Genomic DNA, 142,463 nt, shown 5'->3' on the forward strand with positions numbered 1-142,463 from the left:
CCTTTTAAAAATATATTTTTAGGTTTAGGGACCAATTTATTTTTAGCATTGGGTCAGGTTGGTTTAGCTTTTTCTATTAATATTTTGTATTTCCTCTGATTATCTTGGTCTAACATTAACATTTGTTTGATGACTTGAAATTTTTTTTTAACAAAAAGGAGGACAGTGCTTTCAGGGCACTGTAAATATTTTGAGAACCAAAGTTTCAAATAGCTTGTCAAAATTGGAACGATAAGTATTGAAAACAGTGTGTATCATGACCTTATGTTGACAATGTTTTTGTCTTTATGTACTGTTGCAACAGACTTTGACATATTTGTCCTAATATAGTTTATTTGGTTTCCAGCACAGTCTGTGATCCCTAATGAGCCTTAAAGATTTATTTTCATAAACTATGTTGTGAGACTTTACTAAGAAAAATGCACCTGTACATTTTTTTTTATTTTAGGCAATAGAAGTGATCTTTGTTGATTCAACAACGCATCACAGTTGGAAACCAAGAAACCAGTTGGCTATGTTCACCTAGAGGTTAGCTAGAGGTCAGCAAGTGTAGTGTCATGTCTCCGCTCTAATCCCACCACCCCTCCCGATTCTTCTTCCTCCTCCTCATTTCTTCTCACCTCCTCCTTCCCCATTCCTGTGACAAAGAGAGCCAGTTTGGTTGCCAAGGAAACAGGCTTTTTCCACGGCAATGTTAGTACACGTAGGAAGGGCAGGGCGGCTTTTGTTTCGTTCCCGAGATGAAGGATTTTCCACATGCATGTTTAATCGCCAGACTTATGGCCCCCGAAGCCCAAGAGCCCCGGCCCATCCACCACCGCCTGATTATGCTCAATGGAGCTTCTGACACCATCATCTCGCCTGTTTTATCACACTTCGCGGCTCTCACAGCAGCCAGCCAAGCCATTGTTGCACAGCGTTCCTGATGAGACCACAGCTGGGACCACAGATAGTCAGATCAAACAAGGAAGGCACACATGCATCCATTAATGGGTGCACCCCTGGTCAAATAAACGTGCTGACTTCAGATACACACGTACATAAGGCTGCGCTTACAATCCTTTTTGCCTTTTCGTGCATGTTGGCACCCACCCAGTTCTCTTTGGCTTCGCACAGCAGGGGGACAACATGGCTGATCTCCATGGGAACTGTGTGTGCCGTTCTGCTACAGCTGTGATGTATGTGGTGACACTTTTAACCCTGTGGTGAACTCTATATTGCAGGGAGACTATTCTCCCCCCCCGCTATTTGTTGCGTATGGCTTGAGCTAACGATATATACAAGGGTCACAGTCTGCTACAGAGTTTGCTTCCTGCATGAGGAAGAAAAAATATGCTACCCTTATCGTGGAAACCACAAATGAAATGTTTTAAAATATGACATGTTGTTGGTCATTTATCAGTCACTGTGATTTATTGCCAATTTTTGCCAAGTATACATCAAAAGTACACCAGAAATAATTCAGATGCGGATATCTTTTGATGGTTTTGAAGATGTATTTAAGCTTTTTTTCCCGCCCCCTTATGATGAAACCATGTTTTTTAAGGCCCACATTGATTCAAAATTATACCAAAAGGGTAAAATACTTCATAAAAAACTAGTGCATAAAACGACATTCTGGAAGTTTTTGTCATATTAGGATGTCAAAAAAAAAAATCCACCCATCCCTGTGACCGATGACTTCTGTTGCCATTGGGTGAAAGTAGAGTACGTCCTGAACGGATCACCAATAGATTAAAAAAAGTACTGTTAATGGCTATAATTGTTAAAATGCTATAAAATTTTATCACAAACATTATTAGAAGAATTGTGAGAAATAAATTCCCCTTAAAATGGTGAAAATCACACACAGGCTTATCACTTCAGGCAGACATGACTAGACCACATTTTGAAGGAGGGTAGATCTGATTAAACTTCATTAATTTAGTTTATTTATGGAATTCTGACTGTCACAAATTAGACTGAGCATCATGGTACGTTTGCAGAAGGCCTTTAGGAAGGTAATTGGAGTATTTTCAGAGTCTGGTAAGAGGTTTACAGAGGCTTAGAAATAATTTAAAGTAGCCGTCCCACTGTACAGAACATAGTCGTGGAGAACATTCAAAACCGCAGCCGTCATGCCTTGGTCTGGCTTTCCAAACAAATTCCCTAGCACTAACCGTGCCAGCAGACCGCAAGAAAAGATCTCTCTTAAAACCTTCATCACATGATGTATAGCTGAAACATAATACTGTAGGCTGTGCAAGACGGAAACTTTTGCTTTTTAAGCAAAATATAAAAGTCAGACCAAAGTTTGCCGGAGAGAGAACTGACACAAAGAACACAACGTCTGGAGTAATGTTCTTAACAGAGATTAGTTTAAAATTGAATATTTCATAAACTACAACAGAGGGCATGTTTTGCAGAAACCAGCTACTGTATTCCAGGAGTTTATTTTCCAGGAACATGGAGGTCATGGCAAGGAGAAGCTTTATTGCAGGAAAGCCTGGCCAGCTCACCATCATATAATCCACCATGTAACAGAGGAGTATTCAGTGGAAATGTGACACCATTTATAAAAAATATAAATAAGCTGAAGCATAACTGGAGCCTGCAACATAGTAAGCCCACCAACAACTGACTGAAAGTTAAGAAATGAAAAGGCCTGGACTGAGTTAACGCCCAGTTGAGCTTACTGCAGTGCTGCGTGACTAGAAATGGGCTGTACATGCAGTAGGGCAATGTTTGTCAAAGACTGATAAATGGCAAGAAGTTATTTCATTTGAAGATGGTAGCAAAAAGGTAGGACATGGTGTCCTAACTCTAGTGGAGAAAGTGACCCCAAGCACACATTCAAACTGGTTTTGGAATGGATGGAGTGGACTTAAGCTAAGCTTCCGGAATGGTGGTCACCTCAATCCTACCAAAATATTATGGCTTAACCTTTAGGTCTGTGTTTGAAAACCAACCAACTTAAATAAACCCAACCAATTCTAACGAGATAAATCTTCAAATTAATAGCCTGAATTATGACCGAAGTTTGTTGATCGCCGAATAAAGCAGCCGACAGTAAATTCACACCTGTGCACTCTAGTTTTAAAGCAGGATTGCAGTTTACTTTTTATCACTCCACCCTGCCCAAAGTAAACAGGACTTTTACGACTATCATAAGCGCATGTAAGCATCTTATTGATACCAAATACTGCGCGCATTTTAAAGATGGAAGACAGGCGAGGTCGGGTTTGGTGACTGGCAGATTTCACTGTTTATTTGGCCCTCACTGGTTTGTTTCCGGCCTGTCTCCAGATATGTATGTTCTTTATTGTCACACAACAATTCTGCAGAGCCTCTGTGGGCACGCATTTTCCATTGACATTAACAAATCATGCACTTTGTCCATCCATCCATCCATCCATCTTCTTCCGCTTATCCGAGGTCGGGTCGCGGGGGTAGCAGCTTCAGAAGGGAGGCCCAGACTTCCCTCTCCCCAGCCACTTCTTCTAGCTCCTCCGGGGGAATCCCGAGGCGTTCCCAGGCCAGCCGAGAGACATAGTCCCTCCAGCGTGTCCTGGGTCTTCCCCGGGGCCTCCTCCCGGTGGGACGTGCCCGGAACACCTCACCAGGGAGGCGTCCAGGAGGCATCCTGACCAGATGCCCGAGCCACCTCAACTGGCTCCTCTCGATGTGAAGGAGCAGCGGCTCTACTCTGAGTCCCTCCCGGATGACTGAGCTTCTCACCCTATCTCTAAGGGAGAGCCCAGCCACCCTACGGAGAAAACCCATTTCGGCCGCTTGTATCCGCGATCTCGTTCTTTCGGTCATGACCCAAAGCTCATGACCATAGATGAGGGTGGGAACGTAGATCGACCGGTAAATCGAGAGCTTCGCTTTTTGGCTCAGCTCTCTCTTCACCACGACGGACCGGTACAGCGCCCGCTTGACAGCAGACGCTGCGCCAATCCGCCTGTCGATCTCCCGCTCCCTTCTTCCCCCATTCGTGAACAAGATCCCGAGATACTTAAACTCCTCCACTTGGGGCAGGACACCCCCCCTGACCCGGAGAAGGCACTCTACCCTTTTCCGGCTCAAGACCATGGCCTCGGATTTGGAGGCACTGATCCCCATCCCGGCCGCTTCACACTCGGCTGCGAACCGCTCCAGCGAGAGCTGCAGATCACGATCTGATGAAGCCAAAAGGACCACATCGTCTGCGAAAAGCAGACGATGTGTGGGACTCCCATCAGCTGCTTCCGGAGTCCCACAGGCCAAAAAGGCCCGATAGGACTCCTTCTTCAGCCTGACGGCATCCCTCACCGAAGGTGTCCACCAGCGGGTTCGAGGGTTGCCGCCGCGACAGGCACCGACAACCTTGCGGCCACAGCTCTGATCGGCTGCCTCGACAATGGAGGCACGGAACACGGTCCACTCAGACTCCATGTCCCCCACCTCCCCCGGGACGTGTTCGAAGTTTTGCCGGAGATGGGAGTTAAAGCTCCGTCTCACAGGGGATTCCGCCAGACGTTCCCAGCAGACCCTCACAACACGTTTGGGCCTGCCAGGTCTGACCGGCTTTCGCCCCCACCACCGGAGCCAACTCACCACCAGGTAGTGGTCAGTGGACAGCTCCGCACCTCTCTTCACCCGAGTGTCCAAGACATACGGCCGCAGATCCGATGAAACGATGACAAAGTCGATCATCGAACTGCGGCCTAGGACTTTGTTTCATACATAAAAGAGGGTCAAATGAACTAAACCTGGGCCCGGATATGCAAGTGAAAACACGGTTAGTTTTCTCCTTAGGTTCACATACAGAGTGACCAACGTTGTTGTGTGAAGAGACAGTCGTGTATACCTCCAGTGTCCATGACTCCAACATTGTGACATAAACATACAAGTATCACTGTCAATACAGAAACTTAACACAAAAATATTATGCAATTTACTACTTCTGAAGTACAGTCAGATGTCATGTCTTCCTGCTGTGCTGGACACATAGAGGAACCCCAGGTAAATATGCAAGAAAAGAAAGAAAGAACACTTAAATTATATTAATCTTTCACAGCAGCACACCCAGTTTTAATAATCTAAAAAGTCCAACGTTTAATTGAAAAATGTATTCAATAAGGGACAATAAATTACGAGTACTTAGCAGGACAGTGCGGAAAAGAGTCTTATTTTAGGTTCACCTAGTGTCCATAACCTGCATTAGATTTTATCTCCATGCCAACCAGGTGTTTGGGAGGCATGCCAGGAAAAAACCCAAACCTTTTTCAACACAGGCTACCTAAGCTGTGCTTGGAGTTTAAATGCTTTTGGTTCAGATAAGACTAAGATTAGAGCACTCTGGATTTGCTTGGCATGTGTCAAAAGGTAAAAGGAAAAAAAAAACATCTCATGCCCAGTGTTTAGCACGGTGGAGGATCTGTGAATCTGACGGTCTGTTCTTTTTCGAAAGCTAATAGGATCATTAACAGAGCACATGGTATCATTAACTCTTTAAAGTACTAATATATTTTCCAAAAGAATATGATGGCATCTCCCAAAATTTGGAAAAGCTGTCATTGTTGGGTCTTTCAACTGTTACTGACCCACAACAAATAACCAAATCACCACAGACATCAGTATAAGTCAACACCAAACTCCACAAAACTAAATCCTATCGAAATGTTGCTCTTTTTTGAATTTCCCAACCTTGTAAAATTATGAAGTTAATTAATAAGTGTTGTGCTGTTGTAGGACTTCCAAAATATGCTTCACTGGTGATTTTGTTAAAAAGAACAGAATTATAAATTTTTTAATATTTTGTCCCCCAACAAATATTTTTAAAATTAAATGTAAAGGTTATGCTACTCCAATGAAGATGAATTTATTTGAAGGCTTTTTAGTGTCGCATTTGTGTTGCCCTTGCAGAAATGGGGCATCTCTTCTGTGTTTCCACCACTAGGAGTGCTGCAGCTTTGCACAAAAACCAGGACTCCCAATTCCTCCAGCACTGCTGCTCTCTCACTGTGAGCCATGAGGAGCAGAGGAAGAAGGGGAGATGACACCCAATAAACGCTCACAAGCAGACACCCTCTTAATCATACACTTTATTATGTTTGTGCTTTACAGAAACAATCGGTTCCACATTGAACCAGTTGCGGGGTGACAATATATTGTGAGGGACGGACAGATAATGCAGACAAAGTGATTGCAGATGACAAAACAAATATATGTTCAAGTGAGATCTTAAAAATAAATCACATTTCCAGCACTTTGTGGAACAGCGACTGCAGAGAGAAACAGCAGTACACACTGAGTTTAGAGAAAACAATTTTTTGAGATTTTACCATTTCTTACAACACAAAAATTCTAAATTCTAACACACATATATAGACATTTTATTCAAATAGTAGGGGAATTTTCTTGATTTCTTTCGTAAGTTTAGTGTAGCAGAAACAAAACAAAGTGAACATTCCATGTGTTGTTGTAGCTCCTCGGTCCTGTTTGTCCTGCTCATGGTGTGGAAGGGTCATGACCTCCGAAGATACACTCAGACCTGCCATACCTCTGGGAGGTCAACTTGAGGATCTGAAGACAAAAGAGGCAAAGGTTTGAAACAGATAAAACATCTCAAGAAACCAATAAAAATCTCAAAATGCAAGTTTATGATAAGTTTTTCCTTTTATAAAATATCTTGTCTACTAAAACAAAATCACTCTAAACTATGGACATTGAGTGAGTTGTGCTCTTTGTGAAAACAACACTTTTCTCTACCTTCGATCTGCCAGCTAACTCATTGCAGGGTTGACTTATTGTCTCATTTATCTGATTGCTATATGGACTAAGCAGTGCCTTGAAAACATATTTCATAATTCACTGTAAAGTGCTTCTGTCACATTAGTTGGTTGCTGTTAAGCGCTATATAAATCAATCAATCAATCAAACAACCATGCAGACACACTCACACCCAAGGGCAATTTAGAGAAGCTATTTAAAAGTCATGTGTTTAGATTGTCAAAGAAAGCTGGTTTACGAAGAGAGAACTCACACATGCACAGGAAGCGTGCAGAAAGACCCCAGGACTTTTTTTCTTGCTGCAAGGCAACAGTGCTACCAACTTTTCCACTGTGCAGCCTCACATTAGCTCATGTTATGCATTTTAGTTTAAAGAATCTCATACAGCTTCTGTTTGTTCATTTGTTCATTTATTTTCAGCATCTTTGTATCTGGGAACTGTTTGCAGTGAACCAAAGCAGAAAGATGTTAACATTGCCTGCTTCAGCATTTGCTTATGTCTCTCTAATAATAATAATAATAATAATAGTGCCACTGCAACATTTAACATTGTTATCACATGTGTGACTTGACCAACATTTTTTTTAAAAAGTGTGAGGAATATACAAGTGTGAGTACTTTAGCAAGGCAAAATATACATGTAAACTGTTCCTTCCCTATCAATCACAAGTTGTGGTCATCATGTTTGGGGACAGCGCCCATCGTCTTGTCCACCCCTCCCTTTCCTGCCTGTGGTCCTGCCACCGTTGTTGAGTGGGTGACCTTTTCTCTCGGCTAATCCACACCAAAAAGCCCTAATTACTGCTGCCGCTCCACCAGCCTCCTCTGACCCAATAATCAATACAGCCAATTGGCTGGCGGATCGCCCCGTCAGGCACCGGAGCTTTACATGCAACTCAGAGTTAAGTCTGCGTGTCTTAACATGCGTGCTTATGCGTATGCGACCTCATGACACAGCGATGGTGATTTCATTATAAGACCTTGCAGGAAGGAAAAGCAGGTAAGGACTTAAAGGTGATGCCGTTTGGATTGGCCGCTACGGCAACAGGAAAATAAACAAGAGGATGACTAAAAAGTAACCCTACACGCACTTGTATTTACACACATCCCTCCCTCCGAGCTGAGTATTGTGACACCAGTTGACCTTATTGAGCTGCTGTTGTGCAAAGAGTCCCTGATTAGAATATCTTCCCTTTAACCTTTAGTAGAGTGACGCATCTCTGAATACCAGAGAAATAAAAGAATGTTTATACCGAGAGATAAAAGCATTCTGTTGACATTTTATTTCAGTGAAAGTCCTGATGGCTTTTTCATGTAGAGTGCTTCCTGATGATGAGCTGATAGTGTGGGAGGTGTATGCTGCCCAAAGCACTTGTACCTTTATTGCTATGCCTCCTACTTTCTATCTCCTGATATTTTTTGCATACCTGTGCATGCCTGTAAAGCCTGAGGATATCTAGGAGCAATAACAGATGCAACATGATATGGAAAAGAAAAGAGGAGTTTAATTTAGACAGCTGCAGAAACAGAGTCATATACTGTAAAAAGAAAAGGAAAAAAAAAACAGAAGTAAGCAATCTTTTCCTCTTCCATTTCCCCTCTTCCCTTCTTTTTCTGTCATTCTCTTCTGCTGACAGTCTTTGATTCTATTAGACAAGTTAATGAAAAGCAACAAAGAAGAGCCGACTGGCAGCCTGCACCTGTCAAGAGTGTATGTCTGCGTATGCATACTATTCGCCAGTGTCTATGTCACGCCGTCTTCTGTCCTCAGGCATGCCAGTCAACACGGTGATGAGACATTAGGAGTGATGAGAAGCTCGTCTATATGCCTCCGAGGTGGGCTCCGTTCTGCAAACTGGAAAACGGTTATGAATATAAACGTCTTTTCCCATATGAGGTGAAGAGAGAAAGTTTGGTATAGCATCACTTGTGCAGCACAGCAGAAAGTGGAAAATGTACATGGTCAACATGTTGTGTCAGGAGCAGAGATTCTACTCAAGGAAAAGCAAAAAGTAGCCATCCAATAAATTACAAAAATATATATATATATCTTTTTAAAATAATTTTACTAGATGGATGGTTCTAGCAATCTGTCTGGTGCAAATAGACCACAAATATCATCTTTTAAGGCACTTTACAAGATATCTAGAGATATATCACATCAGTCCAACACAATGCATTCACACAGACAGATTCAAATTCAATTGCATATCACACATCCCAGTTCGATCCTACTTATAATGCAATACAATCAGTTTTAGTTCAGAAACCAATCACAGTAGCATTGGGCCAGGGCTACTTTCTACAGGGAAAGTATAACCTTGAATGCAGAATGATTGGCAGTCGAAGCTTGGTTTGTCTGGGAGTTAAACACAACTTAAAACGGAAGTGCTGTACTGTTACATCCTTTTATAGAAGTGCTGTCATGTGGGTTAACGTCGCCAAGTTGACAGTGCTCATGAGATACAATTTTTTTCTTTATTGCAAAAAAGAAAATAAAGAAAAAAACAATCCAGATCTCATAATTACAAGATAACATGCCTACTTCTTTTTTCTTGGGAGAATGAAATGCACTTCTATTGAATAGAAGCAGTTTGTGACACAATGGGAATCTGTGCATAGGAATTGCTGAAGAGATGAATTACACAGATCTTCACCAATGACATTACTGGGAGTTGTTAGCTATTCAAACTGAACGAGATGGGGTGAGAGCACCTGGGAACTTGAATGCATCTATAGTTTTTACTGAAAGAGTTTGTTTTCTTGGTAGTCCGTTATTCCTTTAAACAAGTATAAAAAAGTGTCCCATTTTCAATCTGCTGCCTCCAAGCTTAACTGTCCTAAACTGAGCCAAAAGCTTCTGAGTTTTGTTCGGAGAGTGTTATTTTTCTTTCTTTTCTTTCCGCAAATACTTTTCAATGGACTATTGCTAATGGATTAGCATTAGCATTGAGAAATATGCACATTTTAACAGTCCCCCCCCCCCCCCCAAAGATACTGTTATATTAGAAGAAACTTTCAAATATTATTCAGTTTTCACTGTGAAACAGGCTGTATTAATCATGCTGTCCATGTAAGGAAGTAATAGGCACATTTTGCCCATCCATCAGCAGAGGTTGATAAGGTGACACCATTACTGAGATCTGTGGTCAGCTGTGAATTATCTATCAGCTCTGGTCAGCAACCTGTTCAGAGAGAGCCAATAACTCCTGGGTGCAGATTCTTATGACATTTCATTTTTGCTACGAATAAAGCATGTTGACTTGGAGACATAGGTTTGCTGATATGTTGTGGGGGGTTTTTTTATGTTGAAATTGTTTTTAACCTTAAATATTCCTTCATCGAGTTAAACCTTTCAAGTTAATGATGTGAGAATTATTTTCTTATTTGGATGTTCTTGGTTAAATTCAAGAAAAATATAATCATGTTAAAGCGTCAATAATTGAAAAGCTGTACTTGCTTTAGATTTTTTTCCCTTCCTTCTGCTCCTTTTATTTTGCTCATAATAATAAGTGACGTGTTCATTTTTAACTGTAAATTAAATAAAAAAAATAGAATACACAAAAATAAATAATTAAAAATATTTAATGCACATGTAAAAAATGCTATTAGCTTCCCATCACTTAGTATTTTTTACATTTTTGCAATCTTACTGCGATGTCACATCTTTCCAACATAGTCAGAGGAATTATGAATAGCAGTAACCACAACTAATCTCAATGGAAAACAATCAAAAAACTATTTCTCTAACAAAATATAATCAACCAAATCTAAAAACAGAAGAAATATGTAAGGGGGAAGCTCTTTTTCAAATCACTAAATCACTAAACCACAAAATTCTTAGTAATTAATAGACTGTTAATTATAAATAAATAGCTTGAGTTGAAAACAAACATTTCCTTTAAATTTTTATTTTTACGTTCAAGCATTATAAAGAATTAGCTACATGTTTGTCTGACCACGACCTGTGCTCCTGCATTCGCAGTTTCTACATGTGTGCTTTTCTGTGAGTGTATGACGGTGAAGTGAAGCCTAATGCGCTCCCACAGAGAGCTCTCCTAGTCAGCCCGGCCTGCTGAGTGAAACCCTGTGGTAATGTTTAGCTTTTGGGGTGAAAAAGAGGGTGAGTGGAGAAAGGATGAGGGGATGACAGGGCTGGAGAAGAGAGTTAGCGAAAGAGAGTGAAGAGGGCTGCAGCTGAAGCAAGGGAGGGTTTGGGTCATGGAGGAGTGACAGAGAGAGCGAGGGAAGGAAGGATGAAAGGTCCAATCGGGATGGAACACAGGAGGCTTCCCGCTTCGGCTTGTCAGTCAGTCGTCTCTCACCGACACCTGAACCTCCGCTGACCGGGTCGTGACTACCTCTCTGGCACAGGAGGTATCATTGGGGGGGATGACCCTTGACCTCCTCAAGTCCTCACTTTGCCGTCTGAAGCATCTCTTTACCTCCTTCCCTGCTTTCATTTCTTTAAAGGTTTTTCACCTCCAACCCTACCTGCAGTTTGGCTAAGCAGTCGCTGGAGCTTTACAGATTTATTAACTCTTCCTAAAGTTTAGGGTTTACGCCTAAGCTTCCTTGCGGCAGTAGTTATACCCATTCAGCCACGCTACAACCCCAAACAGATGCATTCCAGAGGGATTCTGTGTTATAAACTAACAGAAAATACAACTTGGTTATGAAGTAGAATAAAAATAATACATTCTTTTTCACACAAAAATTCCAAACGTGTTTATTGCATATTATTCAGCCCCCGTTTATCTGTCACCCCTAAAGAAAATCCAGCTACTCCAACTAAAGACAATCATGAGTTACCGAGTTATAAGTAAAAAGAATCTTCCTGATGTTATGTAAGGCCATTAGAGCTTTGTTAGAGCATGTTAGTGAGCAAGCAGCATCATCAAGACCAAGGAACACAGATTAGCGACATAGCTGTGGAGAAGTTTGAAGCAGGATTAGATTTTAAAATAATATTACAAGCTTTAAGCATAAGTATTGGGCATTGGTCAACACATCATCTACAAATGGAAATACTATGGATACGAAAGAGAGTATGAACTGCAGGAACAGAGACCCGTGGTAACTTCAGTGGTACTGCAGAGATACACAGCTTTGTTGAGAGAAACTTTCAGGTGGACAGCTATTAGTTCTGAGCTCCAGAAAACTGGCCAAGTGGATTTTGTTCTATCTGATAAAATCCCAATAAAATACACTGATGTATTTTAATTCATCAATGTATGGATATGTTGATGTATCCCAATAAAATACATTGATGTTCCTGATCATAATGTGATAGATTTGAAATGTTCAAGAGGTATGTACCATATACACTTTTGACAGCTCTGTATGGCACCTGCTTCATTTTGGTAATGAAGTCTATCTTAAGGTCCACTGGCATTATTTGTCTCTGTGTATGAGACCTTTCTATAAATGGCGAAATTTGATTACTTCAACATGCATTTTCTCATGCATGTGCTAGATCAGTGTAATAATTAGATCATGAACAGCTAGTCTTTGTGTAATGTGGTGTTTAGATATCTTGAACTGAGACAGTGGAGTCAGCTGACGAGGTTTAGACCATGATCAACGGAGAACTTTGGCGTACAAATAAGGAAATCCGTGCGGTGAATTAATAGGATCTGACCCAAACAGATAAGTTGACATATGACTACGCCATAAATAAACAGATACACATATTCAGCCATGCTTATGTATCCCTGGAGAGCAAGCTCTAATCCTGGGTTTACATTGTTAGGACAACACAGATAATCCTCCTAACAGGGTGTTTATCTATAGAAAATTGCAACCTCTGAAACCTCAACACACACTTGTGACCTGAAGGGGCAAAAGCAGCAAGAGGGTGACAATTCAAAAGAAAATGTTTGCGTGGACAGCAAAGAAAGGTGAACAAAGAAAGATCAGAGGAAGGAAAAGGGAAGTACAAAATGACAAAGGAAGGATGCATCAGAGGAAGCGCAGATGAAAGAAGGCTCTGTGCTGTCAGGTACTCAAATGAGTGCAAGACGACATCAGTGCACACATAAAGCATGTAGACTGTGATTAGAGATAGGAAACAAAGGCGGCAGGGAGCGTCTGATAACAGAAGGAGCAGATAAAATTAGAGATGGAGACTTCCAGTGGTCACATACATAATATGCTGAAGATCATCCATTTTTAAAATGAACACAAATTATATTCAAAACTGTCACTGTAGAACCTCCAAATGTTTTATTAATTGGACCATAGGGTTAGTTTTATCTACCAACTTCTCATTAGTTTCCCCAACAAATACACAATAAACCATTATCAGTTCTATTTGATCATCTTTCATTGTGCTTTAATGTTCTTAATCTAACACTGATCAAAGTTGCCAAGAAGGGTTTTAAAGAAACTGCCTGATTTTGTATAATTTTCACTTGCCAGAGTAAGCGGACCATGAAAACAGAGTTATGAAATGAAGAATAGATTTTCACTGGAAGGTGGCACCTATTACAAAGCGCACTGGAGAAAAAAACTGCTAATTCTGGATTGAGCGTACTTGGGTTGAGCACATAACCAAAGGCATAAGACTGGTGGATGAGCAACCTTTTTTCAACAAAATATTTGAAAACATTGGATTTGCATTTAAGTTACCAGTGGTTCAACCTGGTGAACCTTAATCTGCAGCTACTTTCTTGGCCTGTGCATAAACAGAGATTCTTGATCTTCTCTCCCAGAGTTGCAAGAACAAAATTGCATCATCCTGTTCTTGTTTTGTTATTCATCATGGGTGTTCTCCCATGGGAGAGCACTAAGCCACTCTGCTCCAGAAAAAAAAACTATCTTCTAAACTTTCTCTAGGATGTTATTAAAGGGACTTTCAAAACATATAGTTATACTTCATACCATTATTATGTGCAAACTCCCTTTAGAAACCATAACTTTGTAAAATTATGCTCTACCTTAGACCATAACTGTAAAGCCTAAAGTGTGTGTATATATGTGTGTGTGCAGATGTGCAGTCTATGCTCGCATCATAGTGTACATTACCCATAAGGTTGTTTGGTTTGACAGAAAGGACAAGGCATAGACCTGCTCTACAGGACATGTAAGCTAGAGTTATGTCACTTGTGATTTAATGCTATATAGTCAACAAAGTGAACACAGCCATCAAGGGAGGATAAGGCAGTGTTGTATAGTAACGAAGTAAAAATACTTCACTACTTTACTTAAGTATATTTTGGAGTACTTCATACTTTCCTGGAGTATGAAAATTTTTGATGACTTTCACTTTTACTTCACTATATTTCCGAACTTAATTGCGTACTTTTACTCCGATACATTTTCAATGTGTGGTTTAGTTACTCGTTACAAAAAAGCGAGAGAGAGAAACGCAAGTGTTTTGACCCCACCTACTGATTAGCAAGTAGCAAGTAGGCTACCGAACAAAGTCCGTAGCCTGCTTGCCTGGGCTTGTTCATCACCACCAATAGGATACTTCTTCTTCTTCTTCTTTTCTATTATGGCGGATCACAAGCAACTTTAAGGTGCATACCGCCACCTACTGTACATGAGTGTGTAGAAGCATTACTTCATATCTATTAAATTCTACTTTTTAATTTTGTATTCTTAAGATAAATAAACAATGCTTTCCTTAATTTGTGAATATCTGTTATGTTTCCTTCATTTCCTAATATACCTTTAAGATTCCATTCATGCCCCATATTTCTAACTATTCTCTTTAATTCTTCCCTTTCGAGTTCATTTGACTTACAGTTCATCAATATGTGTTCTACATTTTCTTTCTCTCCACATCTCTCACATTTATCATTATTTTTCCTCCCTATTTTATAAAGCATGTCATTTAAGTAGGTATGACCTACTCTTAATCTACTAATTATTATTTCTTCTCTTCTGTTTCGTTCATTAATGCTTCGAATTCAAACTGACTTTTGTACTTCATATAATCTTCTTCCTTTCTTATCTTCATTCCACATTTTTTGCCATTTCTTGATTTCTTTACTTTTAATTAGGATACACCTGTTTCGCTTCTCCCATTAAACACAAAGCAAGTCTCGCAATCAGTAGCAGTCACATGGAAATTCTATCTTACAAAAACTCCCCGTCCAACTTGAAGAAACACATCGAGGTAACTTCTTATGAAATGGTTATAATCCTCCTGTTTCAGTAACTATAGCTTGGTCACTAGGCACTACTGTATTGTGAAATCTTGACCATAAATGAACTTTGTTTGGCATTGTTTCAGTTCCACACGTGGTGTATTTAGCTTAGGCCTAATGTTGACTGTATCAGGCTACCTAGACTCCTCTGTTCAAGGGGGACAGAAGCCATAGCGATAGCAATTTAGACTAAATTTAACGAATATAGGAAAGGCATGCAAGTTCAAAACCAGGTTTACAGATGCCAATAAGCTGCATTTCCCTCCCAATTCTTTTTTTCTTTTGCATAATGACCAGTTGTGTGCACCACCTACTGACTGTAGCATTGACTGATTCACTGATTTGTGAAGTAGAGTAATCGTAACAGCTCTTTTTCTTCATGTTGGCCGCATTTTCTGTACTATTTATTTTTCTCATTTTCAGCACTGACCTTACTTGAAGGGAAAACTTAAGGCTTACAAAAACTTTGTATTTTCTGTCCTGGAGGGTATACTAAGAAGCTGGTTCAGTTGTAAAGCAGGTTAAGTTAACCTTGTGCTATAGGTAAAGCACCTAATTTTCTTAACTAAATGATGCCTGCAGGTATATCTATTAGCAGGTTTAATTTTGCCTGCACTTGGTTGGGTACATTATTTTAAGTGTATTTGACAAGTTTACCAAAATATAAAAAATGTCATTCAAACTGCATTTGCTTTGTTTTACTTTTTACTTGTACTTTTCATTACATTACTTGAGTACATCCATTTTTACAGTAATTTCCATACTTAAGTACAAGAAGTTTCAAATACTTTAAGACTTTTACTCAAGTAACATTTCAGTCAGTGACTTTGACTTTTACCAAAGTCATATTTTGGAGAGGTACTTGTACTTTTACTTGACTCTGAGATTTCAGTACTTTATACAACACTGGGATAAGGTATGCCCTTGGGATTGTTTTCCTTCTGATTCCTTCTGATGTTTACTGGCGATATAGTCTGTACTGCAAGTGCATGGAAGGTGGGTCGAACTAGATGGCTGGAGCTCATTATGAGTTGGTAAGACTATCATTTTTGGCAGAAGTAATGGGCGAAGATCCGAAGTTGAAATTTTAAACATGCTCTTGATTGAACAAATCAACCAGATTGTACAGTTTGTAACCACTGGGCCTACAATTGATAGCTAAAATATCACCTTTGTCTACCAGATCTGTCTGACTAACAGCTCTTCCTCTTCTCATTAAGAAGAAACACTCTACTGCCTTGGCCCAAGCAATGGCACCAGAGATAGTGCTCCATTGAAAAAACTGTGACAATGTAAACAGCTGTCTGATTCAAAGGTAATGAGGTGTACAAATACCAAACATTGTTCACTCAAATTTCTAGGAAAGTTTTGATTATATATTTTTTTATTATTTAAATTTTTTTTTGCAGCGGGTGGAAATTTACCCATGACTGATAGTTGTTTTGAATGATTCTTAGTTCAACTCGACCGAAACTACTTTTCCACGAGCCTCCAAGCTAAGATTACTTGGACAGCTGCTGGGAGACTACTGAATACTCGCAAATTTTTCCAATAACATGATTTTAAAAAAACGAAACACAATCACTTTACAAGTTTCCAGTTGTGTGAAGAAGCACGTTGCAAAAGGGTGGCAGAGTTTCACCAATGTATTTTTCATTGCACAGATGTACTATGTCTTTGCCATTTTGTCACACTTGAATGTTTCAGATCATTAAACAAATTCTAGTATAAGACAAAGATAACCTGAGTAAATACAAAGTGCTGTTTTAAATGATAACTTCACTTTCTAAGCAAAAGATGCTCTTCAAGCCTTTTATTTCAAAACATAAAATAGCTTACATTTCAGATTTTGCAAGTTTTGCATGTTCTTTTACATGGAAATACTTTATATCTACCTCAAGCATAACTGGATTGAGTATTTATGTAAACCCATCTGCTATGAAAAGATGGCCCATAGCCAATAAAATCCAACTTTACGATTTTCTCTGTCATTAAATCTTCATTGTCTTACTGCTATGCTGCAGGCTCTAGCTTCACATTTTATGACCCTGAACTGCAAGATAAATGGACAGACTAAAACTTATTGAAATTCCTTTTAAATCAAAGCTGATGTAATGTCTATTGTTTCAATTTTAAGTCTCTGGCATTTCGTTTTTTTTCTTATTTCTGTTGCTGTTTGATGTTCAGTTTGAACTCTTGGTCTACGCTAACTGCTGAATTTTTCCATCCCCACAGACTGTTAATGATGCTGGAAATGCAAAATACATTGCTTCCAGTGTGCTAGCGAATATATCCTGAAGATACCACAAACACAAAACATAATGGGAACTGTTTCATCACCTGGGGACGGGTTTGAATTTATAATGTATGCTGTCAGAGGTAGATGTCACAAAAGTTATCATTTCCATAAAAGATAAGTAGCTTAATGCTGTAACACAAGCCATTCCTGATGGGAGACCACACTCTTAGTCACTCATCATTCTTTCATGCTTCAGCTAAACTGCCGGATGAAAATAATCAGTCTTAAACCGGAGCTGCTTTTTTTCCAAGCATCTCTCAGGATGCAAAAGATTTTTGCTTCATAAGCTGGAAAATTGTAAGATTTGGCAGAACACACTTGGCTTCCTGGGATAATTCTAAATTAATACAAAGAGCAAAATTCATTTCTTTTAGCAGACACAGGACATTGCTTTATGCTAAAAATAAAAAATCACTTGAGCAGATCTCTCAATAGGTGTCAGTACAGGTAGGGGTGTCCTAATCAGAATTTTTCATCAGTTTATCTCAACAGAAACACACCCACTCGTATTCATTAATGATTTTCTGGACACTTCAGAATCCATTTGAACAAAAAGCTCAATTAAGTCACAACAAATTAAGTCCGCAACATAACTTTAATTGATGCTTTAATACAATGATAACGATACCGCTAAGCCCCAAACTATTGATAGGTTTAAAATAATCCTTTTCATTTCACCAATACTCCAGTTCATAATATGTTATGAACTGAAATTGAACACTTTTAGCCGCGCTGGCTGGGTGGGTCAGTTGGTAGAGCATGTGCATCGTGCTCAGAGGCTAGTCTCGACATGGATGTCCTGGGTTCAGTTCCCAGTCTCGCGCCATTTGCTGCATGTCTTCCACTTCTTTTCCCTCCATATTTCCTGTCTGTTCATTGTTCAGTAAAAACCACTGGAGCCTAAGAGTCATTTAAAAAAAAAAGAAAAAGGAATATAGCTCATATCAAATAGCAACTTCCGCTGGGTTTTGCAATGGAACTTGAGCGTAGGTAAATTTGGGTTGATTCCCAGATCAAAGTTCTGAATGCTCCCCAGTCGAGACGGGTGGCACAAAAGAAATCCAAATAGTTTCAGAACATTTGACTTCTTGACGGCAGACTTCTCAACAGTAACATTCAAACTGCACCCCACAGTCATGCATACACAAATACACGTCAGTGGCTAAATGCCATTCCAGTATCTAACACCGCCTGCTGGAATATTGCTCTGACTTGCTTTAACTCACCTTTTGGGGGAGGTTAGGCAGCCGCACTGGGTGTGGGGGAGATATCGGCAAAACAGCGACAAGCTTTAGCATGCATGTCAGGGCTGGGGAATGCTTTCTGAGCCAAATGCCAGTCTATAGATTGCAGAGGGGACTAAAGATCACATCATCGTCCAGCCGGGCGTAGGTGACACCGGACAGCGGACGAGAGAGAGGTTGGACCGAATGATCCCTGCCAGGGTGAGGCATTATAGACAGCCGCTGTCATTACAGGCCAAACATGCACTAGTTTGAGAGCACAAATGTAAACACACCCACGGGGGTAACACACACACAGACACGAGCTGTGACAACGGCGATATAGACAAGGGCTGTCATTAGAGGAGTCTCTGTGGAGCTCAAATGATAACGAGCGGAGGGGGAGGTTGAGCAGGGGGATGCAAAGAAGGGTGACTGGCCAGCTGTCTGCTGGGAGAGCTGGTGGTGTTGGAGAGGTCATCTCACTGTAAGAGCCCTTAAACAGGTGACCCAATAAAACCACATTCCCTCTTTGTGGGTCAACTGTCTCTGAGAGAACTGTTTTCCTACAGCAGAATCAAAGGACTTTTTTTGTGTACACAACACGTAACTCTAATTTGAAGTGATTGTTTCCGACACTATTTAGAAAGATCATATATCAAAACTTCAAATGAGTCTTCACGAGAATAGACGGTTAAACAAACAGACAAGCTACTTTGATGATGAAAGACTCGACAGGATTAATTTAAGAGAACAGTTTGATTCTTTTTTTTTTATCCATGGTTATGTGAAGTAATTATTTAGTACGTAATCTTTTTTCAGTTGCCTGTAATTTTTTACAAATAAAAATATCAAAATAAGACTGCAAGAAAAGACAGACATTTTCATACCGGTTAGGCATTTGGACCAGGTATCCTATCATGGTTTCATACCACCAATGTGCCTATGTGCTGAATATTTAACACCAGCTACCGTTTAAGTGACTGGAAGACCTGAATTAAATGATTTGGATGGAGGAGCAAATGCTTTTTCAGTGCATCATATTCTGATAAGCTACACTATAAAAGGTTACAGATTTTTGCAGAATAGCTGCAAAAGGAGGCCCTCTTCCATGATTACATTCATGTAAGAACTGCCACTAATAAGGAGTGTTCTCTGAAAGTTAAAGTTCTTTGGAACTTTTTTCCACAATGAGACACTGATGTTCAAAAGAATTTGAGAAAAGTGCATTAAATAACAAGCCAAAGTTGATATCAAATTATTCAAGCAGTGTTTTCAAAAGTAGTGAGAATAATAAGGATGTAAGACATTGAATCCCAACTCAATTCTTTTGACATATATTCTCATTAATATGACACAAATCCCTGTGCATAAAGCTTAAGATAAACAAGCAGCCATGCAAATACAGTAAATCATACACTTTAACTTCAGATCAATTTGTCGGGCTAAGCTCCGTGTTTTGAGTGCTGCAGATTTGGATCTAAACCGCTCTTTGCCCTAAGGGGACAGAGAGCACATCAGTGCATAGTTTCACTCCAGCTCTCTGACTCCCACTGTGTAAGGTGCTGCAGGCTCTGTACAAACCAGAGGCTTTGAGTTACAATATGCTAAACATCTGTCACTAAAACATCTCTTTCATTTTCCACTACAACAAGCAGCTGTTTTAACACCGCAACAAAGCAGTCTGTCTCATACTGTTTGAACCGCAAAACACTCATTTTACTTCACACTATATCTTAAAATATTATCTAGCAAGTGCTGGGTTTTTGGGTGATATTACTCAAGATGTCTAAATCCTCGATGGGATCCGATCTGCTTTCACATGTCAAACCATCAAACAGATTTGAGCACTCTGGCTTGTCAGTTAACACACAAATTGCTCCCTAATCCCTGCAGATTTTGTTTCCAATGCTCTCCTGTCACAGCACACGTGAGCGCCATTTCTCTTCTTGTGAGAGTTACTGGCAGGTGGTTCTCAGGTAATAAAGGTGTCAGGCGAGATCAAACACCACAAACAATGGTCGCCAGTCCCTGCGAGCAGAATCCGCAGCTCGCATCATCTGCAAACTCTACCCGACAAGAAGCCGTTTGACTCAAAGTGCTGAAACCTGTCTTGTGCCCTCAAGCCGTATAGGTGTATGTCTGTGTGTGAAAGTGGTTACTGTGGTTGTTTCTCTCTGTGATGTGCCAGCAACTATCTCCTTGGGGCTGTTTTAACATGTACTGTTTAACCTGTCTTCCTGTTGATGAAACCAAAGGCTCAGCTCTTTGATATCAACAGCCTGGTCCAGGCTCTATTTCCTAATTGACAACTACTGTGGTTTAAGCTTTCGGATTATGTTTTTACTCTCCATCTTAACCCCATCTCTTTTGTCCAATTAGAAAATTACAGCAAAGTTATCAAAAGCCAAAGCTAGATAAAATGTCATATCATACAAAAGCAGTGAGCAGTATCACCATAAAACACCAGACTGAGGTAACTGGACATTGACCCTAAATATACAGCCAGAGTTACGATGGACTCATTACTTTCATGGTTCTCGAATGGCTGGTGGTAATTGGCCTGCTATTAGTGGTACTCAGGAAATGCTTTGGTATTATTTGCAAAGTGAATTTGATCACATTAACTGTAATGTAGGTCTTAGGACCACCAACAGCTGAAATAATAACCTGTTCAGGCAGTTTTAGCTGGGGTTTGTAAGAAACTTTCAAAAAGAAGTGTAGAGAAAACATTTGGACAAGTCCTACTATGAACTGAATTGGACAACAGTAGAACAAGGATCTAAGGATTTTTATCAGTACTATGCATGTACTCACTTCAATTTCTACATCACATCAGTGCTGAGCTCATATTATTATTATTTACTATTTTTGTTCAAAAGTATGTACAACAATACATTTGGCAAATTATGGCTGTAAAAGCCCTTAGTTGTGGCTTTTGTAGGAAGTTGCCAAAATCTATTCTTTGTCACTTTATCAGTCAATACCATGGAAGTTCGTACACCTGGCATTGGTTTGTTGTAAACTTCCAATTTCACCAACCATTTCTTCTGACTTCAAGTAATATGAATGGTTTGGCGTAGTCCAATCACAGTCCCAACTTAAACATGGGAATCTGAAGGCAGCTAAAAATTGGGAAGATAGCCAGAAAGCCATCCAGACTCAAATCCTTGGAGCTTATCACTAAAGATAAATTCTTAAAATACCAGTGAAAGCAAATGTAAGAACTGTGTTACTATAATGGCTCTAAAGGTTGTTCTATTGGTTATTGAGTTTGTTTCTTTATGATTGGTTATAATAATAATAACACCGAGTATAAAGGAACGGCTGATTCATTATGTTGGAACACTGGTGCCCTCTCATCACATCAATGTTATCACAGAAAATTCATGCTATATCCAGTAAAATATTAAACATCCAGGCTCTTCAAATAAAAGCATCTTTAAATATAGCTACATATTGTATCCTATGATGTGACACTAACAGCTTGGATCACTCACTTCTTGTTACACAAAATAATTTTAAAAGCCTTACAATGATTGTAATGATACAATCAAATTATTGTATCATTATTCACATTCCATTGGTTTTTGCCCTTTTATTTTTGTTCAATGAATGAAAGCTTAATAGCCTTGGTAATTAAATTTTATTATCTGATTATTACCCCTTTGCTGTTAAGCTATTGGAGTGGTTTAAAATTTAACGAATAAATAGTAGATTTGTTAGATTTTTTTGTCTTATGAACAGGGAAAAAAAGATTTTTGTTTTCTTAATAAGTTCTACCACTTCTGCTTTAGTTGTTGGTCGCCAAGACTTCTTTAAATACAAAACACAAATTGCTACCAGATCATTACTATTAGTACATACGTATATCTTAAAGTTGGTTGACTGCATTCAAATAATGCTGCTTTGTTTAAAATTGTATCTTTCTCCATAACTCAAAACAACATTTAAATCACTTTTGTTTGGATGTGTCCATAAGACCAAGTTTGACAATTTAGACATTAAGGTTTCTGATGGAATTTTGAAAGTTCCTAAATTTTTCTGGGAATAGGATTTCATTCCCAGGAAATGTGGCTACTCAAATAACCACATTTTCATCAGGTCTGTTACTTTATATGTGCATGCAGCTGCTGTTCTTCCTCTGGATTGCTGCACCGACATGTTAGTACAGAAGTTCAAGAGGGACACGTCAAACACTGGGTGAACCAGTATTTTCCAAAAATGCACTTGCGGTTCTGGGCAGACTGTTACTGCACCCTTTATGAACAGGAATGTGGTCATAATTTTGAAGTTGACAGTACTCTTTAATTTATTTATTATTTTATTGCCCTTGATATGTTTCTGGCATAATTCTTGTTAGATATGTTACCACTTACCTTTACACAAATCATTGTCCAAAAGTTGATTTACATAAAGTTTCAGCTGTACTCAATGCACAGGGTTGAGATTTTAAATGTGGTAAGATCACTGTTGTTTTGAAATTCTTGTCTAAGTTCCTAACTTCCTACATTTTGACACAAGCTCTCACCCTGAAATTTACATCTGCTCACATAGACAAGTCAGATATCTTCAGGTGAAAGGTCTCATGGTCAGATAAGACAAAGGTCTCATCAGAGACAGTTATTTTGGCTTGTTGGCTGATATATTCAAAAGGCGAGTTGAAAGAATACTGTACATCATTTTAAACATGGTGGTGGCAGCATCCAGAGGGAAACCTAAATCGCATGGAGTGGATGGAATACCGTTACCTCAAATCAAGTGCTGTATAGGTAAAACTTGGACACAGTGCTCCAAAAGTATGTGAAGTGTTCGTCAGAACTAGTTTTGGGATGGGCAAAGCTGCAAATAACCTAAACACTAATGAATATTCAGGGACTATGCCTAAAAGTCAGGTTTGTGCCAGGGAACAACTCAATTTTTAAATGAACCTCACCAATTCCATCCACAAGAGAATAGAATAGAATAGAATTCAACTTTATTGTCATTGCACTGTCACAAGTACAAGCAACGAGATATCTAATGTTCAGCCAGAATCATCAAGTGGTTCAAAGACAGTTATCCAAATGTTAGTGGAGCTGTACATGGATAAGCCATTATGGATAGGAGAACAACTACTATGAATTCCAAGTTGTATTGTTGAATTTATACATGAATGAAATGCAGATGTTTTTTGTTGTTGTTATGTTTTGAGTTAGCGACTGAAAAACAATGGCCTGGATGCACCAATTAGCGAAATTAGCATACTGTGTGACTATGATATCTGGGTCTGACCAAGATCAAAACAACCAAAAGAGCAAAAGGTACGATATAATAGAGACAAAATTACCAACACACATTACTGATCAAAAATATATATCTTGACACTAGCCCTATATGGCGAATCTTGAGTTTGCTGTAGTTGTTTTTCTGTCCTATAGGTCACTTTTCTTACTGAAAGTGTTACTTATTAGCTACTGCTAATAAGCTCAGTGGCTTTTTCTGTTCAGACGAAAGTATGTGAGTAGTTACCTGAATGTGTGTGCCAGTATACATTTGTCTGTCTCTCAGGTGTTGGTACTCACATTAGTTAGAAAAACTATCAACAAAGGATTCTTGGAAACTGGGGGAGGCCTACACAAAGAGCATCCAGGCTCCTTTCAGTGTCACCCGATCTCTTGTGTGTTTGGACGTGTATGTATGGCTAGATAAGTGTGTGTGCGCGTGTAGTTGGGGGGTTCTTTCCTTAGGGTTTGAGGGCGCCTCATTGGCTCCAACGCCAGGGTCAACTGGAGGTCAAGACATGTGTGATGGATGGACCCTGTGTCTGTAGACCACTATCCAGCCTATATGCTCCTAGTCTTGGCTCCTCCTGTGGGCCTCTAACCCATCAAAGTCCCCTGGCTGTGCTCTCCTGTTTTCACATTTCTCTGAGTACCTCCGTTTGGCACCCCGAGTTGGAGTGCCTCACTGAGCTGAGAGGAGCGCAGCACAAAGAAAACTGCAGACAACTCCTGGAGGTGAGTGCTGATGTCAAGATGCGGACTTTCTGCTTTTCCTCCATCCAGTCAACCACATCCCTCTTCCCTTCTACTCTGTCTTCCACTTTAGCCGGCATGCTTATCCTACCATAGCAGCACACAGCAACTGATTTCATGATGTCATCTCCCTCTCTTCCCCCCATCACTCTGTCAATCCAGCCATTTGCCTCTGTCGCACATCTGTCGATGGAGGAATTCATTTTGTCTGCCAATCACACCAAGGGAGTGGTCAGCTTGAGCAGATGTGCCAATACCTGGACCAGCATCTGTCTGTCCACATCACTGCCTCGCTGGGTTTCCGCCTCTCTCTGTTTGAACTGAGCAGTCAGTAAAAGCATCAGAAAGAAATTTCTGAGAGAAGTGTTTGACCCTTTCGTATTAGACTCTTTTTACAGAGCTGTATATGTGCAGAAAATAAACCTTAGTTGCAAACCGAGTGCTAACCTGTACATGGAACCACAAAAAATCTTCTTGCTGCTTATTTACGACATAATATTTCAGACTGACAATGAAGAAATGGGACTTTGCCTCTTCAACTATTATAGAAACGTAATTGAGATAGAGGTAAGATGGGATTTATTTGAAAAAGGGATGCTTTTTAATACAAATGCATCCAATTTTTAAGACAGGACATATATATGATCTTATTTTGTCAGTCTTCTGTATAATTAGTATAGTGCACACAGACACAGAATTAAAGAAAAAAAAATAGAACCTGGGATCCCAAGCTTGAAACATCCGATTCCACAAAATAAAAATGCCCTTTGACATTTTTTTCTATAACATTTACTGTATGTGTAAAAAAAGCCATAAAAGTCATCATCCTCTGCTTCTTTCAACTGTTTCTATTACTTCATCGAAAAATATTTTGCACATGTTACCGCCTGCCTTAGTGTGTGGGCTCTGGTTTAAATACCTCTTTGCTCTCAGGTTCTTTGATATTAATGGCTCTCCCAACTTTTTGTTTCTTCCATGTCATACCTTTACAGGAAGAGACAAATCCAATTATTATAATATGTCCATTTTTTAATGAAACTTTTTATTTCATTTCAATCTAAAAGGAAGATTGATATCATTCTTGTAGAGGAAGCTCCCTTTTTTTTGGGGTCCATAGCTAAACTGAGAAAAGCTCTGCTTGGACTCTTTTAAAGCAAATTCAATTACTTCCATATTTCTGGAACATACAAGAAAATGCAAATAAACATAAAACTTTGTTTTTACAAAAAGTCACCTACTACTAAATAAACACATAAACTAGATAGATAGATAGATAGATAGATAGATAGATAGATAGATAGATAGATAGATAGATAGATAGATAGATAGATAGATAGATAGATAGATAGATAGATATTTTAAAAATAAATAAGACTGTATTATTCGATTGGAAGAATATAACATCTGTAAAATAAAATTATAAATACATATAAAAATAAATTGATAAATGCATATAGAAATAAGTATCTCTTTAAGAAGCAGTTATCATTAGATTATTGATTGATAAACTAATCAGATGTTAAAGTTATGCTTAAAATTATACTGATTGGAAACATATTCATGAGCGGTTTTATCGGAAAATGTATTTTATTGAAAATGTATTATTATTATTATTATTATTATTATTATTATTATTATTATTATTATTTCGGGGTGTTTCCTAACACCAATGCCTGAAACCCGATGAGCCTAAACTTTGCCAGATCGTGTGAAATATAATATATATATTTCGTATTCCATCGTAATGCTTTGAACATTTAATGCTCCGTACCAGCATCTTAATGGTTTGAGTTAAGCATCTGTCATCGTCCATATGTTTATCTCTGGGCCTTAATAGAAACCATCAGGATCGTCGGGAAGTCCTCTCCCGTGACGCCTTTCCTTTTTCTGTCGTTTGTATTGGTTTGCTAATTCTTTTTACTTCGGAGTTTCGTTTAAATCCGGCCGTCCAAGTCAGGTTTGTTTGCCCTGTGCGGGGTGTATAAACTCTAGTTTAGGTTTGAGGGGGTTAGGATGGTGCTGTCACAACAAACTGAAGCCGTGACCGAGGATTGACCCTGAATGCTCGGCCTTTTCTTTTGAGAATCAGCTGGGTTTCACTCTGAGAGGATCCTGTAGCGCACAACAGCAGCAGGGGGCCATAAGACTGGCTGCAACTCATGAAGCAGGGTGCGCAAGGTTCCATAGAGGAATGGAGATTGTTAAAAATCGCATGCAGAGTATTTTTCCATTTCATTTATACCAGACAAAGTAACACATCTGCCGTGAAACTGACCCGTAATTACATCTTGTTGCATGTAAGTGGTGTAATATGGTGTAATTTAACTACTACTACTAGTAGTAGTAGTAATAATAATAATAATAATAATAATAATAATAATAATAATAATAACAATAATTTGACCTACTTAAATATTCCTGTTTAAAATTGTAACTATGTCATTTTCGATAATTATTAGCAAATATGTTTATTTAAGGGACCTTTACAACGGATTCCATTAAATAATTTTTGAAAATGTCAATTTTTTATTCAGTTCAAAGCGGCAAAAAAGATAGACTGAATTGGTGAATTTGGTTATGACTATAATAGCTGTTTTAAACAAACTTTAATTAGTAATTGCTTCAATTTTTCTTTATAGTATTTATTAAAATATTTACTTTGAAATCTAAAATTATGCCCAGATTTAGCCGCAGACTGCATAGGTCTGATAGTTTGCGTCTATGCAAGTATAATTCCTTCAGGGTAACAATGTACATATTTGGTTTCTTTTGAGCACAGAACAGACGGTAAACCCGCTGAATGTTGCACGTTTTCAGTTAATCGCAGTATTCAAAGACGCCGTACAAACAAAACGGACTCTCACCTTGAGCAACAAGTGTGTGTACACTAAACTATTTATATAAAACAAATAAAAATAAGGGCGTCTACAGTTATCAAATAACCTTGCCATCGTCCAGAACAAGAAATGTTCTTCCTAATGTAATAAACGCGCTCTGACATAACCAGGCGTGCGTTTGATCAATTAAAAGCGAAAAAAAAGAACGGCTTAACTTACTCGACTTACCCATGTGTGGAGTTGAATTTGACTGAGGCTGCCTGTGCCACAGACTCTCTACAGCTCAAATACAGCCGCTTCTGCAGGTGGATCCAAGGTAAAGGTGAACTGCGCTCATTAATCACGCTTCTTTCATGGGCTTTTTGTCCTTTTAAGGCAAAATGGACGCGCATCCTGCACACCAGGAATTAAAACAACAACACAAACCCGCGAAGCCCTGTTCTTTCTCCCAGAGTGTCGAATATACCGAGTTTTTTTTTTTTTTCCTCACAGGTCATCTCCTTGAAAATTATGTTGTAAACCCGAGAGAATGACTATTGTTAAAGGAAGTTTGCACTCTTTTTTTAATTTTTTGGTATAGGTGTAAGTTTTCACAGTTTATCTTGTCATTGGGTTGGCATGATGACACCCCCGTGTAACTTGGTGAACTTAAGAAGCTGAACTGACACTGCGACATCAGTCAATAGCCGTAACCTCGATGTTTCAATCGATATATTTTTGTCCCCTCAGTAAGCTGGGAGCTCGATAAGGTTGCCATCATAGAAGACGCTGACATCCTCGCTCTCGGATAAACATGCCTTTATTATGCCAATAACTGTTTACTCCAGGGACGGGAGCGCGCCAGGCCGCATATATTGACAGGACTGGACGGGTGAACAGACACGTGGAGTTTCTGTAATTTCTCCTCCATCCTTTTGTCTTTTTGCTTTTAAATATATGTCAAGCGGATTTAGATTCGATAGACTGCTTAGATGGCTCTAAGTCCCCATGTTACGCTACATCATTCCCAATATCTACCCCGCAGGAGACAAAAAAAAAAAAAAAAGTGACACAGAGGAAAAGATTTATATTTAAACGTACTTTAATACACACGATTGACCCGTAAACGCCTCTCTGGACAAAACACTTTACATTCGTCCCACTTGATTAAATGGAACAGCAGATGAAAGCCTTTCACAGCCCTGAAGGACCGGCTCCGCAACTGATAAAACTCAGCGCCCCACTGGTGATAAATGAAGGCTTTACATACCATGCAAATCCCATATAGTACATTCAAACAGTCAACACGCGCGCGCGCGCGCGCGCGCACAGACAAAATAAAAGACAGAGGTGACAGCGATGAAACAGCTACTGTAACTATTCATTCACTAACGATAAATAAACGAGGTCATCTCGTTGATTGCGTGATGCCCCATTAACAGCATCGCCTGTGGCCGGTGGTGCACAAATTTGGCACTATTTTATTTATTTATTTATTTTTTTTGAGGTATTTGTTTGTGTGTGTGCAGATTTGTCTCTTTATTTTTTAAATAAAGCAGCACTGGGTCAGGGTATAGGGCATAGGGGTGGCAGTCTTTCCACTTAGTTTTATAAATGGGAAGCCACATTTTCAGCAAATAAACACATTTCAAATCATGACTGGACAATAGTGCTTCGTGCAGACACGTTAGTGGTTATACAACAACTCTAAAACCTTTAAGCCATTGTCCGTATTATTGGGAAATGCCCCAAAAGTCTATAAATGTACACGCGAATATCATTCGCAACAATCTTTAACTTTGGTGGTCAGGCTCACGTGGCCTAAAGAGGTAAAGAGTTGGTCCTCAGTTGGAGGCGTAAGTGTCAGTGCCCGTCGAAGACACGGTGGAGGATGAGGGGGAGGGAGTAGAGGGGGAAGACGAGGTCGACCTCTCAGATGCTGCATCGTCCATTTTCTCCGGGATGATTTCCTCCCGTTCTGCGGGGGGAGCTTTGGCCGGCAGCAGCCCCTCCTTCTCACGCTTTTTCTGCTTCATCCTCCGGTTCTGGAACCAGATTTTTACCTGAGTCTCATTCAGCTGCAGCGCGGCCGCGATCTCTACGCGGCGCGCCCGCGTCAGATACTTGTTGAAGTGAAACTCCTTTTCCAGTTCTGTAAGCTGCTTGGTGGTGAAGTTGGTCCGGACTGTGTTCGGCTGACCTGCGTAACCGTATTCCCCGGATCGTCCTGCAGACAGAAGTGAAGGCTTTATCCTGTTTTCTTTAGTACCATAAACAGTTAAAATGCCCCCCAATAAAACCAGTCTTGTTTTACGCATCTGGAACCACTTTTACGCACCAGAAAATTGATGGCTTCTCTTGCAAAAAAAGACAAAGGAGCACTGGTATTCTAATCAACGTATGCCATTGAGTTCTCTTTAAAGATTTAAAGTTGTAAATTTGCGAGTGATAAAAAATTCCTTTGGAATTTAGTTATCTGAGGGCTGGAAAGAACACATAGATGTCAAAGTTACACTACAACATGCAGCTTAGACCAAGCAAACGTGTTGGCAGTTTCCTTCAAACATTGATGTTTATGGACGTCTTTTGATGTACGCTTAAGGTTAGCTAGTCCTTGTCTTTATTTAGCCCAAAAACATGTTGCAGGAAAATTTTTTATTTTTAGCCAACATGTCCTGCCCAAAAAATGTCAAGCTTAATTACCATATTCGATCAATAAACATCAATAGACGTCTATAGAGTCTTTTCACTTCTGTAGTGAGAAAATGCTCACTATTGTAACAGGATTTGGAACATCTTTTGACTTTTGAACATCTTAGGCCCTTTTACATAACTGTGTAAAATACTAATACATGAATCTTTCACTAAGTCTTCATTTTCGTTTTTCAACTATATGTTGACAAAGTTTCGAGGGAAAGCAATGTCATCGTTTCCGGGTCTGATTAAATGTTGTCGTTGTGTATCCTTTCTGCTGTTAAAGCACATTTCCCCCCACTCACCTGTTTTCGGTGGATTCCTCTTGACCTTCATCCAGTCGAAAGTCTGCGCAGAGGAGCCGCCCTCCGACAGAGGTGAACAACAAGCCTCCAGGTGAGCTGCGTGCAGAGGTGACATAGGGTTTGAGCCACCAGGGTAAGGGGGTGCTTGTTCGTGTCCGCCTCCGTAGGCAGCGTGGCTATACTGCAGCTGGCCCAGTGGGGTGGCACTGTAACCGTGGCGGTGCTGAGGAACCATGGAGGAGGGTAAGTTACCCGAAAACATCAATGGACCGCACTGGGGAAACGCAGCTCCAGAGTCCACTTCCTGGTTCAGCGTGTAGTGGTTATATGTTGCGCAAAAACTTTGGGGCCCATAGCTGGAGCTACAGGCCGGGTGGGCTCCGTAGGAGAGACCCAAAGTGTTTGCAGAAGACTGGTAAGACGCCGGCTGATGGTGGAGGCTGTCAGGAGAAGTCCTGTTTGCCACGAAGTGCTCATCCGCCCCACAGCTGTTGACAGCAGCCCCGCAGGACTGGAAAGCTGTAATCCCGTGGTCCGAGTGGAAAGCCCTGATGGAGCATGAGCCACCTTCTCCGCTCATCACTGAGTAGTCTAAGAAGCTGCTCATTGTGGCATCGTTCTCCGAGGGGCTGAGGGACCGTCCTCTCCAACTAAACGCCCTCTAACCCACCCTTGCCCAAAGTGACCGTGCCAACCTTTACCTATACTCTATCCTTATCAGTGTTGGAAGGAGGGGGCGCGCACTGACCGATATCAATGAACGGCTGCTGTCACGTGGCTACAGGTCAGCCAGTGAGGCACTTGTCCTTATCCCCTATAGGACGGTGACAGATTGGTGTTTGAGGGGCTATTTAAATTCCGAGCGCTCGTCGATCAAGGTGACGCGCGATGCCGCTAATGTATTGGCCGAGCAAACAATGAGCTAGGAGGCAGACGGAGGTGGACAGTCCCGGGGTCGCATGCGGGGAGCAGGGCTGCTGCAAGCAACCCCGCTGCGCGCTCCTGCACCGGTGGAGAGATTAACTTTTCATCCTCTGCTACCTCACCGTGAGGACGGCCCTGCACTCTGACCCCCAGGTAGCCTATTTTTGGTTTAGCGCGTGTGGGGGTGTGCATGTGTCTTGCTCGAGTGTAACAGCGGCGTTGTCACATGCGTAGAACCGTCAGTCGCTCTTGGATGGATGGCCAAGTATGCATGTCCCTCTGTGTGTCTGGGTGTGTGTGCGTGTGTGTGCGCGCGCGGGTGTGTGTGTGTGTGTGTGTGTGTGCGCGTACCATTGCCGCGGGGTATGCATGGGCTATTAATGTCTCATTCCGATGCGAAATGTTTCACGCTTGAACATTATGGGATTTTACTCTGCAAATATTGTCACAGTGTGACAGTAAGGAAGAGGCAAGAACATTGCCCTCCCAATATTGAAATGAGCAACTTTTCCCTTTCTACATTTTTCTACAGTTTTCTTCTTTTGTTACGAACTGTTAAATGTAGCAGTAGAAGATTTAGAGGTGCAATTAATTTCACCTCTTTCCGTCATTTTGTACCTGTTTTCTTTGCAGGCATGTAAAGGAGCTGGGGCTGATCCATGTATCAGTTCGTGACCCCTTGCTTCACCTTCTCTGACAACCAATCATTACTTGTATATTTTTTATCATTCAGTCATCTCTGCTGTAAGGTCATGTGTTTACAACTACTCCAACTAATGAATTCTATTAGCAGGAGGGGAGAACAGGATCGAATATGAAATCATCAGATATCAGGCTATACGGCACAGTTTATGTAAAAGTGGAAAGTTGAACATTTTATATCTGTTTGTCTGAATAATTAATAAAAACACTTGATTTTTTTAGACAGATATAGCCTGGTTTGTACGCGGAAAGTATGTTGGAATGAAATGGCATTGAATTGGTATGAAATGGGAGTATCACTGTCAAGGAATCTGTGTTTGCCTATTGTACACTCCACCTCATGTGGCAGCAGGGGCGTCTCCAGAACTTCCTCAGACCAGATAGGAACCAATGAGGATACTGGTGTGGGAAACAAAAACCAGAAGTCATATCAAGACAATGTTATCGTTTTATCCATATCTTTATTTTTTAGTGAAGTCGTGAGGAAAGAGAGGCAGAGAACCTTCAGTAAGAGGCTCAAATAAATAAATAAATAAATAAATAAATAAATAAATAAATAAATCTATTGTCTACCCGCTTATTCTTGCAGGGAGGAAGTCAGGGGGGAAACTGGTGCCAGCAGTCATTGGGTGAGGAACAGGACAGGGCAGCACAGAGACACATGGGGCAAACAGCCATGCAGACGCATTTAAAATACCAATTGACCTAAGAGTCACCTGCTTGGACTCTAGAGAAATGCGGAGCACTCGTAAAGAACCCTCACATCCACACGAAAACTCCATCCACATAGAGCCTATAGGCCACGATTTGAACCCAAAACCTTACTAATGCAAGCTCACAATGCCAACTGTGCCACTGTGCAAACTCCAAATGTATAAATAGCAAAAAAAATTAATAAATGTTACAACTCACAGAGGCTTGTCTTCTCTTAACATGGAGTCTATTTGAAACTGTCAGGCCTGGTTGGTGGAGGGGGTGAGAGCAGATTTACAGGAGTGACCGACCTCACACCACCCACTGTCACATCATTCTCCATTCTGTGCATGTAGTTTTACTTATTGATGCAAGACAACAATCTGTATGCTTCAGAGTTAGGCAAGCTTCTCAACCCTATCCTACAAGGAAGAGCATGCACACAAAGTGCATTTCACATCAAGTCTGGGTAATAATCAATAAATAATAATAAATATATTGTGGAGACCATCTTTTTTCTCTGACCTATTAAATTGGGTGTTCAAATGTCAGGAAAGAAGTGCCAACAAATCTTACTTGTTACGTTTCATATAAAATGTCACTCCAGGATAGACTGAGGTAGCAGATGTGGTTAAATTGGCAACACTGAACTGTAACCACAAACAATAAATATTTTACATACATGTCTGTTTTTAGTATACTGATTGAAACAACTTACTTTTTAAAAATCTACCCTTTTAATCCTTTTAAAGTGTAAGCTGGCACTTAACAAAAATAACAGATTACATTTTATGATTTCTATATTCTACACAAGAATATTGATTCATTATTATTATTATTATTATTATTATTATTATTATTATTATTATTATTATTACTTAACTTCAAATTTAACTGTAACAAAAATACCAAAATAAAAGCTCTGCTAATACTTCTAAGGCTTTTGTCTTGGTTCGAAGTTAATAGTGGGCCCCCGACCCCGTACAAAATCTTTAAGAGACGCCCCTGTCATGGTATGTTCTTAAATCTCCCGTCCTGTACATGTAGTTTCACGCCACACGACATACACACAAAACAAACTCTTTGCACTAAACTGGTAGTTGGTTTTTGATCTAATTTCATTCATAAAATAACGCACAAAAAAAAAAAAAAAAACGCAACTGCTTCATGTTTGGGTTGTCACAGGTGATGAAGAGGCAAGACAACACATTTACCATTAGGATGATGGGGTATTCATTTTTTCATCTCTAGCAGGTCAGAGGGTCTGCCATCTACTGTGGTTTCACTCCCACATGTATTCATTACGCATGTACGGTGATCAAATGATATAATAATGAGAGGAGGTCTTAAATGCGCCTATGTAGCCTGAGGTGTGAGTGTGGGCTGATTATCCTGTTAAGATCATCAAATAAAGCTGCCGGAGAAATGAATGGCCGCAGAAAAGAAGAGGAGTGAGAGAGAGCCTGGAGAGCAGAAAGAGAGAGAGAGAGAGACGGAGGGCAGGGGCGGGGGGAAGTATGCGTGGGAGACATGCGGCAGATGCACAACCTCTCACCGAGGAAGGAGAAGAAAGGGGAGGGAGAAGTAAAGGATCTCATGGAGAAGCGAGCGCCCCCAGAGGCCAAGAGAAGCTAAACACCCACAACGCTGCTGATACAGAGTTCCCCTCAGACCACTGAACGGCACGTTGACGTTTTTTCAGGACTGTAGGTCGCCTTCTTTATTCAGTCTGGGAAATATGTTTTAAAAGCGACTTTTTTTTAAGGCCTTAGCTTCAAATTGAGCACTATCAAAGAAGTCAGGCTTGGCTAACCTATTACGTCATCGTGGAAAATATGTTAGTGAGAATGTGTTGGTTCAAATGATCTTTTTTAGGCCGTCGCTTCAAATGCAGTCTTATGTAAAAGAGTCAGGCTTGGATAGCCCATTACACCAACCAACCTCAACAACTTTCCGAACACCGTAAGGCGTCAATAAACATCTTTTGTGGGTTTTGATTAAGTTGCTTTCCGACTAAAGTGCATCAAGTTATTTGTAATGAGACCAACATCTTAAATTTCTTAATTTCCTTTGCGGGTTTTTTTTTTTTGTTGTTGTTTTTTTTAATTGCTCTGTTCTCTGTTGAACAGAGGTTGCCTTTTTGAATCTTTGAGAGTTTAGGTGTCGATAGGGGAAATGTGACGTCACCATAAAATAAAAATGAAAACAAAGTGAAATTTGTTTGAAACTTCCCATCAGCGGGGAGGGGTGGAAAAAGCCCACTGGGTTCAATTCCCCTCCACTCCCACCGTTCCCCCTCCCTCTTCTCTCTGTCTCCTCCAGCTGCCTCTGCGGTGAGTGGGCGAAGGCTCCTGCCTCACTGAGCTCGTGGAAAGAAGCAGCGTCGCCACATGCCGGAACCTCGTAAGGCTTTTCACGGCTCTTTGTGTGAGCTGCAGGAGCAGAGAAAAGGCGCGCTGTCTCGGAATGATTTGGTTAAAACGGCCTCCACCAGGGTTAGTCGAAAAGACAGGGGAGGGAAAAAAGTTGAATTTACTTTTTAGCCCCACTTAGTGTACCCCCCCCCGCCCCAATCCTCATCCTACCCCATCTGCACACACGCAGGTACATATAACTCCTCCCAACTATTCGCTAAATAATAAATAAACAGAAACAGTTGCTTAGCTTTCAGATTTTTCAGTGAAAAGTTCGAGTTGATGTGCAAAAGTTTTGAAATCGATTCATTTCAACTGGTGGTTTCTAGCATCAGGCTCAGATGTGTTGTGTTGATTTAATATATCTAGTAAAAACCCCATTCCTGACGAGGAGTCACATTGAGCAAGATTAGAAATAATCCTTTATTGAATAGGAGGCTTTAAGGCGCAGCTGAAACATACGAGCATCCAGTAATGTGGTAAAATCCTCCAAACACGCCTAATTTCCTGTTAAACAAGCTTAGACAATAATCTCTACTTGAGAAAGCTTTTCTTCGGAGTGAATTTGATAAATGTTCAATATTCCGAAAGGAGTCTGGCTTAAGTTTGAGCGCAGCCTCTTAATCCCGAACCGGCTGCTGCTGCTGCTGCTGCTGCTACTGCTGTCTCTGAGCCATGAGCCGTGTTCAAACAAGCTATAAAAATGAATTATTACCAAACGCATGCAGTGACTCGGCCCTCTTTTTAGTTTTAGGAGTCGGGGAGTCCCGTATGAAAACGTAAGTGGGTGTTTTTTATTATTTGTGCACATTACGCGACAATTGCTCTCCTTAACGTCCGTCTCTTTCATGCCACCTCGGTGATTTATGAGCTCCTGAAGGCAAACATGGCTCCGGTTATTTGCCTGCAACTTGCACTCAGTGTTAACAGCTACGATCTCCGCAGGAAATTTTATTCAGATTTTTTTTTTTCTTTAAAAGAAATTAGTTTGGAAGTTAGAAAATGTAAATGTTAATCTTATAGTTCTCAAATTTATTTGCTTCCTTTTCTTTACCTAAACTTTTAAGTTTAGGTATTTTGAAATAAATAAATATGCCTGTCTTGCATTAAGGTTTAGTAGTTATTTTATTCTTCATTTTGTTTTATATGTTATCTGTATTCTAGGTTTTCTTTGGAAAATATGTAAGCAACTGCGTTTTACTAAAAATGATTAGAGGGTGAAAATTATTTATTTATTCACTGATGATGAAAAACTTTTTTCTAAATTCTTTGTTTCATTCAAACAAGTGTTCCGTTGAGAAATGAATGCAAATCGATCGTTTATATTCATTACCAACCTGTTGTTGATTTACATAACCTCTTACTCTCGTTTCTGATTAAATGTTTCTTACAGGAAACAAGGAAACGAAAAAAAAAAAGTTCACTCTAGAAATGTTAAAAAGAAAAGAGTCAAACACAAGCAGAAGGATTGTAGCAAGTTAGTTTGTATTCTAACAAAAATATCCAAGAAAACTATACAAAAATAAAAAACGACCCGGTTCCGTATTGACCTAACACTGTTAGATTACTTTCTCTCTCTCACACACACCCACACGCACCCCCACACACACACCCACCCACGCACACACACACACCCACACACACACACACACTTTCCCTCTTAACACCCACACACTTGTAATTTCTATTCCAAGTGATCAAGTTGCTATGGTAATTAAGCTATAAGCAGAGCTATTTCAGTGAGTTAGTTCCGTCCTTACCTTGTATTAATCGTCAAGTCAAATATCAAGAGAATAAATGTGCCGCACATACAAACAATGTGAATTAATGCCTTCGTAGCCTGATTTCATACACACATTCTCTCTCTCTCCCTCTTTCTCTCACACACACACACACACACACACACACAAACAAGGAAAATTTGAAGGATTTTCTTTGTTTCTGAGTTAATAGTTCAGATGCTGCAGGTCGATTGTGGTCAGCGACTCCGAGAAAAAATAGAACGTGTCCGCGGAAATGTCCACGGGGCTATCCAGAGACTCCGACAAGCTCGGCGAGGCTGTGTCCGAGAGCTGCAGGCAGGAATCCGAGGAGAAAGGCTGAAAGTCGTGCAAAGAAACATCCAGGGCTGAGGGGCTGTCGCCATTGTCCGGCCCAGATGCCGATCCGGGGCCCATTGTTGACATACAGCCCGGAACAGTGGGTGACGGGTTGGGAAAATGTTTCAGATTTTTGTCATAGCTTGCCGCCTCTCCATTATTGTGAAGCTGCTGCTGCTGCTGCTGCGGCTGCTGCTGTGTGTTGTTCTGAAAGGAGCAGGTATCTCTCTCCAGGAGGGGCCCACTCTGCTCGTACAGCAGGCCGCTCCCCTCCTCGTCCTCCTCGCTGTGGATGCCGTCGTCGGCTCCGGGGCCCTTCGCGTCTCCCCCTCCGTGGTTCTCCTTGGTCTGAGTCTGGCGCTTGTGCTTCATGCGCCGGTTCTGGAACCACACCTTGACCTGTCTCTCGGTCAGATCCAGCAGGGCCGCGATCTCCACCCGCCTCGGCCGACACAGATACTTGTTGAAGTGGAACTCCTTCTCCAGCTCCAGCAGCTGCGTGTTGGTGTATGCGGTCCTCAGCCTGCGGGAGCCCCCTCCTCCAGCCGCTCCCTCCACGATCTCAGGCGAACCTGAAAAATAAACAGCAAGGAGATTGTTAAAAATGTTTTTTTTTTGTTTTTAAAGTAGGATACAACAATTGTATAACCCCGCTGCCAATAAATGCGACGTTCTTGAGTTTTACATGAAGCAAAATGGCCGCTGGAGCCGTTAACCTGCACATTTTACCCAAACATAATGCCTGTATGGACATAAACTCCTCATTTGATTCTTTTAGGGAATAAAATAGGTGCCTTCATGTGCGTAAAGCGCCCTAAAACACTGAGGTCCATCCTGGTGTGGGAGTCTAATGAATGCTCCAGCTGCCCTCCTCGGCAAAGGCACTCCATCACTCTTCATTACTGTCACACATCAAAACTCTGCCTCGCCGAGGGGAATAAATCATCTTACATCACCAAACTTTACCCAAACTTTCCCACCCCCCACACACTTCACACTCATATTCATCCACCAGAATAAAGCTATACTCAAGCATATGTTTTTTTTTTTGTTTTTTTTTTTATTCATCCGCATTTATTGTCTTTCCTAGTAGGGGCCCGGGTGGCTCCAAATGCAGCAACAGATAGTGAAGGCGTTGTCGGTTAGGATTCACCCACCTTTCGGGGAGAAGCACACGGGTCCGTTGGAGATGGTGGTGGCGGCGGCAGCAGCGGTGGTGGAGTTCGGCACTTGATGGTTCCTCTTGGAGGCTTTCTTCTCCCGCATCCACGGGTACTCCGGGGGTAAGGAGGCGGTAGGCAGCGGGCTGCAGCCATCGGGGCTGTGTCTGGGCCGACCGTGCCGCGGATGGCTGCCCGGGTTCAGGCTGGGGATGGTCTGTTCGAAGGGAGGAGGAATCAGTGTCGGGCGTGAAAGCGTCGAGCTCTTGATTGATGAACTTTGAAATGAATCAGCGACAGGGGGGAAAGATGTCAGGCACTCAGCAAGCGACGGCTGACTATTGATAAAACCGCTCTCTCGCTCGAATTCGTAATTCATCTCCGCTCCCTGAGAGCCGAGGAAAGTTTGCGGCGCCGTATTTTTATAAACGTTGCGGCTCAGTGAGGACGATGAAGAAGAAGAAGAAAAAAGAAATATATATTTAAAAATAAATCCCCTGATGTGTTTTTTTTCTATTTCAGTGATTACGGCCGTATGGGGACCGAGCTACCATTAAACTATAGAATTCATGGAGACAAGGTTGAAATTGGACCGAATTGCCTGTCACATGATTACCTCTGCCCAATGACAATTTGGGGCTTAATCAAAAGAAGCCACTCTCTGCCTGATTGATCCAAAAGGGAAAAAAAAAGAAAAGTCCTCGCTCAGCTGGGCCATGCACGACTGTTTTTATTTACATCTCTGTCCGCTCAGCTCGTCCTCGCCTCGCTCCTCCAGTCCAGTCCACTAAGCCACAAAATGTGTTTTTTAAGAAGCGCCTGACGCTCTCTATTACAGGGAAGGAGACCAGCTCAGGGTGCGCGGATTCGTGCACTCCTCTTTCTCGTATTGTTTGAGGATGTCAGTCGAGAACGCCCCCACCACACACACACACACACACACGCACACACACACGCATACATCACAAAGCACACACACACAGAGAGACACAGACACATTTCACGCTAGTAGCTCTTCATATTTAAGCTCTGGGGGTGAAAAATAAACTTGAAAACTTAAGAGTTTTGCAATCAGAACGCACGTAAGCTGTTAAGCATTAATTAAAGCTGTAAAACATCAAAATCCACATGATTTGACAAAACTGACAAATATGGCCATTTATTATGAAAACATCTAAACTTCGTCAACTTTTTTTTCTTTCTTTCATCCTTTCTTTTTGTTTTTGTTTTTTTTTTTGCAATTGAGGAAAAGCCCAAATTATTCCACTAAGTAAAGTTTCGTTGAATTGTAATTGAGCAAAGTGAGAATGTGGTTGATTTAAAGCGGTTCAGGTGAGGGGCAGAGCACGCTCACTGATAACAAGACGTTCACTTTTCTCAATCGATCACCATTGTTTGATACAAAGACAGACCCTCTAACCCAAATTTAGTTCAAATGGTCAACTTTTTTCCCGGAGCAAAGCTTCGTTTATAAGACATCAGGTCGTGTTGTCTTCCGTCCAAACAAGTCGAAATACGAAAAGACCGCCCACTCTAAGGCGTCTGCTGAGCTCCGTTAACTTATGATTATTTTCTTGGACAATGACCAAGTGGTGTTCAAAAAAAGGCGAACCTGTGTCGTACACTTGTGTTAACACGGTCAGCCCTTTACCACTAAACAGGAAAAATAAAAATACATATCTGCCTTCCATTTTTAGACAGTCCTATGCAAGGACACTTAGAATCAAAACTATATTGAAAACGTGGTTAAACGGCTAAAATAGAAAATGTGTCACCCTGTATCTAAACAACGTGGAAATGTGCTCGAGAAGTGAAAGGTTCTGGGTTATAAATGGTCAAACTCGTGGACAAATACATAACAGATGCCATGGTTTACCATCTAAACAGCCTAAAAATGCAGCTGAAAAGTCAGACGTTAAAAGACATCTGTTACGTTAAAAATGGTTTTGATTACCAATTATTATTATTATTATTTTTTGTTGAATAGACAAAGAAATTATCTCAAGAATAAGACAATGTTCTGAAAAGTGAAAGAGGGACAGAGATGCTTAATTAAATGAGGTTGAAATGTGATTGGTGGTGATCAAATGAGCTAACCTAGCCTAAATTTCAAAAATATTTGTTTATAAAAAAAAAATCTGAACGGAGCCGATACCTTAAAAATAACTTCGACTGTCGGCGTATTCCAGGCGCTAAACCAAAACAAGAATGGACAAGCCTCAAATAGACCTTTAAAAGACGTTTATACGGGTCTAGTGTTTGGAGCCATGTAACAGTAGCATTAAGGCACATTTTCGTTCATTCCACTAAAACGTCGAGCTCATAAACCCGTGACGAAACACAGAATCTCTTTTGATGACTCAAAGCAGCCACGATTACTGCATTCCTTTAAAAGCAGCGTTGGAAATAGTCTTGTTTTCATGTCAGGAGCGCAAAGCCACAAGGCTGCATAAAGCAAAGATTTATTGGACGGACATTGCCACACTTGCTTGGGGTGGGAGGGAGGGGAATGAGCTTCCCAATGTATTTCTATTATCCTTCCTACCTGAAATGGTCATGGAGCAAGCATAAACACTGTTACAATCGACCTTTTACAACGAAATCTATTTGCCAGCGTTATTATGCTGATGGGAATGCTATTGAGCTGCTCTCTTCCCTTATTTGTGCTCAGTTTCATATGGCTCTTCTAGAAGAATCTGTAAAAGCACCATTCAGGAGCCCCCCCCTCCCCCCCTTTTTTTTTTATTCGTCTGGAAGTACATGGGGTATTTTCGTCCACAAAATATATATCTGTATGTGGTTTATTGAGTAAGAAGAGGGGAAGTAGAGAAGGAGAAGAAGTGGAAGGCCTCTCTCTCAGTTTGTTGCTTATATACCAAACAAAGAGTCCTGGAAGCCTGTGCGCGATCAATCTTACTCGCCAAAAGGTCTGACAGCTCGGTGCCCTCACAACACATTTAAGGCTTCTAACTCTCCCCCGGATCAAATGCAGCCAGGAAGCGCCGAGAAACAGTGGTCACTCAGATTAGAACCGGTTTCTGCTCGCACTGGTAGTCTGTTTGTCGCTGGAGGGATTTTTTTTTTCTTTTTAAGAACAAGAAAAAAAAAGGAATCTGGTCACACAAGATGCGACCATTTCCTCTCTAAGAGCCATCGGTGAGTATGTGGTAAAGCTGGTTTCCCCACCTGGCTTTTATGTTTAAATTCTATTTTTTTTCCTGTTTGTTTTGTTGTTGTTTTTTTTTTTTTTTCTTTTCCTAAGACTTGCAAGTCTGCGAATGGAGCAGTAGCGAGTTGCTAAGAGAAGAGACTCATGGCTATTTTGGAATTGCGCGCAGGCTTTGTGTGCACGGACAGGAGTGGGTGGCGGCATTTAGGGGAGCCCGTTGCGTCCCACACACTTATCTTTAGAGCAGGAGTGATTTAGGGCGCAGTTTCACACGAATGCAAAGAGAAAACACCGTGTGTGCTCAATTTTGAATTTAGACACAATTTATTTGTGTGCTACCTGCGTTTGGCGCATGTGGGTCAAATCGCTGTCCTGCTGCGTAACGCGTGTGCATGCGTGTTTCTGTTTTGGATACAGAAATACTCACAGCACTGGCCCTTTTTTCCCCCCTCGGTGACACACCATGCTTCAATTGTTCTAGGTTTCCCTGCTAACCATATGTCAGGGCTGGTAATGTTCGTGCCCTCTGATATCAATCATGCTAGGTTGAAAATGAGAGTTGGAAAAATAAACAGAAGAAAAAAATACATGAATGCGAGCAAATATTATGAGAACTAAACAAAATCCGTCAGAGGTTCGTTGTGGATAAGTATCTTGGCACAGATTTATTTCGATGGCCTTCTGCTTTCAACACCTTTGCTCCTGGCTTGCGTATTGTAACGTCGTTAAAAACAAATAAGATAATTATTGCAATCAATAAAAACAGCAAAAAAAATTGGAATTATTTGTAATATTTTAGTTTGGCATTTAATTTTGAAGATAAAAATACCAACATAAAATATTTGCAGCCATCTATGTCTAGCACTTGTTTTCCCTCCAGTCGTGGTGTGGCCGGTTTTACGCATCAAAATCTGCACATTTCAGGGTCTGATTGAGCAAATAAGGTCCCTGATTATTGTACTTTAGAGTGCGTCCTCTGTGAGCGGCATTTGACTGGCTTTGCACACAGGCGGGATTATTTTTAAACGATTTCTCATTTGGCTTGTTGTCTCCGCAGAACCCTCCACGAAGACCCGGGTGACATTTTTATTATTATGGATGTGCCCACGCAGATGAGAGAGACGCGCTGGGAAAGAGAAGGGGGCCCACCTTCAAGGAAGAGAGAGTAAATAGATCAAATGTTTTTTTTTTCTTTTTTCTTTTAATCTGCGATTTGTTCTTTTTTTTGTTTTAAAAAAATGAGATTTAATGCGGAGCAGTTTTGACTCTTCTTTAAATTATTTTTAGAAATTTCTGGTAGGACTTTAATTTATGAAATGTACTTCTTGAATATAATATTTGTAGTTTTAAAAGAGCGTTATGTTTTATGCTGCTTTACCGATGATTCCATACCATCGCTGATAACCCCTTTTCATTTTTAGATATATATGTTTGGGGTTAAATTAAACAGCATTATGTGATAATGTAAATGTGAAACTGCTTGCAAATTTTAAAATTAAAACGGGTGGATCTGTTTTTTATGTTGTTTTGTTTTGTTTGTTTTTTTCACATCAATGCTTTTATTTGTTTCTTCGAACCGTGCACCGTGGAATGTTTGACATCGAGAAGAAGAAAAAAAAAATGATGATGTGTTTTGCTTTTTATTCAATAAAGAAACTGCAAACGTGTGTCCTTCTTTCCACCCTTATTGCATGACTGATTGGTTTCTTTTTTCATTCGCTGACAAAACAGAAACACCTCCTCGAATAATAATAATAATACTAAGAAAGAAACAAATTGGAAAACCTGCAATCTAAGTGACATGGCTGCATATATGGGCCGAACATGGCGCTAGTTTCTCCACCAACCTTCTCCCCTTGCAGACAGAGATGGAGGGGCGTCAAATAATACTATTGGAGTCTGAATAAATAACATTTAAAAAGACCAATGGAACAAAACAGAAGCAAAAGGGGAGGCTGTGCAAGTTCATGACCCTTTGTTTTAAATGTAATCTCCTCACATTCCCAGCTCCTGGCTCTTAATGTTCTTTTTGTACACAAGTGCAACAGAATGCAAAAAAAAAACAAAAAAAAAAAAACATCATTCTTCAATTGCGGATAAATAAAGACGGACAGTTTCACATTGAAAATGAATAACATGTGTTCATAATACCCTGTTTGAGATTTTTAAAAAGACGTTTCAAAAAAAAAGGAAAAGATTAAATAAGCCTATGGATATGCTATGCCCTTCTTCCCTCCCTCCGTTCGGCTCTATAGACACTCTATGGTACATAAATGTCTTGGTGAGACAATGACACAAGCAAATAGAGGAAAATTCAAGCAAGTCGTGATTATTTGTCCTACGCTACTTCACACATGAAACTATAGAGAACACAAACAAACAAAAAAAGGCAAAAGGAGAAGGCGGGAGCCATGAGGAGGCGCAGAAACAAAGCAGGGGGATATGTCTGGAGCTTGGACGAGACAATGGGGCGGAGTGATCCAGGCTTGCGCCGCATGCTACAGATGCGTCAGTTTGGGCGCTTCCTGGATTCTTCCCTGAGAGTAGTGCGGCGTTAGGTCTGTGTACGTCGGCGTCGCATCACACACGCCGTGATGCTGACCGCCGCTGTTGCCCATCGTAATCGCCCCGTTGTACTCCATGCTCGCGGACGGAGGAGGCGGGTGAGGGAGGTGGGTGAGACCGAAAACTGAGGCCCCGGAGCTGGGCACAGAGTCGATGTAGCCTCCGCCGACGTAGACGGGGCTGCTCTGCATGTGCGTGCCATAGTTGCCGTTGCCGTGCAGTGGGTGGTGCGCGTCATACTCGGGCGTGGCCGAGTCCGTCCCAGGGTACCTCTTCTGGGGGGGTGGGCAGCTGTTGAGGGAGTTGCTCAGAGGAGGGGGATATGACGTAGCCATACCGTACGCATTTTGATGAGTTTTATTGTAAGAGGTTGGAGACTGGGACTCGTACGGTACACTGTTAACGAGAGAATGCATAGAGTTGAGGTATCCGCTCCCTCCACCGCCGCCCCCACCGGACGGTGGGCCTACTGGGCTCCGGGGAGACTGTCCGCCAGGAGACGGCATCATCCCGACGCCCTTCTGATCCTTTTTGTACTTCATCCGTCGGTTTTGGAACCAGATTTTGATCTGTCTCTCCGTGAGGTTAAGCAGGTTGGCCATCTCCACCCTCCTGGGCCTGCACAGGTACCGGTTGAAGTGGAACTCCTTCTCCAGCTCCACGAGCTGCGCGCTGGTGTAAGCTGTCCGGGCCCTCTTTGATGCTGCTGACCCCGGGGGACTCTTGTCTCCTGGGCAACTCTCCACTGTCAGGGAGAAGGAGAAGGAGGGCGTCAATCAGTGACCCATTATAGGCACACGGAGAGAAACACAGACGCAAGACACAGGAGAGTGAGAGTGGGAGCAGAACTGGGTGACAACACGTACACTGATAGTGAAACCCTGCAATCAGGAGGGGGCGGTGGTGGTGATAGAGCTCTCTACTAGATAAATATGCCCATTAAAGTACAGTTTTTCATCTCCTAAGATCTGCAGCCAATGTGGAGCAAACATCTCAACATTTTGATAAATTCACCCCCAACGCAGGGGTTATCATCAGGGGACCGTGAGACAATTAACAATCAATGTGCCTACATGTGCGAGCACTAACCAGAAATGCAATTGTAGAAAACTGGGTCACTATCTGATGTGTAACCCTGGTTTCCTATACAAAAACATTTTGACCCTCATCCTGCCCCGAAAGTCACACCGCATAACAGGCACATAATGCAAGCACAAGCATTTATAGATTCTTCAGGGTTTATAAAACTGCTCATCTTGCCCTCGCTGATAAGCTTTAAGAGGCTGGCACTTGCCTGCAGAATCCTAAGGTCATATCCACTTGCAGTGGCAGCCGGCCAACACTTAATAAATTTCACTACCTGTCTCCTGAACCTGAGGTAGGAGGAATGCAACATGACATAACCCGAGGCGTAATGATATTGCACAGATGAAAGAGAAGTCTGCACACAGGAGAAGAAGAAATGGCTGTTAGCTTAGACTCAGCCAATATGTGCATGCAGGCCCCATTAGGATCTGGCTTAGTTTGGGTGGGTTCTAAATGGTCTTGCGCTCTGAAAAAAGAAAAAAAAAAAACTTTTTATATGAGATCCACATGGTTTGAATACAAAATAAAAACAAGTACAAAACAATTCAGACATTATATCTTAGCTGGTTCTAAAACAGATGTGGTGCAAATCGGTACAAACTGAGCAGCACATGATCCGTGTAGATCCCAGAGTTTTTCCTCTGTCAAAGTTATATAAGCAGTAAGTATGAGGTCAGCATCCCAACTAAAAACAATTAATTATGGAGCGCATATTTCAGCCCGTTTCCTACCCGTATGAGCCCATATGTAAATGTTGACTGTGGAATGGAAGACAAAATGCTGATTAGTGATAAATATTTATAAATTAATTTCTAATATGCTATGTTTAATAATGTTAAAGATTTGTATAAAGAATAGCACTGTAAAAACAATGGAAGCAGGGCCGGCATTAGGAGGAAGTGGGGCCCCGGGCTAGAGATGGTGTTGGTGCCCTAACCACACAGATTCCTTTGACACAAAGTACAATAAAGTGATTCAAGGTACTTGTTAACTTCAAGGTTCTTAGTTTTTTCTGGAACTATGTAATGATTTGTTTTGTATTCTTTCTAAAATGTTTCATATAGACAGTATTCTTCCTAGTAATTTCTTCCTCCATCTGCACATAAATATTTACCCTAAATGTGATAGTAACAGTGAATGCCTAGCATGTGGCAGAGTAAAATGCAGTTACCAAAAAACAACAGAAACAAGAAGGCGGGTTTGGAATATGCCTTCAAGGCTTGGTGTTGTTGAGCCTGAGGTGCTTGTGGTTGACGGTTGGGGTGTGTGCTCTTGTCGTACTTGGAAATGGGCACTTTGGAGTTCTAATAAGTATATTAAACAAACCCTGAGAAAAGCCCTGAAGTTACGTTTTTGACTGGAACACTTAGGGATTTATTATCCAATATGTTTTTTTTTGTTTTTGTGCAAAGAAAATATAGCAAAGTTGCTCAGCTATTTTTTTTAGCACTTTTTATGGTAACTCATATAGTGCACATAGCACTGTCCAACTTCCAGCTTGTGAGAATCTTCCTTTTATTTTCTGTGCGTACAAATACATTGCTGTTGCTTGTGTTGCTAATACTAATACGCATTGACATGTCAAAAATAATCCCAATGAATATTAAATTTACATCTGGAACATGCACAACGTTCCCAGAAGCAACTTTTGAGACTAATCAAAAGCCCCATAAAGTTTGTGCTTGGGCCATGACATCATCATTTTCAACAGATATTCAACAAAATTAAATCGTCACTTAAATATTAGTTCATGCAATTTCTCTAGTACTTTAAAATACAATATCTACAAAATATAAATTTCTTAAAAAAAATATGGAGCGATAAACACATTGAAATCCCAAGATAAGTCTGGCCCACCTGGCAAGGATTAGACATTTGAATCGAGGGCGTAATATGTGTGTAATAGATGACCTCTTCGTCTTGTTACACATACTTTTTAAACTCACTTTGAAGCCACAATTACTTTTGGATTTTTAGGTGCTTTTAAAGACCATTTCAGGCAAAATTTGTACAACTGAAAATATAATTTCGCTCAATGAAAAGAAAACATTTGCAAGCGTTTGAGACCTCAGATCATATCTTCGTTGTTCTTAGAAAATGTGTATTAATGCCATATCCAGACCTGTCAAACTGACTGTGAAACCATAACGCTGGAATTTCAACCATTTCTATAGATTGTCAGACAAGGCGCACACCTGAATGCTTAGTCTGGTTCATTACCACTTTTGAATACCACTCAGATCGGTGTAGTTGTGTTGCTTTTGCCTAAAATGTGCTGAAAGGACAACTTTCTCGATGTAGAATTTTCAAACTCACAGTGGAGCCACATAGGTTTTTGAGTTACAACTGTTTCTGAAGACCATCGCTAACTTAATATTTACACCAGAATTTTCAGGTTGCCTCAATGCGTATTGTATTGTCAACATATTGTGACAATACATCCACACATCCATAAAAAAGCAACTCCTTAGTTGCTTTTTTAAGTTGTGTGCAAAATGTTTAAATTCAAACTGAAAGCATATAAGCGTGTAGCCCATCTCTTACAAAATCAGTGGAAATTTGTTTTAAGATTTATGTCAAATTCTTCTAAAATTTATTAGAAAAAAATATATGAAAGTGCGATGTTGGTCTGCACTTTATTAACTGACATGAACGTCTAATTGATTTCTTCCACGGCTCATCATTTGTTAAATTCAGAAGGAAAAATGACTTTTCTAGTTCTTATGATTTAAATTAGCCAAAGAGAGATTTAAGCAAAGAGACTTGGGATGCATAAACAGGTTATATGAACATAAGGCGATGCCTCAAGTGAATCACTGTGTTCTGTTTGCTCAATGCTGTCTATAATGCATCAAATGTGTTTGAAATGTAGTAAATTACCAAGTTTCCATAGACAAATAAGCTCAGATATGACTTTGTTTTTAACTAAACCTGAGTGACCACATTCTTAGTCTCCATAGATCTCATCAGGATCGTCGCTCTGTCCATGGAAGAGCTTTATTAATTAAGCCTGAAAATAAAACCTCTAACTATAATTGTTTCATTTTGTGAAAAAAAATAAAATAATCGCAAACATGTTTAAAATACCAGCCACAATATGTACAGCGGGTCATGGGAAGATGAGCATCTTTAACGTTTTAGGTTGGCTCTGAGTAAATACCCCACCCCTCCTCTGGCCTGCTCCTTTACCCCCCAAAACACTGACCCACTGAGTTTCCCCTCTAATCAAAACAGCAGGACAAACTGAAACAACTGTTGTGTGTGTTTGTTTGCTGTCTCTCCGGGAACATTATGTGATCAGCGGAGATGTGTGTTTACAGTAGGGACAGGTCAGCTGGAGGGCATGGGGACAACAAAAGGAGGGATCTGCTGCTTTTCCCTCCACCTTCCGCTGCCTGCATTTATGCTGGATGATGGTGGAATATTAACACCATCAATAAAAAGTGGGCCAATCTTCGCAGGATGTGGCTTCATCAAATGATTTGTTACAACAAATGGTTCACCTAAAATGCCACAGCTCAGACAATTACACAACATGACCTTCCCAGGAAGCAAACTAATGCTCTGTTGCGGTTTGCCCACCTCCCTACCTGCCCACCCCTCTCTACCACCCCTGTGTATTGAAGGTAACGATCAGGGTTTGTGTGTCCGAGGCAGCTTGTACCTGAACTGGAGCTACTGGCGGGTTTCTGCTTGGTGTTCTGACGGGACTCCTTCATCCAGGGGAAGATCTGTTTGCTGCGGGTACCGGAGGTCGGGGAGCCGTTCTTGGCTGCGCCGGTCTGGCCGGAGCCATTGCTCGCATCTTGGCCGACTCCGCCGGGGGACAGCGAAGGGGGAGGCGGTGGGCCTGACACCGGCACCGGCGCTTGATGATTGCTTTCGGGGAGAACCTTGGCCTGCGCCGCCTGAATGGCCCTGTCGCAGCCCTCCGCCACCATCTCCCCTGGCTTCTGCAGAGCAACAGAGCCGCCGCCGGGAGACTGCAGGGAGCAGGCGGGTCGATGGTACTCGCTTTCCACATGAGAGGCCCTGGGATATTGGACCTGATTGGCATCATAACCGAAGCCATTTGCGCTTTGATACGGGTAGCCACTGTAAATTGCGGAGCTGTCGTAGTAGGTCGCCTTTTGCATCTCGCCGTTTCCCAATATTTATTTCAGAAACTGACAGGGTCTTGACACCCTCGTAGAATAACATTGGCACCCCGTGGTCACGTGACGCCTCTCCGCCAATGGCCTCCTCGGGTGAACCTAGGGTTACAAGAAGCACTGTGAGGAGGAGAAATGGTGGCGATCCATCTTACTTTTCAATACAGACCTGACACTGGAGACTGTGGAGGCAAGATAGGGCCAACAGTTCTGTGGACTATTACCGTTTACCTTATGGCTTACACAAAGGCGCACACTAACCTTGCATTACCATCTGTGCCAAACAGCATAACACGTTTTCCAAAGCATTCAAATCATTTTTAAAAAGCCTAACAAGAATCAGGATGACAGTTTAAAACTCTGAGCCGAGAGGGATAAAGGGAATATAGTTACAGTAGAGTTTATGGGGGAAAGTGCCTGCTGTGGAAGCGGCTTGTTAGCGGGCTGCCACACAGGAAAATAATGTTTCTGTTACAATATTATTCTACCAGCCGGGCTGTCAACAGCATATCTAATTTCCTGTGTAGGCAGGTAAAAGACATTCACTTTTTTTTTTCTTTTTTTTATAAAATTCTTTTTCCCAGCTAGAAAAATAATCCTTCTGGAACAGTCAAAAAAAATCGGAAATATATATATTTTTTCTCTCTTTCTATTTTTTTTTTATTGCTTATTGCAAGATAAATGAAAAAGGAGGCCCGAGGAAAACCTGAAAAACCAGACGGGCATCTCTGCGCTCCTATGACCACGGTGGGAACTTTTTTTTTTTTTTTTTTTCCTCGCAGGGTCCATAATAATTTCCTGCCGGCTCCGTCGTTTTGATATATGAGTAGCCGGGAGCGCCGGGCCCGGTAAAAAGGAGAAACCCGGTTGTACAGCGGAGAAGAAACCCAGGGAGGACACAACTACAGCCTGCTGCTGTAGCAGCGGATCCAGTAATAACACAGGAATAACAGACTGTTTATTCATATTAGAGCTATAAGTTTTCCGGTGGTATTGTTTTACAGCCTGAGATGATAATAATAATAATAATAATAATAATAATAATAATAATAATAATAATAATAATAATAATAATAATAATAATAATAATAATAAAAATAATAATAATAATGTTAAAATAGATTTGCCTCTGTTTTGTCTGTTTCATACATTGACACGCTTCCGTCTCCTTTAGGGATTTTTTTTACATCTAAATATCAAGTTTAAATGTATGCAGCACAGTTTTACCCATAAAGATTCAGTTATATTTTATTCTATTTATTTGTTTATGAATAATAGTAAATCTGCAACTTTCAGTATCACGACAAGGTTCCAATAAACTACTAATTTTCTCATTATTTTATTTATTTAAAAAAAAAATCTAAAGCAGTCCTTAGTCTGGGATGCATTTGTTAAAACATGAGCAAAGATTTAAAAAAAAATAAAATACAAGCAGGACCCATGCAGCCTTGCATACCAAAAGACAAATAAGTCCAAAATGAGACCCCACGTTTGCTTTCAACACAGCCTAACTGCGGATTGAGAGACGCTCTCTAATGACCGGTAAAAGGTACAAGGAGGCTTCTCCTCTCTGGATCTCCCTGCGAACCATTGCGACAGTCATAAATGGCAGAGAAAAGAGAGACAAAAGGCAGACTTGAGCTGTGCTGCTGCAGGAAAAAATCCGTCCGCCTGACTCTGTGTGTGCGTGTGAACTCTTCCTGAACCGAGATCTTAAGTCGTACGGTGATAAATCACCGCCGCGACACACAAACTCCACCATTTACAACCGAAAGGGGAGCCTATTTCTGGCCCCTGCTTACCTTGTCCTCTCACGATGAATGCAGAGCGCCGGGCAATATTTTCTCATTCAGCGACGAAATCGATCAAAGGCAGTAATCCAGAGGAAGAGGGGGCAGACAAAAAAAAAACTTTTAAAGGCAGCGGGGCTGACTGGGTTGAAGGAGCAGCGGCAGACTGCGCCCTGCCATGCAGGCAGGCATTAGCAGGCACAACACACAGGAGGAAAAAAAAAAAAAAGGGAAGAGCCAAGAGAAGCAAGAGAAGACCCCCTTTCCTTTTCTCTCCTTACTCGCCGAGATTGCGAAAGCAGGCGTGAGCAGTCGGGTCAGCGCGATAAGAAGAGTTATCTGCTCCCATACTTGCAGGGTAATGGACAGGGCTTCATGGCAATATTAACGTCAGCCAAGGCTATGCTTGACTATGAGATCCTTCAGCAGTTACCATGCAGACACCAGTGAACTGCCCCGAACCAGAGCGTCACCGTAGACAAGAAAAATTATGCAAATGAAGCAAGCGCCTTGGAAAGCCAGTCCAAATCAAGTAGTTGCCTCTCCTCCTCCTCCCCCAACATCCCAAATGAGGTAGTCCGGCTAGAAAATAATAACGTTAATAATGCCTCGTTACTAACGCGCCGTCCCAAAAGGTGTTTTAGGTCATTTTCTTATCGTTTACACCGCGTCCTAGATAGGAGTTATGAACACAAGGAGATTTTTCGGAATAACAAAGGGAAACTGAGAGCTGCATTACCATTTCCATGGGAGATAAAAGCGCTCCTATAGGCGGCTTAATCATTAACCTACTTTTTCTTCTTCTCTTTTTTTTCTTCTCTCTCAGAATTTGCTGTTTTGGCGCAAGGACGTACAGTTCGTTTTCATTTCAACGTGAACCCGCTAACTATGAAGGAAAGCTGCAGGGCAGTTCTGATCAAAGCTCCTAAATATTAAAGGGAGAAGAAGAAAAAAACCCCACAGCAGCTCGAGCACTGGGATGAAAAATGGGCAGAGGTTTCAACACCAAAAAGGCCAAAGCGGGAGGACACGCAGCGTGGAGCAGAGGAGAAGAAGGGAGCCGGGGAATCCCTCTGCATGGTAATGTCTGCGGCCAGAATGAAAGACTTGATAGAATTAGATTTATGACTCCCCTCTCAGCTGTAAACACGGCCAGCAGCTAAAGCTTCTCCGCTGGTTTTCAGGCTGTGGGACAGAAGCATTTCGGTGACACAATTAGAAAGGTAGAGAGAGAGCGCGCACGCTAGGACGGCGTGGGAGTCTTGAGTGGGCGACAAAAAAAAAAAAAAAAAAGAAATCACACATTAGGATTTTTTTTAAGCTAACTTCGCCTTTTTCTTTCACAAAGCAACTGCTGCCACTTTGTGTAATTATTTACTTCTTTGTTCTACGCTAAAACGCTGATTTGGTCCTTTTTCTTTCTTTCTTTTTTCTTTATTTGGCCCGAGGAGAGGGCTGAGAGGTCGAGCGTTATAAGAGCAAAAAGCTGCATGGGAAAGGTCGAAAAAAAAAAAAAAAGACCGTAAAATTTTAATAAAATAAAACGTAAAAACCTGTTTGCAGCAGGCTGTAGTGGCTCCAAGCAGATGGCTTTCGCAGAAAGTAGGTTTTTTTTTTTTTTTTTTTTTTTTTTTTTTAAGCGAGTAAGGCAGCGCTCCAAGAGCCGCGATTCCCCTCCGTCACTTTTATGGTGACAAATTACACCACAAAGACAAGTGGAAGAGAAGGAAATATTGCTCTCGCGTTGGTCATATTGCTGCTACACGGAAATATACAACAAGCCATACATAGACGGCTTCTGCTTCTGCTTCTGCTTCTGCTTCTCTGGCCTTGTGAGCGCCCTGGGAAGCGAGCGCGCGCGTGTGTGTGTGTGTGGTACTTATTAGAAATTGAATAAGGATATCACCATCAAGCATTCATAACATAAATCAATAAAGATGTATGGACTTACCGAAGGCAGCTCAGGGTGTTTCCGAGACCGGGCCTGAAGTTACTCGGCCGGATTTCTGCAACGAGAAAAGGATTTCCCCCCCTTTCTTTAGCAACTTAAAGCACAATTTAACATTTTCTTCAACGGGCTTATGTGAGCTTTATTTTGTTCTCTTTTTTTTTAAGACTAATTCAGAAATGTTCTCTCATTTAAAATACATTCATGTGGATTTTGATGTTATTTATTTGTATTTCAAGCAGAGGTGTAAAAGAACCAGCTAAGAAAGATTTATGTTTTATCATTCGTTTATGTTTGGGCGCGTAATTCAACATAAGCCTTAAGTTAGAACAGCGAAATGGGTAGGATTTTTTTTTTTGTTTGTTTGCTTATTAGTCGGGAGCAAAATTCAAACTTCTTTGTTAAAGTAGGTTAACTTCGGATTTAATATTAGAAATTCCATAAAATGTAAAAAAAAAAAAAAAGAAAAAAGAAAAAAAGAGGTTTAAATCTAAAGAGGAACTGATGGATCTCAAATTAGGCCCACAATCTTAGGTTGGGGGGAAAAAAACGATTTTACATATGCTTAGATGAATATTACTATAACAGTACGCAAAGAAATGTTTTGATTTCATTTTTGAGTAACTCTATTAGAAAAGGTGGCAACAACCAGAAGCCTATAATTCTCATGAAATATACACACATGAACTCCTTCAGATAACGGATATATGAAAGCCCAAGCCATGAAACTCTTCTTCATAAAAGTCTGATAAATTCTGCACATAGCTGCGAAAACACATGTAGTATAATAATAATAATAATAATAATAATAATAATAATAATAATAATAATAATAATAATAATAATTGTCCCGTATGCAAATAAAGTGTTTTGTTGCATCTCCTCTCGCAAACGGATCGAACAGTCATTAGCTGGCGCTCACCACCTTCCCAAAGTCCCCGCGCCCATAAATCAAAGCCGGAGCGCCGTGACCTCAGCGCGGCCGCGGCGGTCCTCGATGGCACTCCGTCTTGCATTATATCCTCATTTCCCCACGGCGGAGCGACACAACAACTACCCCAACTGCTCGCCACCAGCTACTTCATTTTTAAAAAAAAATCTTCTTCGTCTTTCCTCTCTCTCTCTCTCTTTCTTTTTTTTATGGAGATCGTCTTGATGCATCGTTTACGCACGGGCGCGGTACATAAACCAGCTTAAAGAGATGGGGCTGTTAAAGTTTTATGGGACAGGTTGACACCCTGAACCGCCGGAGCGCTCTTCTGTCTGGGTGTTTGCTGGAAGTCGGGATAAATGGGGGCTTTATTTACTCACACTGGCCTATTTGTCCAACAAAAAAAAGAGGCTTCTTCTGTTATTTATTGTGCTATTACGGTGTAATTATTCCACTCGAACTAATTGCGCATTTTTGATATTATACAGAACGCATTAAATAGGTTATTTGGACAAACAAAATATGACATTTATTTAGGTTAACTTATGTTATGCATATTGCCAGCTTCTTAAAATTTCTTGCGCTGCAAAACAAAACAAAAAAAAAAAAAAAAACAAGGACTCCCCCCCCACCCCCACACCCCCTTCACTGACTGACCTCTGTCTGGCGTAGCAATAACTCACGACAGTAATGAACAATCGGCGGAAATACCTCAAAATAAAATCCATCCTCCCAAAGCTCGGGCTCTGACTCCGTCCGCGTGGAAAAAAAAACGCATATCCGTCCGTGACAACAGAATACATCCACAAAAGCCAGGAATCCTTCTCTCCTCTTCTCGTTTGTTCAAATCGGCTTTTTTTTTTCCTGGATATTCAAAAAAAAAAAAAGAAAGAAAAAAAAACCCTACAAAGCCAGGACTCCCCTCCCGAAAAGTGGGGGTAACCAGCATATAATCTGCATCATATGGCCAGACCGGGGCTCCGGTTTTCTTCCCAGTGCCATAACACCGCGCGGTATTATGCGCTCTGCTCACGTGACGCAACGTCAACTTAAATCCCCTTTTATTTGAGCCCGTGAATCATTAATGGAGGCAGTCATTGCCCCTGAGGAGAAACGGATCGGGCTTGTAGAGGGGGGGGGGGGGGGGGGGGGGGGGGGGGGGGGGGGGGGTGGAAGTAGAAGAAGAAGAGGAAGAAAAGAGAGAGGGGCTGTGTGATAGTGCAATGTATCTGGCTGAGGAGCAAGCCTCTCACTGAGAAGCAGCTTTTCCACGTGTCGCCCCATTCAGAGGGGAGAAAGGGGCTTTTCTGACACTTTTAGAGCGCCATATATTTCGTGCCTGTTTAGCGGCCGAAAGAGGGGCAGAGATTCGAGCACATTTGCACGGCGGAAAGCTGTCCGAGCGCAACGGAACAAAACGCGCTTTTAGCTTCCTCTTCATTCTGCCTCGCTTTGCATGGGTGTATTCCACAGCGCTCAACTCAACACCGCCCCCCCTGTTCTCATCGCGACACTTGTACATTAGTATATACCACTTTGTCAGCCTCTGAGCCCCCCTCAATCAGCGCGGCGCGCACGCTGCAGGGGTAAATAGAAACCAAACGTTGCCACATTTACCTGTCACACGCGGAGAGGCTGTACGTCCCGGTGGTCGTGAGGGGCGCCTGTCAGTCAGCGGTGGGCGGGAAGGAAAGGTGAGGGGACCAAAGAGAGGCTGCTCGACCCTGCTGGTCAGTACATGGATCCCCATTAAAACTAACATGGATCAACTCATTCAAGTTTGTGCGTAAAATAGTTCTGGAGATAAATAAATAAGTCAAAGAATGTTATTTTTTTTAAAAGAGCGAGGTTCACGCACACAAAGCATATGTGGCCAAAAGATCGTAGCCCGGAAGAGATTCTCTCCCCTCGGCACCGTTTGGCGCTTGTTTTCCGTCAACACCGAGCAGCGGGCGTGGAAAAATCCCCACCACACCTATTAATCACTCGAGTCGGACAGAGGCTCCGTCCCCACTCCCGCATTGTGGCTTTTGTCCTCTCCGACTCCAACTCTAATGGCAAACTTTTAAAGTGAAGAGCAGAATCGGAGGCGATTTCTTCACTTTTAGTCAAAAACTCTATTCACAACGAACGTGGACGCGGGTTTGCGAGAGCGACAAAAGTCTCACTACGTGATTTAGGACAAAATTTTCATGTGTGTCTTTTCTTGCAGACCCAGACTGATGTAAAGGCTTGTGAAACTGAACGGCCGTGTCCTGCAGGATAATCCCACCCTACCTGTCGCCACCGCACCTGAACTTTCCCCTGACCCGTGCAGAGTTGAGTGGCAAATCAGACATCCAAGCATCGACTTTGGTAGCATTTAAAACTCCCCTTTAATTCCTTAATTCAACAACATTCTAGCTCCTTGCCATTTCCTAAAACTCTTTAATTGATCACGATTTTAAAAAAAAAATCAAAATAACACAAATGTTTCCAGATGTATTCCCTACAAATCAAGCCTCCTTATCTCTGTCAGCACGGAGAGGAGCTGCAGGCGCAGAGAGCCCCTGGATGTCGGCCAGACGACTGGCCATATCTTCCCACAATGTTGACACTCGGAGCTCTTAACAGCCAGGCTTGGGTTACCGAGCCTCTCAGCCGAAGATAACTGCTGCAGCGAGGTTTACATCGGCCAACATCAAGACTAATGCGAAATTCAACGCCTCGAGCTGAGTGGAGCCATCTCTAATTAACCCCAGACAAACACTGCAACCAACGAAGACAGAAGAAGTGTTTGCTTGGATGTGGTTGAAATAAAGCAAGTTGGATTTTCTTGTAAGACGTGGCTCTTTATTATCCCAGGAAATTTGTTAGTGACCGTTTTTGAGCAGAAACTCTCAGATGTAAGTTATAATAATAATAATAATAATAATAATAATAATAATAATAATAATAATAATAATAATAGACTCAGTTTAGTTGTTATATTTGCAGTTCCTTTGCTATTTCCTAATTGTATTGTTAAACACCATCAGAGTCAGAGAAGAAGATGAGATGATTAGAGCCAAACTCGTTTTGTTTTTGTTTTTTTAATGATGAAAACAACATCGAAACTGTGGCATGAGGTTTAGGTTTATTCTCAGTTAAAGACAAAAAATATATATGTTTTTAATTTTCTATGTCACCATAGTGTGACATAGGAAAAAAACATATTTTCACAGTTTGGATTCATCCAAACTGTGAAATGGATAAATAGATAGATACATGCATGAATGAATAACAACAAAACGTCACGTAGCAAGAATGTTTTCTAGCACTATCATCCTTTCAGATCAATATTCCTTCGCGATTTGCCTGTATGCAAACAGTGGATACATGGATGCATGTTTGTCAGCATTCACCACAACAAACATAAACTAAGAGTAATGATAATAATAATAATTATAGTGTAATATTACAAAACGTAAACATTTTATTGAGTATTATATAAGAACTTTGAGCAACAGTCAGATTGAAATAAAATCCACCCCTGGATCTATTTGATCACCTCCGCAACTTACTTAGAATGTAGATTTGTTGATAGGCTGGACATGCAAGAGTTTGAAAATTTGCCACGTTTTAACCTACATTGGTATACTAACACATAACTGCAATAAAAATCCCAGAACGATCTACAATTTTGGGACATTTTACGCATTCTCCTCGTGTCCCTAAAAAAAATTGCTAGAATATAACTACACCGATTCTACTTACAAGTCATGATGGTTCCTCCTCCTTAGGTTCTGTCAAAGGAGAAGAGATCTGACTCGCACCTTGCAGAGCATCACTTCAAATGAAATTAAGTCAGATTTTCAGATCTATTTCTGACCCCCCGGGGCATCCATTATTCAGCAAGTCACGTGAACAAGAGCAGATTAAAATTTCAGCACTCTGAAAGTGACCTCTATTCGAGAATCAAAGACTTGAAATGCGTAATTGAACTACATATTTGGACGTGTGCGTAAAGTACGTGCCAATCAGGCTGAGCGTCATCCTGCAAGCCCACTGTCTAGGAGAGAATTTATGTAGCAAAAAGTATTAATATTTTCCAGATTTGTTTTTTTTCTCTCTCTCTCTCTCTCTCTCTCTCTCTCTCTTTCGCTCTCTCTCAATAAATGTGGTTAGGAAAAGAATAAGCAGTTTGTTTGTGTCCGTTGTACGTTTACATTAAACGGCAATTTACAATTTGTGCTCTGTAAACCCATAACCAATGAACGTGCCGACGTATTTATGGGCTTTAAACCAACACATGCCAACACATACTCAAATTTATGCACTGCAACATGCAAAACCTCAGCATGTTACTGCTCATGTGCGCCCTCTCCTCCGGGCCCTGCCAGCGCTCCCTCTGTGACAATCTGCACATGCACAAGCGCTGTCTCTTGGAATAATTTTGGGAAAATTCATGGCTCAGTTTCACACTTAAACACGGTTATTGTTTGGCACGCCGTCTTTGGATAAATCTCAAATGGGCTGACGGAGGTCTCAGCGCTGATGTATGGTCTGAACATTGTGTGTGTCGAAAGGTCAGGGGTCAGAAGAAGTGCTCGGAGCCTGTGATTGGCCAGTGGCTGCCGCTGTCCCCTGGCTGAACTCTCTATTGTTTGGACGGGGCAGGTAGTGACCACCACTCACACTCTTGGTGTTGTAACGTTGGCTGGAGTTATCATTGGAGTGGCAAAGTTGGAACAATTATGTGTGGCAGGATATGCGTAACTGTTCAGGTTTGGTGTTTCACCAAACATATGTCCAGGATATCTTTTCTAGTCTTTGTTTTTAGCCGTGGAAAATGCTTTGCCCCATATTTAGCCAAAAATAAAAACGTTCAAAATAATGCATGGATAGCTTTCTTGAACTATCACGACCACATTTAAAGCACACTTAAACATCTCTAAACACATTTACTATCTCGTTTCAGCTTTAACTTTTCAACATCAACTTGTAGATGGAAGACAATTCTGGCATTTTCTGTTTCTATTTGATAAAAAAATAAAAAATAAAAAATAAACACTTGCTGTCAGCTAATACTGCGTGGACTCGGATCATGTGTTTCTGCCACATATCTTCCTAATACAAGAATATCCGCATAACATGCCATGCACGTGCACGGATTTGGATCCGAGACAAGCGAGCGATGAAAAACACAACAAGAAGATGCAAACACATGTCTGGACGGAAAGTAACAAGAAGGATATTAGGGTTCACACCACTAGTAGTTGCACTCCGAAAGGATAAAAAAAAACACAGCATTGCGCATTGATCTCCAAATTAAAGCTCAATGCAAATGTCATAAACTGTTAGAAAAGATAAACAATTATTTAAAGAGGGTCGTGCAGGAATAGCGTCTTAACACACAGCAGGGTTTTCAAAAGCGACGATTGGCAAATATTCTAATCAGTAAAGTTCATATATTCTTGATGAATAAATGTAGAAATGACAACATCAAATTTTGTGTTGATATCGTGAAACTATAGATGAAATGTAAAATAAATAAATTACAATAGTAATAATAATAATAATAAAAGTCTGTTGATGTCAAACTGTTGTTTCAAGGTGTGTGTAGTTTTTAAAATTGGCTGAACAACCCTGACTTTCTGTGTTTCTGTTTAGGCTAAATTTGGACCGGACATGCAGGACAAACAAAAGTCAATTTCGTAACATTTTTTGGGGCATAACAGATGCAATAAAATACCATTAAAATATTCCCACGTCAAGTTCCTGGATAGATCGCAATATTTGAGTGTAGAATGAGGGAAAAAAATTGATAGATAAACTCTGTCTCCTAATGTCTAATTTTAATAATTAATAACGATTACTTTAAAAAAAAAAAAAAAAGATCTTTACGAGTTCGCGTAAAACCGCGCGTAAACGACAGAACGGCTTTGAAAACAGGCTGTTGCGCTCAAGTGAAATCAATACTGGCGATGACAAAAAAACATCCAAAACCGCGTCGAGCCTCGTAAGTGGAGCACATATTTTATTTCACAAGGACAGATTTAACCTACACTATATAGCCTACATTACATTGGTCATTACTGAGACAGCACATACAAATATTCACAGTTTAGAACACAACACAGCATAAGGACGCACGGGAGCACAAATGAATCTATATGGACTTTGTGTACAACACCGACAGAACTTGACACGAAAAAAAAAACAACAACGCCTTTTTCCCTCATTGTGCCTTCATTAGGTAGGATTTGTCTATGTACATTTGATGTGAACGTCACCTGGACTATACATTCAACAGTAAGAACCAACCCAGTCAAACACACGTACTACACTGCTGCTCCTCTGACTGATGCCGCCCCCCTCCCCCCCTACCTAAAACAGCCCCCCGCCCTAAATAAACAGGCATCTACAGAGTCTCCTAAATATCTTTCAAGTATAATAGAACTTTCCATGAGCAATGGTCATAAAAACAATAATAATCGTAGAGAACATATAGAAAAAAATGACCACAAACTTACTTTCACCTGACTCAGTTTTAACTGCAATGATACACACTTTGTGATCCAAGTCCTACACGTCTGAATGTGCGTTGGATTTTGTTTCTCTTTTTTTTTGTTTGTTTCTCTTTTTTTCCTTCCTTCCTTCTTTTCCATCAGAAACCAAACACTTCAGTTGCCACCGTGGCAATTAAAGGTGATTTTTCAAGCTTATATGAAGGGGGGGGGGGGGGTGAGGACGAAAGGGTGTACAAAGGACGTGGCACAGGCCCAATGTGCAAGCTTACAGAGATATAACACCATGAGTGTAAAATACTGAAAATCGGTCCATCGAATTCCACATGTGTTGTTCGCCATCTCAGTCTGGATTATGTGGGGTCTGTTATTCTGGGCACTATAGACCAACTGTGCACGGCGTTGGGACAAGCTGCTGGCCTGTTTTGATCTGCTGCTGTTGGTGCTGCTGCTGCTGCTGCTGCTGGGCCCCGGAGGCTGAGGAAGAGGCCGACCCGGATGATGAGCGGATCTTTGTGTTGGGAAGCTTGTGCTCCTTCTTCCACTTCATCCTACGGTTCTGGAACCAGATCTTGACCTGGCGCTCGGACAAGCACATGGTGTGCGCGATCTCCACCCGCCTGCGCCGGGTCAGGTAGCGGTTGAAGTGGAACTCCTTCTCCAGCTCTAGAGCCTGCTGGCGGGTGTAGGCAGTGCGGGACCTCTTGGGCACCCCTCCATTGTAACTGGCATTGACTGGGAGACGGGAAAGGGGGTTGGGAGGAGTGGGAGGCAGGTGTTACATGCAGGTTTAAGAAGGCATTATTTGTTTGTTTGTTTTTCTGTGTGCCCACTGCACATGCATATTGCATAATTCGTGCACCACGTTTCTGCAGCCGGCTTCTAAACTCTCTTCTCCTTAACGGAAGAGAATGTGTACAAGCACTCGCATCCAGGGACACATCAAAGCTTAGGAATGATTAACAAAAGCAGCAGGGCGGAATATAACACTTTGGCTCACCTCCAGTGCTAGAAGGTAGTTTGGGTTAAAAAGCAACAAAGGCGCACGGCCCCAGACAGACGAACACAGGCAATAAAATTTACGAGGGTCCTTAATTACCGACCCTGCTGCTCGATAGTCGTAAATTGCTGCTGTAAGGACTGCTACTAGTGCTGCCTCAGTGGGCTCATGCTTGTGTTTCCAGTGGCTGGGAACTCACCGCTGCTAACGTGGACCTTTTTCATCCACGGATAGACAACCGGCTCCTTGCCCTTCGCCACGCCGGGGTACACTTCACCGGCGAGGCTGCAGTCTTTGCTCCCGTTTGCCCCTGCGCCACCGTCTGGCGCCGCGGAGAGGCGAGCGCCGTGGCTCTGTGGGACCGGCTGCGGCTGTGCGTGGTGCCCGTCGCCGAAATCGTCGAGTCCTGCAGCGGCGGCAGCTGAGGGGACGGTTCCGTAGTCATAGCCCGTCTCCGCGTAGCCTGACCTGGGATAGGATTGCTCGTCGTGATGGGGGAAGCCCGTATCCTTTGGCCGCTCGTAGTAGTCGCCGTGGCTGGGGATATATCCGCTCTGCTGGTACTCGTCGCATGGTGGGAAGGAAGGCTCGATGTAGTTGGAGTTTATCAAGTAGGAACTCATGGTCATTAATTTGTGAAGTGCAACAATACTAATTTTTATCGCGCTGTCGTTTTTCTGATCTCCACAAAACCCTCCTACTCCCCCCTGTCAAATGTACAAAGTTGTCTGGTCACGTGCGAGGAGGCCACCAATCACCGCCTGTCCTGTGGGCATCATGTAAACAGGAACCAATGGAAAAGCATGGCACTGGCACCAGCAGCAGCGCTCGGACTGGCTTACGTTGGTGTTTTCCTTATTAAATCACAGCATATAAAGCAAAAGAAAGTAATCTGCTAAGTTGTTTACTGCATGAGTGCGAACTTTGGTGGGCGAGGTTCAGCATCTCGGCTGAAGCAGAATAAATCTGGTCGTGCTCCCGCTGAACACCTTTGCTTGCAACTGGAATCTGTTGCATCCCAAAGATGCAACGCAGATTTGAATTGGGGGCACATCAAAATCATCATGGTTGGAAAAGAAAACAAAAGATGTCAAAAGCCTCGAAAGTCTTCACGGGTTTGCGCGTCCTTCTGAAACGGGCACATGTCTTCTGATTCACGCACAACACGTGCAAACAACCTGCAAAACTCTGCTTTAAAAGATCTTCAAATAAAAAATAAAAAAAACAACTTCTAATCTGCCGACCCCAATCTTTTACCTTAATAGTTTGCTTTAAAAAAAACAAGAAAACGGCTTTTTCTATTTGTTTGACAACTTGATGGAGAGTCTACATAGCCATATTTTGCAGAGTAAGCTTGGCTTGTGCTGAAAGCGTGCAATGCCGTGTCTCGAGTTCTATTAAAAGGCAAATAAATTTGTCTAACACCTAAAACATTTGATTTGCATGTGTAATACAGCCAGACGCCAAAGCAAATATCCAGCAGAAGCGTTAATAGAGAGCTGCACGTCAGAACTGAAAGTGTCCGTGCATTGAGGACGACCGCATATTTTACTTGCAATAATGCCCCTGAATAAATTTATACATCATGGGAAGTGATTTAAGAAGTACAAAAACAGCCTTTAAAATTTTTACTACAAAATCTCATATAGTTTTCTCTGTTCTTAGTTTCATCAAGTACTGCAATTTAATTTTTTAGTTAGTTTAGTATTGTTGCGGTTGTTGCTGTTAACAACAATAACAACAATGGTGCTAATAATACTAATACTAATACTAATACTAATACTACTACTACTACTACTACTAATAATAATAATAATAATAATAATAATAATAATAATAATAATGAGAAGAAGATGAATTTACAGAAATCTGCTTTGAAATTCTAAATTGTCTGTGATTCAATGAGATACAATAATAATAATAATAAAAAAATCTGGTTATGTAAAATAAAAACAGAAGATAAAAGACATATTGCATGTCTTTTATCATGACGGACATCATGAAAAGCGTGTCTGACCGTGCTGTTCGCCATCAGCCATCATGTTCACGTCCAGTTTCCGCTCCTTATCCGAGATGACCCTCTGTATCCGTGCTCCTCGAGGATGCAGCAACAGCAGCAGCTCCTCTCGGATCTGGTCCACCTCGACAAGGCCTCTGCAAGAGAGAACCAGAAGGGGCCCACAAAAGTTGCGGAAATACTGAAAGCTTTCTTTTCTTTTTTCTCTTTTTCTCTCCCTATTTTTTTTCTGTTCTGCTGCTGCTGCTCAGCCTCTCTCCTATTCTTTTTTTTTTCTTTGACGCTCCCCTACACAGAGATAACTTCTGCCTGACCCCGAGGTGACACCGTTTCCATTTTGTTTCTGATTAATCTTGCCCATTGACAGTCTTTGTTAAACAACAAGGCGTTGCCCCCTCTTTTTTTTCCCAAAGAGGCGACATTTTCATATCTGTTAGACGCGGTGACCTGGGGTTCACCCCGGACTTGGACTTCAGTTTTGCAAGGCTCTCTTTAGCTCTTCAGGGGGCGCGCACTTCAACACACAAGGGGGTTCCTCGAGGGATTTCTTGGTAACACGTTTGCAAAAATACTTATACGTTCAGACGTGAGGATATGGACTGCATGTGAATGAAGAGTTTTCTGATATTTTCCAGAGTCCTTATCTTCACAAAAGTTGCAGACTGTTGGAATAGAGCGCCTGAGAACAGCCAGGCCTGTGCGCACTGAGCCAGAGCTGGTTAAGTATCCATCCTAACTCATTGCAAATGGCATACTGGAGATTCACTGTGTCCTACACGGCCGCAGAGACCACCTGAGAGGCAATGTGTCAACATAATGTCGGCGGGTAAGAAGGCTACACATGATATCTAAATTCACACTCTGCTGGCTTTCTATTCTAACACGGGTCCAGCATAAATATAGAGCTGGTCAGCTAAGCCGTTATCCACTTACAGTAAATTAAGCCGACAAGGATAAGAGCGGCTGCGAGTTTTACAGATGATTCTACTTGTTGCTGCTATAAACCTCGGACACCTTTTTTTTTATTTTTTTTTTTAAAAACGTCATTATTAGAAAAGCGTTCGAATGCACAGCTTCAGATTACTCCTGTTATCTACTTCAGGCCTGCGCGCATTGGCTCCTGGAGACATTTGTGCCAAAATGCAAGAAAAGAAAACTGATCTACTTTCAGTCCCAATGAAACCCGACGAAAGCGTGTGAGAACACGCTCGTTATCCGCGCAATTTTCCACAAGATTTAAAACTGAAAATCACGCCTGAAACCGCAACAGGCTTGAGTTGAAATTTCAGCTTTCACAGTGAATGGGTTCGAGGTGTTGGCTTTCCGGACGCATACACACTGCGAAGTGAAGGTCGAGTCAGCCCATATATATCAAGTTGACAGTATACAGTAAATTTGGATTATCAGAGAAGTGCTTTGAGATGATGGTGACAGATTGTGTATGGCTCCCACAAGGTCTTCTGTCTGCATGAGCAAGAAAAAAATCAAGAAATGCCATAGAAACATGCCCAATTCACGTCTTTAAAGAAACATTGTGGCTCGGGCTGGCATTGGTAATATAATCGTTTGGTGCGCGGTATGCATGGCGTTATGACGTTTTCACAGCGTGGTTATTGCAGCAACAATTAGCCATTAGAGTAACTGGCGTCTTTCTACAGCTGCTAGTTTTGATTGGACGCGCTGAACGTTTCTAAAAAGTTGAACAAAAGACGTATTTTTTGTTTGTTTGTTTCTTCTCTTTAAACAGCGCAAGTCATCTTGGGTGCAAACGATTCTGCAAAAGCAAAAATACAGAAAATATCAAATCCATCAATCATGAACTGATATTTTGATGATAAAATACATTTGACCGTATATGACGTTTATGGGAATCCACATAATCCGCATTATGCATTGAAACTAATGAACTAATCATCCATTTTAGGATGTGTGTGTGTACAATTACAAGACGTGGAGCAACTAGATACCACTAACTCATTAAGGACACTTTAATTTTGAATTTAGACCGGATAAAACTTTTTTTTTTTTTTGCCCAACTACAGCTTCTCAAAATTATTATGAAACATATTTGGACAAAATGAACATTTAAATTGGTCATAAAACGCCCAAATAGTCACTAACGGTGTTATATGCAATTAATTTTAATTCATAAAAATACCTAAATAAGAATAATTACTTCTTTTTTTTTTATGTGGAATTAAGCATTCCTTTTCCATTCATTCCATGTTAATGTTGCAATAAAGAATGTTCTATGATGTGGTTTTGTTTATCCTTTCCTGGTGATATAAGTATGACTGTGATTTCGTGATATTAAAAGTAAATATGTTTTAAACGTAAAATGTGTGTCGTCCATTCTGTTTTACTCTCTGCTAATTGTTTCATAATTGTGATAAATTGTGAAGCCCAAGAATCTGATCTGGAAATCAATAGCTACTTGTGCTTGTTTACATTTTGAGCCCATTTCTAGGACAACTCTCCAAACAGACCATCTAGGCACATCTTTCTTATGTTATGTCTATTTAAAGTAGGTCGGTGATTTTTTATATTTAGGCCGGAAAATGTATGAGGCGAATTTTGCTTTCTACCCCACTTGTCCTTTTTACAGTTTTTGAAAAACAAAGACTATGAAAGTAAGGATTCTTCGGCGTATTTGATTAACCCTACAACATTTAGTCGACGATTTTTCAAGCTTTCTTTTCAGCGACACTTTAAGAAGATAATACCCGTTTATTTGTCTGTTCTGTAATATATCGCCTGATTCGCAAAGGCGGCAGATCACATTTACGCTTTGCAGCTTATTTGATTTTATGTGCAAAAAAACCCCCCCAAAAAACAGTCTCTGTAGCTTTTTCATCTTTCTACCGTGTTTAGGCATCAATAAACGTCATTTCTGCATATTTTCACTCCCTAACGGATGTTTATATAAAAGGCAATGCTGTGTTTTCCCAGGTATTTTCAATTGAGATGAAAAAAAAAATCTCAGGGTGAAAAGGTTAATAATTGTAACTGAATTAAAAATATGTATTTGCTGACTGGATGTTATTACCTTTCGTAAGACAACACAATTAAAGCAAATGTCTGAAAACAAAAAAATCTGAATCTGTTTCATAAAACGCAAGAAAAAAAAACAGCAAACATCTGTGGTATTTCTAGTTTTTTAAAAAAGATTCTATTCAGCTGGTCAGGAAGAGCGGGGCTAAATGTGTTTTAAAGGATCTGGGGCTTATTCAGGGTGGGGGTGGAGGCCTTCTCATTACCCTGTGACCGGGTCGAGAGTATCAATCCTCAAAATGCAAATTTTGCCCTCGTCCCTAAACATATCAGATGCAATTTATTCAAAGGAAATTCACCAATCAGCCGCCCTAATAAAACGCCAAACACTCAATCTTGTTGCTGAGGCGGGGGAGAGACCCATGGAGTGTGTGTGTGTGTGTGTGTGTGTGTGTGGCGGGGGGGGGTGCATGGGTGTGTGTGTGTGTGTGGGTGTGTGTGCGTGCGTGCGTGTAGGGGTGTGTGTGTGTGGGGGGGGGGGGGTCCCTTTCACCCCCTCTCTGGTCCCTAACGCGAGGTCACTGCGCATCCAGGGTTCACCTGGAGTGCACCGTGCAACATATGTAATGCAAAGCTATTCTGCCTTTTGTGTGGAGAGTCAAGATTGCTTTTATAAAGGCTGGCATCAAGCTCCGAGTGAACAGATGACGGAGACTTGTTCAGCGCGTAAACTTTTGACCCCAATTTTTCCTCCTTCTCCTCCTCTTCTGCAGCATATATCGCTCTCATCAGTAGCAGCCAGGAGAGATATCTGCAACCTCCCACAGCCTTCCCCAATATACATATATATACAGAAATATATATTATATATATATATATATATATATATATATATATATATATATATGTACACACACACAAAGAAGAAGTCGACTCTTTTAATATGCACTAATTATCATTTTCCACAAATTTGATAAGCAGACGAGTTGCCAAAACCAAGATGTGAAATGCTTTTGCGTCTTTGTGATGATTCCCAGTGACAGTGAGGAGGAAATCAATCCAGCACCAAGCTCCAGCTCAAGGCTGATAGGGCTGTAAAATATGCAAATTATCCATTAGAGTCAGAGCAAGCAAAGCAGGGGAAACACTTTGTTGGAAGCATCGCTTCAAAACTTTCTCTCTCTCTCTCTCTCTCTCTCTCTCTGCACACATCACTCCCTCCAGTGTTGGTGCACAACCGCAGGCTTTGCAACCTTCGCTAACTTCATTTACGTGCACTGTCCTTATGGGCAACCTGGCATTGCCGAGAAGGCGTGCGCGCGTTTGCCGCCGTGCATGCATGTGGAAGCGGTTTGTTTTCCTCGTTTTCCTCTGCATGCAGCAGGGTGACAGTGAACTTGGCCTAAAGCGAGCTCTGCTGGTGGCTCCGAGAGGATGCAGATTCATCTTTGTGCTGAGGGGCTGACCTCCGGATGAACCCACAGCAGCGCTCCCCTTCTCTATCTTAGCCTGGCAGCGCGCTGCACATGGGGCCCTGTCGAACTGTCTCCCTTATTTGAAATATTGGCAAAGGGGAAGAGAGGGGGGCGCTTCGGTTCCATAGATCCGCGCTCGAGGCACGTCCTGTTTGATTTTCAGTATGCCTCAAATGAAACCGGGAAGAGTAAAAACAAATATATGCTTTTGTTTTTGTTCTGCTTTTTTAGGTCCAGTTCACATTACAATAGAAATTTGTGGAGAATTGAATCTACTGCAGTTTCGCTTTGCATTTCTGATTTGGACATTGATATTTTTTATTTGCATATGATACAAAACCATCGTACTCTTCCTATGACAATAGTTTATTTAAAGCTGTTTGAATTTTCATCAAACCACGAATGAATTCGGTTCGCCAAATGCGTTTTCTCAACGAATGTCCATCTGGATTGTTATTTTTCTGACCTGAAAGGACGCGCTGCAACGCCATATTCTGAGCTCTCTAAAGCTGTTCTTCAACAAGGCCTCCGAACCGTCGCAAAACTCTACTTAATCTGTCTGGCCAACTAAGAAGACAGACACGTGGTCACCACCAATTGAATATTATGAAATATGGCCAACTATTGTCATATTTCATAATATTCAATTTCATTCTAGTTACCAGATTTTTCAGCTCCCGATAGTTTCTTACTTGTGTGACACTTATTTGCGCTTAAAATAAGGGCAGACTGACACACATTATTATTGTTAAGGATAATAAAATAAACTAAAATGTAATAAAACATTGTCACACTAAATATCTCTGTTTTCTTTAACAAAAAATGCAATCAGCATTTTATTAAGACATGATTTTTTTTTCAACGCTTTTTCCACTTTTGACCGCCTTCGCCCTTGTTCAGACGAGACAAGAGATCACCCGCAAGGCGAGAGTGACTTTTTTTGTTTTTAGGTCAACTGAACTTTTCAACCCCGAATACACACACAGGGAGAAGAAAAGCTTGGTTGACACAAAACGGAATTCCTTGTCGAACGTTTCCCCCGTTGTTGCTTCTTCCTGTGTTGTGTTTACCCGACAGTGTTTACAGCAAAGTCCACCTCCACGCGCATCCAACATGTGGAGCGCACGTTTGCGCTCCTGCAACTTTTGCTCTTTCCCTCGGCGACTATGGACCTTCACGCGTGCTCCAAAAGTCATCTGTGCAATCGCAATCCAATCACACTTGTGCATCTGCAGGCCTGCGTCAGGGCTTAACTTTATCAGGCGACACCGCCCGCTCTCCTGCTGCCCAATATGGAACATTTCTGGCTGCACGGTCTGTGAGTCCTCCAATGTAATAAGACGACAAGTTTTGTGGGGGTGGAAATGGACACAGAGATAATTATCCAACATGTAAAAATGGATTATGAGTTACACCGCAGATGGAGGGGAAACAAGTTACGCAGGAAAGGAAGCAATTAAATAGCCATGAGCTGGACCCAACCCTGCGCAACATCTGCCGAGACCAGTATCCAGCACTCCACAACTGACAAATTAGTGTAATGCACTAATAGGGACGGATAGAGAGGGGAGCGAATACAATAATACGGCTGTTTAACACGGGGTGACTGCACTCTGGCTACCGGTTGGTCTGGAGAAACTTACCCAGAGAGGCGGTCTTCATCCTGGAGAGAGAGAGTGTCCGGTCCACGCCGAGAGGAAAGTCCGAGCAACAGAGGCTGCAAAGAGAGAGTCAGACAAGGCTTCGCCCTCACTGCGATTATATGTTATGTGCAATATACTGTCAACTCCCCAAAACCATAAAACTTACTTTAATGGCCCACCACGTGACCGTTTATGGCCAGTGAGCCTATCTGGCCGCTCTGCCGGCTGATTTTTTACGATCTAATTCATAGACAAAACCCCCCATTCATTTAGCACCCAAATGTCAAGAGGAGCCAGAATCGGCCCTGTAATAAAGTTTACAGCCGGGGAAAAAAGTCGAGTTAATTTGCTGGGGATTGCTCAGAAGAGTGTGCGCAAAGGGGGGTGTGGGGTGGACTGGTCGGCCCCTGCTTGGAGCTTGTTAGTGGAGTTTCACCCCACCCCCCCCCCCCACACACACACACACCCACCACCGCAACCCCACTTCCCATGCAACACCACAACAAGGTGAGTAACAGCTTTCATTCAATGACAGAACCTGTTGAATTCAACCGGATTTGACTCAGAAAAGGCGAGGAGACTTTGACTTCTTTTTTTGAGGGGTGGGGGGGTGGAATGTTAAGGAAGAACGAGCAGAGGCCTCGAATTAACCACAAAGAAGAAGAAAGCAAATGCCTCCTTGTAAACAAAATGTGGTTGAAATGCAAAAAAGGTGAAAAAGCGTTCAGATAAAGATGTCCACTGGTGTCTGAACCCAGTTGAAAATTAAAAGTATATATATATATATATATATATATATATATATATATATATATATATATATATAGACGTCTACCAGTAGAGGAAGTTTTCATGACTAAATGCGGTTAACGGTTTTGAGGATGATTCTCTAAACAAGACTTTTGACTTCTTAGTTTGGACTAAATCCGGATTCGGTCTATGGCCTAAGAAATTTATGTATATCTTTTACATTTTCTGGCTACATAAAGATAAAAACTAGCCAACCCTAAATAGCAGTAAAAACACACGTCCAGCTTTTGGAGGAAAAATCCTCCACCAAGCGGCCCCGCGCATCACAAAGTCTGAAAAAGAAACTCACTAAAGTTGCCGTTTCCAGTAAAAAGTTTATTATCACGGCTATGACAGCCATCATCAACATGAGCATCGATATCATTCTTCTGATTATTGTAGCATTTTTTTCTTTTCTTTTTTTTTTTTTTTTACCTCTTTCCAGTCTTTGAAAAACATTTACAAAAAAAAGCTCATCACGATGAAGTCATAAAGGTGGGGGACCTTCCACATAGAAACAGCAAGAAAAAAACAGGGACGAACACGTTTTTTTTTTTGTTAACTGTGCTGCGCCCAGGTGAGCAAGTCGAACATAATCTCCTGCAAAAAAAAAAGAAAAGAAAAGAAAAACAACTTAAGAAAACAAAGCACCGCCACTGTACATACAAAGGGGCGAGACGGCACCTCTGTCCATACACGTGTGTTCACAATACAATTACGCACACAAAACGCTTATTTGCTGGTTATCGGAAGCGAGTTTTTTTTTTTTTTTCTGACAAGTTGGCACAATACATGAGACAAATAAATACATACATATACAGTACATGTACAGAGAGAACTAAACACAAACCTTCTATTTAGTTAGTATTTATCAGACTGCTGTTTTGAGTGCATCACACAGATTTTTACTGGACAAGTTCAAGCTTTTGATTTTTTTTTCTCCTTCTGAACAAGAAATAATTTAAACGTTTCTTTCTCTTTTTTGTCCTTAATCTTAACAGAACTGTACATAATGCATATTTTTACTCGCATACTGATTAACACGGTGAGAATATAAAGAAAATATAAGGTTAATGGGGGCATTTACAGAAGATGAGGTGGCTCAAAGCCTCCGCCAACAAGTCTTTGCGAGATTTTTTTCTTATTTTTTTTTGTACACTTTCAATAGTTTATTTCATTTCACTTTATTTATGAGAGAAGATGCAGGGGGGCTATCAAGGCCTGTAGGCTCCCCCGCCTGCGGCCGCCATGCTCATGCTCTTCAGCTTGTTGTCCTTCTTCCACTTCATTCTCCGGTTCTGGAACCAGATTTTGATCTGTCTCTCGGAGAGGCAGAGGGCATGGGCGATCTCGATCCGCCGCCTGCGGGTCAGGTACCGGTTGAAGTGGAACTCCTTCTCCAGCTCCAGGGTCTGGTACCGGGTGTAGGCGGTTCGGGCTCGCTTGCCTTCAGGTCCGGACAAATCTTTGGACAGAAGCACAGCAGAAAGAGAAAGAGTTGTAAAGAACGTTTACGTGAATGTGTAAAGTTTGAACACATTATTGCCAAGACAAGGGGAGCTGTGCATCATGGATCTGAATATTCGAGTTGGAAATTGAAAGTTTGAAACTGAAATTGTTTATATATTTTTTTTCCTCCTGAAAGCAAATTTGAGTCTGACTTTCTGGAATCATTTTAACTTAATCGGATTATAAATGTGTGTCAATGAATTTATCTTGGAAATATCCCTACCATGTCATTTGTTGTAAAATAGCGCTGCACAAATGAGTTAAGCTGAACTGAACTGAGTTAAAAAGAATTGATAACCACCCGGAGATTAATATATTAATCTACACACTACAGAAATTGAAGTATGTACACAAAATGTCTCAAAATCCAAATTTTATCGTTAAACAATATTTTATCCTCTGAGTAAAAGGTGAGCTTTGCTAAATGACCCTTATCTGCATAAATCAAAGCTTTAACAAAACAGGTGAGAGGCGCGATTTGGTGCCACGTTTTTAATATCTGTGTCAGACATCACTAATATAAAATACCGAAATTTCACTACGATTTGTTTGTAAGTTACAATACTTTCTTTTAAAAAAAAAATCAACAGCACCAGCTCCACATACAAGACATAAAATCGATAAGAGATCATTAAAGAGAGCAGTTTACCATGACTTATGTGGAGTTTTCTCATCCACGGGTATATCTGAGGCTGTGCCGAGTCGCTGGCACTCTGAGGAGTCGTCGGTGCGCTCCCCGCAGGCTTATCTTCCTCCAGGGGGGAAGCCTTGGACGCACAGTCCCGACCAAGCAACAGCGTGCCTCCCCCGTTCGAGCCCGAGCACTGGGCGCCGCTTATGGAGTTCTTCACGGCTCTGAGTTGGGGTTGCGTCTCGGCGCCCGGCGACAAGCTGGCCACCGTGGAGGAGGAGCACGGCAGAGGCTCAGGTGGAGGCGAAAGGGACGAGTTCTGGCTGCCGCCCGCGGACTGGCTGTACCTGACGTTTTCCACTGAAGGGCTTGCCGCTGCCGCCGCTGTGTGCGTCGGGGAGTAGCCCGGCGTCCGCTCGCTGCCCACAAAGTGTCCGCCGCCGGTCCGCCCGACCGTCAAGTCCATTCCGTTGTAGCCATAGCCGTACCTGCTGGAATGCATGGCCGTGGAGTCCCTGTATTGCTCGTTCGCGGTATTATGCTCTCCATAATTATGTAACTGAAAGTCCGCGCCATTGGGATAGCGACCGCAGAATGAGTTCACAAAATAGGAGCTCATTTGTTGACAGTTCCCCCTTTTTTGCCCGCTGCAGGTATTGCTGTTGTTTTTGTGATTATTTTGGTGGAAGTAAACAGCATAAACCTGCAGCTCCTTGATTTGTGGCTCTTATGCTTTAGCGCGTCCTATTGCACCCTTGCACAATTTATGATGAATTATGGAAATGAGAGTGGGACATGGACTTGATTCTCTCTTACGTAGGCACCCAAATATGGGGTACGAGGCAGAATCACGTGCTTTTGTTGACCAGTCGTAAATCCTGCCTGGTGACCTCCAGAGGTAAACTCGTGCACGCAGGAAACACTCGGGCGGGATGGGAGGGAGTGCGCGCCTCCCCTGCCTTGCGCTCTCAGCTATGCGAGGAGTTTTTCCACTGTCGTGCTGCGCCATCCTCTGGCGCAACTGTTGCACTGACTGTCTGCGGCGCTTTTCCGAGGCGTGGGCTCCACACACGGGGGTCATTCGGAGGTTAACGACCATTGCGGCAAAGAAAGAGGTCTCCTAAACAATACAACGTGACATGCTGAGAGTTCAATCTCTCCAGAGATAGTGTACAGGAATAATTCGATCAGAATCTGTTATGCACGTTGTGCCGGGAGATGGCTGTAAATAGGCTCAGTTAATAGAGTAAAAGCCCATTCAGAGCAGGGCCGCGCGCTCTTTTGCACTTTTCCCCATATAAAAGAGCTGAACGACTTCATGGGAGAACGTGCTGATGAGTAAATGTTGGGAGAGGAGATTGAAGCTCAAAACATCACATACGCAATATCAAATAATGCAACAGAGCCTGCCGTTCAGAGCCTTTGCAGCTTGTGCCACTTTGGCAAAATGAATACCCACACATACAGGCTTTATATGAACACAGAAATATGGTTTATAAGCAGGTTAGAATGGGTCGATGCAAAGCATCAGACACTTTAGAAGATGGCTATTGCGTCTTTTATTTTTTACGCACATAATCCGACCTTATTTTTGTCTTATTTAGAGGCGTCTCTTTTATCATTCTGACTTTTAAAGACTCCGTCCTCCAGCAAAGTTACTTTTTATATGTGTGTGAGATGTCAACTGAGACCGATGAGAGAATTATAGTTCTCTTTTTTTATGAGAAACTAAAGGCAACCGAAATTTGTTCTCGAGCTCAGAGAAACGATGAGAGGGAGAAGACAACGTATTGGAAAACAAATCTATGAATATCTCGCAAGTAATTTGTAGTTTAAACTGAAGAAATTGTTTTTGAAATGAGACGGGGAAAAAAGATAGAAAAATAATAACTAATTATAGCAGGAGAAAAGAAATTAGGGGCTAGTCGCGTTCCAAATTTCTCATTTGCTCATTTTTCTTTAGAATTGCACAGATACGGCAAGAATTCCGCATTTCTCCAAACAATGAGTTTGAAAAATGGTCACTGGAAAAAGAAACAACTTTCAGCTGGGAACTTATATTCTTTCTCTTTTTTTATGTTTTTGCTCTGTTCAAAGCATCCCAATCACTCTGTTTAGCTTTTTATTGTATCACAAATGGATAAATCAGCTTCAGACATTATATTATAAAGAGATGAACTATGGAATGAGGTCAAAATCTTGTGCATGAAGGCGCAGAAGCCTCCATAAAGCCGTGCACACATGCAACGGACAGAGCTTCCCGTTTGGCTTTTTTTCCCCTCTCTCTCTCTCTTCTGGAATTTTTATGGCACCTTCGCCTCTCAGAAGCACAGACTTGTTCCCTGGTTCATGCCCTCTCTCACCCCCGGAGCGGCCATTTTTGTTTTATTTCCCCAAATGCACAAGCCCGTTCTTGCGCGTTAAGAACGCAGAAACGCAAGATATGCGTTCGACTTGGTGAGTCCAGAAAGGCTGGATGCATGCTACAGCAGTGCAGAGGACTGCACAAAGGTTGCACATGAGCTGCTGCGCAAGGAGCATGTTGCCGAAGCTGCAATGCTGCAGCAGCTGATCTGTGAGTTGGGGCCAGTGACAACAAAGTTCCCACGAAACCTGTTTGAGTTGAAGCAGGGACACACTCGAGAGCTATAGGACCATAAAAAAATAAAAGAAAGGAGGAACGAGAGAGGCAGAGGGGCGAGAGGGGGGTCAGGGGGCATTCACAGCGACGCAGCATCACAACACGATTGGAAGAAAAGGCAGACGAACCGCTTTACAACTGGCCTTTTCATATGATGGGGACGTTTACCAAAATAAAGTAGCAAAATGAAAAAAAGGAATGTTATTCCTATTATTATTATTATCAATAATAATAATAATAATAATAATAATAATAATAATAATAATAATAATAATAATAATGTTTCAAACCTTTTTTTACTTTTTTTGGGCGCAATCTTCTTTACACAGTCGAAATAATGAACATAAAAATGAGCGTTGTCCTTTTTTAAAAGAATAATTTCATAAATTGAATACATAAACATCTAGAAATAGAAATATTTACATATATGCGTGTCTGTATTACAGTCACATGATCTGTGAATGTACAAGAAAAAATTTGTTTGGTCTTAAAGAACAGTTTGCAAAAGGTAACGAGCATTTAAAAAAAAAATCTGCAAAGAGCCCTTTATTGGGGCAATGCATTATTTGCATTAATTTTCAATGCCTGCATGCACCGATATAATCACCCTCTGTAATATGAGATGCACGAAATTTAACAAGAGAAGTTGAAAATAATTAACAAAAAATATATTGTCAGTTATTTTATGTTTTATTTTTCTCCCCAAGCTGCACTCAGCGATTTGCTGCAAAGCAACTGAAGCAGCAAAGTCTCGAATTTAGTAACGCAACTATATTGACGATTTGCATGGTCACACATTCAAATGCAAAAGATTTACAAGAAACAAAAGACGCAAAAGTCAACCCACGAGGGCTTTGCTGGGGCTGCACACAAATATTTGCAGCAGCAGCAGCTGACAGCACAAGGTCGGCACAGTTTCAATCACATGATTGCACATTGATATTTTAAGCCTGTAGATTCAGAAGCAGTGTATAACATTTTCAAGAATAAAATTGTCAAACGCCAAGCTCTGTGATGTTCTGGCTCCACAGCAGAGATTTGCAATTCACCAGTTGCAGCTTCAAACCCCGCAGTTTCACGCAGTCTGACGCGTCAATGTTTAAAAGGTGCATGCTCAGGTAAAATGCAAAACACGTTCAGAAAATAATCACACACTAACACAATATTATACACAAATGTTTAGCTCTTTGGCACCAGGACTAAAGGCAGACCTTCATAACGTTTCCTAATCTTATCCACAGGAGGGCAGCAAAGAGCACGTTTTGAATTTCGCAGACCACATTTAAAGCAAAACAACAAACAAATAAGGTCCACATGGGCAAGTCAGAACACGAAATGAACGCAGTCTTTCAACAACCTGGACACGTATCTATTTGATATTGACATGTACCTCTCGTTGAATTCGACAATGCGCAGGAAAACGGAGCATTAGTATTTAACTTTGCAAATTCATATCGACGCCTGAACATGTGCAGTCTGGGAACTTCAGCTGCCTTACCTTGTGACGGCCTCTGCATGTCAACAGTGCAAATCAAGGGTGGAAGGGGAAAGCCTCCAGCTGAGTCCACGGACGGAAACCGGGACTCCTGGGGGTCAGTGACGCACCAGCGCTCCTTCCATTTGTCCCGCCAAGGCGTGTCGAAAGCCCAAACATATCCAATCATGCCTCAGTGTATAGCTCCTGTGTTTCGATTTGAAATAAGAAAAAAAAATGCTCACAATAATCTCCAAAATAGCAAAGATGAGAAAGAGTTGAACATAAGGTTGATGACTGGTGGGGAGAGTCGAGCAAGGAAGCCCGAGTCTTCTAAATGAAAGGCTGCTCTATTCCGCTATTGGAAATTATATATATATATATAAATATAAAAAAGTTCATGTTCACGGCTCGATGACACGTGACCGAGCCGTCCAGCCAATGGGAAGCCGAGTCGGCTCGTAAAGTTGAAGCGCTGTGTTGTAAATTTTCATAAACAACAACGGATTTATGGCCCGGCGCTGGGGACGGAGGGTGAGAGAGAGAAAGGGTGGGTGATGGAAAGGGGAGGAGAGAGGCTGGAGAAGGAGAAAGGGAAGGGAAGGGAAGGAGGGGGTGCAGGTCGCCATCAGGCGCCATCTTACCGAGAGAGGAGGAGAGGGAACGCAGAGTTCAACATCCGCAGGCAGCCAGTCCCACCTCGCATCCTCATAGTTCAAATTCTTTAACTTCACTGTTTATCTAACCTCTCACACAGAACAGACTTTAAAAATGGCCTGCACAGGTGACCGAATATGGAGAACCTGTTATGCATATGTTCACACTTTCTGCTTCGACGAAAGTGTGAACATATGCAGACAGGTTCTCAACGGATACACGCGCAGCCATATATATATATATATATATATATATATTATAAGTGAAATATATATATATATATATATATATATATATATATATATATATATATATATATATATATATATATATATGAAATGTATACAGATATATATATGGCTCACTTACAAGTGTGCCAAATGTGGTAGTCTGTAGTTTCTAACCTTTACTTTCCCTGTAATTATGTTCCTAATAAAAACATGTGCAGGTCGTAGCATTTTTTTTCCTTAACATTCTTTATGCTCCATTACACTTTTAATGTGCCTCCCATTCATCTGGAAGTTGCTGGCTTTACAGTTAGCACACAGCCTAAATTGATCACAGTACTAGTTACTGGCACATTGTCAATTAGAGCTACCAACGCAACAAAAAATAAAAATGCCGACTAATGCTTATCCAAGCACTTTTGGAAGCCTTCAATTCTAGAGGCGTGTATGTACAGTAGATGGGAAGTCGAGGCAGAAACAGCACTCGTGAATATTCAGATTTATTGATCAGGACACCTAAATTTCCATTAAGTGATGAACTTTTATTTAATTAAAGCACACATCCGTCTCGAAACAAGGCCAATTCCCGGGAGGAGACAATGTCTGTGCTATCATCAAAAGAAATTGACATCCGTTCGCTTAGAAAATATCCTGATTTAATTTCAATCTGCGAAAGCTCGATGTATAAAAGGGAACATGTTAGGTAGTTTTCGTTCAACGGAATGTTCGTTCAGTAGTAATCAGTCACATGCATGATCATTTGTGTTGATATAGCTATATACAAAAACATAGCTAAAAATAAAGTTGAAATATTTATTTCCCTTAGCTGTTCAGTATTTAAAATGCAAAGCAGCAGAAATCACACAATCATTTTTGAAACTCAAACACTCGAATATGTGCACGCTTGAAAAGTGAAGAAACATGTCCCTTATTGTCCCTAAACATATGTAATATTATTTAATTCTCTCTATCTCCGTCTTTAATGTTTAGGCTCCACCGGGTCTGCGCTGCCGGGTTCTCCATCTGCGGATTCGGTGTGATCGTCGCCCTGTTTCATCTCCTCGTGGTTGGACTCTTCCTTGTGGTCCTTCTTCCACTTCATTCTGCGGTTCTGGAACCAGATTTTGATCTGTCTCTCGGAGAGGCTGAGGGCATGGGCGATCTCGACCCTCCGCCTGCGGGTCAGGTACCGGTTGAAGTGGAACTCCTTCTCCAGCTCCAGGGTCTGGTGCCGGGAATAGGTCTGCCGGCCCCGCTTTCGGGTTGGATCTGCAGAGAAGACGAAAAATAATAAGTTAGATGCCTGTATTACAGTTATTTAATCATTATTATTGTTTTTGTTATTATTTTTCGGAAGCTGGCAATGAAAAAAAACAAACACTTATAGCTGCAGGCACAATGTTTTCCTCTATGGTATTTCATTGTTGTGGTTTGTATTTTCGTATTACTTCAAATTTCCTCAACAGACACAAGTCTTTTTTTGTTGTTGTTATTTTGTTATTGTTTGTTTTTGACACTTTAAAGTGGTCGTGTTGGAGTCATTTGCACATGTCTGTAACCTCTGGTGTCACGAAGGCCTTTCCAACTAAAAGCCTATAATGGTCTTCGCACACACACACACACACACACACACACCCACACACACACACACACACACACACACCCACACACACACACACACACACAAACCCCAACACACAAAAACCATACGTCTCTGGTTTAAAAACGAACCAGTTCTCACTGGTATATATATAAATATATATATATATATATATAAGGTTTTATTGTGCTCTAAATCTATCTGACGGAAATTGTGAGTCATATTGATCCTGGTTCTCAGAGAATAACACAGCCTCTGCGGTGCAGACTCAATTAGAAGGAAGCTGCAGAGTACGGGGGAGCTGATTTACGCCACAGACCGGACTCTTTTACAGCCACAAAGGGGGAGAAGAGGCTGTAAGAGTAATAGGAGTGCAGAGGAAAAAAACCCCAGCGGCAAGTCTCTGCCTATAGTGAACACACGGGAGCTTTGGTCAAATGAATTTATGGCTGCAGAACTCATTAGCTGCGCAATAAAAGTTTTACGATTCTTTCCATGCGACAGGAATGAGCGCGTGGATATTAATCGAACTGCTAAGGTCCGGCGTAAGTATTGTTGTGGTTTTGGGTCAGAACTTACCCGATGCCCTCATCCAAGGGTACATACGGTACTGTTTGTCCGGAGGCGAGGTGAGGGGTCCCGGTCCCGGATGACAGCAGCTCCCGCTGAACAGGCGGCCCTGATCAAGCGGGCTGCTGCAGTCCTGAGTGTGTATGTCCCGTCCCAGGCCACATCCTGCGATAAACACGGGGTTCAGACTCTGGTAGGCTGCGTTACTGACGCTGTAAACTCCAGGGAGGGATGGCGTAAACGTGACGGCCGCAGTCCGACTGTTCTCCCCTCCAGGTCCAATGCCACAAGACGCTCGCTCGACGATCGGAAACAGAGAACTACCCGGCGCAGATTTGCAAAGGAGACTGTCCACATAATAAGAACTCATAATTTTTTTCCCTTTTTTCACCCCCGCTCTGATTTGTTGGCCCAGAATCCTCAGTGTCGTTTTTACGAGGTAGCGTGATATATGACAGCAATACACCCTAGATTTACACCAAACCCCATTTTTGCTCTGGACTAAAGAACTCAGCCATGTGACTAAGGCCCGGTTGCTCTCATCCAATCAGCAGAGGCGTGGATGTCGCGATGGCACCGGACCACGGAGCGGGATCAACACCTCACACACATAAACACGTAGAGTCGAATAAACACGCTGCAGAGAAATTCTCGCAATCTAAATGATCTTTAGATGCAGTTACAGTCATAACAGCATCATGTCGCTTCCCTCCTTCCTCACCAAGAAACTGGAAATGCATTATTTTTTGTTCGTTTTAATACTTTTACCTACATCTAATGGCGTGTAACTATTCTAATAAATGCAATAATAGGCGGCGTTGGTATATTAACAGTGAGACTGCTCGTTTACTCCTTTTTAACACCTTACACTAGATTAACTACTGAACATGTAAAAATGTAACGAAATAATGGTGAACGTGTTTTGAAATAATGAACGTGTTTTGAATCTTTTGCGAGTATTTTAAACGAATCAGTTAAGTGACTTGGTGATAAACTCCATTTTATGCAAATACATCTCTATTTATGTTCTGTATTAATATCACTGAAGCTGAAGATGTAATTCAACTTTAACTTAAACAATTTTGTCTTTGAATTTAACACACACGCTTGAGTCAGATATGTAATTTATGAAAAGCTCCTTCAATTTAAAATGACAAGAAAAAACAGACTTATAATAATAACATTTCTGTTGCTGTTATTATTATTATTATTATTATTATTATTATTATTATTATTATTATTATTATACACATTGTATAATTGTATATTATTGTATATCTATATAACATTTTTCAGAACGCACTGCAACTACACCTACACGTCCATCAGGATTAAAACCATGCCCAAGGCAACCGAGGAAATATTACCAGTGGCCCTCCCCTTTAATTGAATTGCAGGTATAAAAAAAATAAAAACTAAAAATAAATAAAAATAAAAATAACAAGAAACACACGACTAACTTATGACCTACTTCCCTACTTATTCATTGACGAATAATATTTATTAATAGTAATAAATAGTACATTTATAATCGGTACATTTAGTCAATTCAAACGTCTTTTAAATAAACACAATATGTCATTGCTTTTCATCCTTGACAAAAATAGCAACAATTTGAAAACATGCACCTAATGTATTTATATTATTACTACTACTACCACTAATAATAATAATAATAATAATAATAATAATAATAATTATTATTATTATTATTATTATTATTATTTGCCTTAAAATTTTAAGCTGTCGAGGCTACTTAAAACATGCCGATGCCCTCAATAACCTATCAATATCAGGAATGATGAAACGTATTACTAAAAATAAACGAAATAAAACTGCAACAGTCTAATCTACACATTAAGTGATAATTCTAGTTTCTGTTTCCATCCCACCTCACTTCAGCTATTTGTGTCAGGGTTATTACATTTTACTGTCACTTGGTGCCCCTCGCGTTAGAATTCTTTACTCTTTTGACATTAGATCCTCTTTGTAAGAGCTACTGCAAGAAAAGACATGAAATATAGTAGAAGTCGAGGAAAAACATACTAATTTGAATTGTCAGCTGTATCAAAGAAGCTTGGCTCAACATAAATAAATAAATAAATAAATAAATAAATAAATAAATAAATAAATGCCACTCCGAGGAAGGAAAAAAAAAGAAACACCAGTAAAAATGTAGACCTCCGTTGTGCGCATGAGCAGCAGTTATCCGGCGGAAGCCACATAGTTAAATCTTCACTGTGTCGCCTTTCCCCTTCTCAGAGCTGCACCAGCTTCTGCGGTGAGACTGTAAAAAAGGTGTGAAATTATTTTCCTTGACTCTTAAAATGTTACTACAGTTTGTTCCCCCTGCGCTGCTTCGCCGGGGAGGAGCTGTTCAAACGGCAAAAACAGCAGTGACGTTGATGGAAAAGTGTCGCCACCTCCTGTCAATTTGTGGGTATTGCGAGGTGCAGGAGGTAGTTTCCAGCTGTGTCAACCTTTTTTTAAATTGGTGACATTACTTCAGGAATGAAAACAGGTCAGAGAAGAGGGGACGTGGCAGAGGTAATGTGTCTCCATGGTTATGACATTTTCAGCAGCAAATATGATTTTTTTTTCAGAACAATTTAAAGCTCGTTGCTGGTTTCGATTCCAGCGCCCCAGTTTGTCCCGCCACTCCCTTATGGATCAAAATAAAGAGCAAAGGGCGGAAGGTTCCCAGGTGGAAACAAAGGAGAGTTCCAAATGACCGTGAGTCCTGCGCGTTCCCTCTGTCGGATAGGAATCCAATAAAGCTGATCATTTCCGCTCGGCCTTTTGTCCCAGATCCCAATCACACAGAAAGAGAAGGAGGGTGGGGTTGGGGGGCGGGGGGGGGGGGGGACACAAATGGGTGCCATTCTGGAAACGGTCTAATTGTGTCTGGACGGCCATAAAGCCATTAAAACTGGAATGCCAGACAGTGTATAGCAGAGCAGGCGCTTTTATTACGCTGTCTCTGGCCGAGTCTTTGAAGTTTGGGTCCATCTGCGTCCACCCCAAACGCGTCACAACACCACTCCTGTTGGACTCGGTTGAGTCTTAGAAGGAAAGGCAGTCAATACTTTTTGTTGTTGTTGTTGTTTCTCCAGAGTCCGTGAGAGCTTGTTCCATTAGAACACGTTGATTGAAAAGAAACCTTGCATTATTTACCAAAGTGCATGTGTGCCAAACGCTTTCTCAAACATGCGGGGACTTGAACCAGCGCCGCTATCAGGGCATCCACATTTATAATCTACAAGCAGCAAGATATGCTTCCCTGGAAAACATGTGACTTAGAAATAATCATATTTGTATTATATTTAACTGAAGCAGCAAAGAAACGTTTAAAACGGATCGGGTCTGTTTACAAGGCCCTTCTGTAGGCTTGTCATATCTGTGCTGAGCTGGACACAAACACGCCGGGCGCTTTCTTCTGAGCTTCAGCTGTCGAAGATCTCAGTGTCTCTTCTTTTAGTGTGCGTGAGCGTGTGCGCGTCCCCTCTCGCCTCGTAGCGCTTTGCACCCCATAAAAGGTTATAGCCGTAATTGTCTTTTATGGCTGTATACAGCTAACAACATCCTCTGCCAAGACGCAACTCTTTCCCCAAAACACACCCACATACACACACACACACACACACCCCCACACACACACACCTACACCCCTACACACTCTCACCAATAGTTGCATTTTAATTACTGTGCGTTTGTGTGTAAAAACTGTCCAAATAACTTAGCCTAAAATAAGCAAATAAGTGAATAAATAAAAGAAATAAATAAAAAGAAATAAGTATATAACTAACTAAATAAATAAATAAATACATTTAAGACAATATATTTTCTGCATGCAATCTTATTTGTGGGCACCTTTGACGCACGGCAAAACTAGATAGACTAAAACACAATCCTAAAATGAAAGTCCGACGACCAACGCTTTCGAGATATAATTTGTTTTATTTAATAAATAATACAAATTACATATATGAACCAAACGTCTGACGGTCAGAAGACCGTGCGAGGTATTCAATGGATAGCCTACAGTGTTTCCTTTTCTCTCTCTAACAAACATGGCGTCCCTTAATTGGAAATGTCACTCCCTGAAATTCAGTCAGACGTGTTATTTTTTTTTTCTTTTTTCTTTTTACAGTGATGCCAGCAAATCTATGTGACCCAAAGTCTAAATAAAAACAACAAACAAACATATTGTAGGTAGTTGAACGATATAGGTAGTCGATGATAGAAACTATACCTGTGATAAGATCTATTAGGAATTTCTAAGAGATCTGAGCGGTTTGTGTATCAATGCGAGCTGTTTTTCCCACTACGGTTTTTAAAGTTAGTATCAAATTCAGGGCCATCTGTCATAGTTCTATTACTTATGGAGAAAAGACAGTAAAATTAACACAGTTTCTTTCATAAACTATACGTTTAGACAACAAATATAACTAAACAAAACAGACACACACACACACACCCACACACACACACACACTTGGCTAGAAACATCCATACACAAACAAGCACAATAAAAAGGAGCAGGCCAACTAATTTAACACTTTAACGAGGTATTAATTCAAATCAACAAAGCAATTAAAACAACGAAACAAAACAATGGGCACTGTCAGAATTGTGCAATTTAAAGGTAGTAGCATCAAACTAATCTCCGACATGCTATTTTTTTTCTTTTACAAGACAAATAATTCTATAAGATGTTATATAGTACAATAAGACGAGGGAGTTTTTAAAAACAAATGTCCAGCTGATCTGCTCACAGCCTAGATATCCTGTGTCAATCTGCGCGTAATTCAGTCGTCTTTCGGCGCGCCGTCCTTGTTAAACTTCTTCATCTTCATCCTGCGGTTCTGGAACCAGATTTTGACCTGTCTCTCGGTGAGGTTCAGCAGTCGAGCCACCTCGTACCTGCGGTCCCGGGTCAGGTAGGTGTTAAAGAGGAACTCCTTCTCCAGCTCCAGGATCTGGTGCTTGGTGTAAGGGCAGCGCTTTTTTCTCGTGGCGCTCGCGTGGAGCCAGTTGGACACAGGGTTATCTAGAAAGAATGTGGAGAGGGGTAGGGGTGTGGGGGGAGATCAAGTACTGGTTCTACTTTGAGGAACATTTCAAAATTGATTTTATCAATAATATTAATAATAATAATAATAAAAATAATGGATCAGTAACATATGTCAAGTGAAAGACGCATCATGTCTAAATACAGCTGTCCACTTTTCTGCAGCCTCCAACATCTGATACTGCAACGTGAGCCCTTCACAGCCCTCCATAAGGTAGTGGCACGTTCAGAATGCCAACTGACATCATGCACCTCGCACCTCGTGGCTTTTATGAGTAAAAATAGCTGAAACATAAAAGATCGTAGAGCGGACTAACTTACTTGGGTCCAGGGCCGGTTTGTCCTCGCCCTCTGCGCTCAGCTCCCCTCCCTGCGCGGACAACTCGTCCTTCTCTCCGGGTGACGGTGTCGCCACCGTGCCGTTGGCGTAATCGGAGAGCAGCAGCGCCGTGTGAGATCCCGGTGGCGTCCCCAGACCCTCCGGTTTGATCGCATAGTGATGGTGACTCGGCGGTAATCCAGTCATTGACACGGGTTCAAGAAGCCAAGACTGGTAGCGGGCGTCCGTCTCCGCGGCCATCGGGCCTTGCGGATGCCCGTAGTGGTGATAAACAGAGGAGACGGCGCCTGGGAACTGAGCCGGGACGTGGTTCCATGACGGCCCGAAAACGGGGGCTTTGGACGGGAAGCCGCAAGCTCCGAGCTCGCTGTGGTCAACCACAGGGGCGGGCTGTCTGGCGTGCTGGACACCGACACCGGAGGGGTACCTCGGGGTGGAGAGCTCCTCGCTTTCAGGCAGGATAAGGGAATCGACGTAGTAGCTCGTGAGTGCTCCGGACGTCGACATGGCAGGGAAATTAGACCGATTTCACATGTACGCAGTCATACAACAGATACATGCAAAGTAAAACAAAAAGCACACATTCCCCAAAAGCACATACACACACACACACACACACACATATAAATGCACGCGCAGCAAAGCGCAGCCTCACAAAATAACAATGTGGAGAAATCAAGTAGCAACTTGGCCCCATGCACGGAGAACTACAGTGGGGAAAGTAATGGGGAGCCACGCCGCGATGCCATTGGGCAGCCGAGACACGTGATCATAAAGCCGAACAATAAAAGATAAATCAATCCCTGCAGTCATTAAATACTCAGCCTGCTCCACTATAACAAGCACTGTTTTTTATAAATGATCAAGATTTGAACATCTGTACAGAGTGAGATTTAAAAAAATATATATATATACATATATATATATAAATATATATATATATGAATGAAAAAAAGAGAGAAGAGTCAACAATAGCACTGCTACTTACAGCCATTCAAATCCCTTCCTTGGTTATCCAAAACGATACAATATGTATTTGGAAGCCTTATTTTACGAGTTACTTTATTGGACACGTAAGCGCTCCGCCGCTGCCGCTCGCCAAAACACATTTAGAAACACCCGCGTATTAAAGAGGAACTTTGCAACTCGAGGATTGAAGCAATGCAAGGATAAATTACGACCAAAACACATTGCGTCCTGTTTTTATTTTTGCTCCGAAGGCTGCGGGAAACATCATCCAATGTGCGCCAGTTTCCCATGTTTGGAGTCTCAGAAGTCGCTGAATGAAGTACAGATATTGTGTCGCTTTTGTTATTTTCTGATGCAAGATATATTTGAGCTCCGGTTTCATTATTATTATTATTATTATTATTATTATTATTATTATTATTATTATTATTATTATTATTATTATTGTTGTTGTTGTTGTTGTTGTCGTTGGTCCTACAACTTGTCTATATTTCTATCATTTGTTTTGCATTAGTAGTTTCATCATTTTATCATTAGGGACAGTCTTTATTATATACTTTATAAATTGTGGGTTATTTTGGCAACAGAAACAACAACAAAGAAAGATTTATTAATTTAGGTGAGTTTATTTACAAAAAATATATATATATAAATGCAAAGGGATCATTTTTCTAAATGATCCCTTGGTTAACGTGCTGGAAAAGTAGGACACAACTAATTTTCTCTGCGTCTCATCGTCCAGATATATATTCTTTAACTATTATTTTTAAATTTAAAAGAAAAATGAAGACGGAATTAAAGACTGGCGACAGAAAAGTAACAAAAGTGTAGTCCAATCTATTTTATTTATTTAAGAAGTAACACAGAATTTTTTTTTTTTTCAAACGAAAAGATTTGGTTAAAAAAAATGAGAGTGTAACTTCGGCATTCTTTAAATCATAATATCAAGCGATAAATTAGCAATGATAATGAGTAAATACATTATGTAAGACTTGTATTTAAACTGTATCCAATAATACTGACTAAATTAGCCGAACCACGTCATGTGGCACAATATCAAAAACCCAATTCGTAACGTCTTTTCATATATCTCTCCGTGTAAGAGATTAATGGTAAATAACAGTTTGCTTAACTCGACGTCCGTTTCTATTTACACCGCCGTTATCACTTGCGCTCCCCTTGCATGTTGGTTTCATCGCCACCATTAACAAACGAACTCCTAATACCTGCCAGCAGCCCGAGACTCGGTGTAACATGACGCTCAGAATAGTGCTAAAATTAACCTTAACTGTAGTCCATGTACTTTTCACCCTTCAAAAAAAAAAAAAAAGTAAAAAATAGCGACAAAATTAGATTGTGTTTTAAATGTGGTTCCTGAAAGTTTGAGTTTATAAAATGCTGAAGCACCTAAGCTCAAATAAATATGCGGGAATATTGTGACAGACTTAAGTAATGCGCAAAAATAATTAAAATACCATGAATTAATATCTTAAGACATTTCTAAACTCTTCAATATACAAAATACATTCATATATTTAATAGCTCAATTTATGCACTGAGCCACTTTTAAATGTATAAAATTATTTTATTCTCAATCGTGTGTATATTAAGCGTGAAAGCAAACAAAACAGCACCAACTCACTTTTAATAAAAAAATAAATAAAAAATGGAGGTTTGACTTTATGCATGCCCATTTTCTAATAGTCTAGCTCTAATGTAGTCTTATGGGCTTAGAAGCTGCAACTTTGGGTTTTGCTGCACGACCCTGGTGTATTATTTCATGCAAGCATATAAACAGTCTGGCCAACACCCTTACAAGGCCACAGGGAATTGAAGCCGTGCAGATTTTCTGCATTCTGCACAGCATACAGAAGAGGATGTGGGAAAGGAAAGACTCCGAGGTGTCTAGAATGCACAATCTGATTTCCAATCACCTCTCTGGTATACTTGCACAGCATCCAAGCAGCAGACATCAAACAAACCGAGCAAGGAAGGAAAGGAGGATGAGACGAGCGGCTGCAGTGCGCCTTTTTGTTCACTAAAACCTCGAATGGACAAACAAGAACGAACAAACACCTTTGCAGCAGGAAAAGACGCCACCACGCCAATGGCTCTCAGGGCTGTAAAAGCTTTTAAATCAGGGTGTCTTTTTCAGCCCCCGCGGTTTACCGCAGGGGCTATTCACTTCTTTTGCTTCTGCAGATAACAGCCTGTCTGGCGGATCTGAAAATCGCCATAAAGCCCCCCATTCCTCCTCCTTTTGTGTTTGGAGCCACTATTGCGCAGAGGAAGCATCCGGTCTCATTGCCCGCGGAGGTCGCTGTTGCCCCATTCACCTTCCCCTTCCCCTCCACTGCTGCAGTGGTCGTAACCGAGGCCTTGTCTGGCGTGTCTGCGTCACTACTAATAGCGGAAAAGGTTGTAATGCTTTATCCCAAATCCAGCACGCAAACTGCGTCGGAGTTTTGGGCACAGATATTCGAGCCCAGTCCCACTTGTTGTGTATGTAGCAAGATTGGAGGGATTTCAAGGAAAACAAGAAAAATATTTGGACACAAAGACCGAAAGCAACCAGCCCAGCCCCTCCCCGATTTATTACCTATCCATCCAAACACCTATACACATTGAGGGGAAAAAAAAGTCCCACCATCTTTATTTCTCCAAACTGCCTTCCGCTTGGTCTCGAGGTTTGCAACTGGGGCAATTAAGACAGTTTCATGTTGCAGAGTTAAGAAATGGACCCCCAACAACATGAAACTACCTAAACCACTCGACAGTCGATCCGGGGCCTCAAGAGGAATACAATCGGCCGGTTCGTAATGCGCCGTGGTGGTCGCTTCCTTCATCATGTTTCCCCCCAAAAAAAAGAAAAAAGAAAAAAGCAAAGCGTCTTGCTATTACACAGCATTCTACAAACTACATGTGTAGATAAGCCACCGAGACAATGCGCAACAACAAAAAGGAGGCAGAATCACAAAGGCGAATGGACTCACCCGAATCCTCGATCTGTTTATCCCATTAATTCCCAGATTGAAGCGCATAGAAACCGTTTATCCACAGTGCCTTCGGATTACTAATAGCCTGTGAGACGGGCCTCCTCTCCGTGCGACAGGCTCTCTCACAACTGAAGCAGCTCTTCGAGGAGAGGGAGAAAGCTCATATACCAGCCAGTCATAAAACTCTACAATAGCCGGCTGGGCATGCAGCAGGACGGCTTATACAGCCTAATATCTTAATTATTTCCGATGGTCTCAGAAACGGTCCTTTCTCAACAAAACAAAAGGATCTCCAGGGTTAGGAAGTCTGTTTGATTTCATCCGTTGACTATTTAATCAGTATATATATGTATTTCTTTTACCCCTGTGCTAACAAGTAAAACATATTATCCACTTTGCAAAAATTCAAGCTGCTAGTCTTGAGTCCGAGCTGATAATTTATTAGGCATTACACAAAAAAACACACCTGTACACAGAAATATACAACCAAAAATATTCCTCCTTCACACTGCTTTTGTTCTCAGTGTGAACAAAGTTACAATTTACACATTTAACTCGAACATGTAGAGGCAGCCCATGTCTCATGAAACATCACATTCTGATTGATTTTTCAGCCTTGGAGATTCCATTGTTCAAATGTGAATTTGTGTGGAAATTTTATGCACAACTCTAGGAATAAATGAGTATATTTTCCGAATTTAGACAGCGGCTCATTTGGGAATTTAAACCTAATTCCCTAGTATTACTTTGTATACATTTTTGCATTGTGTGTGTGGGCGTGTGTGTGTGTGTGTGTGTGGGGGGGGGGGGGGGGGGGGGGGGGGGGTTTCTGTGCATTTGTGTGTGTGTGTGTGTGTGTGGGTGTGTGTGCGTGTGCGTGCGTGGCGGTGGGCGTGTAGGTGTGTGTGTGTGTGGGTGTGTGTGTGTGTGTTGGGGGGGTGGAGGGTATTCAACTGCACTGATCCTTTCCTACAACAGATGTAACAATACAAAAACACATGAGAAACAGTCACAGCTAAAACACCCAAAGATGTTTTTTTTCTTTTTTCTTTTTTAACTTTTTATTTTTTCTTTTTTATTCTCAGAAGGCCAGATACGATGATGGGCCGTGAGAGGAGGCTGCATCTCTCAGGCAAATGAAACTTTGAGCTTGGAGTTGAGGAATTTGGAGGATAGCTTGTCAATAAATTCATCCAAACTTTTTGTTCCCTTTTTGAGTCGCTGTTTATCATGAAAATCCATAGTTGGAGGTGAGCTCCCGGATCCTATTCTCCCGCGTCATTTTCTTAAGCTTCATCCTGCGGTTCTGGAACCATATCTTGACCTGTCTGTCCGTCAGGTGGACGCTCTTGCTGATCTCTAGGCGGCGCTCTCGGGTCAGGTACATGTTGAAGAGGAACTCCTTCTCCAGTTCCAAGGTTTGGTGTTTGGTGTACGGGCAGCGTTTCTTTCGGCCACTTTTCGCTGTCAGCCAGTTGGCCGTGTTTTCGCTTTTTGTGTCTCCTAGAAGGATGGCAGATAAATAGTTTGTTTGTTTTTTTGTGCTTTTACGCAGTGAGGATCATGAATGCAAGAGCAAAGTAGCTTAAGCACATATGATTATGAAGCACACCACAACACACATGAACATATGATCTTACTCAGACGTGTCTGTGTGTTTTTGTATATTTTAAATAATATAATTTTCACATCCAAACTGTGGGCGTCCATCGGTGTATTTTAAACCCAGAAAAAAAATGCAGTTTTATTCATAAAGCCTTAAAAGAAATATTAAAATCAATTTTGGTCACCCTAATCGCCCTTTAATGATATTTACACACAAACAGACGTCTTTATGTGACTTTACATTACTGAGATTGTGTAATATCTTCCATACTAATTCCACAGAAAAAAAGAGGAAAAACGGATACATTTTTAGCAAGACTGAGATTATAGTCTTGCCTGTTGGCGCAGCTGGTTCCTTCAAACAACAACAAGGCGATATTATTCCAGCTTCTTCTCACGTCTCATTTTTCACCCATTTTTTTCCTATTGTTTAGATCAGCTAAGGAGAGCTAGTTTTTTTTGTTGTTTTTTCCTATGGATGTTCAGCAAAACTGTGCCCGGGGGTTAGTAGCTATAAACACATTTTAAAGGACGGCTGTAATAATAAACATGTCTGGAGAAGAAAAATGACAAACGCACCAAAACATGTGCCACGAGTTAAAGCACGTAAAAGTTCAAATTGACAAATCTGAATGGTGATTGAAAATGTAAAAAAAAAAAAAAAAAAAAAATCTATCAATCAATTTCTCTTCTGCCAGTTTTCTCAACCGTAAAATAATGGCACGGTCTTTTGCAGCTTTCTATCTATAAAGAACGTTTACACCAATAACGCATAAGTGGAAAGTATATCTAGAATCATGTTTTGGAGTAAAAATCTTAGAAAATGTTACCTGTTACCTAGTGCCATACATGCGTGTAGGCCTGTGCGCCAGTTTCCACAGCGGTCTATCACTGAAAATATCTCTAATCGTGAAATTTTAGAAGTTATCTCATTTGATCATTTGAAATTTGATAGCTAGGTGACGCCTAGCTCATAAGCTCTATGTTTGGGTTTTGACGCATAATAATAATAATAGTAATTCCAAAACCGTCTTCATGCAATACTTTGTGAATGCCATGTTTACAAACACGTGCCTCCACGTCTGACTGTAGACCAGACCGTAGCATTAGACAAGACAGGTGCCATTAAAAACCTCACTCTACCTGTTTGCCACCAAAACAAGGCTGACCACATCAAAGTCCCGCAATGATTACCTTTAGTGGCCTTTGCTCGTCTCTCCTTGTCATTCTCCTCCGCCTCCTCTGCAGAGGAGGCTTCACCGTCCGAGGAGTCGCGCCCCTCTTCGGTGCCCGACGCAGCTTGAGGCGGCAGGTCTGTGGCTTCCTCCGCGTCCTTCCCCTTCTTCTCCGCCGTGGCTGGGACAGACGCAGAGGTTGGTGGCGAGTGGAAGCGAGCGTGGTCGGCGGGGTGCTGCAGGCCAAAATGAGAATGGGAAGGGGAAGGGTTCGACTGGGGGCCGTTGTTGGCGCTGTAAAGTTTATGAGAATGTGCGTGCGTCTGAGACAAGCGGAAGAAGCCCGGCACAGGCACCGACCCCCCGCCGCCCCCAACTCCACCACCACCACCACCTCCGCCGCCATCGGTGACTGTGCAAGAAGAAGTCAATCTTGAATATGTAAGGTCTTCGGCGGTGGAGGCTTTGGGACACTTGGGTTGCTCGTACAGGCAGTAGGTGCTCTCTTCCTTGATGTTCTGCGGGAACGTGCACGGTGCGACCTGGGGACCCACAGAGTGCTCTTGGTCCATACGACATGACCTCTGCGCGTCCATCCACATCTCCATGCTGGACATGTATGCACCTGAGGTGGACACCACATTCTGGGGGCCGACCTCGCTCCGTTTAGTCATACCTGGGAAGTATCCATAGTTGTGTAGTCCGTAAGGCACTTCTACTGCGGTGCTGTGCGGCACGCATACCGCACTCCCGGCATAGTGACCCCCGCCGCTCTCGGTGCGGGCGCTGATCAGGGAGTCCACTAAAAATGCGTTTCCAGACGGGCTGTCCGAACATGACATTATTGTAGTGTATTTTGGCGAAGGGAGAAGATAGCCCTTTCTGGCTGACATTTCTTGTGCAAAACATGCTGGATATGATTAGAGGCACCCCCCTCACCACCGAGAGGACTGTAAAACCAATGAAAACGCAGGAAGAAGGGACAGTCCCCTCCCACTCTCAGGCTACGTAGGAGTCGAACAGAAATCCATCATGGAGCTCAAGCAGAGAAAGAAGCGGGCAGAGCAATCAGAGTGTTTCCACACCTCGTCTTAATGCACCAACCTGTGCAGAAGAGACTATAAGTCCAAGAATGCACATGGTTGTAATATACATATTTATTTGTTTAAATGATGAAACATGTAACAACATTTCGAAGTATTTCAAGTATTGTAGCAATGCAAGCAAATCACATATTACAAAAAAAACAAACAAAAAAAAAAACTCAGCAGTTAGAGCAAGAATAATGTGGATCCTCAAAAAAATATATATCTATTTTAAAAGTGACAATAGCTAATTTTGGGGTGATTGGGTACTAAACTAAAACCAATGTAACATCAAAATTGGTTCAACATTCACTAACATAAGGCTTTACAGGCTTTGCGTAAAGAAGTAATTTTAAACTGCATAGCCGCTGTGACCCTCCACAAAACAGACATGTCACAAAAAACAACGGGCATCCCTGGCAATAAAGTCCTTAATAAGATTGCAGAAAGAAATCGCCTTTGGCATAATGACTTCTTATCTGTTGAATCTTCGAGCCGGAGGGCAACAGCGGGTAAAAAGGAACAACGTTAACACCAAAAGGCCAAATTATACGCATTTTTCCACAGAGCAAAGTCAAACCTCTTATGAAAGGTTTGGCTGTATCGCACACTTCCTGTTTTAAATTGTGCGGTCACATCATCCTCGTGAGTTTGAACTAATATTGAAAAGTCAGCAGGATAAGAGTTCCCGCATAAAACCGGTAAAATATATACTCCTAGACAAAAAGGTACTCCATTCTTAATTTCTTGTTGAACTTCAGTTTTCTCAAACGTATTTACTAGCTCACAGTTTATTTTTAGGAATGAAATTCAGGATTTAAAAAAAAAAGGTTTTATACTATTTTCTAATAAAGGTATTTGTATATTATGATTTATGTTGCATATTTATTATTGTGTTTCTCATAAGGTATAGATCATTTCAATAGATACATTATTTGTTCATATTGTCTTCTTTTTTTATCTTCAGAGCATAACTAATATCAAAGTTAACATTAGCTTATCTATTTAAATTCTAAATACCACTACTAATAATGACAACACAAACGACAACAACAACAACAACAATAATAATAATAATACTCTCTCCCTATAACACTATCAATGCAGTTGCTCAAAACGTCCCTTTGTCTGTCTACTTATGCGCTCATTTTAAATAGGAAAAATCTAATAGTAATCATATTTTTAAATGCGTGTCAGAGTGTGTTTGTTTGTCTGTGTGTATCAAGCAGATCTAAATCTTTGACGCATACACGTCCTCCTGTTGAGCATTGAGACACAATAGAGCTCCAATTGTGCATCGTCGCATTTTTATTTTATTTTGCTTTATTTTCCCGAGGGTAAAAAAAAAAAAACTCTTTATATGTTTAGAAGAAATGTTGGGTTTTTAAACCGTGAGGTATTTATATTAACACATTCTAAAGTATTTTGTTTTTTTTATTGATGCAATTTTACTTTATAAAGCCTCAGATTTTTTCTTTTCTTTTCCACGTCAACGGTGAACATTTTTCAATTAACGCCGAGCATGACGCAACTTTTTTTTTTTTTTTTTAAAAAAGGCTTCCTAGTCAATTACTCTTTATACATATCTACTTAAAACAACATTCTGGTTCAAAATCCAACCGATTTTATTCACAAATTAACACCCAAACCATTCCCATGTCTCCTAGCACAGACCAGTTTTCTCTTGGACACACGATCCAGAAAAGAAACTGAAACCATCGATTAATAACACGCACACTTCGTGTTGTCGGAGACGCATTTTGGAGGCTGAGGAATAGGAGGCGGAGGGCAGCTATCGATATCTTTGTGTTACAGTTATTAATTGTTGCTATTAAATCTTCATTTCCACAGCTGCCGCGCTGTAATACCCTGAAAACACTTTACTCCAACCGCTGGCTTTGATCGGGCCCATATAATGGTGGCCGAAGAGGCCGCTTGACTCGTATCATGTTCGTCCTGAGTGCAGTTATGAACAATAATGCGGCGTTTTATTACATCCAGCGGAAGCATTTATTTTTCACGAGAGACAGACAAAAGGTGGGGGGGACTTGAGGAGGGGGGGAGGCTCGGTCCAGAACTGACACGAGCATAGTCAAAGTTTATCTAGGCTATACAGGAAGGGAAAGACGTGATTGCTGCACTATAGAAAGCAAATCGAGCTTTCAAGGCGTTTAAATTTGACAATCAAAGACAATGCGGGGAGCAGGTTTAATTGGATTTTCAGGGGAGGTGAGGATTTGTTATTGAGTATAAACTGCAATGGTTTCTGCATGTTATGCACAGGTACGAAAGGGGAACTGTCTCCAACTGTTATCAATTAAAGCGGCTTAACCTAATGCGAAACATTTGGCAAGCCTAAGCTTAGACTAGTAATCGGTCGAGCTCAGGGAAAAGAAAGGAACGAGAGGCATGAAAATTTTTGCGTAAGTGTTGACTTATTAAGTCCTGCTTGGAGACTTTTTGCTGAAGTTAGTACCAGAGAGAAATCAGGAGAGAAAACTCGGCCTAACAAAAGAGAAACTACGCTATTGCTACAGAGGAACGTCTGCTCTCTTGAGGAAACCCTTACCTGCATTCCGTTAGGAGCAGAAGATCCAAGGCCATGACTTTGGTCCCAATAGCGCCGCCCAGTGGTAGTAGCGTCAAGTCCTCGGTACAGAAGAGCCGAATCAAGGGGGGAAAACCTGCAAAATGAAGTCGATGCAGCAAAGCTCACTAAAGGCTCTCTTGCCATCCTGTCCTCTGCTTGTCATCGCTGTCGCCTTGCTTGGTAACACAGTTAATAACCTTGGGTCTCAGACGGTTTATTGCACCAGCACTCCAATTGTACAAATGCTCCAGACCCTCAGACAGCTTTTATGACCACGTTGCCTTGGCAACGGGGGAGGATGTCCCGTAATTAGGGACGGAATTCCAACGCGCAGTAAAGGATGCGCATGGCGAGGCGAGGTAAGGCAAGGCCGGACTATGGCGGAGAGAGGCAACCATAAACTTCAGCCTCTCTCTCCCCAGCGTTTATGACCCTTTTGACTGTCATATATGAACGCCAATGCGCTGCGGCCAGCTCCCATAAACACTGTGATAACAACAGCAAATATGGCGACCCCTTTGCCAGGGGAGGCTGCTGCTCCACGAGTGTTTCCAGGGCCAGTCAGCAAAATGACAGCTTGCGCGCACGAAAAATCGAGAAATGATCCAGAGGAAGGCCATTAGAAGACAAGCTGATGTAAAGTCGGTAGTTTTTTAAATGTATTTGCAGCAAGATGCCCCCAAAATGTCATTTGTGGCGGACAGAGTAAGCTATTTTATCGCTTTGGGCAAGATGGGAAGCACCGCGACGCAGCGAGATGGCTTAACATTTTCAGAAAGCACAAAATGAAGGCAGAATTCCACCGTTTCAATTTATTTAAAGTCGACAAGTAAACACTGTTTGTGATAAATGACACAAATATCTCAAACAAACTGTCATCCTTTTTTGCTTGAGCTCGTCCAAGCTAGGGCGTATGCGTGTCATTGTGTGTTTGGACTGCTCCCAAATTGCATTTGAGAGACCTAAGTTTTAACATGTGACTCCCTTCAATTGTTTGCTGCGCGCAAAGACACCTGATTGCCGCAAAAACAAATGTTTGTCTTGTTTTTTTTCTGCGAGCGTGCGTTTAATATCTTGATCTTGTGTGCGTAAAAAGTTTCACATGCGCGCATGTGATCCATCGAGACGAGAGCCAGCTTTCAACAAAGAAAAATAGCATGTGGGTATTAAGCAAACAGGATTTAAACTGATATCAATGCTATTTTCAGTCAGCGTTTCATTTTGGTTTTATCGTTTTGTTTTGTTTTCCTTTTTTCCTTTTATTTAAGAAATATAATATAATACACAATTTGGGCATTCCAAAGCAGTTGATCCAAGCAATTGAGCACTTTTATGACAGCGCAAGGATCACGGTTCTTGGAAACAAACATGTTGCGAACAGCAGACCTATTCCCCTGGGCAAATATATGTTAATTAGACAAAGAAAAGACAAAGTAGCACTCTGTCTAAATAGCTCGAGGAAATCGTTGAAAAGACGCCTACATCAAGACCTGTTTATATCCACATGTATGTATATCGTGTTGGAGAGGCGATTTAAATGGGCCAACTGAGCCTAAGTTTCAATGTGTTTATTTAGAATACATTTACGAGACAAAATCCAACTTTTGAAAAAAAAAGAAAAGGGAAACAGCTTCTGAGACCGAACGTATTTTAAGCATGACCACACTATTGTTAAAGTTATTTGAAAATGTGGCATATTACAAAAATATTTTTTGGCTCATATCAAAAGCAACTGATTCACTGCGATGACCCTGGCTGACGCTGCAATCAGTGCGCACGCGAAAAATGTTTCTTGTCACGATTCCTTCGTGAGTACGTGTGCACATAAAACCAACAGCACCACCAAAATCCCTCTCTTGCAAAATTCCAGAGAATGTGCCTTTGCCTTCCATCAGTGCAACGTAAAATGTCAGCGCATCAACATAAAGATGTCTCCTGGTGTCCAAATGTGGATAAAAAAATCTGCTTGGATCAAATAGGCTCATCGAGACTGACGTTCAGTGTCTTTGTTTAGGCTAAATATAGACGAGATAAGCCGAGTGTCACATTTCTGACATATTTCTCTGGGTGTTAAGAAGAAAATTTGGTGAAAGGTGGATTTAAGCTGCACGAATGGTGATATTAAAAATGAATTTGAAAGGAAAAGTAATGTAAAGCCTCAAAGTGAGAATGACGTCAAGACGTTTTTTGCAGCAGAATCTCTTTAACAAAAGAAATAATCAATTAAAGACGGGGGGGGGGGGGGCGCTTTCTGACTGCAAGTAAAAAACAAATGCAATTATAATTTAGAAATGTGAAAATGCGTTTTATTAAAGACGTTTATTGGAGTATAAGTGTGGTTTAAGCGTGGTTCTAACCAATTGTGACATTTAATGTCTGTATGTAGGCTTAATTTAAATAGAAGCTATGAGAGGTTTTTTTTTGTTTGTTTGTTTTTAAATCCACATTTCCGTGTCTTTCGCTGGACAAAAGAAAAACAAGGACGAATAGCCATGTTTGGTAAAAGGTGAAAAAAGCTGCGCAGGCTGTTTTTTTTATTATTATTATTTGAAAACACAATCAAACGTATTATATAAAAAGTGACAATGAGGTTGTTACTTTTCTGCAGCAGAATGTCCCCTCGCAAACTCTTCTTGACTTGCGTTCTGGCTAGACAACAACAGAAAATGTGGTTTAAAAAGTCAAAGACGGAAAGACGTCTATGCGTCTGCTGATGTCTAAATGTGGGTATAATGGGCAAACCAATTATGACATTCAACCTTTTTAAACGGGACAAATTTAGACATGATCCATGGGCTGATCCCCCCACCCCCCACTTCCCCTGAATTTGTAGTATTTATCTTTGTTAAATAAAGATGAAGACTTAAATAGCCATATATGTTGAAAGCTTGACAATCTTTTTTTTTTAAAAAAACGTTTGAACGCTCAACCAAATGTATCGTGGCGTTTCTATTTGGTTGAAAAGGCGTTCTAATTGGCGAATCAATTTTGACATTTAATGTCTCCGTTTGTGTAGAAACAATTTGGACGGGATCTATAGTCAAATGTTCAACACATTTTCTGGATTTAGTAAAAACAAGGTCATAAAAAGGATGCATAGAAGTCCAAAGATTGGAGGGATAAGCTCTAAGCTACACCTGCGTGAACACCTCAGTGCTCCGGATCCAAGCGGACAAAGCTTATCTGTCTGGTTTTGGCCTGCATATGATCATCAGCATGGCTTTACGCGTTTAAAAGATACGCATTATATAAATAATTAGCCCTCTTTTCTTCCATAGGCGATCGTCAGAGATAAGAATAGCTGGTTTGAGGCGGAATCTCAACAGCTTGCCCGTGGATTGGGACTCGGACAGCCGTGGCATAAAAAGAGACAGGAGCAAACGAGTGGCCATACAAAATAAATAAGCACACACATGAACAAAAACACCATCATTCGCATCCGTATACGGACTCATTATTTGGTCACACCAATGTAGGCTCCACCAGTCTCCCTAAATAGGTCAACCTATTCGCCTTAAGTTTAAATCCAGCACATTTCTGATTTAAACAACAGACAAAAATAAAAAGAAATAAAATATTATTTTTTGATTACAAAATACACTTAAGCAGTCAATTAATGACTGTTTTCCCCCCCACACCCCCTGACAAATAAGAACAAACAGGTTCTAATAACATGGCCCTTTCCGAAAACAGAGACCTGGAGCGCACACAGAAGAAAAAGAAAAACAGTTTGTATATATATATATTTTTTTCCTTTCTTTTCAAAATCAGTTTGATGCGCAAAACCACGGCCCATGAACGCTTACTTCATATCAGCGCACTCTGCGTGTCATCGAACATTGAAATGAACAATCCAGCAGTGTTATTGCTGCCGTCGCCGGCCACTGTGGTATAGTACACGAAGTACACCGAGGAGAAGTCAGTGAGTCTGTGGACGAACCCTATGTAGTCCCACAGGAGGGGAGGGGGAACCGGAGCAATGTGCTTCTCCTTCTTTTTTTCTGGATCCCCCTAAAGCAGAGGATTGGACGTGTAGTACTGTAACCTGTCTCTGTTCAGCTTCTTCTCCTTCATGCGCCGGTTCTGAAACCAGATCTTGACTTGTCGGTCGGTGAGATTGAGCATCCGCGACAGTTGCAGCCGCTTCTCTTTGTTTATGTACACGCTGAAAAAAAATTCTCGTTCCAGTTCTCTTATTTGATATTTGGAATAGGGACATCGTTTCTTGCGCGTCCTCTGTCCACCTGGGAGGCACAGAAGAAAGAGGGAAGAAAAGGAAAAAGACATGCAGTCACAAATTATATAAGCGTTTTAATATGCTTTCACTATAATGTATATAAGCCATTAAAATTTAATCACATCTATTTTCTGTCATATTGCACGAGAGGAAAAACCGGGTTGTTTTGCAGGCTTTCGGGAAAACACGCTCTCATCCGATGCAGATCACAAGGACGAGCTCGTTTAGGTAAACATGTTTAGAAATGCGCGAACAATGCACTTTAAATGTGAAATATACCGACTGGTTGCTTTAACAGGGCAGATCGTGTGCACTACAGCCTGAAGCGCACAGACACCACCCTCGTTACAAGCAAGAGGTCTTTTAAAAGCAAAGAAAGCGTAAAACTAGCACGCTCGTCATAAATGGAAACTGCTGCTGCTCCTCTGTGTGAAAATCCTCGTTCAGCGAGAGTCACGGCAAATATTACAAAATACACACACACGCACACGAAAAAAAAAAGAAGACTAGAACATATCTGACGGGCATGCTGTCTTTCACGGCCAATTTCAATTCCAAACACGTGATCCTGCAGTTTATAACAAACTTTTGTTGGAGACTCGGGGGGTGGAAGTTGAAGAGGGGGGGAGGGGGGGGTCTACAGGCCCTCCATAAACCCTTATATGCTTATAAAACAGCATATAAAATTTTTAACAGCAGCGCGCAAGATTGCAAACTTTCTCCCATATAAGCAGAGCGCTGCGTTTAAATACGTACTGCTGCTGCTGCCGCTGCTGGATTTCTCCTCATTGTTGCCGGAAGATAGCTCCGGACTGCTTGTCTCATCTCGCTGCTCCTTTGCCTCGGAGTCCCGGCAGGACGGCGTCTGCTCCGGATGCTTACTTGCAGGCGTTTTGTCCCCTGAGAAGGCGGTGTTCACCGACGACGAACTCTCCGACGCGTTCCCGTACGCGGTTTCGTAGAACTGGTCGAAGGCTTGCGGGAGCACGCCATTTCTGCCCACGCTCCCGTAGAAGCTAGCTGCGGCTGCTGCGGCGGCGGCGGAGCCAGCACCCGAAGAGCCACCTCCTCCGCTCCCGCTGCTATGGTGGTGATGGTGGTGGTGGTGGTGGTGGTGGTAGGGGCTGTTTTTACCAAACATGTCACCCACGACGGCGGTCTGCGCCGACAGGCACTCCCGGTGCACCATGTCTTCCGCGCTCGAGTAGCACTGGGACAAGTTCCCCCGGTGCGGCCACTTACCGGGCGCTTCGATACCCGCATAGTCCCTGAATGTCACCTCCCTGACGGGCTGGACCTGCGGCAGGTTAGAGGAATAGGAGTATGTCATTGGGCGGGTGGAAGGGGTCTGAGACAAAAACGAGGGAAGACCCGAGAAATCGGTCCCCGCCGACACGTAGTAAGTGCAACTGGGTAAGTACATGTTCGATCCGACGGGGACCCTCTCGTCAAAATCCATCATTGTTGCTCGGCCACTTCTACAAGTCTGTGCTGGGCTTTGATTCCTCTATAACCACCCCGAACATGGCTCTGAAGCGCCGTGCCTCTCGCCTCTTTGAAGCAGGTTCGCTAAGCACAAATTGGGATACGTAAGCTGACGTGGAGAGCCATCTCCATCCACTCCACTGAGGAGGAGGCCACGTGATCACGCGGCAGGAATTGACAGATTTTCTCCAGTTGTTGTGTGCGCGGCTGCGTGCGCGCTTGCGTGCGTGCGCCCAATCCTCTGGGTGTGTAAGGCTTCGGTAGGGGAAGGAGTGTGTAGGAGTGTGAGAGACATGACTGCTGTGTGTCCTGAAGCTTGACATTGGTGGTTTATAACCATACCGGATTAAAATGAATTACTTAACACGCAACCGAGGGGAACAAAGACATCTTTAACTGCTTAGTGACTATTTAAAAAAAAAAAGAAAAAAAAAAAGATTTAAATCTGAATGAACGCAGCAGGTAGAACACCGTTTAAAAACTAAACGTGCTCCTTTTACCATGAAATGATAAAACCCTAAACGTTTTTAATTTATTTCAGAGGAAGCAGCTCCTCAAAATGAATTATGCCGCCTGTTCTCAGCCTCGAAAACAACACTGGAACCAAATCAATGGTCTGCAACTTTAGGGATGTGTAACAGAGTTTTATTGAACTAAGGGGGAGAGCAGCTTATTTCTAAAGGTTGCTTTTAGGGAGATGCCTTAGTCATCATCTTCTGGTACTTTTACTGCGCAGCGTTTGGCTCAGTGAGCATTTGGTTATCAGGGTCATGTTCAAAGTAGCGGCTATACTGTTTCAACTGCAAGCAAAAAACAAACAAAAGAAGAGCACAGTGTTTGTATTTGTGCTCCAGCAAAAACGACAACAACAACAAAATCAAAACTTTCCGGAAGGTATTTCTATAGCAAACAGCGAAGGTGGTTTATAAATCAACTACAAGCAGTATTTCAAGGTGAATGCTGTTTTGGATGTCAATTAAAGTTTTCATTGTCTTGAAGTGGAACATTTGTTTATTTATTTTTTTCTTTTCTTAATCTAGATTCCTGGTCAGTGTGCAGAAATAACAGATTGGCGGAGTTAAAACAAATAGGTGCGTAAAGCAAAAACAGCCAAGAAATTAACATTGACCTCAATAAACATTACCCTCTGCTTGAAATTGACGTAAGTGATATTTTTGGTCAAATTAAAATGGAGAATATTTAGAGAACATTCTGACGCATAAGTAACATTTCATGATTTCAAATGGCGGCTCCAAAAGTGGCTTGCTACACTTTTACGCACGGTTGTTTGGCAAAGTTTACATCAGCGTGTGCAGTCAACTGTACGTTGCTCGACAATATAAATATCTCCAGAATATTAACAAGACTAACTGGCAGTTCTGTTTTTATCCATGCAAACATTTCAGCTAGTTTTATATAACACCATTTTAATTCACATTGTTAAGATATATGTATATATCTTTTTTTTTTTTTTTTTACGTAAATGCAGCATACATCAACAAACCAAAAATCAACGGGGGACGTTTTATTTATAATATTCACCCATAAGATTCTGCCTTGCTGTTTTATTTTTGAAGTTAAAATTAAAATATACACCTGCAACATCAGATGCATTTTAGCTATCACTCATATTTAAAAACAAAACAAAACAAATAAAAAAATTCTCTTGGAGTGACAAACAGAAAATGCACGCATTCAGCAAACGGAAGTAGAAGAAGAAGTAGAGGGGGTAAATGTGCTGAGACTAGATGCATTTCTGCTGTTTAATTTGGTAAGCATGCCACACAGGACATTCCGCCCTGTTCTACTCCGCTCAGGGGGCCACCATGAAGCCTGTTTTAGAAAAGCTGCAACCTGACTCTAATGTGCTGTGAATGAGAGACCTGAGCTAGGATTAAGATCGCTGCGGCTGGTCTGGACCCTAGTGCCCGATGGCGCACACACGGATTTAAGTGACACATCTGAAACACGACCTTGAAATATACAGACTGACTAATACAGCCAGAGCGCCCGCAGACGCCTCATGTGAGTCTATGAAAAAAACACGCAAAAACCACATGATATTACGCTCCTGCTTAAAGAGAGGACTTTATTTGATTAAATTGCGGGGTACTCAAACGATTTGGGTATCTTTGCGGCCACACGCTCCGCCTCTCTGGGTCACTACAGACCAATTCTACGACTTGTGCTGGAGCTTTTAAGCTGTAATTGAGGACAGGATGCCCAGAAAAGAAAAAAAAAAAAAACTAAAGCCAGTTCTGCACAGACCTGCGTTTTTATAGCTACTATAGTATTCTGCTTGGCTTTTTTTCCCCCCCTCCTCAGAGCCAGACAGACACCACAAAACTGGCCAGGCGTGATGGGAAGTCGCCACCTACGCGAAGTCAAAGTCAGCAGCTGGGGAATTTCAAAAATTATAGAAACATTTGTCTGCGCTCAGCTAAGGTAAGACGTCTTCTCCTGCTTAAACAGGCGTACATCTAATGCAAATGTCCATAAAAAAATCCAAATAATTGTAGCTTTATTAAAACCGGGGGGGGGGAAGCAAAGCTTCGGTCCGTTTTATGACAAATGTGTTTTTTATTAAAATAACGTCTTTTTTGAGGATCTCAGCGAGCTGGTTCTGTTTTTCAGCAGGCCTGCAGTCTGGCGCTGTGTGTGTGTGTGTGTGTGTGTGTGTGTGTGTGTGTGTGTGTGTGTGTGTGTGTGTGTGTGGGTGTGCGTGTGTGTGTGTGTGTGTGTGTGTGTGTGTGTGTGTGTGTGTGTGAAAAAAAAGAAAAAAAAGAGGGGAAGAAAAAAAAAAGCTCTCAAAGCCAAAGCTTTGTCTGTACGGTCGACTTCAAGTTCGGGGGAGGCAAAGGGTCTTTCACAAGAGAGAGCAAAGGGCCCAGCGTGCCCCGGATGGAGTTCCATTAAATTGCCCCCCGCCCCCCTGCATCCACTCAGGCTTTATGTTACCAGGGGTCTTTGAAAGTGTGAGCGTAGAACTTCAACTTCGGTGTAAGCATGCCCACCAACAAGAGTGGATATCATTAGGACGACAACAAAAAAAACTAAATAATTAAATAAGAAAATACTTAAGATAGTTCTGCTCACCATGCTATTAAAAGACATTCACACATAAATGTAATTTTATTCAAATTAGAAGGGAGTAGTAGTCAAATGCATACAAATGCAACCAAAATTCTTGAAATGTTTTTGTTTTGGCAATAACTAACTGCAAAAAAATATATATATAATAATTCTTTCTTTTCTTTTCTTTTTTTTTAATCTTATTTTTATTTGTTTTTTGTCTTTTTTTCATCAGGGAGGCACTCTTAATCCCGTTTGGCAATGCGCTTAATGAAAGAAGTGACATAACCACAGATAGGTCGACAGGCTTATCTGGGTGCATCTAGATTAAACAGTCAGATTGCGCAGGAAATGAACTTCAAATAGCTGGAAACCATCTGTCAGGGCTGATGAAATCCCATTGGTTTAGTCTTTGGGGGAAAAAATGCATAGCCGTGCGCCATAAAACCTCATCAGACAACAAGTAAACAATCAAGGGTGGAAGGGGGCGGCTGTGGAAGTATACTGTTTAACACCGCCTCAGGTAGGCCTTGAAGGCTGTAAATGAGGCTAAATAGACGCAGTCAGTCTGCAGCAAAGACACCTCCTGTAGTCCTTTATTTGGTTTAAATAAAGAGCCTTAGACTTTGACCAACAGCCTGTTTTTGTTTTGGTTTTATGGTTAAGAAGTAAGCCATCACACCTGCGACTGAAAGACTTAAAGCTTTTTTGATGCTTTTTTTTTAATGGTTTTTTTTTTTTTCTTTTAGTCAATATAGAAAGGGTGTGTGGAAATCGGGAGTGAAATATCTCTTATAACGAGGCCCAAACTCAAGTACAACGCATTGTCAGGACACATAGAAGACTGGTGGTAAATCAGAGCTTTAAGGAGCATGTTGTCACACTCTAGTTTACTGATCTGAAATCCTTCTTTAGGATCACAGACTTTTTGCGTAGTCCGAGAATCTGACAATGATTTTTTTTTTTTTTTTAAATAAGGGTAGCAAGTTAGTGAATAGATATCTTTGAGTAAAATGCATCAAATTTCGGACTTAATTTGCTTGCAATAATAATAAAAGCGTTAAAAAAAGAAACTCAAGTGGAAATGTTTCTGCGAAACCGTTGAACTTGAGTCGCAAGGAGCTGCTTTTCGCCACGGTTCGTCTGAGCGCCGCAGCCGTGATCACGTCGCGGGCGAATATACAATCACAAGACTGAAACACGAAGCAATCCCAGCGTCCACACGAACAAGCTTTGATATATGTACCGCGGAGCGACGCCTTTGGAACCAGATTCAGTGAGCAACTGTTGATTTATCCACAGGTGACAGAAATGTGAGCTGACGGGAGATTGCGACGACAGAGAAAGAAAGCATGTGGAGGCCACGCAGGCGGAGACCACACAGAGGGGGGCAAAAAGAACCGACCAACTCCACGGTCAACGGGAACGGCTCACTGCAGGGAACTCGGGAAGGACGGAGGGGCCTCGGGACAAACTGGACACTTACTGGGAAATATAAAAGAGTGTTGTCTAAGCCCGCTGTTTGCTGTTGAAACTTTACATGTATTTTCATAAAAAATTGGAAGATGGAATGAAACAAAGAGACTCGAGTCGGAAAATACTTTTTTTTTTGATAACTGGAAGCGTAAAAAAAAAAAAACATTCAGAGCTTTTAGAATTTAAATTAAACTTTCATAGATTCAATTTTGCGCATTTCTGCGGTGGCAATCTGCAAGATACGACAAAAAAAGGTATAGACAATTGTTTTCTTTCCTTATATTTAGTATTATTTTTAAATAGTAACATATATCTTATCCTTGAAATTATGATCTGTAAAAACAATGTAAAAGAATGGATCACCAGGAACCAAGTATTTAGTAACACTTAGAATTATTACAAGCCAGACATATTGTCGTCTATAAAACGCCCCACTCTTTCATATTTTCACTGTATAAAAATCATGTTTTGTGGCAATGGAGTAGAATTAAAGGCATTCTATAATTACATGAACGAATTACTTAAAACCCTAACTGTAAAATTACGAGCAATTCTTAAATATTTGAGGGAGTTCGCATCGAGAAGTATGCTATGTGACTGAAATGGCCCAAACTTCTACCACAGAATTTATATATATATATATATATATATATATATATATATATATATATATATATATATATATATATACAGAAACGAAAACAATTCCTGCGAAATACAAGTCACAAACAGTAAAAATAATAAAACAATGCCAAAAATAAAGTCGGGATAGTGAAAAGACTTCCACAATTACGTATATTTGTGTCTAAATGTGATTAAAAAGTTAATAAAGATGACCAAGTGAGCGTACGAAGCCTAAATATCAGCGTATTTGCAGGATGCTGAATATATGCGTTCAAAAGTCCATTTTTCAATATAGTTTTCAAGATTACACAAAGGATAGGATAGGCCGACGCGAAATGGCCAAATAAAAAGTCCGTGGACATCCATTGTTCGGATGATTCCTATATCATCACCACCTGTGGCTTTAAATTGGGCTTCATGAATATTTCTGAGTTATCTCCAGATTATTTAAACAACACTGAGCTTTTTTCTTTGTGCACGTTTTTATCCATCTCGGTTTCAACTAAGCTATCTAACGGCAAATTGGCTCTGCTGTTATTTTAAACCATGACGCATTCATTTGTGTATTCCATTCACAAGTCCTAAGCGGGGGAGGGGGGGGGGGGGGGGGGGGGGGGGGGGGGAGATGATACAGGAAGTATAATTCACACCAAATGACATGATGATAACCAGGCCAGGAAAGCCAATTCGCTCAGCGGAACACGGAGAAGGCTTTCACATGTCATCTCGGTCAAGTACGTCTAGTTGACCGCCGGTCGTCCATCCTGCATCAGCTTATGTCTGCTGGCGACTGACTGCTTCAATTCAATGCGAGACCGTCTCCAAGATCACGCTTTTGCAGTCCTGAGCGGAGCGACACAAGCGGAGTGACTGAAGGTTATGAAGAAGGCCTCGCCTCCATTACGCCTTCGTGACAGCGAAGGTCAATGTAAAGAGCAGCGCCTGGATCTGATGGCCGAGCTGCAGCCACGTCTGACGAGGGGGAGAGAAACGCGTAGTGCTGCGCGCGCTGGTCCGATCAGTCAATACTTGCATCTTCTATTTCCTAATAAACTAACCCTATGTCGTTTCAGAAGTGGCAAGTTGATGCTTTACTTTTTTTCTTTGTCGTTTTTTTTTTCCCCAACCGAGAATATTTTTTATCTGATTAAAATATGTTTTCATGTCAGGATCCAATTCTGATTTGAGTTTTTCAGTTTCAGTAAAACTCAGTGGTATTTCGACATTATTATTATTATTATTATTATTATTATTATTATTATTATTATTATTATTATTATTTACCTAAGAGCAAACGAATGGGCAAGGTGATGAATATAAACTTATCTAGAAAATGTTGCCAAATATTGTTATTATAAAATATTGTGCTTGTGTTCATTGATTTCACTAACATGGGTTGCAATTCCTGGTGTTTCCTTAGTGTGGCAGCAAACATCAATTCTTGAACATAGTTCGACACCAAGATCCCGGTTTGTCCTCTTTAGCTGGTCCAATCAACGGTGAGTCATGTGCAGAGCACCGGGACGGGAGGGGAGGGGAGCGGGGGGCGGAGCACAGTCATGTTCTGTAACAGGCTGGAGGCTTTGTTTTGCTTCTCCTTGTCCAATAAAAGTGCTTCTCTGCTGTCCTCCAGCCAATGAGCTGCGTCTCTGCGAACATTATCTGCACTTCTCTTCCTGTAGGCTTTTCTGCCTTTTTCCTCGCATCCCAGTGAAAGTCTGTGTGGTCATACATCTTACTTGTTTAAGCCCATCTCCGATCACGTCATCTGTCACGCCCCCCCGCTCTACCGAAGGCCACGTCACACAACGTGGGAAAGATGCAGTGTTGCGTTGGAGGATTTTCTGTCTTCACGTCACGGCCACTAGATATTGTCTCTAAGTTTCACTTCAGCTGCACTATGATCACCCATCACCCATTATGAATAATAATGTGAATGTGTGTACACAATACATTAGCTATCATTGGAAAAAAAAGACAAATAAATACTGTTTATGGGACTGTTTATGTTTCGTTTATTTTTTTTATTGTATACTTGTTTTGTTTTTGTTTTTTATTGTGAATTTTCATAGTATTTTGAGACTTAGCTAAATAATATTTATTTATTCATGTATTTATTTACCTCTCTTTTCTCTGGTGACAATTTGTTGCTCTTCATATATATTTAGGTTTAGCCACATAACCATAAAAACATTTACTATTTAAAGAACTAAAGAGTTTCGGTTAGTAAGACTCACAAAATAATTTTCAAACAATGAAAAATGGCTAACAGACACGAGCAACAACAAGAAAAATTATATATATATAGATATATATAGAGATATATAGATAGATAGATAGATAGATAGATAGATAGATAGATAGATAGATAGATAGATAGATAGATAGATAGATAGATAGATAGATTTTTCAAGTACTAAAGACAGCAAAAAGATTAGAAATTATTTTATAATTTTTTATCTCTACTTATTATTATTATTATTATTATTATTATTATTATTGGTAGTAGCGGTAGTAGTAGTTTTATTTTTGTGGTAGTAAGTACTGTAGTGGGCGTTTATAGCGCACCATGTCTACCCATTACTGCAATTAAAATTAATTTCACCAAAAGTTAAATGGGAGATATGCAATATGTTGACACAAACGAGAGATGACATACGGCAAATTAAGAACGTATGTTCGTTTTTAATGCACTAATACATCGATCCCTTAAATTGAAATACAAATTTCAAGGTATTAAGATTAAACATCCTTTTAACGGCTTTCAGTGTATATAGAGATATACGGGTTTTTTTTCTTTTTTTCCCCAATGATAGCTAATGTATTGTGTACACATACTCGCATTATTATTCATAATTACTATATGAAAAAGATACTTAACCATGAATGTATGTTCGACCTTTATATAAACTGTTAATTGAAAGTAGCCTAATAAAAGTATACTAAGTCTGAGTGTAAGTACAGCAGTGAAAGTAGAGTTTGAATAATTCATTTGTTCTTCTCTTTTCTTTTTTTCTTTTCCTTTCTTCTTTTGTTTTTTGATTTTTCCTTCATGACCACATATTAAGATTTTTTTGTACTCGTGGCTCTCACATGTCCAGTGAAAATCCACGGATTTCAAACATAAACGAGAATAAATATGAATATAAACGAATAAAGCGTTTAATATGTGTCCTATTCACACACAGACCCCCCCCCCCCCCCCCCCCCCCCCCCCACACACACACACACTGAAAACAGAAGGAGGTGGAGCGCCTGTTATTTAATTAAGTACTCTATTAGGTAGATTTTCTACCTTTTTTAGCAAAACGGCATTTTCAGACTCACAGGTTTATGTTGGTGCTATATTTTTCTTAGTTAATTGTTTGACTTTTTTTTTTTTTAGCTCTGTAGGAAAATATATAAAGGGAGTCTGAGAACGTTTTCTATTTTTTGTCTTCAATTTACTTTCAAGTGTTGTGATTCGCCTTCATCTCTTCACACGTATATATTATTCAGGTGATACAAACATGTCATTTTGTTGCCACACGACAGGATTTTGTTTGTTTTGACGTTTCTTTGGGGTGGTTGGGGAAGCGATATTAACATATCCTGAACCTTTGCATGATTTTGTTGCAGTGCATCCGCATATAGGATCATGCAAAAATGTGTGAAAGTAGCATTGTTGTTGTTGTATTTTTCTAAACCTGCGACCAAACCTTTCTTGAACAAAACACTTTTGCAAAACAAGAAATTTCAATCAATGTTTAAAACGAAAACAAGCAAAAATACCAGAACGTGTGCTGTAATTAAAATATATATTTCTTTCATTTTAAGTTATTATTATTATTATTATTATTATTATTATTATGATTATCATTGCTGTTGTTGTAATTTTAGTTTTACTGTCGAACCTTAAATTCTGCTCCTACACGAGTATATGTGAAAAGTGGTCGCCAGGTGGCGCTATAAGACTACCAAACAGCATTGAACAGCCTCAACCCTTTGCATCTCCTCTATTCCCTGCGGCAGATAGCGACCAAAACTATTGTTCAGCCGTTGACATGATTTGTATGCAGTGTTCCTGCAGAAAGCCTTACAAAGTGTTCTACAAACTCGACCTGACTGGACCCTGCAGTATGTCTCCTGAAGTTCGTGTATTTTTTACACTAAGCAGAGATCAAGGTTAAGGTTTAATTTTCTCAAAAAGTTAAAAGTCGTACACTAGATATGCATGCAAGAGTGTCCTTATTATTAAAAAAAGACGTGCATCTTCACCATGAATTGGATTTAAAAAAAAAAAAATTCAACCAAGTCCACATTTTATTGCAGAGACGGACTTTTAACACCAACCATACGCACTCTCACATTCATACACACATAACATGGATATCATGCTGGGATTTACTTTTACACTGATATACAACCACATGAAGACACACACGTACATTGCAGGAGTTATGATTGGTACAAGCACATCTCCTGGACGAAATATTTATAAGTATTACAATAGGAATTGCACCATGGACTGCATATGAACGAAAGCATGGAGGATCCATATGGTAAGACTATAGACTTCATACAAGCTAAGCACGAGAACAGGCTTTAAAAAAGGAAGCCAGGATGGTTTAATATTTAACATTTCCAAGGTCCAAATCCCCCCAGAACGGCAGAATTTCCTGTGACTCGTCTATTTATTGCCCTTGTTAAAAGATTAAGGTGTAGCTCGGTGGCGCACACCTCTGTGAACAGAGGCATGGCAAAAAAAAAAAAAAAAACTAAAAACAAAATGGAAATATATATTTTGGAGGAAAAAAAAGCCACACATGCTGGCACTATATTTGTATATTGTCTCAAGCTCTCTCTCCAATTGAATATTTAACAAGAGGCAGGAAAAGGATGGTCCGGCCTTCAGAGGCCCCAGGAAAGTTTGTTCCAGAGGCTCCCGGAAATCATTTGCCTACAACAAATTTGAATCATGTTCAGTCAGCAAGGAGCACGGTGTCCAAATCCACGTGTCCAAACACCCGCAGGCCTGTACATCTCCAGCAGATTATGTCCCATATAATATTAATAACAGCAATCAGAAATGTTAATCAACTAGCTGATCGTTTTCAGTTTGTTGACAATCTTTTTCTCCTTGACTCGTCTGTTCTGAAACCATATCGTGACCTGCCGCTCAGACAAGTTGGTCTGGGCAGATATCCGCCTCCGTTTGTCCTTCGTGATGAATTTATTGGCGGCGTACTCTCGCTCGAGCTCCTTCAGTTGCACCTTGGTGTATGGCACGCGCTTCTTTCTCCCGCGCCGGAACGAGCCGACGTCTCCTGCTGCGTGGGACACTGCGTCTGATTGAAGAGGGGGGCAAACACGAGAAATGTCTCAGATCTGATCACATGTGGTCAAAAAAATTGTGATTCTCCCTAAATTATGGACATTTTTGCATAAAGAATATCTACAAAGTGTGAAAATTGCAACTTAACATACATACATACATATGTACGTATGTATGTATGTATGTATGTATGTATGTATGTATGTATGTATGTATGTATGTATGTATGTATGTATGTATATACATATGTGAAAAGTGGTCGTCTAATTCTCAATACATATATATGTATGTATGAATTGAATATAGGCCTATATATATTCAATTCATACATACATATATATGTATTGAGAATTAGACGTCATCAAAAATGGAAATAATGTGAAATAAACGAATTCTAAAAAATATCCTACTATTTTCTAAAAATACATTTCTACAATAATTGTCCACATTTTCATTCACTCCTCCTTTTATCACATTACTATGATAAATTTGAGGGTAAGGAGTTTATGTTTCTCTCTTTTTTCTCTCTCTCTCTCTCTCTCTCTCTCTTTTACACTCTCTCTCTCTGAGGCAATTCCAAACATTACACACACCCTATTTACTCCATGTTTGCTCAAAAAATGTGCTCGACAGCTCTGCTTACCTGGGAGAGAGGACTTCCACATATGTCCAGGCTGAGGCTGCTCCTTGGCGCAATAAACCTGGCTGTTCCACCCGTTGGGGGCGAGAGTCCAAGGTTGGTAGCTCTCCATAGGCAGCAGGGACTCATGTCTGGCTTCTGACGAAGCGCTGATTGTAGGCACCACGGGCACGTCGAGGTAACTTGGGACAGGTTGGTATGGCCCAGAAGGGTAAGTTGGATAGAAAGCAAATTCCTTCGCCCGAGATGAGAACTCCTCTCCCGAGGCAGCCGTGTCCATGTATTTCTCCCCATACGCAGAAGGTGGCTGTGCTCCGCATGACTTAATGCCGCTGTGATGCGACATCCTGCACGGGTAGCCGAAGTACCCGTAGGGCAGGGACGCGCTGGTGGAATTTTGAGCCGCTGAACAGGGGCTGCACTGCTTCACTGGTTCGCCCACACCGGAGGCGGGCACGTCCCCGGAGGAATAAGCCGCAGCGGCGCTGGGTGCCAGGGACGCGGGGTGCGCCATCAGATTCCTGCACTGATTCGCGGCGAAATTGCCACCCGGGAAACCCTCCATGTTTTTGCTCGCTTCGTCGGTTCCGCCGCTGTTGTCATAGAGGAACATCACCGACGGGTCGACCCAGCGAGGACGGAGGAGCAGTGACGTTGTCATAGCACGGCATCCAACATCGGAAGCTTCTGACTCTTTTTAAAAAAGACCAGTGACTGAAAAAAGGAGATGGTGGGGCTCTCAGTGAGTAAAAGCCGCTCTGACGCGCACAGGAGTGCAGAGGTTGGCTCTTATTGGCCAAGACTTCCTCATGTGACCGGGGCTATGCAAAGAGGACGGTAAACATCAGCAGATAATTACATGGAGAATAATGCGGCGAAGAAAGGTGATGGTACATATGAGGGGATTTTTGCTTTTGTCCCTGCAGATTTAACTGAGTTTGATGGTGTGTTTCCCATTGAACAATACGGCGCATGTGAAATTACTTTGTGTGTGTGTGTGTGTGTGTGTCTGTGTGTGTGTATGTATCATCATATATCTATATTTTCGGTGTTTAAACAACGAGATATTCACATTTTGGATACTTTGTCATATAGCACGGTCAAATGAGAATCAAATAAATACATTTGTACAGAAATCTTTTTTTTTTGTTGCTATTTTTACGATTTTTATTCAGTCACTTGTACGCATAACCAATGTACACTGATTTTACGCACGCACATCGCCCCCTCTTTGTCTTCATTTCAGGCTTGCATTAGCATGAATCGGTATTATTTAACAATAAGCTCATTAAAGCAACAAGTGTACTTGATTTGTTTCTTAAATTGAGCACAGTCTCCATGCACACCTCGGTGGTGCGATTATGCTAAACGCTATGGGTTATACGCCATAGAGGAATGTCCAGGAATACCCCTTTCCACTACACTCTGTGGGATCCGCCTTAGAAAAGCGCCCACTTTAAGTGATTTACATCGCGAGTATCTCTGCGAGACACAAATGGCTTGAGATTTTTCTGCCCTCCTATAAAACAAAGGAAACACAAATGAGGTAAAAGTCTGATTTATTGTTCTAAATATTGAAGACGTTCGGCTTCCGACGTGTTTACAGCATGCAAAGTCAGAAGGCGAGCCCTGGACTTGGCTGTGTTTTACATAGGGAGGTGAGACGCGGTTGGAGGCCAAGGTCAAGTTGAAAGTTGTTGTTGTCTGGCAGTCCAGCCCGTCGCACCATTCAGGCTTTGAAGGGCCCCGTCTGAGCGCTTGAAAAGAGCGGAAGAAGGGTGAGAATTCCTGTCCTAATGAAAAGCTATTGGAGGGCACTAACTTTTACTATCATTTTGTTTTGTTTCTCTAGTGCGCTTTCTCTCACGAACTAGTCCTTGCCCGCTTCTTCTCGCTTTGCTGTCTAACTTTGAGGGCTGCGTGGCATTGGAAACAAGACAGCAACGTTATCATGTCCTTTTTAAGTAAAATTATTGCGGAGGAGTTTTTCGCAGATAGGTGTGAAAATGATGTTGATCCATGGGGAAGAGGGGGATAAACGTGGAGGGTGTATGTGTGTGTGTGTGTGTGTGTGTGTGAGAGAGAGAGAGAGAGAGAGAGAGAGATAGAAAGCCTATATATGTGTCTGTTCTGCTCTATTCGGCTCTGGAAAAAGCTTTAAGTTCAGCAGGAGTTCTGTTTATGCTGCTCCTTACGTGTTTGACGATACGAAACTCCTCATCAAATTTGTTTCCACTCTTTATTTCTAAAATAAAATCTTATGGCGCGGGCGATTTAGACTGCATATATAAAAAGCCACATTACACATTTAGCAGCAGTATACGTCTTAAACTGTTTTTAATGAAATACGAGTCTAATCTCCAGACATCAAAATCCCGAGTGAACTTTAACCATATCATTTTTGTCGTTTCGGGGCAAAGCAAACGCAAACTGTTGATTTTTGTTTCACTCTGGAACCCGCAATCAAATTATGTTGCACAACGTCAAGTATCAATATGGAGTTTCCAAGCAGAGTTCTCGCCCGGCAACGTTTATAAAGCCCACATCGAAAACCGATTGCCTTCAACGTAAACAACTTGAACATGTGGTTGGAAGTGTAAGGTGAAAAGACGTTAACACTGACGCATTTATTCAAGTGTTATGCCAAATACAAGTCGCCTAATGGCGTTTTTAACAGTGAAACTATATTCTCGTTTTTTAAACAGTGTTCAGTCTCTCCCACTTTGCTTTTTTTTGGTGAACAGACACAGCTCAAACAACTTGGTCTAAATAAACAAGACGAAAGTGTGGTTTAAAAGTGAAAGGTATGAAGACGTCTAAAACGGTGAATGTGATGTGAAAGGTGATTAACTTACAGCTTTTTTAGGGGGGAGGGGAGAAAAGGTTGTGTACTGATTGGACATGGCAAAAAAGTTCAGTCGTCAACAAATATTTGGAGCAAAATGAAAACGATTTCTGGTCAACCTCAAATAACAATTGAAAGAACTTCCCTTGATGTGGGTAGATTGCTGCGTACGCATCCATTTTTAATTACTTTGGGACCCAGAGTTAAACGTGTTGTAAAATTGAATAGTGACAATGAGGTTTAGAGATTTTGAAACAGACATAAAAACTGCTTAGATATAGAAAGAAAAAAAAAAAACAATCTTGACCTTTATTTAAAGACCTCAATGATGCCTGAATCTGGCTACAAGGTAGCAGTGGTTAATCGACGGGGCTAACCAAGCCTGATTTTCATTGTCTTTCTTTACACTAAATTTGCCCCGAATCTGTTGTCTGAAAAAATCCTATTTTCAACATGTTTTTCTGGGCTATAAGGAAAAAAGAAGAGACTGATATCAGACAAGATTTAATGTGATGTATAAAAACAGATTTTCAAAACCAAATGTGCTGAGAAGCGTAAAAGTAAATAAAAGATTATTATAATTTTTATTTTAACTTTTTGCAGCAGAATTACCAATGAGCAGAATTAAAACACACATACATAGACATAAATGTATCTCCTTCAATGTAGTCATCTTGAAAGAGTGGCTGAAAAAAAATGTCTGAAAATGCATATTGATGTTAAAATCTGTTAAACAGGCGGTTGCGGTTGATAAAATGGGTTAACCAAACCTTTGATTGAGTTTTCTTCGGTTAAACGTAGACATGTCTGTGGGTCTTTCATTGAATTGAAGGGCGACTATTGACCGTCCTCCAGTAGAAAAACGAAAAACACTTTGCTGAAGGTCGTGGTCTTTCAAATGTAATTTTCATAACATATATAATAATTTAAAGCCAAAATATTACCTATTATATCATTTACTACAGTCAATAATAGCTGGTCCCACCTGTTACATGCAGCCAATAAGGCAGTGCATGAGCATTTTAACGGATGAGAAAATAATTTAAACAAATTCATAGACGTAACCAAGATAATAAAACCTGATATAGTCTCCTCACTTTCTGAATCTATTGAGTTTTACATATTCTGTTTCCTATATCGAGCTCTGACTCTGCGGTTGGCATGGATTTGTTCTCTCGCATTGTGCCAGGTTCGCCCTTAAAGCCAATCTCTGAGGCGATGCACAGTAGTCGCGTTTTTATCTCCGCACAAGGAAGGCCAAGAAATGAAATCATTCAGCGGCAACAAGCAGCAATAATCATGAGTCAGAGTACAAGGCCCGGCCTGTTGCATGCGCGCTGCCTTCTGGCGTTTCTGCCACTGAAAGCAAATCCAACCCATTGCAAATCAGACCTCAGAATAAACACAAAGTGGTGTTAATCGTTAACTGTTCCTTGCTCCGTGTTTTGTCCTGTTATGACTTTTGACAGATGTGTTTAGTCACTTTACGGCAATCCTATTAAATGCGAACCTTTCTGACTCTTGGATGCTCATTTGGGAATTATTTACATGTCTAATTATTTGTGTTGCAGTCCTGCAGAATCAACAGCTCCGGTGTCGCCAAGGTGGCCGTCGGCGCGCGTACGTGGTCAGCCCAGACAAGAGACAAACCCACGCACAATGAGCGGTGTCTCGAGGAGGAGGAGGGGTGCGTGCGTGTGTGTGTGTGTGTGTGTATGTGTGCACCCACACATACACATGAACCAGTATTCAGCACAAAGAGTGCAAATCCTAGATTTACCCAAGCTGTTTGCAAAAGACATATCATGGCATTTATTACAAACAAAGAAGCACAGACTTAATCTGCAGAAAACCCACCAAAAAAAAATGTTCAAGGTTGAACTGTGTAGGGTTTTAGATCAGTTTGAAGCCTCTTTTTGTTTTGTTTTGTTTTTTTTCCCTCCCGGTCCCAACAAAGAGCAAGTTATTCCACAGCATCGGCGCTTAGAGCGTCAGCGAGGAATGAGAAAATTATTCTAAAAGTGATGCGTACGTTTAAATTTAGATGTCGTACAACACCAAATTGCCACGGGACAAATAAACATCCCGAAAACCCCGTGGTCGAATTCTAGCTTCGACGGTGACACGTGTTTAAAGTAAGTGACTGTCAAAGAGCTGTCAAAACATAACAGCCAATATGTTTTTGTGGTCAGAGCCGGGAACCACAGGGCGGTCACACACTTGACTTTTCCATATTTTCTTGGACGCTCGCCTGCGGTGCGATGATGACGGCTCGCTTAAAATGAAAGTAGAGCTGAATCATTTCATCCCAGCGTCACCTAAAGGTTCGTTAAATGAGCGGCAACGTTAATTCACTCCCAGTGAGTCCAGAATGTGAGTCGAAATATCAGCCCTGCCTCAGGTTTCAGCTTCTGCAGACGTCTCGGAGGTTGCGTTGACAGGCAGCTAAATGCTGCAGCCTGTAAGCTGCGCGTCACGTTCATTTATAGGCATTCAGGAATCTGCACAAAAATATAAGGAACGGAATATTGTCACACTGAACGGTCAAGTTCACGTTTGCATATAATGTAAATGTATAGACTGCTTAATTCTATTATTATTATTATTATTATTATTATTATTATTATTATTATTATTATTATTATTATTATTATTATTATTATGTTTTTAGCCCGAAATTTTAACACGAGCCCGAAGTAAATATATTGTCTCCAAATTGTTGGTTATGAACCATTTATATTAGTGAATGAACCAAAAATATAATTTCAGATGATTTTTCTATTTAATTTATTCCGAAATATAAGAAATGATTATGAATATATTCTTTGCATAATTTGTAATGTGTATTACATTATACTATATATATATATGTAAAAAAAAATATATATATATATATATATATATAATGTACCCATAATGTAATGAACGCTCAGTTTCCACTGAAAAATACTACGGTGTTTAAACCAAAAAATTAAGTCAGAGTTTTGTTTTAATTCTCTAGATTTCCATAAAGGAAATTTATTATTATTATTAAATAATTGTCTTTGCTTTTATTTTGTATTACTTAAAACTATTTTACCAAAACTGACTACATGTCATTTTAATTTTGCAGATAAAATTTACATTTATATTAATTAGGAAATGCTAATAGCTAAAAAGCCGTTTACCACAAATTTAGTTTGTACATATTTATATTTTACAGTAACGAATTACAGCAAATTGAAGCGCCAGCTATTACTCCTAAATTGTGACCTACTTTTGCTGCCACTACCTACCCCGACACCGGTTTTTTAAATAGTGAACGCAGACCAAAGGCCAAGTGACAATGAACATTAAAGAGAAAGAAATTAAATTGCAAAATTAGTTTGGTAAACTCAATATGGGTCGTCAGCCTGAAAAAAAAGACCCGAGCCTCGTTCATTGCTCTTGCTCTCAGACTGATGCAAATCAGTTGGGTCTCCCTATTTGCATCGTGAGTCACACTCATGTTTCTTCTTAAACAGACCAAACTGCATTTTAACAAAACGTAATCGAACCAAAACAGTGTTCGAAAATTAGAGTAGCATCCTTTAAATGGCACGAGAAAAAAAAAACAAAAAGAAAGAAAGAAACAGTGGAAGGTAGACCGGAACTGACGGGACCGACACCCACTAAAAATGAAAGCCCATTTGCAAGCAGACAGACTTGTAAATATCACCTTTCTCTGAGATGCCAGAGATGCACGGATCAGTCTAAAGACTTACAAGTGAGATGCCAGGGCTTTGCACCTGGTGTGCTGCTGCTGCTGCTGCTACTGCAGAATAGGTGATAAAGGAAACCCATTCTGCCCCCTCCACCAATTTTTAAAACGGGGTAACACGGGCCTGATTTCAGAGACTTTGTGTTTGTGGGACGGATCTGATAAAAGACGTTCTTAAAGCGCACTGATTTCCGGCTGTTTAGTCATCGAAAAGGGTTTCGCTCCAAGGTCAATGAGTTACTCTCGGCTTGCTGCGTCATCCCGTTTCAAGGCCAAGTTGAAGAAATTGAGACGGGAGGGGCCGCCGAGGAGGCATTCCTTTCTTTCCCCCCCATTTACAGGTTGTTTATATTAGAGAAGAAATCCACTTGATATGAACTGAAGATCCAGCCCTGTCACATATTGAAATATTTTCCTGCTCCGTGAGAGCCATTCTGTTTGGTTTGGTGGGCTGGATTGGATTACACCCGCACTGCGCAGGCTCCATGGTCAAGTTCAAGTTGGGCTGGCTAATAAAACTGGGGGGGTGCGCATACTGCAGCGTCTGCCTCTCTGGTCTCCCCCATTTCTTTGATCCCCACCCCCACTTCCCCCCCACTCTTCACCTTCACCACCCTGCAAAACAACCCGAGCAACCCGACCTGCCGCTTGGTTTAAAGGTATGTCTGCGGTCCCTGTTTTTTTTTTTTTTGTTGTTTTTTTTTTCGTTCCTTTCTTGGGGTTAACATGATACACAAGCGAGCAAACCCATCCGATGTCCTTCACTATCTTAAACACACACAATATAATTGGCACTACTGTAAACGCGCAAGGTCATCCATCTGTTGCGCAAAAGGCTTCCAGGCGTTATCTCCGCACGATCACAAGATCCCATCTGCCCCGGCCACGACCCATTCCATAACTCAGTAACCGGATGGATCGTTGCCACCTTTGGAGTGCACAAACACAGCGCATGCATTCCCACATTTATGAATGTCAGAGCAAAAGTATAACAACTCCGCCCCTATATACCGGAGGGAGGCGACGGGGGAATTCTCAATATTCAAAATAATCTGCCCCATGCTTCCCCGGATGAGATTTGACAAGCATCCTCCTTCTCTATGTATTTGCAACGAAGCGCTTTACGCAACATGTTCATCTTCTGGGAAAAAGAACACACACACACACTGTGGGTTCTGTTGGTCAAAAGTGTTAGACTAAGTAAAGAGCTGCCTGATAAGGTTTTACTTCTGCGGGTGAAGGACGGAAATGAAACAAATTCCTTTCTGGTTTTAGGAGATGTTTTTTGGTTCAGCTGACAATTCCTTTCAGTGTTCGAGTGCATTTTCCTGCTTAATTTGGTGGTTGACTTATAACTCTGACCAATCACACGGTAACACTTTCACATGGCTGTCGTATACATTTATTTTCAGTAAATTACAAATGACACGTGCGCGACAAAATGACTTTAAGTTCACTTTTGCACATTTAAAACCACTAGCACACAAAGTGAGCATGGTGCAAAAAGAAGTATTTGTTTTTCCTCCCCTTTGCAGACCAGATGAAGGAGTTGAGGGGGGGAGAGAGAAAAGCCAAAGGAATTTCCCTTACTTCTCAGCCTCCGGGGCGTGTGGAGGGGGGAGGGGTGGGAGGGATGCCACTACAGTCACTCGCTTTTCCTCTTTTGGACAGGCGAGGGCGCACAAGGACAGCGGAGGCTGCAGGAGCGCCACCGTTTGCTCCCCCCACCCCCCATCTCTCGCGTGTGCGTGAGAGAGACCAACATGGCAGGAGCTCTCTGGTGTCTGACTTTGAAGTGCATCACTTCCATCCAAAGTCTCTACTCCTTTCTCTCTCTCTCTCTCTCTCTCTCTCTCTCTCTCTCTCTCTCTCTCTCTCTCTCTCTCTCTCTCTCTCTCTCTCTCTCTCTTTCTCTGCAAGTTAATTCAGAAACACGCGTAAAGCAGCCTGAATCCATAGGCACCGAGCTTAGTTCAGCGTGTCATTGTCTTCGTGCAGAAGCGCTGCGGTTCAACGTAAACCGCCTTGATTTATGTAGTTTGATGTAACTTGTCATACATTTAATAATGTGGAGTTTTGCAAAGGAGAGAAAATGCTTGAAATTCGTGTAAACAAATGAGGCCCGTACTGCCGTTCGATTTCTATTGAAAAAGAAAAAGAGATGATTGTGTCACAGAAAGATATAATTCCAAAAGCATGTTGCACGTTTCGAACAGTTGCTTTTTAATATTTGATGAAAAGCTGGAAAGTCGTGAAGCCATGTTGCTTGAATAGAATAAACATTCACGTGGTCTGAAAACACCCCAATGACGTGCAAGGCACCAAACTTTCCTCACTTTTCCAAGACATATGCAAAATTATCTTCTTTTTTAATCACTAAGTGTTTTTCTTTGCTAATCACTGTAAAGATAAGATTTTAAAAAGCACCTTGAACCACAAGACTGGCTACAAGCTGGTGATTCAGAGAAAACATGATATCTATGTAAAGCAGCAGGTTCTGTCCTGTGGTTCTCTCCTGGTATGGCATGCTGTTATTGACACACAAAAAAAAAATTCTGATCCTTTCATACGTGTTGACTGGCGTTCAGACGTCATGTCTGAGTTTTGAAAAGACCCATTCTTCCATTCAGAAAGATCTATCTTCTTGAAAGAGAGATCAAATCTTTGATTACGTTTTGGAGGTAAATGTTGATTACATTTACATTTCATAATTTTCCAGAGAATTATGTAAGGGGTGGCCAAATTGGGGGCACCAATAAGCTTTGGATGGGAGATCAGGCAGCAAAAATAAATACAAAATATATATATTTTTTGGCATTTAAAAAAAACCCCTCTTATTTAATTTTTTGTTTTTAATCACCAATATACATAAATAAGTTTATCATATATATATATATTTTAGAGTGCCCACCATTTTTAATTTTAGTCTGCTGTGGGCACCTTAATTTTGATTCAAATATGGAGACAAGAAAGCAAGAAAGAAAAGAAGGAAGAATGAAAGAGAGAGAGAAAGGATGTCCTTCCTTCTCTTAAAATAATATATTAGTAAATCGTTCGTCAAGCATGTCATGTTTGGACAGGCCACCAGCTAATCAGCACCCGTGGCTTTAATATACTGTTAATCCCCAAACTGTTTTGCCTAAGTGTGTGATTCTGGTGACATTTGACTGAGGGGCCAGTACCGTGTCAGACAACCAAAGTAGAATGACAGATAAGAACCACAGTGTCATAAACAAACTAAGTAATTCATAAAAACTTGTCCTCCCTTCTCTTAAATTCATTAATACAAATATTATATCTGGGAAAATTCAGAACTTCATTGTATTTTACATTTTTGTGTGCATTTTTGTCTTACTGCTCTCTGCAGCACTTCGTTCTAGTGCTGTACGAACAGAGCTGGGCAGCTGGATCGGAATGGATGCGACAGGGGAGGCCACCGCGCCCACTTAACCCCCTTGATGGCGCCACTGGTTAAAAAGTCCCCCTATAAATATATATATATATATATATATATATATATATATATATATATATATATATATATATATACAACATACAACATTTGTTTGTTTGCTGACTTTTATTTATTAATTAATTAATTAATTAATTGCACAAGTGTGACAAACGCAATTTACCTAAGGGCCCATATAGGTTGTTTCTACGTGAGATCATAGTTTAGTCAAGGATCTGTTGGTTTTAGAGCTTTCCTCGGATGGTCTCTTATCAAAACTCTGCCCGACGACTTGACCTTTAAGGACTTTACTTGACTCCACTTAAGACGAGGAAAGGACGTGGGGGTGGAGGAAGGGGCAAATAAAAGGGGCAGGACAGAGGAGGATCCTGCAGAAGCCACATGCCATTTTGGACAATGTCTCCCACCCACTCCACGACTCACTGGTCAAGTTCAGGATTAAATCAAAATGTAGCACAGAGCTCCGCAGAAACTCATTTCTACCTTTGGCAACTGGACTCTGCATCTCCTCCCCAACTGTTTGACATCACTTATATGGGTTTTAAAATATTTCTGCATGATTCACATATGGGCAATATTATATTTACTTGTATGTATGATCAATGCTGATTTCTTTTTTATTTTTGTATCCTATTCTTTTCATGCTTTCATAATGGATGCTGCTGCAACATTAGATTGTCGCTCAGGGGAGCAGTTAAGTATTCTGGGTTTGATTCTGATTCTGAATGCACATAATTCATAGATATTACATTTCGTTAATACCAATTTACCAGGAGGTGTAGTTATTGCTCTAAAATTGAATGTTATTCATTCTGAATTTTCTAACGAATCGAAATAATATACATATATATATATGTATATGTCAAAGTAAAAATTATTTTCTCAGCATTTTCACTTTTAGTTTTGTTTTGGAATGATACATACTGATATGAGTTGTTACAATTGTTGCTATTTTTGAGGTAGCCAAATGAATCAATATACACACATTATCGATTTGAAATATAGAAACTGACCCCCCCCCGCCCCCCCCCCACACACACACCGACCCCCCCCCCCCCCTTCCTCCAACCACAGCGCCACCACCTTCTCTTCCTTCTGTTTACCCACATTTCTAATCAATCCGTGGCGTCATCAGCGGGGACCATCCTGAAGACTGGCCTGTTAGGAATGACAGCTCTGTAGAAGGGGAGAGAGAAAGAGAGAGAGAGGGTAAATGGTGATCCCTCCCAGAGCTCCGTCTCCACACTCTGCCGCGCTCTTCTCTGAGGGTCACACCGGATTGCGTCCCCTCTTTCCCAGCAGCCTTTCCAAAGCGCTTTCAACCCCACCCCTCCCACCTCCGCCGACTCCGAGCTGAGAACCTCCGGCTCACATTCCTGGCAGCTCACGCTCTCCCGCGAAGTCGACGCTTTTCAGAACAGCGACGGGTGATGGAAGGCAGAGAGGAGGTGGTGATGGTGAGATCGGCGGAGGGAGTCACTGGGATCCCAGCTCGAGAACCGCAGGGGAAACCGGGCCACAGGAGCTGCCTGAGCCCCGGCGCTGCGCCGTACTCGCGGGAGAGGACCACGGAGCTTGCGCCGGAGGAGAGCGCACGGAGGAGCATGTGCGCCGACACCAGGTCGGTCACCGTATCTTCCTCCGGGGTACGGCATCACAAAGATGGCAGCAGTTCGGACAACGAGTCGGACTTCTATGAGGAAATTGATGTGAGCTGCACCCCTGACAGCATGGACTACCCAACGTCTAAAGGTAGGGCGACATTTCTTTTGGATTCTGTCTGTGTTTACATGCAAACCAAAACGCTGAATTTTGCATCTTGTAAATGTCATACAAAGAAATCCGTGCATAAGTTACCAGGGTGTTGTTGAACGCTGCTGTAATGAAATCTCGAATGTTTCACAATTTCGGCTTAGTGGAGCCGGAGGAACTCAAGCACAACTGCTGTCGGTGCATGCAGCTGTTCTGTCAAGTGGCTGAAAACGCTGCGGTGACACCCACAGTGTAATCAGACATTCTCATCACTGACTTTGGCAGCGAATGTGCCCGTAAGCCTAATTGAACTGCATGAGGCAGAAAATAGATTTTTAAGTAGCCGCCAAAAGAAACCCACACGAAATAAATGTGTGAACGAAAGAACATCTGAATCTTCTTATTGCTGTTTTTTCTTTCTTTCTTTCTTGGTTTGTGCAAGATTCAAAAACCGAGTATCGTAAGTGTGAAATAGGCCTGCAGAAATGTTACACATATTTATCTATACATGTAACGTCTTCTTCACATCAAATTTCGTATTTATTCGTTGTTTGTGTAAACCGTGAAAGAGGAGGACACCTCAGTGAATAAAGACTTCAGCTGTTACAAAGATGCATGTCAGGAAGGCCCGTTAAGAGTGGAGGAGAAGTCCTCTCAAATATGGCTATGCTCATCCTTTGCAGTCAGTGAGCGTTTGTTCAAATCGTTCTTCCTCGCTGAACATGATGCATCATTCTGCATGTTGATTCAGGTCGCAACGGAGAATCTCCGGGTCATTCTCCGGGTGAGAGCGGCGCCGACCCGGGTAAGACAATCCCTGGTCAGGGTTCTCTGTCCTACGGAGCGGACCAGATCCGCCGGTACCGAACAGCGTTCACCCGGGAGCAAATTGCCCGACTGGAGAAGGAGTTCTATCGGGAAAACTACGTGTCCAGGCCGAGAAGATGCGAGCTCGCGGCTGCTCTAAATCTACCTGAAACCACAATTAAAGTAAGATTTTTATATCAGGTGACAATATTGTTTTTGGCTTAAATTAGTAAGGAGGCAACCAGGCTCCAGATGCACAAAAGAGTCTTACTCTATGCTAGTACAATCTGAATTGAAAAATAAAAATATTTAAAAAATCACTTTCTGTCATTTTATCATATTTCCTTTAAGAAATGCAGCTACTTTGCTTCAGTAGATGTGAAATCTCTTGAAAGAAAACACTAAATTAGAAGTTGGGCCTGTTTGCGTAAAAGCGGAAGTACTGGAGGGTTTAGCTTTTGTTGTTGTTGGTCAGTGGGAGGGCCGTGGTTAATCTTTGACCCAATGCGACTCTGTTCCAGGTGTGGTTCCAGAACCGCAGAATGAAAGACAAGCGCCAGCGGTTGGCCATGACGTGGCCTCACCCCGCCGACCCGGCCTTCTACACCTACATGATGAGCCACGCCGCGGCCACTGGGAACCTGCCCTACCCCTTCCCGTCCCACCTGCCGCTGCCCTACTATTCTCCCCTGAGTGTTGGTGTCGGTGGCGCCCCGGCCCCTGGTGCCACACCTTTTTCGACCCCGCTGCGCTCTCTGGACAGCTTCCGGGTGTTGTCTCACCCTTACCAGAGGCCAGAGCTTCTGTGCGCCTTTAGGCACCCTTCCGTTTACCCGTCAGGCCCGGCCCATGGCCTCGGCCCGGGTGGGAGTCCCTGTTCCTGCCTGGCCTGTCACACTAGTCACTCCAACGGGATCGCTAGCAGGCCATCCGGTTCGGACTTTACCTGCTCCCCAACGAGCAGGACAGACTCTTTTGTCACTTTTACGCCTTCAGTGCTCAGCAAATCTTCATCTGTTACACTAGACCAGAGGGAAGAGGTGCCTCTGACCAGATGAAACCAAAACCAAAACCAACTCTCCCCGTTTGTGTAAGCATAGACCTCTGCATTATTGGACCGGGACTAAAACAGCATGAATAAATCGGAGAGGAAAACAACATTTCCCACGTTCGAGAAAGCGCTCCAAGAATCTGGCCTGACTGTAACTTAATTCTACTTGAGAGCCAGGACATCAAAACAGGGATACCAGATATGATTTTTAGAAGACTTATTTGAGGGCGGGCAAATCCAATTGGATGGATGTCATTAAGGTTTTCTCTCATTGTTATTGCTTGTCGCCTCTTTAGGCATCTAAATCGATCTACGCGTGTAATTAGTTACGCGAGAATGATACTTTCCATTTCTCTTTTTTTTAACAAGGGGATATATATTATTTTTTTTCCCCATAAGGCAGACTATGACCGTCTCATTAAAAGCCACTCTCCACATCGGGGTCCTAGAAGAGGCGGAGGCAGCGGCGCGGGCCGAAATGTGCACATGCAAGTAAAATTAGTAAGTGATGTATATGTACGAGCCGGCACATTTTGAGCGCTGAATTAATGGTAATACCAGCAGGAAGGGATCGTTGCTGACAAAAGGTATAACAAGGCGCCGAGGGAACGGATTAGACTTAGACTGCACATCCCGCGCGACTTGATGCGGGAGATGGATTGGGGAGGGGGGCGGAGGGGTGCCCAAAGGAGGATGGAGAGGGGACAATCGAAAGGAGGAGAAAATGGAAGAACATCTTCCTTTTTTTGAGCTCCTCTTTTGGTGTTTTTTTTTTTAAATACAGATTTTTATTTTTTATTTTTTTAATACGATTAAACACAATTAAGTTGTACGTTTTGTCAACACTTTCATTAGCGCTTCATGAAGGAAATCGGACTGCCTGACCAAACGTTTGCATTTTTGTTGAAAAAGTTAAAGGTGAAAGGACCTCCTCTGACGCTTCAATGTCAAACTCTCACTGGGAAGTGAGAGTGAAAAGACTTTGAAAGTGACCCTGACTTTGAAAGTTCTTATTTGGATTAAATTCGGACGCGATCTGTGTTCTAAAAAAACTAAAGAGTTAGATTTAAGATTTATTATTAATAATAATAATATTATTATTATTATTATTGATAAACGCAATGACTGACCAACCATAGATAGCCATACAAATCCATAGATCTCCATCGTTTTTTGGGGGGGGGTATGTTTTGTTCTGTTTTGCTCTATGTTTGCATCATTCGTTTTTGTGTCGTTATTACTGTTGTTATTATTATTATTATTATTATTATTTGTGATTGTTTGCTCATGTTTTTTTCAGACTGCGTTGTCCATAATGTCTTATTTGCAATAAATTAAGTCAATGAAATTAATTTTTGTTAGCTAAACACATTTGTCTCTTTTTAAGTTATTGAAATTCTTGTGATGCGTTATGGTAACAAAACCTTTGTTGTTTTTCATTTATATATATATATAATATTCTTTGATTTCGATCAGAACAAGTTCCCCAGTTTCCTTTTTTTGAAAATAACACCAATTTTGCTCTCAAGTGGCCGCTGTCAAAACACCCCAGCGTGGCCCCCCAATCCTCTCCACTATATCTCCTGACGGGAGCGAGAGATTGACCGTGACAGCTAAGTGGTCCCTGAGCTCCGTTAACGCCACTCATATTTTCTCTGCAACCACTTAATAGACATGGAATTAGTTGTCTGGATACTGGAGCTAGAGAGATAGAAAGAGCGAGATTAAAAAAAAATGAAGAAGCATCGATCTTTCAAGTTAGGAGCGCAAACAATTAGCGGCATCTTAATTGACTGCGTTAGAACAGGACCGCGCAAATTAAACGAGTTTTCAGAGCGTAAATGGGATTGAGGGGGGAAGCATGCAGCTCACGGATATGCAGATTTGCTTTTGATAGGCATTTCATGTCGCAGATAAGACGTCATTGGGACATGATGCCTCGTATTTTAAAGGCTGGACGTTGAGGCTTCATCTTGGAATGTTGAGTGACAGTAACTGCAAAAAAATAGGGGGGGGGGGGGGGGGAGACTTTCACAATAAACAATAAGATTTATTCCCATTTTCCAATTTTCACTCAGTCATAATCCTTAAACCTATGCTTTTAAGGGGTACGGTGTGCCAGATGTTTCTGTGGAGTAGAGGAAGATGGCTAAATAAAATGACTGTAGCCCTTAAAAATAGAAACTTTTCAGGGGCATCGAAATGGAGAGGTAACTCAGAAATATTGATTTCTTTTCTTTATAGTCAACTTATTTTAATAGCACAAGCAGCACAGTGATGTATTCATTTTATATATAATTAATGATCACAGCTTGTCCCAATTCAAGTTCAGATTATGTATGACGAGGAAAAACAAAAATAATCATTAACACAAAGTTATTTATTGGATTTATTCGTTTGTCCCGAGAAGCAAGGCTAGACTTCAGTTGTCATTTATTTATTTATTAGTCAGCAGTTACAATGTGCACAAAGTGGAACTACAACCCAGACGCAAGCCGCAGACATGATTAATCGAACATTAAATTACGACATGTACTCTGAATACATTCTTCTTTTAAGTACATCTGTCAGTTGTATAAAATCATAAATAAACTATTTTGAATTCGAAAACATTTTGGATTTCTTCGAACTTGCAGTTCATAAAACCTCGAAGCAACATTCCAGACTCATTATAGACGCACTGAAACCTAATTATTTGTTGGGAGAAATCAAGCTCTCTCGGGGGCCCATCTCGTCTGAATGCCCGTAAGTAGCACTTGAGTCTGCTTTGGGCCGGCCCTGCGATTAATTATTTGCTCTAAAATACAAAGATCAAACATACCTCAATTTAAAACATTTCACAGATACAGCAACCACAAAGATCTCTTGTTTTTTTCTGATTTTTCTAACCAACAAAAAGGGGGGCCAACACTGAAAAATTTCGCAACATTTTGCAATATTTTGTTAATAGAAAATCTAACAAAAAAAAAAAAAAAAAAACTACAACGATGAGATCTTCTTTGATGCAACCTGACCATAGTGTTATGAGAGTTTAAATGGGTTTAATTAAAACTATTAATTTATGGGCACTTGTCTAAAGTTTCCTAAATCAACATGTTATTTGGTTACATTTCAAATACATTTTTCAAACACATTAAATTTTCCCATTTGTAGAGCACATTTTTGCCCTACTTGTGTCGTTCGTCTACAAACATTAAAAATAACCGTCTGCGGACATTTGTTGCAGAACTGACTGCTATTCACACAACACACCTGGCTCTGTTAATTAAATCTCACACCAGGTATACGTACATAGAAATTAGCGCGAACTGATGATGTCTTAGATTGTTTTAATGGAACACTAATAAACATACAAAATAATAATTGTTTGTTTGTTTTTTTCAAATATTCTAATAAAAAAAATTTAAAAAAAAGAAAAAGCGAACAGACTGTTTATTTTCTGTCGCTTCTTTAGATAAAAATGTTGTGTCCTAAATAGTCACAAGCCCCCCTGCCCCACCGATTCCCCCCACCTACTCCTTTGGACCCCCTCCCACACCTCCCTTAACCCCCCCCCCCCCCCCCCCCCCCCCCCCGCTCCTCCCCTCTCCACAACACGCGTTTGATTGATGGCCTTATTAACTGGAGTTCTTGTAAGTGTGACCGAGCTGATTAAAATGCATATGTTTGGAATAATACAGCGTTTAAGCCTCGCGGGTCGGGCAGATTTATGTAAACTATCAGGCTCAGCGTCTGATGCAGAAACGAGGGTCAAGCAGGGAAATTGCTTTCTTGCTTTTTTAGCGCGTAATACAACAAAGATGAGCAGGGATCAGGCCGATTTCTCAAAGACCGCTGTGTTTTGAACGCTTTTCTTTTCTTTCCTTAAAAAAGAAGAAAAAAAAAAAGCTTTGTAAAGCAGAGCGTGCCAAAGTGACACATTAAAGTGAGGCAAATTACAACCACATTTACCCAGCCGCACTGGTGGCTTTGGATGCGACTGTATCCTCAGCGGCAGCATCAGCACCGTCAGTTAATTGCAGGAAGATGACTGAGCTGGAAGACGTGATGGGCTCGTATAGATTGCGCGTAAAACAGCAATTACATCCGACTTATAAGATCCTATTAGCGAGAATCGGCGGAGGGTTCCCCCAGCTCTCACAACGAGCACAAAGCGTTTTGATATGGGCGGTGCAGTGCAGCTGTCCACCGAGCAAGGGGAGGCGGGGGAGGGGTGGCGGGATGGTTAGCGGATCTGTGGCTGCTGCTGCTGCTGGTTGAATTGGATTACATCCTAATTTACAGAGCCTCGCAGCGCACAAAAAAAAGAGAGACTGGCGGAGGCGTGGACGGACCGATCGCACAGTAATGATGATGAATGGGAGATTAATGCGCACACAAGCAAGACAATTTAAGCCTTCATCTGTTTAAACGGCCTTCCAATATCATTTGGAAACGAAGGTCACGTTAAATCAATCGGGAGAGGGAGGAGTGAGAGACGCGAAAGTATTTTTTTTTTTTTTTTTTTTTTGCGGGTGGCGTCTTTATCAACATTACTTACGGCGCACAGGAGACAGCCGAGCGTGGAGAGAAAATGGGCCCCGGCTGCTGCAGGCTTCTGTCAGACAGGATAACAGAGCGGGAAGGATCCGGGCCATCAAAGGAACGACTCAATTACATCGTCATCTTTAGGTGTTCGAATTAAGTAGAGTCGAAAGTGCTTCGAATTTGGATCATTTGCCGAGTACATTAAATAAACTCGGACAACAATATGTCCTCAAGAGGACATATATTTCATGCCTTGTTCTGCTTCGTATAATATCTCCAAGTTGTATGTTTCATCCAGCATATAAACCTGCAAAAGCTATCATTTGGATCCATACGTTTGGATAAATTTTTTAAAAGAGATTTTTGTAAAACTACCGTCACCTTTAAGACACGGTGAAACAGGTTAAAGTGGTAGTGGTAGCACCATGCTGCGGGGATTCCTCCTGTTTAGATTTTAAACAAAAACCTTAAAATAAATTCCATCTACATGAATCTTTTCGTTGTTTTCTTAAATCACAACAGAAACCATTTTGCACTGACCAATGGTCGGTAATGCATGAACAAACTAGCTATTTCAGCATTTGATGAGAACTTCTTGACATGTAATGATACATCTTTAAATTACATAAACATCTGTTCAAACTGATGTAAAACGGCAATATACAGATTAAAACAGTTTTGATTTGATTGAGAAATAATAACAGGTGTTTCAAGTTCCTCGAGATGGCATTTGCTGTGAATTGGCACAACATAAATGTACAGAATTCTGTTTAAATGAATTCACCTTTTAATCAGAAATGCTAACTTCCACTGGCTCTCCCAGTAACTGAGAAGGATTTAATTTCAACTATCAACAGATTAAAAACAAAAGTTGGATCTCTAGGAGGCTTTTCAGCTTCATTTTGCTGAAATGAAGCTGAAAAATATTCAATAGTTGACAGTGCAATGGGACATTTATCAAGTATTAGGCCTTTTCACTGACCTGCTGATTTCCAAAGACATTAATCTGTTTATTCAGGAGCTAACTAGAAGAAAAAAAACCATTAGCAATTAATTTAAACACAAAGAAATCCATGTTTGAATTTTCATTCAAGATATTTTTTTTAGCCTTTCAGAGGTGGACTTTGCTGGTGTGCTTCAGATCACTGCCCTGCTACAAAGTCATGATGTCCGAACTGATGGTCAGGCTATTGTCCTCAGGATTTTCTGAGAGGGAGCAAAACAAAAAGCTGAATCAGTAACTGCAAGTTGTCCGATTCCTGAAACACAAAAGAGCAGCTGCAGAACATCAAACTACTATCATGTTTGATTTTGATTTTGATTTTTATTTTCTGAGCACAATCTTTGCTCATCTTTTGTCTTGTCCATTTCTGTCTTGTCTACAGAATATATTCCCCCGATGCTGTGAACAGAAGTTATTGTACTATCCAGCACACAAGACAAAACTGCAGAAACACTGCATTCAAAGGGAAAAAAGCTAAACCTGAAAAATGGCAAAATTTGTAATACCAGAACTTTTCACCACACTTATGCATGCAAATTTGAGGGATTTTGAAAATAATGACAACTCCACATTTCGCATGGTTATGTCCCATGCTGATGAAACACAGACGTGATTTCAGGGTATTGTTCTTTGTATGACAATCTAGAAAAACGTCTACTCCATTTAAGAGTTGTACAAGTATGTTGTCTATTTCTCCTTTTCTTGTCTTTTTTAGGCATGGAGTCAGGTAGCAAAGTAATATTACCAGCTTTAATCAAAGAGGCTGTGATTTCAATATGTTCTCCTTTTCATAAAATTCATATTCAGGTTAAAACAGTTGCACTCGGAATAATTTTGTTATCCAAATTTGCAACTGCTACAACAAGTACAGCTTGTAGTTTGTTTACATGTCGTGTGCTTGGTCATGTGCAAAAACACTGGCGTTGAGGCAACACCTCTGAATGGAGATTCGGGTAATTTGCATATATTGGTCTTTGGTCTTTTCCTGCCAAAGTTTCTACACCTTCCCCCATAAAGCCTACACAAAAGCCTCTCAAAAGCAATGTGGAATTGAAGATGAGGCCATATTCAACTGCTACTGTGATGCACAATTTTTATTTAAAGTCCAAGTAATGGCCACACAATGGCAAAGTGAGACTTTGTTGATAGTGCTAGTAGGAGCTCTGTCACCACAGTTTGCCTAAAGTCTTACTCAGTGTTGTGATAATGACCAACTTGTTAAACGCCATTTGATTGTTCTGCTGCTTTCCCCATGAGGTCTGTCTATTTTGTGGAGGAGCTCGCAAAGCATGCACCGTATTGTGTGATACTGTTTAAAAATAATTTAATAAGCACTTCATTTTATGACAGTGTTATTATTTTACAGCCATTACGGCTGCCAAAAGCTTAGCCGATCAGTCCAATTCTCCCCACACCTCCCTTTATTTTACTGCTCGCTCGCTGCTTTACTGCTCAGTAACGGCGGTGGTCGAAGGCGACAGGAAAAGTTAGTCCCCATTTTTCCCACACAATCAAGCAAACTCCAGTGTGAGGGATGGCACCGTTCCCACAGCCACACATGGGTTTGCGTCATTCACAACGTTAGATTTTGTTCTTCACAATGAGAATGCGCCCCTCTATGGGTTTGCTTGATATCCGCCGCAGAACAGTAATGAAGGTGATGACAATGTGATCTCTGCTGTGGCCACTGGTTCTATCTGTGCACAGCGGGCATGTAGCTGCTTGTGTGAGCCTTCCTTTGACAGAGTACCTCATTGCTGCAGTGATGTATCCTCATTATGCCCCCATCGCATTACCGTAACACCCAGACTGTCTCTGTTCTCTTGGGGTCCAGAGGGGCCTGGGCTTCCCTTCTATCCACTCCTAAAGCTTCTACAATCCCCCCTGCCCTCATTTTGACTCCGATGCACCAGCATCCTCCAGCTTGGACCTGCAGATGCAGACATTTGTTAGGATTTCTAGTAAAAAATAAATAAATAAATAAATAAAAAAAATAATAGATTTTTCACAAACGTTAGATTTGTGAAAAATCTAATGTTTCATTTATCTTTAATGGAAAGTACCCAATTAAGAATTACCTGTTTTAAGCTAAATCACTATGACCACTGAATAATGTTGATTTTGTTTAGTGTCCGGTGAAGAATATCTGCAACTATCTAGTGATATTTTTGAATTAATTTGGCTGTCTGACTTGTTTCATAAATGTGAAAAAATATACATGACACACTGACATCACAACACAATTAACGCACCCCATCCCGACATCTGACACCACACCACACAGAGAATTCCACAACTTTGATCTGAATATATGGTTTCTATTTCAGCTATAAAGGAATCAGAATATAGCATCTATTTCATTTCCTCTCGTTTAGACCCACATAACACCAGCTGCTTTACATTACATTTGGATACAAGGTAGCAAACAATGGGACAGCAGCTTTAGTCTCATCTGGCTGAACCTGTTTAAAATTGTATGTCACTGGATCCACATCGAAGTTCAATTTTGTTGTGAACAGGGGATGTATAAATAAACAGAACTGAACCTAATTAAATTTTATTACATATTTACAGTCATGAAAAAAAAAATCATCACATTTTTAAATATTCAGCTCTTTCCAAACAAATATTAACATACTGATGTCTTTTTCTTGTTCTCTGGATAAAAACAGATTTTATTACAAGTAAAATACAAGAACTCACCTTGTTTTGCTCACCTAGAAAATCAACAAAAAATTATATACTCAGTGAGGAAAAAGTTAAGACATTCTCATAATTTCTTTATTTCTATTCCTTGACTTCGGTACCATTAGTAAGATATTTCTTGTTGCCTTCCTCAAGTCTCAGGAAAGTTTAGTGTGAGACATTTGAAAAATTAGGTTCCAGTTTGGACTCTGTGTTGGTCCTGCGCTTTCCATATCTTAATTCTCAGTCAGTTCTTGGTGGATTTCCATTCTGGATCATTGAAACACTGAAAATTTTAGTTCAGTCACAGCTTTATTTTTCTGATTTTGCATATGGTTTCACATTTTCAATGTTAAGTTAGCATAAAATACAGAATAAAAATGTTCTAATCTTGGTCAGATGATGTGATACGTGTGTAATTTCAGCCATGTTAAGTGGGAATAAAAGTGGGTTGTGTTATAATGTAAATTTTCCCCAAAATTATTTTTTTCATTAAATTTTACATGATAAAATGAGGTTATTTTCTTTTCATTTTAAAAATATATATTTGTTGTGAAGTTCTAAATACTCTCAAAGGATTCTGGTCTGTATTTCAAAACATTAATTTGCCTCAAAACTCTGTTTTCCCCTGCTGGTTGCTATGATTGTTAACAACACAGTCTGATTATTTTGGGGTTTTCTGGCCTCCTTTTGTTGACGAGGTTATGCATATTAGCAGTAATTTGCAGAATTCTTGTCGTAAAGAACATTGATTCATTCATATTAATGTTAACAGGGGCAACATACACCTGTTTGACCTGAAGGGTCTAGTTCTACCATATCTCTAGATATTTCTCTCTTTTTTTCCTGTTACCCTTTTCTTTTTTTACAGCAGAAAGGTTATCAATCTTTTATACAGAAAAACAAATACACTTAGTTTTCAATTTAACTAAAGTTAACCACGAGGTGTCCAGCCATTCAGAAAATTTAATGTAACTTTTCTGCAACAGTATGACTGTTTCATCAGTCTACATCTGAATGCCACTATCAGCAAACATATCTGCAAAACGGTGACAATCTAAACTGAAAAGGATGAGACCTTAATAGTTCTTTGTGGAATTCCCATTTCACTCTATGTGTACTAAATGAGTTAATTCTACAAATTTTAGCTCTGTACTACTGAGGCGCAAGGATACCATGTTAAAGTTTGTCTGTGTGTTCAGGCAGACTTAGTTTGGGAGGTAATGTTATACCATGGGAAAGGGCGCAGTGGAGATAATGGTACCACATAGTCAGAGCAACAGACGAAAAGCTAAGAGCCTGTGCTTAGTGCCTTAATGGGTGATTTCAAAGAACACTCACACTGTTTAGCAGGGAGTGAACCTCCCCCAAACCTATAAAACTCTGGTAACTGTCAGTACAGAGGTTGGGTCGGCTACATGTCTGCATTCAGCATGATGCATGTTTGTAAAATCCAGCTTGCTGGGGATCTGTCTTCAGCATTAAAGAATCAATTCGAGATAGTATGAGTTCAAACAACAAGGGAAAGGGCAATCATGTATTGCTTCCACCATAAATTCTGGTCAAATGCTAATCAAATCAAATGGTATCAGAACAATATGTCATTTTGACTGTTACAAGCTTGAATACCTCTAAAGTGAATGCCTCTGAAAGTATTCACCCTGCTTTGTGAGACCTCCAAACTTTATGTGGCTTTCAGGTGAGCTCAAGAGCAATGCATAAAGAGATTCATGGAATGAGCTTCTGTGGCTGAGCAGTTGTATTCAGGCCTTACAGTGCTAAGAGCAGCATCAGCATCAGATGTGGTGCAGTAAAGCACACAAAAGCTCTCTAAATCAATGCAGGGTGTTTTTTTTGGCAAAGATGAATCAGATGAATCTTTCTGGAATGCCAATGAATTAGTCTGAGTTTGGCTGTTGCCATGAGTGTCAAAGTGCCAAATGTGAAGTTTGGTGGAGAGGGGGTTGTGTTGTAGGATTGCTTTTCTGGAGTTGGGTTCAGTCCTTTAGTTCAAATGAAAGCAGCCTTCATTCCTGTACGAAAACAAGATATTTTTGGACAACTCCATGCTCCCAAATTTGTGGGGACAGTTTGCAAATGTCCCTTTTGACTCTGCATCAGTGCACAAAGTAAGGCCCACAAAGCCATGAGTGAGATAATATGGGGTGGAAGACCTTGACTTGCCTACATATGATTCCAAAGTCAATCCAACAAAACACAGTTGGGATGAATTGACGTAGAGACTGTGAGTCAGGCCCTCACCTCCCACCACCAGTCATTCACATCTGACCTCACAAAGGTGCTTCTGGGAGAATGGGCAAAACATTTCATAAACAAAGTCCTAAACTTTGTGGAAAGTCTTTCCAGAAGACCACCCTCTTTTGAGCTACAAAGGACGGGCCAGCATCCTATTAAAGATAATCATTGGCAATAAAATATATTTACTTTACCCACAAATGCACATGTTTAATGTAGTCTGTTGTTAGACACTGTCTAACCAAAGTCTTGCTATCAGAGATGCAATCAGAGATGATATAATACCCACAGTTCAGGTTGTGTGTCAAGACAGACAGTTAACATATTCAAGTGATTAAGTGTTTTTAGTTTCTCTACTGCAACCCCAAAATGAAGAGAAAGGCCAGTGTGAGGAATATGTTGGCTCACATAAATTCTTGAGATAAGTAGAATGTACTTCAAAGGTTTCCTGTTGGGTTGGGGAGGGAAACACAATTAACAAATGTGCATGAATGAATGGCAAACAGGTTTAATAAGACAGACAGAGTGACGCTGACAGGGAGACCTGTGGCGTCTTCACATTGTGACTCACAGAATAAGAACCTTGTTTAAAGGGACGATAACAAGGGGTTTTTCTTTTTTTTTTGTCTACTGAGCGGGAGGAATGGTGGCAGAAAGGCAAAGAAAGAATCCTAATGATAAAGACTTGCGCTTCCAGTGTGCGTTCAGCTGTGCATTGTAGAAAACCAAAATGTAAAATATTAAAATCACAGGGAGTGGGAAAAAGAAATGTTCACAGAGAATGATGCAAAGGCTGAGGAAGAAAAGGTTGCAGAGATCAAGAAGAAGATGGACCTGAAGCGGGAGGATCGGGTTTATAGTGATGCTCTGTTTGTGACGGCTGTCTGCTGGATGAAAACAGAGCCTCTTTAACTCCTCACGGGTTAATGGAACTTTTATGAGTTTGTTCTGCAATCATGTAACCCCTGGCGTCTCCTTTCCTCTGTTTCTTTCTCTACATCCATGCCTTTCATTCTGTCTTTTTTTTCTTTTCTTTTTTTTCCACCCTCTATCTCAGGGCAGATCAGAGGTGAGCCGCTCATGTGTTTCTGTAAACACACTTCTTTCTCTCTCCGCACCAACTTTATGAGGACAGAACCAGTTTTAGTTGAACGCTCTCGTTTGGATGACTCACTGCTTTGCCAAAGTTTACATTAGACTTGTTTAGGCAATGGTTAGAGGATGGACAGCAGCTTAATGACTACTAGTTAGGAGGACGCGCAGTTGTCCAGGCATTAACTTCTGCGGTGTGGGAAATTATTGACCAATTTTTCTCCTCAGGGTGGCAACGAGAATTTAATTGTACATAAAAACTGAAACACATTTGCTTTACAACAGGAACCACATTAAAAACCTCAGGCACCAGCCCCTCCATGAGTCATTCCAAGACAACAACAAAAAAAGGAAACACACCCCTCCAACCAAGACGCATGCAGCTGACAGCACAAGGTGCACTGGACACAGAGGAAGGGGGTATCTGTAGGTGCAGATAGAGTGGATTGATGGAGATTGGTCCAGAGAGGCGATGCGAACCCGATCGGGTGTCCCGTCATAAAGCACGGCTGAGGAATAGATGATCGGCTGGCCAGGCGCAACTTTTAATGCTCGGCCATGACTCAGTGGTGACCGTCAGTAATGAGTTTTATTCGCTTCCATCATTTGAGTGTCGATTGTGATCATGGGGCCATCTGAGAGGAGTGATTGACGAGTTACAGCCAGTGATGTGAGGTGGGAGTGGGGAGCGAAGGAGGGTAGCAGGAAGTATTACGACCCCCTGACTGGAATCAGCCTTGTACTTAGAGGCTCAAGCAGAAATTTAAGGGTGGAAAAGTTATGGAAAAACCTCATGCAAAATATTCACTCACCTTCAACCTTTCACAACCTTCAATGTATTTTCTTGGATTGTATGTGAAAGACTAAAGCAAAATAGTATATAATTGCAAATGCAAGAGGGGTTTCTAAATATTTATGAAGGAACTGTATGGAAAGTGTGACATGTATTTGTTTAAAGTTTCTTTACTGTAGAATCTCCCGAATAAAATCCAGAGCAAACTTAAAGTCACCAAGTTAGTTGTGTCAACTGGTGGTTAATTTAAGATTGATATAAATACATAATAATGCTTTCATTGCACATGTTACCCAGAACACAGACAGGGTGGTGGCGGCAATGTGCTGGGTGAATGTTTTGCTTCAGAGAAACATGGGTGCTAGTTGTAACCGAGAGGATAAATAGAGCTAAATAATGCTGGAATATTATCTGCTTAGAGGCAACAAGTTGAGGTTCGGCATCCGTCAGGGCAGCTATCCTAAACACAAAGTCTGAGGTAGAATGGAACAACTTAGAACTGTCAACTTCAATCGTCAAGCAACAGAGACCTGCAAACTTTGGTTACGTCTCTGCTCAACACACATAAATTAAAAAAAAAAATTACTGCGTTATTAGTGGGACTTTGCAGAACTTGACTGCAAGTCAAAGAATTAATTCAGCCACTTGATTCATGTGTGTTGTTCCAGAAAAAACGTGTAAAAGTTACATCCAACTTTTGAGGACTGGAGTTTGATTCCTTGATTAACAATGAAGCATATTTGTTTTACATAATGAAGCAACAAAACCCTAACCTAATTGAGAATGGTAAATAAACAGAATTTATTTGGCATTTATAAATGCTAAGTAAATGCTAAGTAAAACGCTAAAACCCCATTCCTCCGATGGCTCACACTTTCATACACCAACACACATATCACTAGGCAACTTGACGTTTAGTGCCTTGCCCAGAGGCACACTGACGTGTTGCAGGAGTAAGTTGGAATTACACCCTGAACTTTTAGTTTGCAAGGCAACCACTCTACGCAATGAGCTCCAGTTCATAGGACTTTAAAACTGACCATCTCCATCCAATCTGAATGAGTGTGAGCCATGTGGGAAGAAGAGTGGACAATAAAATTCAGTTTCTAGACACACGAAGCTGGTAGAGAAACTCTCCAAAAGACTTTCAGCTATAATTCCAGCAAAAGGTGATTCTACAAAGCTTAGGCTCAGGGAGGCTGAAGGCACAAGTGCACATCATACATTTTCAAGTTAATATGTAAAAAAAAAATTGTTAGCCGTATCTACTTTTCTTTTGGCTTGAATTTGTTTTTTGCAAAGCCGTCTCTGTTTCAATTAACATAAATCTTACAAAATCTCTATTTTTTGCAGTTTATTTTTTGCTACATTTTGACTTTCAGTCACAAGCTAAAAAAAAAAAAAAAGAAAACCGACAACAAATAGAAAATAATCAGACATATTTATTATTTTCTCCAACGTTTTTAGGTGTAGCAGCTCTTCAGAGATACATGGCCAAAAACAGGCAATTTTAAGATGATAATCGATATTGATCCCATTTATGGAGTGAGTGTGAGGCACCACGAAAGGGAAGGGGAGTTGGGGGGGGATCAATGAGATTTAGAGCTTCGACGGATGAATGTCTCCTACTGTGTAGGTTCTGTTACAAATGACAAGGCCAGAAGGATTGCACGGTCCAGGCTTCAAATCTCTCTAAGCATCTCTTTATTTTTCAATTTTTCAACACACTGCAACACCGTAATGACCATGCATGGGGGGAGAAAACACATGCATTTCTGTGGGTGCAGGGTGGAGGCAGAGATGACACATTTTTCACCCCATGTTGGTATTGATTCGGAGGCAATGCGGTAATCTACAGGGCAATTACATTACAGACATGACATACACACTACTTCTAGTTTTTATGAACCAGCGACATTTATTGCAAATTCTGGAAGTCTTTTTTTTTTTCTCCCCCAAGTAAAATTGCAAAGGTACAGTGCCTTCTAACAATATTTTTAGCTCTTGAGCTTTTGCACCTCTTGTCAGAACTCTGTGTGTTGTATCAGGATTTTATGTGATAGATCAACACAAAGTAGCTGGTAAATGGGAAATGTAAGGAGATGTGTTATTAATAAAAATCCTGTCCCTGCCCCGACGCCCTAAGTCAATATTTGATCGAATCAGTTTTGTAGCAGTTTGCAGCAGCAAACCTTTCTGTGTAGGCTATGTCTCTACAAGCTTTCCACATCTAGAGAGACCAAAATATCTGATTAGTCAACTGAAATGAGGTCTGGATTTTGACTAGGCCATTCACATTTGCCCATTGAAGTGGCCAAATGTGAAAGCTAACAGGTTGCACTAGATCTTCAGAAGGGTAACACAGTAAAAGGGGCTAAAATCAACTGCATGCCACACTTTTCAGAGAACTTTTCAGAGTTCTTTTCAAAGTACTTTTTAGGTGAACCTTTTGAAAACTAGGTGTTATCTTTCTGGTTCTCTACGCAATTTCTTTTGCTGCACAGCAAAATGTAAAAAAGTTCAAGGAGTGTAAGCACTTCACCGAGGATTACACAAGCTCTTTTAGAAAACTTAAGAATCACTATCCCAACTGGTCATGCTCACCTCTGACAGCAGAAGGACATTTACTCCCATAATAAAGGCTGTCCTCGCTGTATTTACCTGCTTAGCACAGTCCACTGCTCTGGGACCGCAGTGACCTGTCTGCCCGAGCGCATTTGTGAATGTTGTTGAAGGGGAAGTAATGGTGACTTAGCACCTAGACACGTCAAGGATATGTAGATATGTTGATACAGCATCTGAATCGGCAGTGAATGCAAATTTATTTGGCTCTCAGAGCAGTGGAGGAAGGGACGCACTCTGGGTGTGTATTTGTGTCCAGCATGAGAGACGGAGAAAGATGAGGATTCAGCTGTGTGGGTGAGTGTGTTGGATTAGAGGTGACAGCCAAGACTGAAGAATCCCATCATTCCATGTCCAGGGAGCTCACTACGCAGGCACTGACATGGTCCTCTGGGGCAGAGTCATAGGAGGGGGCCAGTTACGCTCTGTCAGGGGGTCTTATGACCTGATGGATGTGCTGCTGTGGGGCGCAGAGACTACCCCGAATATTTTTCTCTCTCTCACACTCAAGCTGATGTCCAAGAAGAGAGAGGTGTCCTAACTTTCATGGCTGGAGGATGCAGAACTCCTGCAGCTGCCTTTTTGTCTTACTGGTTTTTGCTTTGCAACAACTGCACACAGTCCAAACTCCAGAAATGCCAGATCGCCCGCAGATATGGGTTTGCAGAATCCTGACATTGAACCAAAAATCCCAGAAGTTGCAACTTTTGTTAGGATGACACAATAACTATCCATCAAGTCAGCCAGCCAACCGTTCCTCTCCCTCCTGACGCTCGCAGCCAATCAGCCTCTGCTAAATTTGAGAGCTAATTTGTCACAGTCTGCAGTGTCCCTCCCATTTCTGACTATCCCTGAAGTGACTGTCATTGGCATTGAGATTCTCTAAGGATGGTTTTATCATTCCTGCTTAGTACTGCGCTGGGAATTCAAAGACACATTCACACGCACACACACGCACGCATACACATACAGGCCTCCCTCCCACCACACTGAAAGAGCATTTAATTTTGCTCCTCTTTTTTTTCCCTTTGTATCACTAACACACATAGTCAATGTCTGCGTTTGTGTTTGTGTTTATGTGCGCTGCTTCCCTCCACTCTCCTCTAAACGAACCAATTATGGGTGTTTATGTAGCTTTAATGCGTGTAAGTGTCAGGAGAGAAACATTGCACCGCTCACCACCTAATCAATGAGGCCTTGCGCACTCCGCCGCCAGTTCCTTTTCTCCCGTCTCCTCCATCCTCTATTGCATCACCCCCCTCCCTTTCAGTACCCCTCAATTTCTTTCTATTTTGCCTGGTCCAGACTTTTCACTCTGCTTCCTCCTCTGTTCAATTAGTAGAAGATGAGAATGAAGTATCAGGCCAATTGGCCATGAAGAAAGCATTAAATGGAGCAAGATGAGGCCATCAAAAAGTTGGAGTGCATCAAGCAAGTGTAAGTCACACAATCTGTTTTTAAAAAAAAAAAGTTTTTAGTGACTTCCAATGTTTTTGATTGACTTTTAAGACATTGATGTAGATTTTCTGC

The 142,463-nt window shown here is 41.2% G+C and overlaps 11 protein-coding genes and 4 long non-coding RNA genes across 21 annotated transcripts; 5 read left to right on the top strand and 10 right to left on the bottom strand.

Moving 5' to 3' along the window:
* Positions 1-28,351: 28,351 nt before the first annotated feature.
* Positions 28,352-31,337, bottom strand: hoxa1a (homeobox A1a). Its single transcript, XM_032581175.1, has 2 exons — positions 30,267-31,337; positions 28,352-29,494 (listed from the first exon to the last, which is right to left on the bottom strand). Exons 1-2 carry the CDS (start codon positions 30,871-30,873, stop codon positions 29,112-29,114), a joined length of 990 nt encoding a protein of 329 aa, XP_032437066.1. The 5' UTR covers positions 30,874-31,337; the 3' UTR covers positions 28,352-29,111.
* Positions 31,338-36,465: 5,128 nt separating this feature from the next.
* Positions 36,466-39,470, bottom strand: LOC116731432 (homeobox protein Hox-A2a). The gene is made up of 2 exons (XM_032581174.1): positions 38,256-39,470; positions 36,466-37,670 (listed from the first exon to the last, which is right to left on the bottom strand). The coding sequence occupies exons 1-2, from the start codon at positions 38,635-38,637 to the stop codon at positions 36,946-36,948; spliced, it is 1,107 nt and encodes a 368-aa protein (XP_032437065.1). The 5' UTR covers positions 38,638-39,470; the 3' UTR covers positions 36,466-36,945.
* Positions 39,471-41,286: 1,816 nt separating this feature from the next.
* LOC116731442 (uncharacterized) lies at positions 41,287-42,611 on the top strand. Its single transcript, XR_004341585.1, has 2 exons — positions 41,287-41,414; positions 42,485-42,611. It is a non-coding gene; the product is annotated as an uncharacterized LOC116731442 (long non-coding RNA).
* A 437-nt stretch (positions 42,612-43,048) lies between these two features.
* hoxa3a (homeobox A3a) lies at positions 43,049-76,695 on the bottom strand. Of its 7 annotated transcripts, XM_032581165.1 has the most exons (6): positions 76,581-76,693; positions 69,513-69,586; positions 63,404-63,540; positions 52,971-53,025; positions 48,743-49,331; positions 43,049-44,737 (listed from the first exon to the last, which is right to left on the bottom strand). In XM_032581165.1, the coding sequence occupies exons 5-6, from the start codon at positions 49,212-49,214 to the stop codon at positions 43,926-43,928; spliced, it is 1,284 nt and encodes a 427-aa protein (XP_032437056.1). In that variant the 5' UTR covers positions 49,215-49,331; positions 52,971-53,025; positions 63,404-63,540; positions 69,513-69,586; positions 76,581-76,693; the 3' UTR covers positions 43,049-43,925. The 7 variants fall into 7 exon arrangements, with proteins under 7 accessions (XP_032437056.1, XP_032437058.1, XP_032437062.1 ...); XM_032581167.1 differs by lacking the exon at positions 69,513-69,586 and having other exon boundaries at positions 76,581-76,695; XM_032581171.1 differs by lacking the exons at positions 63,404-63,540; positions 69,513-69,586 and having other exon boundaries at positions 76,581-76,689.
* LOC116731441 (uncharacterized) lies at positions 51,874-56,719 on the top strand. The gene is made up of 2 exons (XR_004341584.1): positions 51,874-52,099; positions 56,111-56,719. It is a non-coding gene; the product is annotated as an uncharacterized LOC116731441 (long non-coding RNA).
* Positions 60,766-62,009, bottom strand: hoxa4a (homeobox A4a). Its single transcript, XM_032581495.1, has 2 exons — positions 61,586-62,009; positions 60,766-61,121 (listed from the first exon to the last, which is right to left on the bottom strand). The coding sequence occupies exons 1-2, from the start codon at positions 62,007-62,009 to the stop codon at positions 60,766-60,768; spliced, it is 780 nt and encodes a 259-aa protein (XP_032437386.1).
* On the bottom strand, positions 70,711-76,693 carry hoxa5a (homeobox A5a). Its single transcript, XM_032581178.1, has 3 exons — positions 76,581-76,693; positions 72,460-73,561; positions 70,711-71,766 (listed from the first exon to the last, which is right to left on the bottom strand). The coding sequence occupies exons 2-3, from the start codon at positions 73,058-73,060 to the stop codon at positions 71,516-71,518; spliced, it is 852 nt and encodes a 283-aa protein (XP_032437069.1). The 5' UTR covers positions 73,061-73,561; positions 76,581-76,693; the 3' UTR covers positions 70,711-71,515.
* Positions 76,696-77,924: 1,229 nt separating the features above from the next.
* Positions 77,925-80,736, bottom strand: LOC116731439 (homeobox protein Hox-A7). The gene is made up of 2 exons (XM_032581180.1): positions 79,620-80,736; positions 77,925-78,709 (listed from the first exon to the last, which is right to left on the bottom strand). Exons 1-2 carry the CDS (start codon positions 79,978-79,980, stop codon positions 78,420-78,422), a joined length of 651 nt encoding a protein of 216 aa, XP_032437071.1. The 5' UTR covers positions 79,981-80,736; the 3' UTR covers positions 77,925-78,419.
* A 2,811-nt stretch (positions 80,737-83,547) lies between these two features.
* On the bottom strand, positions 83,548-85,998 carry hoxa9a (homeobox A9a). Its single transcript, XM_032581179.1, has 2 exons — positions 85,003-85,998; positions 83,548-84,660 (listed from the first exon to the last, which is right to left on the bottom strand). The coding sequence occupies exons 1-2, from the start codon at positions 85,526-85,528 to the stop codon at positions 84,419-84,421; spliced, it is 768 nt and encodes a 255-aa protein (XP_032437070.1). The 5' UTR covers positions 85,529-85,998; the 3' UTR covers positions 83,548-84,418.
* On the top strand, positions 85,394-90,189 carry LOC116731440 (uncharacterized). Its single transcript, XR_004341583.1, has 2 exons — positions 85,394-85,505; positions 90,072-90,189. It is a non-coding gene; the product is annotated as an uncharacterized LOC116731440 (long non-coding RNA).
* LOC116731431 (homeobox protein Hox-A10) lies at positions 90,018-92,711 on the bottom strand. Its single transcript, XM_032581173.1, has 2 exons — positions 91,786-92,711; positions 90,018-90,489 (listed from the first exon to the last, which is right to left on the bottom strand). The coding sequence occupies exons 1-2, from the start codon at positions 92,657-92,659 to the stop codon at positions 90,215-90,217; spliced, it is 1,149 nt and encodes a 382-aa protein (XP_032437064.1). The 5' UTR covers positions 92,660-92,711; the 3' UTR covers positions 90,018-90,214.
* A 3,527-nt stretch (positions 92,712-96,238) lies between these two features.
* On the bottom strand, positions 96,239-101,795 carry hoxa11a (homeobox A11a). The gene is made up of 2 exons (XM_032581176.1): positions 100,435-101,795; positions 96,239-99,685 (listed from the first exon to the last, which is right to left on the bottom strand). The coding sequence occupies exons 1-2, from the start codon at positions 101,138-101,140 to the stop codon at positions 99,453-99,455; spliced, it is 939 nt and encodes a 312-aa protein (XP_032437067.1). The 5' UTR covers positions 101,141-101,795; the 3' UTR covers positions 96,239-99,452.
* Positions 100,980-106,933, top strand: LOC116731443 (uncharacterized). The gene is made up of 2 exons (XR_004341586.1): positions 100,980-101,091; positions 105,538-106,933. It is a non-coding gene; the product is annotated as an uncharacterized LOC116731443 (long non-coding RNA).
* Positions 106,934-110,619: 3,686 nt separating this feature from the next.
* Positions 110,620-113,047, bottom strand: hoxa13a (homeobox A13a). Its single transcript, XM_032581177.1, has 2 exons — positions 112,293-113,047; positions 110,620-111,662 (listed from the first exon to the last, which is right to left on the bottom strand). Exons 1-2 carry the CDS (start codon positions 112,948-112,950, stop codon positions 111,415-111,417), a joined length of 906 nt encoding a protein of 301 aa, XP_032437068.1. The 5' UTR covers positions 112,951-113,047; the 3' UTR covers positions 110,620-111,414.
* A 10,373-nt stretch (positions 113,048-123,420) lies between these two features.
* Positions 123,421-127,307, top strand: LOC116730664 (homeobox protein XHOX-3). The gene is given in 4 exon segments (XM_032580026.1): positions 123,421-123,656; positions 123,658-124,097; positions 124,849-125,087; positions 125,426-127,307. Coding segments are annotated over 4 exon segments (1,314 nt in total). The 5' UTR covers positions 123,421-123,558; the 3' UTR covers positions 125,963-127,307.
* Positions 127,308-142,463: the final 15,156 nt, after the last annotated feature.

This window comes from Xiphophorus hellerii, chromosome 13, assembly GCF_003331165.1.
Source record: "Xiphophorus hellerii strain 12219 chromosome 13, Xiphophorus_hellerii-4.1, whole genome shotgun sequence".
NCBI classification, from domain to species: domain Eukaryota; kingdom Metazoa; phylum Chordata; class Actinopteri; order Cyprinodontiformes; family Poeciliidae; genus Xiphophorus; species Xiphophorus hellerii.

Excerpts from the sequence above, each read along its gene's own strand:
- hoxa3a (XM_032581167.1), bottom strand. The coding sequence starts at position 49,214 with ATGCAAAAGGCGACCTACTACGACAGCTCCGCAATTTACAGTGGCTAC. Across the intron at positions 44,738-48,742 it reads CGCCAGTAGCTCCAGTTCAG|TGGAGAGTTGCCCAGGAGAC; the intron begins GTACAAGCTGCC and ends TCTCCCTGACAG.
- hoxa1a (XM_032581175.1), bottom strand. The coding sequence starts at position 30,873 with ATGAGCAGCTTCTTAGACTACTCAGTGATGAGCGGAGAAGGTGGCTCA. Across the intron at positions 29,495-30,266 it reads GAGGAATCCACCGAAAACAG|GACGATCCGGGGAATACGGT; the intron begins GTGAGTGGGGGG and ends TTCTGTCTGCAG.
- hoxa5a (XM_032581178.1), bottom strand. The coding sequence starts at position 73,060 with ATGAGCTCCTATTTTGTGAACTCATTCTGCGGTCGCTATCCCAATGGC. Across the intron at positions 71,767-72,459 it reads AAAACTCCACATAAGTCATG|ATTTGTCCGGACCTGAAGGC; the intron begins GTAAACTGCTCT and ends TTCTGTCCAAAG.
- hoxa9a (XM_032581179.1), bottom strand. The coding sequence starts at position 85,528 with ATGTCGACGTCCGGAGCACTCACGAGCTACTACGTCGATTCCCTTATC. Across the intron at positions 84,661-85,002 it reads CAAACCGGCCCTGGACCCAA|ATAACCCTGTGTCCAACTGG; the intron begins GTAAGTTAGTCC and ends CATTCTTTCTAG.
- hoxa11a (XM_032581176.1), bottom strand. The coding sequence starts at position 101,140 with ATGATGGATTTTGACGAGAGGGTCCCCGTCGGATCGAACATGTACTTA. Across the intron at positions 99,686-100,434 it reads CAGCAGCGGCAGCAGCAGCA|GTGGACAGAGGACGCGCAAG; the intron begins GTACGTATTTAA and ends TGTGCCTCCCAG.
- LOC116731432 (XM_032581174.1), bottom strand. The coding sequence starts at position 38,637 with ATGAATTACGAATTCGAGCGAGAGAGCGGTTTTATCAATAGTCAGCCG. Across the intron at positions 37,671-38,255 it reads CGTGTGCTTCTCCCCGAAAG|GTTCGCCTGAGATCGTGGAG; the intron begins GTGGGTGAATCC and ends TTTATTTTTCAG.
- hoxa4a (XM_032581495.1), bottom strand. The coding sequence starts at position 62,009 with ATGAGTTCCTACTTGATAAACTCCAACTACATCGAGCCTTCCTTCCCA. Across the intron at positions 61,122-61,585 it reads AAAGGTCCACGTTAGCAGCG|TCAATGCCAGTTACAATGGA; the intron begins GTGAGTTCCCAG and ends CCCGTCTCCCAG.
- LOC116731431 (XM_032581173.1), bottom strand. The coding sequence starts at position 92,659 with ATGTCAGCCAGAAAGGGCTATCTTCTCCCTTCGCCAAAATACACTACA. Across the intron at positions 90,490-91,785 it reads ACGAGCAAAGGCCACTAAAG|GAGACACAAAAAGCGAAAAC; the intron begins GTAATCATTGCG and ends CCATCCTTCTAG.
- LOC116731439 (XM_032581180.1), bottom strand. The coding sequence starts at position 79,980 with ATGAGTTCTTATTATGTGGACAGTCTCCTTTGCAAATCTGCGCCGGGT. Across the intron at positions 78,710-79,619 it reads CCCTTGGATGAGGGCATCGG|ATCCAACCCGAAAGCGGGGC; the intron begins GTAAGTTCTGAC and ends TCTTCTCTGCAG.
- hoxa13a (XM_032581177.1), bottom strand. The coding sequence starts at position 112,950 with ATGACAACGTCACTGCTCCTCCGTCCTCGCTGGGTCGACCCGTCGGTG. Across the intron at positions 111,663-112,292 it reads GTGGAAGTCCTCTCTCCCAG|ACGCAGTGTCCCACGCAGCA; the intron begins GTAAGCAGAGCT and ends CTCTTCAATCAG.